The 143,769-nt window shown below is 41.2% G+C and overlaps 3 protein-coding genes across 7 annotated transcripts; 1 reads left to right on the plus strand and 2 right to left on the minus strand.

Moving 5' to 3' along the window:
• Positions 1-25,822: 25,822 nt before the first annotated feature.
• THOC7 (THO complex 7) lies at positions 25,823-33,635 on the minus strand. Its single transcript, XM_027640652.1, has 8 exons — positions 33,371-33,635; positions 32,929-33,046; positions 31,988-32,115; positions 31,558-31,644; positions 30,687-30,744; positions 27,608-27,674; positions 27,427-27,496; positions 25,823-26,206 (listed from the first exon to the last, which is right to left on the minus strand). The coding sequence occupies exons 1-8, from the start codon at positions 33,387-33,389 to the stop codon at positions 26,139-26,141; spliced, it is 615 nt and encodes a 204-aa protein (XP_027496453.1). The 5' UTR covers positions 33,390-33,635; the 3' UTR covers positions 25,823-26,138.
• A 309-nt stretch (positions 33,636-33,944) lies between these two features.
• Positions 33,945-120,293, plus strand: ATXN7 (ataxin 7). 4 transcript variants are annotated; one of them, XM_027640646.1, is made up of 14 exons: positions 33,946-34,122; positions 52,044-52,136; positions 59,775-59,979; positions 60,135-60,389; positions 60,882-60,950; positions 83,174-83,278; positions 108,725-108,977; positions 109,650-109,912; positions 110,691-110,773; positions 112,507-112,772; positions 113,183-113,381; positions 114,252-114,373; positions 114,662-115,613; positions 116,727-120,293. In XM_027640646.1, the coding sequence occupies exons 4-14, from the start codon at positions 60,146-60,148 to the stop codon at positions 116,742-116,744; spliced, it is 2,574 nt and encodes an 857-aa protein (XP_027496447.1). In that variant the 5' UTR covers positions 33,946-34,122; positions 52,044-52,136; positions 59,775-59,979; positions 60,135-60,145; the 3' UTR covers positions 116,745-120,293. The 4 variants fall into 4 exon arrangements, with proteins under 4 accessions (XP_027496450.1, XP_027496447.1, XP_027496448.1 ...); XM_027640648.1 differs by having other exon boundaries at positions 33,949-34,071; XM_027640649.1 differs by lacking the exon at positions 83,174-83,278 and having other exon boundaries at positions 33,945-34,122.
• Positions 120,294-125,936: 5,643 nt separating this feature from the next.
• On the minus strand, positions 125,937-132,394 carry PSMD6 (proteasome 26S subunit, non-ATPase 6). Of its 2 annotated transcripts, none has more exons than XM_027640650.1 (8): positions 132,157-132,394; positions 130,776-130,981; positions 130,080-130,225; positions 129,186-129,405; positions 128,972-129,080; positions 127,655-127,823; positions 126,384-126,461; positions 125,937-126,248 (listed from the first exon to the last, which is right to left on the minus strand). In XM_027640650.1, the coding sequence occupies exons 1-8, from the start codon at positions 132,299-132,301 to the stop codon at positions 126,152-126,154; spliced, it is 1,170 nt and encodes a 389-aa protein (XP_027496451.1). In that variant the 5' UTR covers positions 132,302-132,394; the 3' UTR covers positions 125,937-126,151. The 2 variants fall into 2 exon arrangements, with proteins under 2 accessions (XP_027496451.1, XP_027496452.1); XM_027640651.1 differs by lacking the exon at positions 132,157-132,394 and adding an exon at positions 131,232-131,267.
• Between the last annotated feature and the right edge of the window lie 11,375 nt (positions 132,395-143,769).

A 143,769-nucleotide genomic window follows, 5' to 3' on the forward strand; every position in this document is an offset into this window, starting at 1 on the left:
CTTTCTAGAAGCAGCTCTCCTGTGACCTCTGTGCACAGTGATGTGTTGGTACTTACACAGTGTACAATAATGATCATAGTTTGCATGTGGAGAAACACCTTTACAGCTTTGCTGTCTGTTTGAACTTATCCACAGCAGGCTCTCAGATGATGCATGTTGAAATGGAGCCACCTCGAGATGCCTGTGTCTCAAGAGACCTTCGACGAGAGAGGACAAGATTTCTATGTTGCTATTTTGAAAGATAAATAACCTGACTGTGAGTGACTGTCTGCTCACATGAGAAGTGTTTAGTCATTTGGCATGAAGCAGAATATCTAAACCATTAGAGTGTGTGGGCTCTGCAGTGCATAAATAGGTTACAAATTAGGGATTCTGAGTGGGTGCTCGCCCCTTGCGTGCAGCGCTCCAAATGATTACCGTTCTCCTCTTTGTCTAATCAAAGATCCTCAGCTCAGAGCAGGTTTCTAATTTCAACACTTGAGTACAACATATCTCACTAAATTAAATAACCTTTACCCAGGCAAATCATTGCAGAAATCTGTGTCTCATGCATGACAGATGCACGACCCCTGCCTTATATATGACTTTTTTTCCTTGGCTCTGTAAGACAGCTTCCTCTGAAGGGTAAATGATTTCTTATATATATATGAATAACCTTGGCTTTGCAATATTGTATCTTCAAACAACTCATTTAAGACATTTACTAGAAAATGCAGAAAGCACCTTGGAGCTTTAGACATGATGGTTTATAGGGTCTTGGTTTCCCCAAGATGAATTTGGGACAGGATTTGCAGTAGAGCATCTTTACTCTTAGGGTCCTCAAAAACCTGGCATTCCTGGTGTGTCTTGCATTTTCTGCCTGTATTGCAATGCTGAAATAACTGTCTAGATGAAGTCTGTGTGCAAATACTGTAACACTGCTCCAGAAAGGAGCCTTCTCTGTGTAAATGCATCTTTATGTAAAGAACTGGTAGGCAAAGTAGTAGGTGCTCATCAATGCAGAGATTTCCTCTACAACTTAGCATGTGCATCTTTCCTACTCTGCCCTGGGTCTCAGCTCTTGGCAGTGTTGCCTGCAGACTTTAATCCTGTCTGATGAAGAAGCCGTGCCTGCCTCTGATCCAAACCAGGGAGGACTTCGGTTCCATACATAGTCATACTTTAGGTATCTAAGGCTGACGAAAGCCTATAAATACTAACTCCTGTGATTGACCCAATGGAAGAGAGAGTGTGCTGTGCTTCATAAATGGTGACAACTGGCAAAAGGTACATCCTGGGGCTGAAGAATGCAATCAGAGCATCCTTGTAACTAGAGGGAGAGAATATGTCTAGATGTGTGCAGAGGGAGATTACCCTTGCCTGCAGTGATTTAACTTAGAGCCTGACATAAGTGTGTACTCGGGCTCTAACTCACAAAGAGTGGCTTTCAGGGTTTCTTCTGCCCTCTGCCAGAGGCAGAGACATCTCAATTGGCTGTACAGCAGCTGCTGAGCTGCTGCAGTGCACAGATGAGCACATTAATGCACAGCTGATGCAAGTTGGCTCAGTTTGCTCAGCTGGGAGCTTTGGCTCAATAGATACCTGAGATGTACCACAGCATCCATGGGAATGCTGCAACCAGCAGATAGATTTTATAGGTGGAGGTTTATCAGCTACCTGGCTTATTCTACAAGGGTAGTGAAGTAGAGCATGAAAATATTCAAATATATGGTTTTAAAAGATCTGTGAAATTATGGCTTAAAAAGGATTCTTGGGATGGGGTTATGGCAGATGGGACCCTGTGGGAAAGGAGTCAGCCCTACTCTTTGCTCATGAAGGGTCTCTCGTTGCCTTTTCTGAATCAGTTCTAACTTCTATGGAGCTCAGCTTCTTACCATCTTGGGTTACATCTTCCACTCTTCTGGGGTTTGGGGCAAGTTTTCCTATGGAGAGTGGTGCTGTCTTGTCTTCTGGCAGGCATGGGGATGGTGGTTGGGCAAAACCTCACTGTGCCCTACAGAACCAGCGGGCAGGAGCTTGTGTACAGAACTGGGCTTTGCTCTGGGTACGATGGAAGGGTTCAGGGGCATCTGTGTCAGGAAATATCCATATTTCATGTACAGTTCATCGCAGACCAGGGCCGGGTCTGGTTTATCTAGGGTTTGATAATCTTTCTGCCTATTGTATAACCCTGTGTGCACAAAACTGGGAGGAACACCTGCACTCTGTGCATGCCCTGGCCCTGGGCAGGGAGCAGAATCCTCACAGCAGTCTCAGAGAGAAGAGCTATCCAGCAGCAAAGTGGTAGCAGCAATCAATGTAGACCTGACACAGTCAGGTGATGAGCTGCAAATCAGATTTCTTTCTCAATAAGCAGTTAATTTCCAAAGCATTTTCAGGGTTGTTGTTTTGTTTTCTTTTTTTGTCTAAGTGATCAACAACTCATCGGTTCTGGATGTGTATCCTTCAGACAAGAGACTACTCACAGATCATTGACTGGAATTGTTCCTGCCTTCTGGTTTTGATCTAAACCATGCGCTGATGACTGAGAGAAATATTTTTAAGGACAAGAGGATGGTGGGTGCCATATTTCTGGTGTAAACTTTGAACAAGGAGGCATGTGCTAAAACTCACAGAAATTTCGTGAGCATCTCTCAGAAATGCCAATCTTTCCTTGGCATGTGAATAATCCTTAATAATGAATAAAGCTGTTGATATCCCAAAACAAATGTGAGGGAATAGTTTGCCAAAGGAGCAGATGCTGTGTTGCATCCCATTGTATGGTTAAAACTCCCAAAAATGACTTATCCACAAACCTTTTGCTTTTCCATTAAGTGATAATTCCCAGAGTTGTCTCATTCTGCAAACTTCTAGCTCCTCAGAAGAAACAGAGATCACTAAAATTAAGACAATAATTTCTGGCTGTGAAACAAACGTTCTGAGGTTTTAGGCTTTTTTTGGTTTTTAGGGGGTTTGATTTTTAGTTTTTGGAGGTTTTTTTAATAGGGGAAAACTATTCTTTTTTCTTTAGCTTCCTTTAATAATTAAATAAATTTCATTGGAAACCTAAATTTTTAATTTATTTTTTTTTTATTTTTTCCTTCACTTTTTCCATTTCATCCAGGGCACTAACCATCCCCTTCCCCCAGCAATATTGTAGGATATACCTGCGTTTTAGTGCAAATTGACCCGGGAAGAGATTCCACCCAGTCATTCCTGTTCTTGTTTCTGGGATCAGAAGGCGAAACTCCAAGGTGTGTTGTGTAGAAGCAAGTCAACCTTTGCAACCTTCTAGCTGTGCCAAACTGTTCCTGTGAGCCAGGTCGTGGTTTAACCCCCAAACCTGCCATCTTCCCAGGGGAAGCCCAACACCATCACTGCTGCTGTAAACTCCTCAAGTAGCATGTAACCTGCTTTGTTTGTAGTCACAGTGGAGCAAGGGGCTGCTGTTCTACCTTGGCAACATTTTATTTTATCTTTGCAATGGAATAGAATAAAAGAATCAAAAAGCTCCCACTGCAGATGATCATGTGTGTGCAAAGTAGCATCGACAGGAAATAACTACTCGTTGATCAGCCCAGAGATAAGGAGCCTCAGGGGAGACATTATTGCTCTCTAAAACTACCTGAAAGGAGGTTGTAGCCAGATGGGGGTCAGTCTCTTTTCCCAGGTAACAAGGGATAGAATAAGAGGAAACAGCCTCAAGTTGTGCCAGAGGAGGTTTAGATTGGATATTAGAAAATATTTCATCACTGAAAGGGTTGAAGTGTTGGAACAGGCTGCCCAGAGAAGTGGTGGAGTCACCATCCCTGAGGGTATTTAAAAGAGATGTAAATGTGGCACTCAGGGGCATAGTTTAGTTGTGGGCCTGGCAGTGCTGAGTTAATGGTTGGACTTGATGATCTTAGGTTTTTTCAACCTGAAGGATTTCATGATTTTTGCACTGACTAATATTTTTTCACTGCTGTTTTGCAAGCCTGTGCTGGTCAGTCTGCATTCCAGTGTTGCCTCCACTTTACAGAGCCCATAGGCAGAGATTTCAGCATGCAGGCACAGAACAGCTTAATGGGATGGCTGAGATGTCTGGATGAGCCCCATCCAGGCATGGCCAACCAGGCAGTCTGGGATGTGAATTTGCAGCTCTTCATGGTGTATCATGTGTCACTGAAGGATAGGGGATTGTTTCTTCTGAAAGTGTTCTTATGGAAGATGTGGGGAGCACCTGCAGCCCCTGGCTGGGCTGCACTGATCAACCCAGACACTGCCCTTAGAGTTCTGATTCACACTTTCTCTGTATCAGACACTGAATTACACCCATGCACTCAGCAATAGCTGTGTGGGTTTTAACTCTGATAGTGTAAGTAAAATTAGCATGGTTGATGGGCTCATTATTCAGTTCTTTTAATACATTTTCCTCTCTAAATGGGAGGTAGGACTCTACTGTGCTGCATAGACAAGTTTATCCAAAAGAAATGACCAATAACTCATCTCTAATTGCAGGGAGTACAGGAGAGTACAAAGCACTTTGCCGGCTACTCTCTGACTCCACAGTGCAGAGCTGCTCCAGTCCCTCACATAACAGTTTAGCTGGAAACTGTGGAGGTCTGTCCCACCAGTTCCACTGTCAGATGCAATTGCATTTTACAGGGAAGGCTTGCAAAGTGGCTGCTCATCACTATTCTCTTCAATGTCAGTTGTAACCTGTCAGGCATTGAAATAAAACAAGCTGTTGGCACTGTATATGTATTTATGTCACCTTCTGTGCACATCACGTATCCTGTAGACCACATGAATCTACATAATCAATTTACTCACTGCAAAAAGCTGCAATTCACAGGCCTGGCATGGCTAAAATATTAAAACTCCCATACCAGGCACTCCCTACCATCTAGACAGGCAGATACCTGCAGATTTTAGCCCTTATCCGTCAAGATGCTGAGTTTCCTTTGATGTTGCAGGTACAGCCCAGGGCTGTGGCATTGGAATGGTTTACATCTCTTTTAGCAAAATGAAATCCAGCCTGTTAAGTGATTTTTCTCAGGAATTAAATCAAGAGGGAGTATGGTATAAACACATTGGCTAAAGATGCTATAGGGGAACTTGAACCTCCTATTTTACAGTCAGGATGTTTGCCACTGTTTTAAACACAAAAGTTCCCTGTGGAGGCAGAGATGCCTGCAGGGCTCCAGCTGCCAGGAGTGTGGTGAGGGAGGGAAGCAGTGGGAAGTAGGGGCAAATGTCCCACTTAGGACTGGGGCAGGGGAAGGCTGAAGTCACAGCTCCAGCATTTTGCTGCTGGAGGAAAGAGAAGGAGGAATTGGAGATGGAGGAGGTTGGTTGATAACAGCAGTAGCTCAAGGAGCCTCCCATTAGACGTGTTGGTCACCACCTCTCTGGTAATGCCTGGCAAAACAGGTCTGAGAGTCCCTGCTAATGCTGGAAGTTCTGAAATTTAGACGTGTGTGTTTGTTTTCTCAAGCTGTTAAATAGGCTGCAGGCTTTGGTGTCTCATGATCCTAAAATGCAATTGAATTCCCTCAACCTTGGAAATCCCTGTCTTCTCTTGGAGTTCTTAGAAGCTCTCCCTTGTGACCACAGCAAGAAGGGCTCCCCAGTCTGTGCTTCCTCTGGTGCACATGTGATGCACTGAGCAGCACTGCGAGCTGGGAGACAGATGTTGCAGCTGAAACACTGAGGTGACAAAACCTGACATGTTTGCATGTATTTGGGGCAGCTTTTCAATTGTACTGATCTGATAGTAGTTTGTTTTAAAGGACTGGTGTAGTTCAGAATTTCCCAAAAGATGAAATACTGCTAGTAGTCAATTTTAAGACCCAATCCTTCCAAACAGGTATCTCTTATTCAGGAAAATGGAATAATAAAATTACAGTGACTGTATGCTTGAGGGCAAGTGATTAGAAGGGTATAACTGAGCTGTATCAGAAAAGCTGAATAAGGATCCCAGAGACTGATGGCAAACAAATTGCTGGTTGTTCATAGGAACTTCTTTATCTGAGATTAATGACAGGAGGTTAGTGGCATCTTGCTCCAGAACCTTTTTTGGCTCTGGGACCCTTGCCAAAGTTTAGACTCCCATTCTGAGTGTTGACAGGCGGAGAGAGCACTTCAAAATGTGTTATGGACATAATTAGTTACTGTTATCACAGTTTTCTTAATTAGAATATCATAAAAAGGGGAAGTGTGATGATTTACATGGGGAAGATCGGAAGAGCAGCAATTCTAAAGGCCAGAGACTGAATACCAGAGAGTAATATAAAGGTTACCTGCCTCTGTGATGAGAGATGGTGCTCACCTGGGACATTCAGAGGGATGCTTGGAGGTTCTTTCACCGATAACTGAACTTTTTTTTTTTCAACTTGCCAGTAACTCAGCCAAATTGCAGGAGCTTTTGTTCAGCAATTGCCCATCCATCTCCTGCAGGATGGCTCACCCGCTGCCAGGATCCTGGCAATGCTGATTACTTGCAAATGTTAAAAGGAAGACTTACTTTTAAAAAGACAGCAGCTTCTTTCATAAGCTACATTTTTCTTGCTGTTTCTAGACAAGGGAATCCAAGACATTCAAGTTATTGATTCTCATAATTGTGGGGAGAAATTATAAACCTATTTTTAAAAGAATGCAAGCAGCTAAAGAAACCCAGTTATTTTACTGCTATCTTGCCTGGCAGTTCCTTATCAGGGCTGTGCCTCACTTCCCAGACAAACCATCCTTTACAAAGGCAAGGTTCCACCTCCTCTGGAGTTCAGCTTAGAAAGCACTGCCTGTTCCCAGCCTCCACACCTGGTTGAAGACTGCTTTTCCAAGTTGTTTTCTGCATCTCCCTGCCTGGTGAGGAGTCCAGACCGAGCTATTCGGCTTGGCTTTCTCTGCCATGATGAGTTTGCTTTGCTGTTGCAGGGAGGAGCATTTGACTGGCTTTGAGGCCAGAGCTCTGGAGCGTGGGGTGCCCCCAGTTATTTCTTGAGGGCTGTGGATCTAAAACTTGCAACAAAATTTCCCACTGTTTATCAAAACTGCCACAAAACCAAGAGCTCTTCCTGAATGAGATGGACTCAGAGAAGGTGCTTTGGTGGAGAAGGTGTGTTGAGGGTCGTGTCTGGGCTGTGCTGCACTCCTGCAGTTCCCTGCCTTACCACAGGCAGGATTATAACTCAGGATCAATAAACATGTTTCTTCTGTTTGCATTAATCCTTCATCTGCAAGTAATGATTAAACTGTACCCAGGGAACTTGGGATGTGGCAGCCCATACAAGTGCTGAGATCCCAGCTGAGTCGAGGCTCAGCACTCTGGTGTGTCAGTGGCCAAGCCCTGCATCTCCTTGGATGGGGGGAGATGGCAGCTCTGCACATCCCCTGAGCCCCAGGAGTGATCCCTCTGCCCCTCCTTCCTCAGGCAGGAGCCCCCAACAGTGGCAGGGTCATGCTTCACACTCCAGGGAGCACCACGCAATGATAAATATGCCTTTCACAGAGCCATGGTACTGGGATTCGTCGGGAGAAATTAATCCCCTCCCTTTTCCTCTTCCCTTGACAAATAATTTCCGGTGCGACTGAATTAAAAATACCTAAATGAAATTCAGTGTGACTTTTTTTCCCCATAAATAGTGACTGAGTCATAGTTTTCTTGAAGGCAAAAGCTATGGTTTTTTTCCCTAATGGCATTCCTTGTGCATATGGCTGTGGAAACTCGCTCCTGTTTGTCTCCATCCACCCCCTCTGGCACGCTCACGCTCACACATGCACTTGTTGCTTCTAGGAATGATGGTTCTGGGAGCCATAAGGTGTCTGTATCCCTTGGAGGTAACTGGAACTACTGCTGCAAGTGTTCCCTGTGTTTAATTGCTGGGAAGCAGTGATCTGAGAAGCAGGGGGAAGTGCTGGTTTTGGGGTAGTAGAGGTTGCCAAACACAAACCAGGAAAGCATCGTGCCTGCAGGGACTTTTTCAAGGCCTGATGTAGGAAATTGGAGGTTGAAGTTCAGGCTGTGTCACAAAATAATTACAGCAAGATATTTAGCCCTAGATGCTGAGAAGTGTCCTCTTGGAACTGCTATGGCTATTCAGGAGTGGCTCCAGGGGAACATTCCCCAGCCCTGAATGATTGATGGACTTGACGTACCTTGGTGGCACGAGATGTTCCACCAAGTGCATAGATCACCAGAATTATATTTGTGGGGTTGTTTTGTTGTTTGTTTATTTGGGCTTTATCCCCCTAATTCTGTGCCCTGATTTGACTCCTCCAGTGGGAGGGTAACTGGTTGCCTGGTTGTGGGAGAAAAGCATGGGAGCAGGCTGGTCCCCAGTGGCATGTCTCACTCCATTCAACTGAAATGTCAATTCAAATTCAATTAAAAATTCAGCTGATGGGATGGGAAATGAGCAAATTTCTTGTTTACCTACCCCTTGTTTGCACTGTCCTAACAATAAGGTGAGCCCAGAGATGCAATGGTGCTTTTTGAGACATCTTGGCATAAACCTGTGAGGAATTAGTCCCAGGATATGTCTCTCTTTGCCCTCCATGCTGGGTGTTTTTCAGGTGTGGGCTGCCACAGCCCCTCACCCTGCACAGTTGACACCCAAGTTACCATGGCTAGCGATGTGTTGGAGCTCTCATCCAGGGAAGAAGTGGACATACATGCTCTCAGTGTTTTTTCTGCAGGCAGTCCCATGCCCAGTGTGCCCACAGTGCCTGTTGTGCCTCAGCTCCCCCAGGAAAGAATGGGGAAGCAAGATGGGTTAAAAATGCAACAAACTTTGCACATTCATAGGAAGGGACTGTAATTTTCACATTTAACACTCCGTTAGATCTAATGGAAAGCTGATATTTTTCTGTAGGTGTGAAATTAACCTTTCAATAAAACTAAAAGCTATCTTGAGCGTTTTCAAGCTGAAGTTTAAAATAGAGCAATTATGAAACTTGCTGAAAGACTGCCAAGTTTTCTTGTTGAAAACTGCTGCAAATGAATTATGTTTCCCTTGTGATTTACAGCACAGTGTGAAGGAACTTTAGTTTGTATTTAAATCTGTTTCCATTAAAGACTATTTGCAGCTTACAGAAATTATTTTTTTTTTTGGACAGTGTTGTCAAACTCCATCAGAGAAAATTCCTTTCAATGTTTAATACCACAAATTGCTAAACATGGCATTGTTTATGAGTGCCACGTGTGGCAATTGTATGCCTTGAAAGAATATTTTCTTTCTGAGAGTGGATGGCTGATGCTAAACAAATTAGCTCTCTTTCTTGTGGAGACTGCTGGAGGCAGACAGGGGGATGAGGAGATTTTGTCTTTCCTTATATCCCAGCAAAGCCAGGATCTTCCATGCCATGCTCCCTTACCCTCATCTAGGTTAAAAAAGGGAAACTGAACTCTGTGTAGGTTTTGCACTCACACATGTAGGTGCACTCGTGGTGTCTGTGCAGGGGATGGTGTTTGCCAACAGGATTGCTACCGGACACAGGAAAAACTCATTGAGTCAGCATCCAATCTGGAAATGCAGCCAAATTTGCAGCCTACTCCTAGAAACAAGGGATTAAATACCAATTCAGAGTGAACTGCTCTCTTTTACGCAGTGGTATTCACTGCAGAGAGCACAGAAGAAATTCCTGGGGATGTGGGGCATGGGAAAGATGGTTGGTCACGGTAACACAACTGTAGTGTCTGGAGTGGAAGCTGCTTCATTGGCCACCTTTCTACGAAATGGATTGAACTTTCTGTGAAATACATCTGATGGGTATGAAGGATAGGAAAATAAGATGGGTCTGTGGAAAGGATTTTAAACAAGGAGTTAACATTAAAAATATTCCTGTATAGAAGGCCTTGTGTCACATACACAGATACCATCATTTCATGTACATTGACACCTGCAGCTTCAGTTGGATCCTCTCTCCTCAGTGACCTTGAAAGCCTGACAAAGCAAACCATACCACCAGTGCTAGGTGGTTGTTAAAAATATACATTGTTGTAATCACATATTCCATGTAATGACAAGGTGATTCTTTGAGGTATTCATGTCTGAGGTCAAAAGCAAAAGAGCATTTATCTCTTGATTTTTTTAATTGCATTCTGAAAATAATATGTTAGAGGCAATAATCAATCTCCTGTTCAAAGCAGTCCTGAGGCAGGAGCACCATGGCATGACAAGTGCTGGCTCCTGCAGAGGTGGGGTGCCCATGGTGCTCTTCCCCAGCCAGGGATTTGGGATGTGGTCCCCTTGGAGACATTGCAGTGCCCACTGGCTCCCTGCTGCCAGCTGTGCCTGGCAGCCTGCTCCAGCCCTACCAGGTGCTGGCAGGTATCCCCCAACTTCACAACATCAAATAATTTTGCTGTTTATTCTGGTTTAAATAACTCAAGGTGTGGCTGCTGCTCCCAGACCCAGAGCACATCAGGCACAACCGTATGTCCCCTGTGTGTGGGGTCAGTCAGCTCACTGTGACCTGCCAGGGGCTCACTTCCCACCAAATATTTCTCCTTCTTTCCCTGCTGCAGCCATGCACACCCACACCCTGTAGCACCAACTGCTTTGTGCTGCATCCACCTTGTCTCCAGCTACAGGTGGGTTCAGGTCAGGCTAGATAGCACCATAAACTGGGTGGCTTTTGGCAAACAAGGCAGCTGGGCTCAGTTTTACTTCACAGATAGTGTTCCCAGCCTTGTTTTTGCTTGAAGAGCTTCCCCATACTTGACGGACTGCTCTTTGGCACAGAATAAAGTACATCTGGGGACCTGTCCTGGGATAGACACAGCTGAATTATTTGCAATCACCTCTGTGCCTGTGTATCTAATTAAAAAGAAAACATTAACCTGTCAAAGTAACTGATACTCTTGCAGTCTCCATAATTATCCTCCATAAATGTCTGTCAGCTGTACAGGGCTCATATATTGCCATCCATCCTAATAGGAGACAGGCTGCTTGCCTGACTCATGCAGGTGGGCTTGGTGCTTACTACTGGCTTCAGCAAGGTGGTGATGATTTACATCACTGGAAACCTGTTCTGATAAATGTAATAGCTGGTAGGTAATTGATTTCTTGGTAAAAATCAGCAATGAGAGTGTCATGATTCTTGAAAAACACAGCAAAGTGGCTTCTAAAAGTGATGAATCACACTTCTGATTGCATTTATGTCAGTCTTGCATCAACACAGCGGTGAAATCTGTTGGCTGTAGGTTCAGTTGTACTGTCACTGAAGTCAGCACTGATTTAAATTATTTAAGTGACTTAAATGATGCTGAGTCTAGCTCTGCTGTCCCACAGCTGTCTGTGCAGACCCACATGGGGCCACCTCCTGAAAACAGAGAAGACTTAGTTCACTGTCGATAGAGTTTGAATGGAGTGAATCAAGCAGCCAGCAAAGGTACTGAGGATAGGGAAGCAAAAGAACAGGAAAAGGACTTTTGTCATGGTTGTGCTGTGTGTTGTGTCAGTATAAAGAAGGTGAAAGTCACTAACAGTGCAGAATTAAATGCTGAAGTGCAATGCTCACCATTGGTGCTCTGGCACAGAGTAGTGGGCACCTGGGGACTCCTGGGGACAGCTTCACAGTCACAGTTGTGCTGTGCAGGGACAGTGGGATTTTTGGTGTATTTTTAGCATACAGAAAATCACTAGAGACTGTAAAGGAGAGAAAAATTGAAAAGCTTTTTCTTTCTTAAAGGCAAAAAAGTGCATTTTCCCCTCATGCACATACTCTGCAGGAACTTGAACAGAGGGAATGCTCTCTTCTCCATGGGTGTTTTGATGGGGAGGGTTCTGCCCCAGTGGATAACTCTGGGAAATTACTTGCTCTGCTGTCTGAAATCGCTCGACTGCACTTTCAACCATAATTATAAGCTGTCGAAAAGCTGCAACAGATACTGATATTTTGCCAAAGTTATTCTTGGAAAACGAGCTATACCTGAGCTTGTGCTATAAACAGCAGCAAGAGTTCATCAGGAACTCCTCAGTATAATGAATACTGAAAATGCTGCCACACCAACAATCAGGAGATTAGCAGAAACCGTGGGTTTGAACTGCTCTTGGTTTATGGTGCATTGCCAGTATCAGAGGGAGGTTTTGGCTGCCACTTGATATCTGAGATTTACCCTGTATTTCTTCTGTTTCCAGTTCTTTTCCTGCAGCCTCATCAGAATGACCAAATTAGCTCAAATTAGGGCCAGGGTTTTTGTGTCCACTTTGCCTGAAGAGTTTGCTATTTGGGCATCCACAGCTTCTCTGGGTAACCTGTTCCAATGTCTCAACACTCTCACAGTAAAGAACTTTTTCCTTATATCTAATCTAAGATACTATATTTCTGAAATTATCAGATTCTTATAATTGTACTGATCTTGGAAGCTGATAAAAAAGATGGAAAATCCCATTTCCTATTTCAGGGTATAACACTGTTCCTTAGGCAGTTAGCAGCACAAGAGGCATCATTTTCACAGAATTCTCCAAAGCTTAAAGTTTTCTGTTGCCAAGAAAGCAACATTTTCTTCAGTACACTTCCTCTCCCCAGGTTCCTTCAAAATTTCTGTCTACATGAAAAACCTTATTCAGCTGAACACAGTTGACAGGTTTCAATCAGCTCTCATTTTAGACAAACAAAGGAACACAACTCTCTTTACCCTGTAGAATAAAGATTTCTTTGGCAGCAAGTTACCTGCTACTGCTGCTGCCAAGTCTTTCTGCTTTTGAGTTACTTGAGAGTTATCTTGAGTTAGTTGTGGATGTAGAATGCCTGGAAGTGTTCAAGGCCAGGTTGGATGAGACTTTGAGCAACCTGGTCTAGTGGAACCATGGCAGGAGGGGTTGGAACCAGATGAGCTTTAAGGTCCCTTTGACCCAAACTGTTCTATGATTCTGTGATCAGAGTTGCTTTGTTGGCTTGTGATGTGTGAAGCGGAGCTGTAGAGAGGATAAGGGATTTTGCAAGGTCCTTCACACCCACCACTTGCACTGGTTGTGATTATTATTTCCTATTCTCACCACTGGATCCTGTTTAGAATCACACATTTTATCTCTATTAGGGACAAAAGTTCTGCTGATTAAATTATGTCTCCACAAAGTGAAGTAAGGGTTGTACAGTGCAAAAGTTTCTAAATTTCCCATCAAAAAGGGGGTAAAATCACAACACCTACAGAGGTAACTGGCCTGCCCCAGCTCCCCAGCAGCCATAAGAGGCCATTAAGGGAATTTTACAAGTTTTTTGGAGGTGGGATAACTATCACTATCAATTATTTTGTGGCTACCCCTAGGAAAAAAATGCCTGTTAAAAACAGATTAAAGAGAATAGGTTTCTATATTTAACAAGGCCAGACAATATTAATATGCAAGTGCAGGGACATGGTTAATGAATAGGATTTGTTATTACTAAGGCAATCTATAACTTCTTTGAGTGCCACAAGTGGTGGGGAAGTCACTGCTGAAGTGACCGGAATTAATGAGCTGTCTCAGGAATTTTATCAAGTTCTCCATAAAGTCTTTCCTTTGCTCCTGAGGAGATGGATATATTCAGAGAAAGGCAGAGAAAAAATTTCTTTGTATCTGCTTAAAGGTTGAGTGATCATGAATGCTACAAAACCCCTGAGCTTAGGAAGCTCTTCGTGCTGAATTTTTATGGGAGCTTTGAACAGCATCAGCCCCATTAGCAAAGAAATACATCTCACCTATTCAATCTGCTGGTTTACCTCCTATGGCTCCAATCCATCAGGATTCTTCAGTGTATGAGCACATTAAACACAAGAGAGGTAACATGAACAGATCGGACCAGGCACAGCCTTTGGTATAGTTTTTTAATAAAGACACTAGTCTGCAGCTTGCACAAAGCTCTTCTTGCTTCATGTTTTCCCAGGGCCAGACTGATTGAACCATCCTACACAAAACTGATTATTTATGTAGCAAATTATAGGAGTTTTAGAGGAAAACAAAGGCTCAAGGGTCTCAACGTATTTTGTCAGTGGTGGGATCTCAGGTGAAGGTCCCTCATTCCTTTGGTAGCTACATAGAGGGTGAGGAAGATGTGAAACCCTACCCTTCCCTCCTGTAGAGGAGAGCTGATGCTCACAATGGTCATGTGAAGTAGTTACCCCTCCATGTGCCCTACCTTGCAGTAACAGGAGGGTAAATGCATGTTTAGTTGAGTGGCTGTGCTGTGGCTGACTCAGAAACAAGTTATTCACATGCCCACGTCACAAAACAACATGTTCTCTTGTATCAGAACTCTTGAGGAGGGCTTGGGTGCATATTCACCCCCTTCTTTGCTGCTGAGGTCTTGGTTCAAGTGAGAGCTAACGGAGGGCATCACACTTCTGTGAAATGTATTTCCTTCAAGAAATTGAAAGGTCTCAAAGGCTCAGGGTGCATATTTGAGTTAGTGTATATATGCATGTATTCATAATTTCCTGTGGCAACTGTCATCCTCTTTTTATTAAAAATTTCTCACACATATCTACAGATATATATAAATTGCATGTAGGAGTTGTTCTCTCCTGTATCCTAAGAAGGGTGTAGAGTAAGTAAGGGAAGATACAGGACAGAAATGTGCTTCCCTGACATTAACACTACGCCTGTGTCTAAAAGTGCCACCTATAATTAGACAGTGTGAGCAAACAACAGCAATCTTTCTCCTGTTGTTTGCTCCTTTTTCACATTCAGGACTGTGGGTCACTTCTCAGCAAGTACAGGAACCTGTCAGACCACAGCAGGTGGATCTCTGCCAGCTGAGGCTTTCCTCTTCCTGCTGGGAAGTGATGCTAGAGGAGCTCTGCTCCAAACACGGCTGAGATGTAAGTGGAAAGATGTTGGCCAAGGGCAGGTTTGCAAGGCAGCCCTATGCAGACAGTAGAGACACAATGAGAGAGGAAAATAAGTCCTTTCACAAGGTTGTTCTTAATTATTTTTATTTTAAAAACATGAAATAGGAGAATTCAACAAGTTGTTGAAAGTTATGTTAGGTGAGAACCTTGTGATGGCTAAATGTATGTGCAGAACATGTGAATGAATTCAGGGTTTGCAATCAGTCTTCTTAAGATGCAACTTCAGGGTTCAAGAGGGTTTTTTCCAGCTAAAAAAATGGGAAGAACCTGTTTCCAACTTTTTGAAATATTTTCTAAACTTCAGTCTATTAAGCACAGTTTTCTAGGTTGGAGAGCTCAAATACTGAATGTGCAGGGGTCTGCCATAGCACCCATTTACCTCACAGATCCCCCAGTGTAGTCCAGACACAAGAGAGTCACTGCTGTCAGCACTGAGCCCTGCACAGGTTACCTGGTGTCCACAGACAAAGATAATCCCAGGGCTCGGAGCTGGACTCCTGCAGGAGAGAAAAAAATCTGTCTCCCTTCCACAGAAGAATGCAGGCACCAAATGCACTTCAAATATACAAGCTCCTAGCAGGCACTAGTGACATTTAAGCTATAAAAAAATACTTTTGTTTCCTGCTGAAACCTTATGAACTATGATTTGACACCTTTTCCACAAGCTTTGGAGGAGCTGTGCTGAAGGAGGGAGGATTAGCCTTGAGGCAGGGCATGAGCAAGGACAGAAACTGGGGCTTGTTCATCACTCAGCTGATCACTTCTCATTCCAGAGCTAGTTATGAGATATGTTAATTTGAACTGGCAGCAGATTTTGCATAAATACATCTCAGAACACCAGCCAGCCCTAACATTTGCCATGGAATTTAGTTTTCATATTATTAAAACCTTATAATGAAGTTTTACAGTGCAGATCTTACTTCAAGCTTTGCTTCAGTGACATTTAATACTAGCAGAGAATACACTCGCTACAAAGGTTGAAGGGTGGAATTTTATTACTATTAAGTGTCCTGTGCTTGACCTTAACTTCTTTACAGTGTAGGACATTAGGAATGTGGGGGTTATGTCCATAGGATTTGCAGCATCCCTCTTTTCCATGTGTGTGACAGAACTACCCAGAATTTTTATGCAGGAGCAAAGCATTTACTGTTGATGATACTGGAACTATTTCTATGACATCTTTTTGTCTAGAATGTATGTATTTTATCCTCTCTTTATAAAGGTAGTTCCACCAAAGTTGTTACCACTCTTCAGAGAATCTTCCCTGGACAGGTTTCATTTTCCTTCTGAAACCACAGGCCCATATGGAAAACACCTTCCCTGTGTGCCTGTGGAGGCTGAGGTGCTGTTGCAAACAGCACAGCTTTTGTTCCTGCTGTTTTATGAGGCTACCAGAAGGGAAGGGGGTTCAGTGCCTGGGGAGGGCAGGCACACCCAGGCAGGGAGGCAGCAGCCAGTGAAGGAAGCAGAGCTGCAGGGGCTGGAAGAGTGGGAATGAGCTGGCAGAGTGAATTTGCTACCCAGCAGCTTTTGTACCTGGGGTTGATGCCTTGCCCTTGCCTGCTATTCACAGCTCTTCTCTTGTCCCCCAGCTGTGTCAGGTCACTGGGGTGTGGAAGCTCCAGGGCAGCAGGCTGTGGGTGGGAGCAGGGGTCTCCTGTCTCTGAGGGACCCCTGCTCTGGGTAGCACTGTGGTAAGCTCACCACCTGACAGGCTTCACCTCTTATCTTCCAGTGCATGTGTTGGTGATGCTGGGAATACCAGCTCTGTGTAATTAAGACACAGCACGTCTCGTTCAGCAGGTTTTTATTCCCAAGCGTTGCTTCTCCTGAGCTCTGTGGGGACCTTTCCCTGAGCCAGGCCTGAAGGATAGAAATATGTTCTCATAAGCACATGCCAATGTGGGTGATTTTCCAGGCAGTGAATCCAGCGTGAAGTCTGAGCATCCCTGGGTATCCCCAGGCAAGGAATGAGGGAAAAACCTGTATGCTGATCCTCACTGGAGACCTGTGCTGGAAAAGGCAGGGAGGTGAGGAAGGGGCATGTCCGGGCTGGGGCTTTGCCCCCCCTGTAGTGAGGGCAAGAGTGGCTGTGTCAAGCCAGGCACCACAGTTCATAATCCTGGGTCTAGAGAGATCAGAGGGAGCTGCACAACCCTACCTCGCAGGCAGGTAACATCAGCTGCCCTGTGCATTTCCTGCTGCAGCCTGTATGTCCTGGGACCAGCCAGCAAAGGCATGTCTGGATGCTCACTGCTGTGCCAACTGAATGGACATGGTCTGTGGAAATTTCCTGGGATTAGAGTTTGCTATTTCTGTTATCATTTTTTTACAGCCTGGGCTTGGCTGGAAGCAGCTTGATCTAATAGCACCACTTACCAGGGGTATTTCCATCACAGTCCTGGGATGTGCAGTGGCTGCTGCAGGGTAGGGAAGTTTTAATATTTAATATTTTTTTAATATTTTGGGTTGTTTTTTTTTTATATTGCAAACTGCTGAGTTCTTAACCTCTTTATGCTTAATGAAATTTTATTGTTTAAATAATACTAAATAAATCCCCACTGGTACTTGGGGTGCCCTCTAAACAGGGTTCAGCAAAGTCCCTCAGTCAGACTGGGCAATAGCTGGACTGATGATCTGAAGGTGGAAAATGTTAAAGCAGCACTGAGTTGATGGGAGAAAGCCTGGTGAGACACTTGCTGGTCTCAGGATGTCCCTACCCCATGCTGTGACAGAGGAATCATTGAGAGTGAAAGAAAGGCTGACTACTCATAAGGACTCTACTGAAAGTCTTTCCCAAAGCTTTTAACAGGCAAAAAAATCTTAATAAGCAAGAAGTAGAGAAAACCTCCCTGAAACTTTAATTGCTGCTCTATAACTCTGCAACTGGCAATCTCACTTTTTACGGGTCTGCTGTACAGCTGGATCATCAACCACTGAAGATATTAGTTTATAATTAAAATGCTGGCAGTTCCTTAATTACCAGCACTGCTACAATGTCATTCACCACTCTAATTGTTTGCCTTTCTGATGGGGAGTATGAGTAATTATTTTTCTTCAAGATTTTAAAATAAAATATTGTTGGAAAGGATATGGTCATCCTGTCAGTCTGCTGGAGGGAGGAACATGCTGTGTTGGTGTAATGCACAGTGTAAGTGTTCAGCAGGTGACTCCGCAGGCAAAACTGCTTCCAGAAAGAAAAGCATCAGGGTGATATTTTCAGATGCCCAGGCTGACGAGAGAGTAGGATCTGACTTAATAAATGCTGGGATTGGTCTCTCCCCTTGGCTGCTGGAAAGCTGGGGTGGCTGTGTGGATGGTAGGGAGGTAATAATGCTGTCCAAGAGCTCAGTTCCTGTGAAGCTTTGCCTCTTCGTCTCCTATTTTGCTAAAAAAAAAAATAAATCAGAGCATCACCAACAGAGGAGCTTTTTAACCTTTTCAATGCTTTGTCTAAATGAGCAGTAGCAGGATTGTACTCTAACTTTGGGGGTTAAAAAAATTTCCCAATGGGAATGGTCAAGCATTGGAACCCAGACCACAGAGGCAGTGGGACCTTCATCCCTGGGGACACTCAAACACCCAGGTTCAGGCTTAGAGCAACCTTGCATGAATCTGAAGCTGGCCCTACTCTGAGCAGAAGTTTGAACTAGAGACCTCCAAAGATCCTTAGCAGCCAACATGATTGAACGATCCTATACGGCCAGTTTAGGTACCTTACTTTTACTTGTGAGCTAAGAAAAGGCAAAGAGAAGCAGGTACCTGTTGTGCAGGAGGGGACAGGGGGGACACAGTGTGCGAGGGACCCGGTGTGCACACCAGGAGCTAGTCTGCTATGGAGCCCCAGGAACAGGCCCCTCAGCGTCTCTCTGGCTTTAGCACACCATACACAGAGCTCTACAGCATTTTAGCAAACAAACACAGCCTGCTGCTGTTTCACTCACTGGGAATTGCTGCTGAAATTAATGAGCAGGAGAAGGACGGAGTGCTGAACCCAGCCTGCTGTGGCTGACATGGCTAATCACAGGCACAGCGACAGGCAGGGAGCAATTTGGAGATAACACAACTGGGAATCTTTCTTGTCTCATTTGCACTGACGTATCCATGTAATCAGTACATTTTGGCTGGTTACTATTATTTCTCGATGAAATTGCTGCTCTCTGGTCCGTGTGCCCGGTCTCTTCCCCCGCTGCTCCCCCGAGAGATGAGCCATTGTAACGCAAACAAGCAGAGGGTGTTCGGCAATGGGTGGTAACAGGACAGTGTGAAACATCAAGGTAGCTGAACTTTCCAGTACATCGCTAGGTGTCAAGACAAATAATAACGAGTATTTACTCCTCAGCAGTGACTCTGTGTTTGTATCATAAGTAGAAGCAGTGGAGGGGGCTCTGGGCTGCCTTGAGAAGCTGTGGTAGCAATGGGTGTGAGGCTTTGAGCTACGGTCGGAAAAAAAGGGAGTCACTGAGGTATGTGTGTTGATTTAATCAGTTTAAGCTTCCAGAAGAGCTTTGTACAGTGTAACCAGCAGTCTGCAATGTTTTCAGTTGCAGGCTGTGGGTGTGCAAACGTGCAAGTATGTCTGTATACATGCACATACAGAGGCTGTATATTTAGTCCTAGAGAACGGGAATGACAATCAGCACAAAGTTAGTTGGCTTTGCTTTTCCTTTCTCTTTCTTTTTTGCTTCCTTTCTCTTCTTTCCACTCTTCCAAGACAATAAGCCCGCTGGCTCTCATCCCTTCCATGATCATTCCCTGAGGGCACCGCAGTGGTTTGATGCCACAGCCTGTCTTTGAGCCCTCTGTCCTGAGGATTTGTTATGTTCTAGCTATTTGTCCCCATGGAGCTGTGTCCCGCAGTTTCTGTTTGCCCCCAGTCAGGCTTGGTCTGCAGCTGACTACATGCAGGTTACAAGGCTTTTGAAATCCCCTGCCTGCTACTTGCATTAGCAGGAGAAAGTAAATATTCCCACTGCTTTTTAGCAATTCTCATCCTCAGGCGCTGTTAGTGGCATAAACCATCTATCAGTTGGCAGCAGGCTACGGCAGGAACTGGCACACTTGAAAAGCCCATGACATCGGATTAAAGCATCCACAGGCCAAGTAAACACTGGTGAAGCCCAGGCCTGTGGGGGCAGGGAGCAGGCAGCTCCAGGCAGTGCCCGCAGTCCCTGGCTGTGTTGCTGAGGCTGGGCTTGTACAGTGCAGCTTTGCTTCTGGTCCCGCAGTCCAAGCTCTGAGGAAATACTGTGCTGCCAAACAACCCTGCTGCTTCCCTTAGGATTTTACTCTCTAACCAGGCTGTGATGTTTTCATTTTTTCTCACTCCACTTTTTTTTTTATCTGAGTGGCTTTGCAACCTCCCTACATCATTTGCAGCACAGGCCTTTACCCAGATTGCAGGAGCAGTGAGATTTCCTTCTTAAAACTTGCTTGTTGGGTGCTACCTCCAGCCTTTATATGCTGTCTAGCAAATCAGCATCACATGAGAGGCCTGAAATAGAGGTGAACAGTTTTCCTTCATCGTCTATTGCATTATTTGGTGTAGGATGGTACAGGCATATCAGTGTTGGCTGATGCACTGTAGGGTTGGTGTCTGGGTTTAGTCCTATCAAGCTTAGGGAATGTCTCTATGTATCTTGAGAGATGATGCAGTGGAGCACAAATCCCCTTTTTACATCTCTTCATTCAGTAAATATGCTGGCTATTTACTGGAGCAAAGAGATTACATGAGAGTTTTTCCCCATGTGCCTTGAGATCCTTTGACGTTGCTTGGTGTGCTTAGTGCAGCAGCTGGCAGGTTTGAAGGGTTAGGCAGTAAAGGAGAGAAAGGGAGAGAACCTCTCACAAGCTAAATACAATCTCTCTATTAAAAGAGGGATTTGCTGTCTCTTACACCATCCTCCTGAATGAGTAGAACTGAAAAGTCAAACCCAAACACCCCCCAAATATTCCACTCTGCTCCCCCAGCTCTTCAAGACTGCCTTTACACCCAGGCAGGTCCTGGAGAGCTCTGCCCATGTGGCGAGCCCAGCTCCTGTGCCCCCTCACTGCCACCCTCTGCCCTGTGTGCACAAGCTAAAGGACCCAGGGGCATTGCCAGAGCCCACACAATGTACAGGAAAAAAACTTTCCTCTGCTTTGCTGGGTTTTGTGGGGCTGGGAAAGGTTGGTTCTGGGGATTTTGTTCTCTTTGTCAATGTACCAAGAAGTGTTGGGAAGAACCTGTTTTTCCATAAAAGAAACTGAATGAATGTGTGCCCTGGATAGGCTGAGTCCTGAGTTGCAAGACTCATTCCTTCAGTGAATCCTGCTGCTGTTACATACCAGCAAATAGTTTTGATGCTCACATCTTATTTGACCAAGGCACAGGTCTCCCAAGGAAAGTTTCTGTCATCAGGACCGTCAGTTTTCCTTAAATCGCTTTTCAAGTTACCTCAATAACATGACACACTGGTATGTCAGAAGGGTAGAGATGTCACACAGCTCTACATGCTTTGAAAAATAACCTGCACGTATCAGCCACCCCAGGGAAAACCTCCAGCATAACTTGTCTCCTGGGGCATTCATGGGTGTGTAGGCAGGTAGTGGATGCTCCCACTACAGGAGATGCTCCCACTTGTAGTTTTGCACCTTGCTGGGTACTGGGGCCACTAATGACATGGATGGCAGGAGTGGTGGACCCAGTGCTTCACAGCCCTTCCCATTTCCAGCAGTCAGAATAACAAAGCAAAAGAGAATTGATCTGAACGTCTTCTGCAAATTTATGCAGAATGACTCAGAAGATACTGAGGTTAACAGGCACTAAGAAAGAAAACAAGACTTTTTTTTTTTTCATGTTTCCTGTTAAATAAGTTAAAACATCTCCACTTGTGAATTTCCACTAGGCTGTAAAAGTTTCCTGAATGCAACTGGGAGAAGCTGCACTGAACAGTGATGGTTGTTTCCATGTGTTGTGTCTAAACTTGTCTCTTATGCTTGGTAATCAACCAGGAGCTTTTGCTTTCAGCTTTGAAGCTTATTGTGGTTTGGGATTTTTTTAGCAACAATACAATGCTTTGGAGAAAATACATAGTTTGGAATAGGAGTTAACACATGGGGATTTTGGTGCAGCAAGTTCAGTGTAAAGATGAATCTCACTTAGGTTCATATTAGGAGATTTAAGTGTAGTAATGCTTTATTGAAGAGTCATTAGGAAGGTGCCAGATCATAAATTATACGTTGTTTTTTATTCCAAATGAGCTGCTAGTGGGGCTTATTTGTTACATTCAGTACACGCTGTTATTTCCAGCATGAACTTCTGCTTTGTGTCCAGAAGAGCCCAATCTTTCTCTTCTTGGAGATAAACCATAATTTTAAATTCTCTAGGTGGTGACTTTTTCCTTGCAAGCAAACTGGCAAAGCATAACAAAGGTTGATAGTTTTCCTTTCATTTTTCCTTTAATGTGAGAGCCATTTAAAAGCATGTGTCTGGGCTGTTGACTATTTTAGGAATTCTCACGCAGTTTGCTTTTAGCAAACTTTTGCCAACTCTCTCGCTGTGATGCTGCAAATTCTGACCATCCCAGTACTGAGTGATTCTGAAACATCTCTTGCCTTGGCTTCGGGCTGGCGGACTTGGGTGTGTTGGAGGCAGCAGTTTAGTGTACCAGGGGGTGCTTGGTCCCTATTGCAAGCACTGTCAGGCTCTGCTCTTCCAGTCCTTGCATGGAAGAGGCAGTGTGAAGGATTGGGTATCTTATCATCAGTAGGAAAATGAAGTATTGAATGTGCTTGTGTCACAAGATGGGGCATCACAAAGAGTGAAGGTTTCAGCATTGCACCTTCTGCTCCTTGGTAATGTTTTACGTGTTTTGGGGCAGTTTAGGAGAGGCTTTGAGAATCACCATAGTTCAGGAAAGACACTGAAAATGAAGTGCAGGGGTGAGCAAAACCCTCTTGGGGCTGTGCTACACAGGGCCAGGAACTGGACTCGATGAACCTTGTGGGTCCCTCCAGCTCTGGATATTCTATGAGTCCCCGGGGATTTAACTCCTCCGGACACTGGTGGGACTGTCCGCGCGTGGGAAACGGGAACTAAACGAAAAAGAAAAGCTCTGGAAAGGGCTGGCGAGGCCGGGGAGCGCCGGGAACGCGCACGGTGGGATCCGCGATTCCCGGGCAGCCCGGCCTCTGCCGCCCCCTCGCGGCTCCATCGGGAGCGGGATCCGTGCGCGGGAGCCCGGGCCGAGAGGGAGGCGAGATAAACAGCGGGAGCCGGGGTTTCTCCGGGCGGTTTCGCACCATTAGGGCATTTGGAATTCGTTTTGTGCCTGTGGGGTGTTAAACAAGTACTCCCCAGCTCACCCTGCTCTGCCGCGCTCCGGTACGAATCCATGATGGACCACGGTGGGGACCAGTTTTCGGGCTGTTGATAAGCCCACTTAGATGATCCCATGGGTGGTGTCTGGCAGCTCCCAGGAGTTGCTGTGGTTTGTGCCATCCAAACGTGTGCCCCCCCCCCAAAGCTACTCAAATACAGACGTAACAAATGTAGAAAAATTAGTTTGTTCCCAAGTTCCGTCCTCGTGGATCCCTTGAATAACACCAGCTCCTGTCATTCAGACAGCAACACCAGCAGCTGCCCAACACAACCAGTGCTCTGGCTTTGGCCAGGACAGGCCTTTAGTTCCTTCTTCCATGAAACAAGTCCCCCATCATTTCACCTGGCATAGGGGTCTAAGGCACCTCATCCTTCCCTTCTGGACTCTGCTATCTTGGACAGACCACACACTGCACCTCTGGCTTTAGGATCACTCTTGAATCCCTGGGAAGCTCCTTGGCATGAGGATGCTGAGTCCCTTTGGGATGCCCTGGTGTCCCATTCCCCAAGTGCCTTCAGCATGTCACCGAGCAGCCTCACACAGCCCTGCCAGGCAGCTCCTGCTGGATTCTTTCCTGCTGCCAGCAGGCAGGTGAACCAGGCCAGGGTGGACACCAGGGCAGGCTGCTCCAAGCCTAGCTTTGCTGCCCGGCTGCTGCGGCGCTGCCCAGTGCACAGGGACAGGAACAGCCTTTTTGTTCTGCCTTTACACAGTGCCCAGCCACACACTGGCCCTGGGCTAGGAGTGGAGGGACTTCTGTGACACTGATATCCTTTGGTAAAACAGACTTGGGAAATGAAGGCCGTGGTAACCCAAGGACATATTTGACAATCTGGATGAAGCTCAAAAGGTGGAGCTCTTCTCGACTGCCAACTTGCTTTCCACAGGGTGTGTTGCATATAAATCTGTAAAGTGGCTCTATACATCCTTAATGCATGTACTCTAGAAAGAAAAAACCACAGTTTTTTTTCCAGAGTAGAACTAACAGTATTTGTCTGCATTTCTGAGTTTCTTTTCTTTTTTAAACTCACGAAAAAAGGAGACCCACCTGAGACTTGAATAAAGGAGTGAGAGAAAGCATGGTACAAGCCAGCTTAAGTGATGCAAGTAATTTCCAAAGAAATGTGTAAAACAATTAGTAGAAAATGTTCAGATTTTCATGATGACACTGCTATGGAGACTGGTTTTAGGTGTTAAATGTCATCCACCTCTGCACCAAAATTCAGTCCAGGTAGCTTATGAAGGGCATTTAAAACACAAAAAAATGTTAATATGCTTTAAAAGTGTCTTGAGCCTTTGTAATTTATGTTCTTCATAATTCATATGTTCATGACAGTGACTACTCCCTGATTTGGCAATAATTTAGTATTGCTGCTTTACAAAATATTTACTATTCACTGTTGTTAGGAGGGGAAAAACACAGTACACTAAATACTTTTTGACGGTGTATTTTTTCATATTAAATCCTTTTTGTTTGCTTAACCACCACCCCAACCTGCCAAATCTGTAGTGCATGAGAAGCACTGCATGTCTGCACAGGCTCTATCAGGCAAACCTGAGCTTCCCCTGTGTTCTGAGTTGACCAGCTGTGAACTAGAAGACTTTTGACAGCTTATTAGTTCAGGGCTGCAATGTGCTACTGAAGTTGTGTGACTTCTTGTTCAGCTGGCTTGCCGTTAGCAAACCTGGAATATGAGCAAAACAAGCTCAGATATGTCTGTTCAGCCCAATGCACATAGATCCACAGCCCCTGAGAGTGGGAATTATATGGCATTTGGACTATAAAAGTCTCGAGTCTCCATCCTGGAAATCCCCCTCAGCTGTCACCGAGTAAGAAGGCAGCTCTGTCCTGTAGAACATCATTATTTTACTTGAACCATATATGCTTATGGCTCTGTCTGAGTGAGATCCAAAATGTTTTCCTTTACCCAAACCACTGGAAGGCTCGATGTTTTTAGAACAAGGCAGTGACATCACCTACTGCCCCTTCCTTCCTCCTTGCCTTACAAAAGCATAGAGCATACTCCATTCTCTTCTCTTTTTGGGAAGGTTGAAACCTCCCAACAGACTGCAGGATGATCCAGGGGATAAATTCTGCCTTCCCTATTAATAACACAAGTACCTCTGATTCTTTAACATCATGGTTACTGCTCTGCTGCTTCAGGTTTTTTTTGTGAGGTAGGAAGGGTTCCACCATCTGTTTCAGAAATTATGATGTATTTCATAATAGTCAATTGACAAGTAAAATCCAGAAGCAGATTATAAATGGTATCAGGATTAGATTCCTGGTTCTTCAAGAACAAAGCTTTTAAATCACAGTTTTAAAAGTGCCATTTCAAAATGTGACTTTTGATGTGGTACAACAAACAAAGCAGAGCAAGGCTTGGATCACTGCAGATCTTTGCATCACTTTGAGGAAAAAATTAAAGCTAGTATGGGATGCTTTTTGTTGTTTTATAACCCTTAACAAGCATTAATTCTATAGAAGTAATTTGTTTCATATGAAACTAGTAAGTTCTAAAACGACAGTTACTTTGAAAAACTAAGACCCTGCTTAGTTCAGATTTAGGTCCCATCTAGACTAAGCTATGGAAGTTGGGACTCATGCAGAGATGCACTGTCCTCAGTCTGATGTCTAGTAAGAAAAGCTCAATGCCTACTAAAATAGGAAAATCTGTGAAAACACCTTTTATTGACAATGTTTTACAAACACCTTAGTTCACAAGCATTGTGTAGAAGGTTCATCCTTTATAAACCATAATTTCACAAATTACAAAGTTTGTGAATTAACACAAAGTGCCTGTCTGCACAGATCTGCAACTGTTTTCCCCTGAAGCATAAGTAAAACAAGTATTTTTGTATAAAAATTCACAGAAGCACTAAAAAACTATTTTCAGCTCCACCTCCCTTACTGTTGGTTTCAACACAACATGAAAATACTTGGACTTTCTTCAGTAGTACTGTCAGTCTTCATATTACATCTACTGCTTGGCCTCTGCTTCCATTTGAGTTTCTTGGGATTCTTCAGCTTCTGAAAGTTTTTCATCATCTAAAATTCAATATTACTGTTAGCCAAACATGCTTGGTCATATTTACAGACTATATTGCAGAGCTGTGTCCCACTTAAACAGTTTATTTTGATTGCCTTGAATGTGTAGCTGACTATCTCATTATATAAAGTGCTATGTTCAAACAAACAAAAAAATCCTTCAAAGTTTTTAAGGATGTTACCTGTAACAGCTATTATTGGAAATATAGGGTAAATTTTATAGCATCAATTCAAGCAAATACGAGAATGCTTCAAATCACATGCCTTCTTTTTGCCTACTAATGGTTTATTTATTTCAAACTGAAGCTGTGCCTTACCCTAAAGTGCTACTTCCTTCATAAAATCCTGAAAGCTGAAAAGTAATCTATATATTCATATGAAAATGCATTCTAAAGACTAATACTTAAGAAACTGTTTGCAACATATAATAACAATAACCTTCTGCTAAAGTTCACCTAGGGTTAACAGTTCATTCTGCTTAAGAAGATCTAAATGGCCTTAGAGAATGAAAGTCTGCTCTTACAGCCATCTATGCATTTAATCAGGTCATGCTCAAAGGCTGTACCAATTGTTGTGTCTTCGAAAGACACAGCAAATATCCAGCAAATAATATTTTAAAACAATATTTCCATATTAGAGCATGAAAAGTTAGTGGTGATTTGAAAACATTAATTATTTGTATGACAAAAATGACTAATTCCTGAATTTAGCTCTTGTGTATGACAGCTTTATTAGTCCCTCCTCTATCACAAACTCACTGTCTGAGTAGGTCAGTCATTTACCGTTCCTGTATTTCAATTTCTTTTTAGTAAAGCCTCAAATGATACCATGATGGCAGTGGTATTTTCAAAGCTATCAAAACAGGAATTACACAAATATGTTTGGAAATAAGCACGAGAATAATTTTCTGTAAGAAATACTTTCTCTGTTTAAAAAACAAACAAACAAAAAAACCCCCTAACCTGAAATTGCTATTCTCCACCCCCACATTTTAAAGAATTCTGCTGCCTACAGATTAACCTGAAGCTAGTCAGGAAATGACACAGTGGGTAGCTTGTAGAAGAAAAGGCTCTGGACTACTACTGGGGAAAAAAATGCTGCCGATGCAAGAGGTCACCAACCTCAATTGCACAGAGCTATCCCACTGCTGGAAGCTGTGAATCCTTTTGATCCACTGAAACCCAACCCAGTCATATCTATTACCCAAGAACAACACTTACTCTCCAGGGTTTGCTGAAGTTCATGGATAGTGCTCAAGAGAACATGGAACTGTTTTCTTCTCAGCTCCAACTGGAACGATAAAATGTGTATTGTAGGAAACAAAGAGCCAAACAACCAATAGCAGATTCTCCATTGTGTTCCTAATAAATTATTATATAACAATCTCTATGAAAGACCTACCTTATCTTCAACATTTTCTTTAATGTGAGAAAGGTTTTGCAGTTCTTTTCCCAAAGCTTCCAGCTGCCTGAAAAGAAATTGCCACAGTGTTTTTAAAAAGTTCTGTAAAATTCTTGCAAAGCAGATTTGAACTAAGTAGAGGAAAAAGAACAATTAAATAAACAGCATATATACACAAAACATAACAAGTGAAACAATATAAAGGTAAGGCCACTTCATGTAAATGTTAAATTATTATGTTCTAAACTTGTAATTTCAGGATTCTTACAAAAAAACAGGCCTCCAAGCTGGAATACAGTTGTACACTGGGCATTTGGACTGTAACAATCTAGTCTTGCTACAACATATTATTTACTTCACCATACAATGAAAGTTAGAGAAGCAGATTCATAGAATCATAGAATATCCTGAGTTGGAAGGGACCCACAAGGATCATCAAGTCCAACTCCTGGCCCTGCACAGGACAGCCACAACAATCCCACCATGTGCCTGAGTGCTGTTCAAACACTCCCTGAGTGCCCTGAGGAGCCTGTTCCAATGCCCTCTGGGTGAAAACCTTTCTCTTCTCACTTGAACTCATCATGGACCACCACAATCATTTCTGAGGCAAGCCAAGGACTATCAGGTACCCACCCCAGGGTACACCACCTTTCAAATGAGGATGGAGCACCAACTCTTACATGCAAACCTCCAGTTTGGTCCTTCTGCTTTTCCTCTGATGTCAACCATAATTTATGCTCCATGCAATGTGAACAAACTGTTGCTTTAAAGGTGAAGGGAACTGAAGCTGATCATCCCTGATTTATCAGCAGAAAGAGCCATAGAGGGGTCAGCAAGGAAATCAAATTTTTTTTTCTGAAGCACTGACAGCTGCTACCACTAAGCCTGGGTAGGGAACCACAAAAATGCCTCCAGTCCTAAGTACCTCACTGTGAATGGGAAAAAGGTCTGTTTTAGTGCTTCCCGAGGGTATTGTCTTTTTTTGAGCCAGTATGCTTTGTACCTCAAAGGGAATGCCTGAGAGAGGGTTGGGTTGACATCATCCCTTTCTTTAATGGAAACAGGCTAACAGCTCATAGTTTCATACTGTGATTTTGTCAGTACTTAGTTTCTACTTTCTGCAAGATTTCCATTTGGCCAAATCTCTCTGTCAGGTGTGAGCAGACTGAAAGGACATGCAATTTTTTTTCTAGTAACATCCAAGCTACATCTGGAATTTTACTCCTTTTATTTTCTGCTCCAGAGAATTTTTGCCTAGCCTCCTTCTTTTCTAAGACTCAGTGTTATTTCTGGGCCTTCTGAACAGCCCTTACAATGCTGCATATAATTACACTGTGGGCACTGTAGTTTAGTAGTTCAGCTCCTGTCACTTCCTGAATTGGCTCCTGTGCATTATTTGTAACTAAGCTCCAAACAGCTCTTTTTGTGCTGCATGACTAGCTGTTACAAGAAACAGTACCTTAAAAGCATAAAGAAAGTATTTTTTTGAACTTTGCCCTATTGTGCCGTATAACCTGCAGGAGCTATAAATGTAGCTCTTGACATAAACCCTGATGCTTCTCCTCACAAGAAGTTTCCTCAAGTGTTTTTAGTGATAGAGAGTTCCATGAAAAGTGTGACATTGTTCATGAGGCTTCCTCTATTCTGATTTAAGGGTGGCCTTTGGTTCATTGTATGATTTCCTGTATACTTCCCTATGTCCTGCATTCTTACTAGCTGTAACTTACCACCATTTCAAGCTTCGCTTAAGAAACTTAAGCTTGGATGTGTTAAGCAAAATTAGAGCAGTCCCTCCAAACCTAAACAACCTGGTGTCCTCCAAGATCAAAAAGTATCATTTATTATAGAATTGTAGAATGGTTTGTGTTGGAAGGGACTTTAAAGATCATCTCGTTCCAACGTCCCTGCTGTGGGCAGGGACACTTCACTAGACCAGGTTGCTCAGAGCCCCATCCAACCTGGCTGTGAACACTTCCAGGGACGGGGCATCCACAACTTCTTTTAGTCCTCATTTACTTGTTTCCATTCTTAATTGACTTATTGGAAAAACTTCACTTTTGATAGTTCTTTATTAAAGCCTCACTTGATAAATTAGTCACATAATGACTAATGAAGTAAGAAGTGGTCAAGCCTCATGATAACTGCCTGTAATAACTGAAGTTGTGGTAATGAAATCAAGGCACAGGAAAGAAGTGTGTGAAATACTGTCCATGTCTTATAGCTATAAAAATGCTATTATTAGGGTAATATTATAATCAAAACTCTTCCTTTTGCTATGAAAGGCCACATAAAGTGAAAAGACAGCCTCCCTTGGCAATTTCACTGAAAGTGGGCAACAGGACAAGCACAAGCTGCACTTAAATGGGAACAGTAACCCCACTCTACACCTTTAATGAACTGAAGAAGAGCAAACTCACAGATGCAGTAAGTCCTGGAATGTTTCTGTGGCTTGATAAAGTTACAAAGATGATCTCCCAACTGCCCCAGAAGCACAGATAGCGATGCAAATTCAGAATGTGACAAGCTGCACTGTAAGTTACGTGCAAGACGAGTTGGACAACAGGTAGGTCAACCCGCATGCCAGGGCAGGTTATGCTGAGGTACAACACAGCAATTTATAACCAGGCATGCAGCAACAACTACTACAAGGAAAACATTAAAAAAAAAGACCCTAAGAGCTTTCTCCCGCTTTCTCTCATTCCACCTTACTTGCTTGTGTGTTATGCATTTTGAGTGACCACTGAATTCCTCGCTGGTGCATGTTGCAGCACTGCCCACTATCTCTCTTTTCTGAGAAGCTCATCCCTGGTAAACTGACAACAGATGTGCATTTACATCCAAGTTCACTTATTCACCTTAACAATGGAAAACTCTCAACTACAAAACTATTAGCAATGCTTGTGACAGGGAGAGATGGACGTTAATTAAAAAAGCTGATAAGGGCACAGAGACGTGTTTTTCTTGTGTCAAAAGAAATGATATAAAAGCGAGGAAAGGTCAAACTGAAACCAAGGTAATATCAAATCTGGTGACTTCTAACTTACTAGCTTATTGTAATTTAATGTAGTTTTATACTTACTTCAATGTTTCATGTCTGTCTGGATGATGCTGTATGACTTTGGCCAATGCATCATATTCTGAAAGACATTTAAATAGTTAATTGAAATAATTCTGAAAATATTGATTCAAGAATCAAAACTCAGGTACCATAGAATGACAGGATCTTTCTCCTTCTTGAAAAACTGTTTTAACATTTCTCAAATCTGTACGTAACACTTTACATCTATAAAAAAGTACCTGCAAATATACATATATAAAAATGTATATGATTTACACCATGCTATAACATTTCAAAGTAGATGATATAAACTACAGATATGATTACACACCATTATCTACTCACTTAAACTTACCTAGTGACAGTGATTCATAAAGGATAAGACCAGAAAACATGACCTTTAGATACCTCTGCACTGCTGCACACTTGGTCTTTTGTGTATGATTCATAAGCATTGGGTTTAGATACAGTCTAATGTATATGTACAGAAAATGGTGCTAATGGCACACAGGAACATTTAAGATTTTTAGAAAAAAGTATAATATGCTGCATGGATTTTTTTAATTTTTTTAAAAAATTATTACACCTAAGAACGATATTATGGTTATTTAGGCAACTAACACATGCATCTGGGATTTTTCTTTGGCCTGCAAACATCTCTCTGAACTTTTCTTTTAGATTTTCCTGATGTTGCATGTCATTGAGATCACCTGGTTCAACCTTGACTACCTCATCCACCAAAACCTATCAGCAGAGGGTGTGGAACCCATCAGCTTAAATACAGTATCCACATCCCTCCCACTTTCAAAAATTTTGAATCTATCCAATATGATGCATTTAAAAAGATAAAATAATGAAGCCCACCAGCCTAAATACAGACACTGCTCCTTACCCTGGCGATTCTTTCGAATCCTTTTTGCTTGCAGGATTTGTTTTTTGCATTCAGAAATCTTCTCATGGGCTGCAGCTATACTATTTTCTTTAAAAAAAAAGGATATAGAGTTATATTGAACTCAAAAAATACATGTAAATAAGCTATTCTGCTAAATTATAAAAGATAAAGAGCTGTTTGTGACACAGTGGCCTGTTAACTCCATTCATTATAATAGTTCAAAAAAGCTCCTGTTTTGTATGCATTTTATATACTGCTAAGATGCCCATAGCACATGTATGAGTGCTATCTAGTAAGAAAAAAAAATAAACTCCAAAAAACCTCCAAATCACTGATCAGATATACATATTTTGTTTACCAGAACTGGTTCGAGCTCATTCATAAAAAAGAAACTGTCAAACAGAAACCAATAAAATTTTCTCATATTTACCTATATCCTTATAGATTTTTTCATAATTTTCCATTTCTCTCAGGTTCATGTCATACACCAGAAGAGTTTTTCCCATCGAAAATTCACACTGTGACAAAGTACTCAGCATTCGTTGGTACTGGCTATAACTGAAAAAAGACAAGATATTTATTCCCAAGAGTGTAAAAGTACAAAACTTCATGTAGCATAAGTAACAGCTAAATAACAATTATTCAATAAATACCTTAAAGATTCAATGTATAATTTCTTGAAAGTGCAGCTAGAAACATTGTACCCATTAATTCCACCATCATGTCCTTATCAGTGTAAAGTGAGTATTAAAGTAATGAGCAGTTTGATCTAGGGCTTATAAATTTCCCAGCTAGGGTTGGCCGCCGAAATTAGTATTTTAATATTGCAGTGCTTCTCTGTACACACAAGCGTAATATTGTGTCCTCTGGGAATTTATATCCAGTACTAAAAGGGACCCCACAGTATGTTGTCACTCATCCCTTACTACTTTGACTTGTTTGTTTTTTGGTGTTCTTTTTTTTTTAAAAAAAAAGAGAACCACAGCAGCAGAAATACCAGCATTACTCTTCCCTTACAGAACAAACGCAGGACTGCCAACTAAAATATTCGAGTCATGATCCTGTTATAATAGCGGGACTCCCGGACGGATCATGCCGCGGCAGGGGAATCCTGAGGGCATTCGAGCGGTGCTGGCAGATTTCATGATACAGCCCGCAGCCTTCAGTGATTTCTGACCCGTCTCTAGCCCTCATCTCCCAGCACAGTGCTCGGCGTTTGTCCTGGAAACACCACAGAGCCATAGGAAAAGCAGACGTACACATTTCAACACGGGTCTTTTCAAAATGGATCGAGCCCTGTTTTCCGCTGCAATGCAAGCCAAGCAGTTCCAAGACTTAAAAAACCAAACCAAAACAACAGAAAACAAATACCCTTCCTCTTGAGATCCGGAATTACACCACTTAATGAAACTCTTCACCAACAAATTGATCCGCCTGTCGTCGCCAGCTCCGTCGCCATCGATCAGCAGCCGCTTGCGGATAACTTCATCTGCGGAAAAACTCCTTTTAGATCCTCTCCCGGCATGGCAGCCGCATCCCAGCGGCGCGCGCGGGGCTCTCCCAGCCCTTCAGGGAACGATTCCCGGGACCAGAGCGGGCGGATCTGCTGAACCCGGGCGGGTGCGGGATCCAGGGAGCGGGGCCGGGATGGAGGCCCGTGTGCGGGGTGAGCGGCCCGGGCTGGGCTCGGGGCCCGCGGGCGGCTGCTCCCCCGGGGGGCGGGCGGGGAGCCCGGGCGGGGGTCGCGGCCGCGGGGCGGGAGGAAGGAGGGAGGATGGAGAGAGAGAGAGAGAGGGAGGGAGGGAGGTCTCACCGTCGGTCACGGCCCCCATGGCGGAGAGTGCCGGAGCCGGCGGGGCGGCGGCAGCAGCGAGTGAGGTCAGCTTCCCACAATGCAGCCGGCGAGAGCGGCGGCCATGGAGGGGGAGGCGGCGGCGGCTGCTGGGGCCTGAGCCGGCGGGCGGCGGACGCGCGGCCCGGGGAGGGCGGGCGGGCGAGCCCCGCGCCCCGCGTGGAACCGGCCCCCTGGCGAGGGGCGGCCCCGCCAGGTGAGCGCCCGACGGGGGAGGGAAGCGGCGGTACCGCAGCCAGGCTCCACCTCCCCGCCCCCGCCACCCGCACCGGCCCCGCCGCCCCCCGCCCGGCCGCCCCGCCATGCCCCCGGCACATGGTGCCGCGCCATCGAGGCCGCCGGGGCGGGGGGCGGCCCGGCCACCCCTACGCCACGCTCCCGGCTTGGGGTGTCTTCCCTGGGGTGCCATCGCCTTCGCCATCGGCGGTCCCGTCCTCCACGCACGGGGCTCTCGCCCGGCTGCGGCGGTGCCGTCCCGCCTGCGCTGGTGGCGGTGATGCCACAGAGGTGCGGGTGGACGGTTCCACGGTGGTGCTCAGCGCCGTCGCGATGGCACAGGGGAGCAGGTGGATGGTCCCACCATGGTGCCCAGTGCCATGGACGTGAGGGTGGTGGGACCCACTGTGGTGGCTGTCTAGTCCCTGTGGCTGGAGGGAGCAGGAGTACGGGCCCCTCGGTGCTTGCTCCCTGGCGAGGATGTGCTCGTGGTGCAGGTGTGAGGGAGCCAGGCTGGCCTCACCGTGCCACCCTTGGGCTCATCCCCACTCGGTGCTGGGAGGACAAGCAGCAGGGTGTGGGACGCGCTAAATATCATAAAATCATATATTATTCTGATAGGTGTGCTGGCGAGTTTGGCTGTCACCAGCAAATAGGAACGATAGTTGTTTCCTCCTGCCCTGACAAAACTAAGGTGGTGCTGGCAAAAATGGCTGTCTAGAGAAAAGAGATATTGAGGTGTTACCATGTGTTGATTTAAGGATTTTGTCCACAGACTTGGGCACTTGGGCAGTCCTAAAGCTGGTAATGTTAGTATTGTATGTGTCATTGCATGTTAGACGTTTCCAGAGCTTGACACCTTCGTATTCCCTCTTCATTTTGGTTTGGACAGTTAAGTAGCTCATGATCTTGTTTTGCTTATCGTTTTTATTGACAATCTTAGGGTCGTGGGGGAAATCGGGGTGAGAAAAGAACAAAGTTAATGTGTCCTGTGATCTGTTCAGTTCGTGGTTTTGGAGCTATGAGTGCTTAAGAGGCGCTTTTTTGTTCTGGATAGTGGCATTTAACCGCTATTTAAGGATTTGTTGATTGTTTCAAGTCAGTCCTTTGTCTTCAACAGGCAACTGGTCAGGTTCTTTGAAAGGTGCTACTGGGAAAACATTACTAGGAGTGACATTAAAACTCTGCTTGAACTTTTAGGAATAAAGAGTTTCCAACGTAGCAAACTTGGATAAGTGATTTCTGTTCTTGAAATTTTTATGTATTTTTGTATGATTTATGTGTGATATAATTTTATGTGAAAACCTAACTCTCTATCCAGTCATGCAAAGTTTGGGCCAAAGAATGGGCCGTTAGGTATGTAAGCAGTATTAAAAATGCTCACTTTTATGAACTTTGATTTTGTTGCCATTTAATACAGTTGGTTTGAACTAAAAAATGTTTTTTCTAAGGCTTTGGTCACTATGATGCAGCCCTAGTATTTTTCCCTAAGGCTGAGAAGAAGACCTTGCTGAACTTCTCTGTGCAAATTTTATACACTTGCTACCTTTTCCTCTTTACCCAATGATTTCCTCTTGGAAGTCTTAAGCATCTTGAAGCATCCAGTTTTATCAAAACTTAATATTTTTCTTGCCCCTCTCTGAGCTCTTTCCATTTGCTGAGCCCTCTCTGTTTTTACTACAGAGAGAAGTTGGTCAGAACTGAAGGCTGTTGTAGGTGAAAATCCACAATTATTTATTTAATCATCTTAGAACTTCTGTGTGATATTCTGTCATTTAATCCAATACAATCTTGTCTCACTTTTTGTTCATCATTCCACTGTTGGTCAGATAGTCTTATTAAACTCTCCACAATGACAAATAGATAGTCTTTGAGTAATTAATTTAGAATACAGCAGTCCATGCGATTAGTTAATAGTATTTAATGACTTTTGTGCCATTCTTGTCTTCACATGTGTTACTAATTACAAGCTTCTATGAAATTCTCTGTACTGGGTCTTAGGCTCATAAGAACAATTTTGAGAACAAAGCCATTATTTTTCTTTTTGAGACAGGGCTTTCAGGCATCATCGATGTTCATTAACTTTTCTCATTTTGAATGGGAAGTAGAACTTGGTAAATACATCATCAAGAATCTCACTGAGGCTATGTATTGATGCAATAGTTCTCTTTCCTGCTGTGTTTTGCCATATTAAATATCCATGAGATGTTTTTGCCCGGGAAGCCAGTTCCAGCTTGCTGGGTTTCTCTACGCATTTGAGAATTCACAATGTCTTTGGAGTATTTCTTTTGATTTGCTCCATTTCCAAGTAGAATTCCTTATCTTGTAAGTACAAAACAACTCTTGTTTCATGTGTATGGTGTGTTGCACTGGGCTGTATACAGTCATGTTTTTGCCATTAATTCAGTGTGATGTATGATGTAGATCTCTGGAGCAGGGTTGACCTACTCTTATTTATTTGTCCTTCACCAGTATTCTGTGCAGATTCTGTCAGCTACAGTCTTTTATATAATCCTTCAACTGACCAGCAGAAACACTGAGGAGCACTGGACCTTCCTTAAAGCATCAGTAGTGGAGATTCATGCAGTAGGAAAAAATGTCTTGCACAGGGTATAGCACCTGACTCTGTGCCAGCTCTTTTGGAATAAGTACCTGTGTGTGCTTTCAACCAAGCTAAATGTGATGTCGTTTTCCCTCTTTCCTTGAATTCCTTTTTGTGTGCCATATGGTAAGACCCTGAAGCAGCTTATACATAATAATTTGTTGCACATCTGTCCTTGTCAAAAGTGTTAAATGATCCTCTGTAATGTTTCCAGGTGACTCTGGATGCAAGAAATATAAACTAGGTAAGTTTAGTACTGCAAGATGTTACACGTGTGTAGAACTGGCTCTGATTTTTCATTAGCTTTTTTTTTTTCCCTGAAAATATGGCTTTTAAGTACACAGTTTGTTTTTTTTTATTGAGGAAATCTGTTAAAGCTGAAGTTTTTCTTTCCTGAAAAACAATCTATGAGAGTCAAAGTTTAAAGTGACTTTATACCTTCTCCCTTTTTCTTTAACGGTGTGTATATTTTTTTTTTTCCCAACTGCAGAAAAAGTTAAAGGGGAAGAAGCTTTTTATAGTATTCCAGGCTATAATGAGCTCTGATTTTTAAGAGCTAAGAAAACAGCTTTAACTATTGACGAGGTGGATTTAAAATATTTTTTCCTAAGCCTCGCTAATAATTTATGAGGTGGTTTTAGATTCCAGGTTTTCTTCATGTTGAATAACTTCTAAATCAGACTGTTGTGTGGCCCTAAATCTTACAGAGATCTAAGTATAGTAGGTCAGAAACTACAAGGTATTTTTATCCAGTCCAACCTATATTCTTGTCAGAAAGCCATACCAAATTTATTTAGCGAGACCTATTTTCTGTAAGCCTATGTTTAGCATTGCTTTTTATCACCATCCTTTATTTTCTGTTGATTATACACCATGATTTTGTGCAAGACTGATATCAAACTAACCTATCGGTGTCACCCTGGGTTTTTTTTGTTTTAAATTATGTTAGTGCTTTATTTTCTTTGCAGCCTTCTTTAGCCTCAGCATTTACTGAAAACCAGCATCAGTCTTCCAAGAGCTTGTCATCTCGTTCTATAAGAATTCTTAGACACTGGCTGTCTAATTCTGCAGATATTAAAATAGTCACTCTTGGCAGATAAACCTGAAATTTTTCAACCCAGCGATTGAGAGAAAAAAAAAAGGAGTGAGTTGGTTCTTAGCCTTGTAAAAGGCTTTCCTGACATGGACCCTTGTGTTTCTGCAGAGCCAGCACATTTTCACAGAATTACAACAGAATGAGAAGGGAGGGTGAAAATACTTGTGACTGTAATGACAATACCAATACTTTAAAAATGCAACATTTTATTATCTGAACAATAATCAATTTTGCTGTCTACTGCCTGTGTTACCAAGATTGATTAAATGTACTGTTAATCCTGTCCTTTAAAAACCATGCTCTTATCAGATAATAACGTAACCACAAGTTGTGGGCTACAGGACTGGTTATATTTGTTGTCTTTTACTTTGTAACTGTAAGAAACATGTAAAATTCCAGAATTTTTGACAGAAGCACTTTGCAAAATACAAGTCCTGGAAATATTTTGTTCATTAGAAAGACATTTCATTACTACTACTTTTCTCATGAAGGGAGACAGAAGCTTATCTTACTCATAAAAAAAAACCCCAGTGCTGTGTGGTCCTTTTAAATAACTTCTTCCTAAGTAAAGGCTCTGTGCCTTAGTTAATCTCAATTATACAGGTGGCATTCTGGTATTGTCCTCTTTCAGATATCTTCACAGGAATTATGTAACATAATTCTACATCTTTCTACATTTCATATCTGGATCCTAGTGAATATTTATGAAGCTTGAAGATCAATTATTGTACATTTTAAGATGATCTGTGACGAATTTATTAAAGCTTGTCAAACTCAAGCTGGAATTGCATGACACTGGAAAGACAGGTATTCAGTGAAGAAACCAGAGCATGCAGGTGCAGGGATGCAAAGGAAAGTGTGCCTTGTGTGTGCCAAAAGGGGCTCTAATTGAGGAGTGGAATTAGCAGAAGTGGTGCAATGGGTCATTGGTCCCCTCTTCCCAGGCACTTGGTAGATTCCCACTTAGCAAGAAAGTCAAGGTGTTTTAACAGGTGCCTCGTGAAACTCAGTGGCATGAAACTACTGCAAGACAGATTAGCTGCTTAGAATTTTCTTTTAATCTAAAAATCATGAACACTGTAGACTTCAGCTGCCTGTGTGGTGCCTTCAAGATCCCCCATGTTGCGTTCTGTGATTTAAAGTGACTCAGGGAATTTTAGGGTGGCATTTCATGCTGTTCTGTAATTCTGTTTCATGTATTTTGTAAGAAAGCAGGCGTTTATTCTTTTGGAATTGTTTTTGGCAGGATTAGTCAATTATCTAGTAGCCTCTTGGTTTGTTGGCAGGATATTTTCAGGGTGACTTTATTTTATTTTTTTCTAATGAAAAAGAGCATATTTTTATTTTTTTTTACTTCCCAAGTCCTTCGGTTCATGGCTTTGATAGTGATCAGTGTCGTGCCAGAATTTTCAGAGGAAGAAGTAGATGTTGACTGAGGTTTTACTACTGACTTAGATGAAAATTTGTCTTTGCTGGCATTGGGCCACATGGTAAATGTTTGTATTTAACTGTGGTTGGAAACATTGGATGCACAATAAGACAGTTGTGAATATCATATTTACTTCTATCATGTTAAAATAAATGTTAGTGCTACCAAAGAAATTTTGTACGAAGATTACAAGGGAAAACAGGCATTTCCTCCTTTGAAAGAGTGCTGTTTTCTGAATCACGTGCCCAGATGCTTTGACTCGGCTAAGAAAGCTGAATCAGAGCTATTGCGCAGCTTCTGAGTCAGCTTTTCAAAGTTTAATAAAATTAGTTGGTTCAGTTTGTTTTCTTTCTTCTTTTTTTTTTTTTTTTAATTTTTTTAAAAGCAGTCCAAATCTGTAAAAGAAGACGTAGAAATTTAGTAAGACTTAGAGCTTGGCTGTGTTATGGACAGTAGTTGAAAGAAAGGCTTCTATCTCAGGAGATGAAGAAAGAGGGTATCAGGTCTCTATCGATAAACATCTGTTTCTCATTTTAAATTTGGTTTATATTTTGCTTTGGATTATTTTGTGGTTTATTTTCTTGTAATAGAGAAACTCTGTCAGTGGGTAGTGTTTAAGCACAGCTACAATTTACAGTTCCCATAAAACATGATACACTGACACATGTTCTCACCCCCTGATTTCTGAGTGAGGTACAAGCCTGAGCAGTGAAACAGAAATAATTGGAGGCATGATTGCGCACTTTTAGTGATGCCTGCTCAGGTTTAGGTTTTAGGATGTCATATGTTGCATCGAATATGGATGGCACTGGTTGAGCACTGGAATGGGCTCCCCAGGGAAATGGGGCTCTCAGACATGTGGGGATTCTCAGGCCTGTCCTGTGCAGGGCCAGGAGTTGGACTCAGTGGTCTTTCGGGACCCTTCCAACTCAAGACGCTCTGTGATTCTATGAAAACACTCTGTTTCTCACCACCATTATCCCACTGATAATGACTGGAAGCAGGGTAAAACCCCAAAGAGAAGTTATGGCCTGCTTGGGAAGAAGGCACACTCTCCTCAGTTTCTTTTTCTTTTTCCAGGAGACCAAGTGTTGCTTCTAAACTTTTGTTTCAGTTGCTGTCAAAGCAGATGGTTTAAACAAATATTTCAATGATGAGAGGGGAACTTGGCATTTCCAGCAGAGGCTCTCAGATCCAGAAGGGGCAGGTCCAGGTTTTGGCATTTCCTTACCTGTCTCAAGTTTATTGTACCAAAGGGAAGGTTGGTCTGGCTGAGGCCAGCTGGCTCGTGATTCCATGAGGGTGGAGGGGGCCGAATGATTTAGTATCTGCTCGTGTTTTGTTAAAATTATACCAGCCAGAGCACCTTTGAAGGAGATGATGAATCTGCACATTTTCTATGCAGTAGCTGAAGTAGGAACATGCTTAAATCCTGCCTCTATCCAGGGCTAAGCACCTTTCTCTAGGGAGCATTTTGGATTCATGCTCTCTTGAAATTAGGATCATAAGCCCTTTCTTTCAAAAAGGGAGCAAAGGTCAATCTTTGCTTTCAAAACCCAGGAGGTGGCGATGGTTCTGGTTCCCTTTTCGTCATTAGCAGAGCTGTTATCCGCTAGACTGCTCACCACATGTGTGGGAGACTTCAACCCAGCTATCCTCCTTCCTGAGGGGATTAATGCCCATAATTCTTTCCATCAGAGTGAATTTTGTAATCACCAGACTGTTGACTAGTATGAGGTGGTGTTGCTGTGAGAAAGACAAACTGAACACAGTGGTGTAGCCCAACACAGGAGATATTCGATGACTGAGGACTAAGGTGTTTAAGGGAATAATCCATTAAAGCAAACTAGTAATTTCAGAAGTGAAGAAGAACAATCAAGATAATTTTTGCATTGCAGGTCAGGTTCTGTTCAAGATGTATGAGTACTTCCCTGGTGATTTCCATACTTTATTTGCAAGCGGGGATAGAATTTGAGTTTGGGAAGTATAAGAAACAGAAAAAAACAACCCGAAACAAGTTGTGGAATAAAGTAATCTTCTTTGTAAAAAAAATGTTTTGGTGAGTTGCAAAAAGTAAATACATAAATTAATGTCAAACATTGGGAAAAAGGGGAATTAGACACAAAATACATTCTCTATGAAGTGTGTGTGTATACATATGTATTTATATATACATGTAAATTTTCAATTGAGATATGAAAGTGGTTATATGTGTGCCCAAAACACTGAGCCCGAAGTTTTATTTCTCTTAATAGTAGTTACAAACATATGTAACAATGTATCTATTTTTATAATAGTGTTTTAACTAGGTTACAAGGTAACTTTTCTTATAATAATGGTTCAGTAAAGGTGACATAAACACCTTTCATGGTGGCTTGTTGGGATTTGGGGTTTTTTTTGCAAAACGTTAGTGCAAAATGTTTGAAAACCAGAGTCCCTTTTGGTCCCCTGCCTTTCACTTTTATTGTAATAAAAATTTAAATTTTGATTATGGATGGAGAGAATTGAACTAATAAAAGAGGCAAGGCAGATAAATCGGATTTTATAACTTTGATGAATAAAGAGTGGCTTGTAGGAGGTGAGAGTAAAACAAAGACACGCTAATAATAACTGCAAGTATGCACCTGTGATTTTGTGGTTCACAGTAAATATTTTCACTTTGGTTTCATTCCAGTGTCACTTTGGCAGTTATGAGTTGGTGGTTTTTTGTTCATTTTTGAGATCTGCTTGTGGTTTTTGGTATGTGTGTGTATATATGTATTTATATATAAAGTTAGGATGGTGTTGAACAATAACATATCCTGAAATAAACTGTACGCATGTAGATTAAAATAAAACATACAGGATTTTTTAAAAAAAATGTTATTAGTTTGAAATTTAATTTTAAAAGTACCTTAATGGCACTTGAGCTGCAGCCACTTTGCTTGAATTGGAATAGTGTGATAGTTACAGTCAGGTTTTCTGGTGGAGCTTTTCTTTCCTGTTGTTGTGTGGAAGACTTGCACAAGCAACTGACTGTAACTGTGGTTCATGTCATCAAACAAATGGAAGGAAATAGCTCAAGAACTGTTGTTTTCAAATGTTTATATTAAAGAAATCTGTCCTGGTCTTGCAAGCTCTTGAAGGGATTTTGAACTTTACTTGTCCTCTCAAATATTGGTGTAGCCTTGTAATACGATGTAATACAGGTAATGGGTTTCCCAATGACTGGATTATTCTTATCAAATCTTGATTTGTAATTGCCTCTTCACAGTGTCTGCTCCTCATCATGTCTTTCTAGGACTGGCCTACTAAATTTGGCACGAGAGTTTCAACTCTAAGGCAGCCATTTTGCAACCTACACTTTCTTCTCTTTCTGTTCATATCAGTCAGTGTAATTGCTGTTCTGTATCTTCTTTTGAGATGGATGCTATGAGAATGTGTTGCTCCCTTGAAGAGGCCTCTTAAAGTCACTTGGCAAGTAAAGTTGTCTTTAAATAAGCAGTTGTTCACTGCTGGCTTCTGTGCAGGTGGTGTCTTTTAAGCAGCTGCGATACTGTCATGGCTTGGGGAAAAATAAGTAACGGGCAGCCCTAGCACAAGGCAGCTGCTGGGAGGTGTGGGCAGGGTACAGCACTGTGTGTAGTGATTGAGATGTGCTACAGTAATTCGTGACAAAAGGTAATTCTTTTGGACAAAGCTACAGAAGTAGGAAAATATTACCTTAACTATGTGTCAGTGTAGTTAAAGGAATGATTTCTGCTAATCCAGCTGTCAGCAGGGCCCAGACTTGGCTACGCTCCATTATCCTTTTTGTTGAGAAAGGAGGAAGGAGTAATTGGAAATTCCATGATCTCTGATATCAAGTCAAAGATCTTCCCAGGAAAGTGTCTTCATCGAGAGGAATGTTGATATGTGATATAGTTGTCTGTTGTTATCAGAGAATTTAAATCTTAAGAGTAAAATTTGTGCTAGAAATAGAAATACTTTGAAAAGAGAAAATGTAGCTATTGAGGGTTTATGCACATAAATAAAATACTGGAGGATATGTGAAAAAAAAACCCCTTGCTTTTATGTGGTCATAATTTTGGAGATTTACTTTGAAGCTTTCAGATAAATTTTTGGCTTTTTATTTTTCTTGACACTTGATGAGTATTTTTGTGTGTTTCTGGTTCTTCACAGCTCTTCTTTGTGCACCATCCCTGATATCAATGGGAAAGTGCATAGTTTTGTTGCAGGACAATGGGGCCAACCTCCTTTTTATATTTGTGCTCACATCATAATAGTGATGTCTATTAAATCAGAAACATGACTTGAATTTTTAAAGTGATAGGAATATCATCTATGCTTTTATTTGGTTTACTTATAAATAAAATCACTGCATAGGAAAGGAGTGCCTACTGTGTTCTAGCTGAGCTTCCTAAACTTTTTTAGACAAAAAAAGTCTATATAAAAAAATTAAAGATGCTGAATTTGAAAATAACTCTCCTTGGTCTGGTTTAGTTCTGAAAGAAAGTATTAATTAACTGCACACATGGAGAACAGCATTGAATGAAATTAGAAAAGAGGAAGTATGAAGATGCCCGTGCAGTTGCTTAAATGTCTAAAAAACATGATGTATAAACAATGTGTGCCACAAGAATGCAATCCCTTAACTTAAACAAGAGGGGACTGAGAGGGTGAGAACAGGGATCTGTTGAAGGGCATTGTGTCAGGTGGGGAAAGGAATAGACCATATTGCAGCGATGAAGACTGATCATGGACGAACACAGTTTTCTAGTGGAAGTATTGAAAGGTTGGAGTAATCACCATTGTAGGAACAGTGGTGCATCCATTGCCCCAGGTCTTTAAGAACAGGTTTGATTGCCTGTATTGTTCCCACCAGGTCGTTTAATTATCATGCCCTGGGGCTGAGGGATGGGCTGTCTGACCTTTGGTAGTTCCTTCGATCTCTCCTTTAGTTAACAGATCTGTAACTACACCTTGGACAGATTCTATAGGATCAGAGCACATGATAGATGCTGAAACCTGCTTTTCACTCCTGTAACCTGTTTATCAGTTCACTTTCAACTGAAATTTGTTGGATCTGTGATAGTTGTCAAGGAAAGGTGTTTTCAACAGGTTTGGTTTTTTGGGGGGAGTGCTTCTTGCATGTCCTCTAGGACAATGCTATAATGAGTCCCTGTCGTCCTTCTGTTTAAATATTCTTCTCTGCTGTAATGTTGCATTCAGGCCAGTTACAGAATTGTTATTCTGCTTGGAAAAACTAGGGGGATTTGTGGAGTTCCTTGTGGAGAAAAACACACCCTGAGTGTGGATCAGAATGAGCAATTGTTCCAGCTGGCTGCATCCATGCACCAGGAGAAAACTGTTGATTTCAGTAACTACAGCTTGGCCTAAGGTTCATACATAGCCGTGTTCAACAGCAAGCTTTGTAATCCCGTTTAATTTCATTTTATCTGTGAATATGTTTCCCCTTAGGAAAAATTAATTTCTTAGTGGAACTAGCAGTGAGAGGATGGATACTGTGGGACCTGGAGGTTGTGTATCTAATGCAACAACAAACGTGAGAAGAAATCTTGTGTTTTTATAATGCTTCATTACCAGTCTTCTTGTCCATGAGCAGCAGTGAGGAAACGAGAACTGATTTCTTCACAAGGCATTATTAGTCATAGCTAATAAATTATTTTAATAGCTAAAGAGTATGCTAACACTCTACTTACATGGCTGTGACTTCATATCTGCTTATGCTTTGCAGAGAAGGTAACTGCTACTGGGAATATTTTAAAATGCAAATTATTATATTCTCCAGGTAAATGATAACAAAAAATTCTTCCTTTTATTCAGTTAAAGAGTATCTAGCAGTTGATTAATGCATGAGTATTAGGTGCTTTATTAATAGCTACATAAGTAGTAGTTAGAAAAAGATATGATTTTTATATAGTATAATAAACAGCTGTGAATTAATTATATAAATATGAGTCAAGTTTACAGTGTGTGAGAAGAGCTGTTGGCTCAGGTGGGCTTTTGTAGACATTTAAGACACTCGTATATTTGGGTCAGTATGAATATATTTCTTAAAATGAAAATGGTAAGGTTTTTAAACGAAGTTTCATGCAACTAAAAAGACATTTTTCATCTTATTAATATCACTAATGTCATGAATGTTAAAGCCTTGTCAGCATTTTAACACAGGTGGTCTTTGAAATGTCACTGTTGCATCTTCAGCTAATGATGAGATTCTGTATTCAGTTTCTTAGCATGGCCCAGCATATTTCTTAGCAAACAAACTGAAACACAGGATTTACTTGAAGAGCAGTATAGTGCTATTTTATATCTAGTTTTCCCACGTGTACAACTTGCACGTTTATAACAAAATTGAAGTTTTCGGAGACAAGCAGGAAGACATGGGCCAGATGCTCGTTAGTCACGAGTTCATAACATCGCATGTTAAGAAGAGAAACCTAAATAATTTAATCTTTTAAGCTAGTAGTAACTTTCTAGAATGTGAGTTCCTGGGGTTTTTTTGGCTGGAATTGGCATTTCTCTCATTGCTGGACCATTTCTGTCCTTGTTCCCACCCTGTTCCGTGTGAGCCGATGCGCTCTGACTCTAGATGGCAGTCACTGGTAGGCGAAGGGAACAGTCGTTCTGGGATGGATGCTGGGCTTGAACCCTGCAAATCCCTGCACTGCTTGGCTTCTCTAGCTGGAATTTTTATGGTGTTGGACAGCAATAAAAGTGTCACCTCAACTTTTTCCCCTTCTGAACTGCGACAGAAGAAGGGGGGAAAAAAATAAAAAAAAGTAAGAGAAAATGTTGCAGTGAAACATTCACAAAGAGAGCTTTAATAATGCTGACAATACTGAAGAGATATCTTTTGTATCAGCATGACTCCTATCCTAGATTAACTGAAATAAATTTGTTTATAATGGAAGAAATACCAGTTTCCCACTAAATTCAGTTTCAGTGAGTAAAATTGATTGACTAAGGTTCAGCCAGGGATAATAGGAGTGGAGATATGTGTGATTGTAATTTTATTTAATTGAATGGGGATTTTCTCACAGCCTCATGGGCAAGTGTTGAAGGAGAAACTGTTCTCGTTTTGCTTAAGACCTTATGTCTTCCCCCACCTTCCTGCCCCCCCCTGCTCCCTTTGCAGTGTCAATCCTCTCTCAATTTCCAAACTCCTTCCCATCACAGGTAATTCCCTTCCTTCATACATGTTATCAGTTTGTCTCTTGATTCTCTCCTCTGTCTCTTCTCTTTACAGGAGAACGAACTTTAAGTTTTTTCTCTCCCTTTCTTCGTACAGATGCTGTTTACCTCCCTAACTCCTCACTGCTGAACAGTCTGATGTAAAGTTGCTGTTAGAAAAGGCAGCAGCACTCAGGCAAATGAGCAACAGCTTCTCACCACTTGCTGTGCAAGGCTGATTGCTCTTCACGAAGTAAATGCTGCTTGATAAGAAAGCTATTGTTATCATAAATACAGTTCAAACCCAGGATTAATCTATCCATGTTGTTGATCTCTGGTTTCAAACACAGTGCCAAATTACAGTCTTGTTTACCTATATGCAAATCCCAAGAAACTCTTTGGAAAGAGCTGGAGTAATTCTGGATTTACAGTATAACTTAAGATTATGTTTTGGCCTTCAGTTTTAATGATAAGGAAATTGTTTACTGTTGTTTTGCGTGTTATATTAACTACCACCATTAGTAAAGGGACTCTGATCCTCTAACTGCTTTGCAGATATTCTACAGGGCATTTTTTGCACTGAAGAAGAGTAACTGAAAATCACAAGATCTTGATTTTTCCTTAATACAGTCCTAGCAACAAGCTTTTAATTTCTGAACACGCTAGTTTTAGTTGTGGAAAACTACTGATTTTAGAAAGGAAAAATGCTTCAGTTGCAGAAGAATGAAAAAAACCCCACAACCAACCAACCAAAGCTTTAATTAGGTCTATATTTTTACATGTTTATGATGAAAAATATCATTGATGTTTCTAGAGCCGAGTTGTACAGTTCACAGTCAAGTGCATTTCCAGAGCCAGTTTGAGAAATGTGGACCATCGTTTGTGAGGGAAAGCTTTCTGGGGGTTAGCAGCAATTTAGTACAGATTCCTGTGTGAAGTTCATGTGCAAGAAATACAAGATAGAGATAATTCTGGTATTATGTCAAGATTATATATTGGGATGACAGGTATCACAGTCCCTAATAGATTGCACAGGACAGAGATAATGAAGAGTGATGCTTTCTGTTCCCAAGCCTGCCTTGGGCCTGGTATGTAACTGTGGGCAAATCACTCCTCCTTCCTGAATTTCTCTGTCTGTAAAAATGATGATAATGATATGGATTATTTTGTGTTTCATTTTGAGATCTAAAGGGAATACATAGAAATGAAGTGGTAGGAGCATAAAGAGAAAATACACGGTGGTAAAATAAGCATCCCTATTGCAGACAGCTTTGTTCTGGGAACTGATTATAAAATTATTGATTCTGCTGTTCTTTCCTGTTGAGGGTGTCACTATGTACTCGTTCACAGGATTGAAGGAAAAAAATTTGGCTGTTTCTTATGCTAGCCTATCTTTAGCTTCTCATTCAGAATTTACGATAAGGTTATTCTGCTTTTTCTTGCCCATTACCATCCCCATGAGGGACAGTTAAAGCTGTAGCTGGTGGAGGATAAGGACAGCAAAGGTCTGTCTGTCTTTCTTTTCTCTGTCTCCTCCCTTTCTATCTCTCTGTCTCTCTTTGGCCGTTGAAAATGTAGGTCATATTGCATCACCATAAAATGGAACAGTCAGAAAGGTGTTTGAAAAATGCTGACATCCTTAGCCCGGGGTGCATGCCAGTGTCCTTTGTTTACATTGAAAATAGTGGTGTACCTGTGTAAGAACCAGCATCTCTGTTAAGGTTAGTGGTATGGTACCTGAATTATGAGTCAGATTTTAAGATGACTTTCATCTGCCTACAGTAATTTAAAATTAGACAGATAAAATGCAGCCACTCAAAATAATGATATACACGAGGAGCTAATTTGAAATCCTTAATCTGCAATAACTGTGACAGTGTAGTTTGAATAATATTACCTTTAACAGTGAAGCTCAGTAATAAATTTTGCAAATCATATTAATCATGTACTCTCGATTGTCTTGATTAGCTGTGCCTTTCTGTTTTGAAAGCTATGTTTATATTATACATTTTTATATTCTTTTTTGTGTTACTGTTTTGCCTCATGCACCCTTTTAAATGATCCAATCAGAATATTATTTATTTAAAAAATGGAAAATCTTGATGTCCAGTGTCTTGCTGCTTACTGCCAGGCTTTTATTGTTCGTGTTTCTGATGTAATACAAGTTGTGATTGGTATGAAATATTCCCATGGCATAAAATGCAGAACATATCTTTTTCTTCTCTGTAGATGTATATAAATACCATTTTTAAAGAAATGTATAAATATAATTTCAACTGTCCTTATTTATCTTAGTTTGCTGCAGTAAGCTAACATGTTTTATGGATTGAACTTTCAAATAGTGATGTAAATCATACTACAAGCTGTAGGTATTTTGAAATATAAGACAAGATACTCGCTTATAGAAAATCTTTCATTATTTTTGAAACCAGGTATGATTTTTTACCTTTCTATTCTCTGCTGTGTGTGGTTGTGCTTAAACTGTTGAAGTGCAATATGCAAAGGCTTCTTATGACTTTGTTCATCTTACTGCTAAAGAAGACTTCTAAGTTAAAAGAGAAATGATTGGAAGATAAAAATAAAATTAGTGATGGCATGATTTGTTGAGGAAGATAATGAAAGCTGATCTTTTCCTGTTGTTATTAGACAAAGGAAAATTATAGTAGTCAAAGTTAAGACCCCTCAAGTGCACATTACTATGTGCACTATAATTATTTTGCAATTTTTATCAATTTATTTATAATTATCCAAAAGGTGTTGTTTGTTTCTCCATTGATTAAGATATATAGTAACTAAGGTATTAGTTATTTAAGTTTCACCCTTCTCATTAGCTAAGAAGATAGCTATATGCATGTTGGAAATAGTTTCAGAATAACCTGTACCATTATTATATTTCGAAGCAAATATTTTGTTCCATCTGTTTTTGCACAAATAATACTAAATATTCAGGTAATTCTGAGAAATACTTCCTATTGGTATACATAGGAAATACATGAAATCTTGAGAAGCTGCAATTTTGTAACTGGTGTTTACAGACGTTTTGTATCTAGTCTCTGTTTGAAGCATGTACCGGTGGTTATTTTTCAGTCTGTGAAGATGTGAAGAATTGTGTCTCCCGGAGGGACTGGGAGGGCCAATTATGCAATTATGCAATTGGGGGTCATCTTTGACCCCCTGAGATTCTGTAGTTGGTTGTCCTGAATCAGTCTCCGGCACAGACAAGATTAACCTGAGAACTGCTCTGATTTACCCTTGAGTTACCGGGTGGCCATAACAGCAGCCCCTGGCCTGCTGTTCCCTCAACACACCCCTCCTGCACCCACTTTGCCAAGGGGCAGAATAAGACTTCATAAGGTTATCCCTGTACTTATAAAATGTCTAAATGAAACCCAGTACTGGGGTGATTATCCCTAATGTGTCCAAATATTTGTTTATATAAATGTAGCCTTTGTATTTTATCTTAAATTTGGATATTTAGTAGAGAACAAAAGAAAAATGAGTTCCAAAATGTAGGCACATTCTTTGGTGCATGTTTCCAACAGAAGGAAAGAAAAAGAGTTAAAGGAGTTTGGGTTGCTTTCAAAAGTTAGACATGTCCTATGACACACATTTATGTTTTCTTTTATTTTGATGCGTTGCAATTACAATTTTCATGTAAAGATATTTCTCCTTAAATGGATAATACACTAATAATAATTAGTTACTGTAACTGTGCCTATATTATGTGCTTCTGTGTTGATACAGTTTTGACTGGGGTATAGCTTTTACTCTACCAGGCTGTGGTTTCCTGTCTTGCATATCAGTAACTCCTCGAAGTGTTAAATAGCAGTTGCAACCAAGTGTCTTTGATAGTCAGGCAAGGGGGAAGTGGCCTAATGCTTCACTGGTTTGGAAATGCCGACCTTCTTCCATTTTCTTGGATTGCTTCTTCGGCTGTTTTTGTCATCTTGCCACCTTTCAACTAGATCTCCGTTTTCCAAGGTACCAAGGGTACCTTATGGAGAGCGAGCTCCTTCTGCCTGGTTCTCAATCATCCCATCGCTTCCTTGCATTACACTCTGCTGACAGTTGTGGTTGTAATTGACCTGCTGTAAATTCTCAACAAGAATCATTCCTGTTCTTTGCCACCCATTATCCAGAGAAAGAGTTCTCTTTAAAGGGTCGTTAAGCTGTCACTTTGCTCTTTTGAAACTTACTCTTTTAACTTCCTTCAAACTCGGCTGCAGATATAATCCCTACAGCAAAATTCACAGGTGGTGACAAAGTGTGCTCTGATCTCTCAGATACATAGGAATAACATTTTTGCTGATCCTTCCTTCACCCTGGTCCGGGCCATTTCTTGTACTTACCTGTTATCACTCTGTTCCCAGATGTTTATGTCTTTGGAGACATCTTCTGGTTTATAGGTTTTTTTTTAATTTTTGCATGAAGCAGCAGAACTTGCCTTTTGTATAACAAATAGCGCTTACATCAGGATAAAAGAAAGAGTGTTTTGCATGCAGGGCTCTCATATTCCCTAAAGAAATTGGGGTAGAGATGGAGGAATGAGTTACTTCCACTGCAGGGAGGTCAAAGGCTTGAAGGGACTGGAACTTTAATGCCAGACATTGAATGATCTTCTCGTAAGGGGATGGTCCATATGAATTCAGTCTCCTGTCCAAAACTAAAAAAGGACAAAAAGGATTTTTGACAAACACTGCATTGCGTTTTCCCAGTCAGCAGCAGCAAGAGTTGAAGAGAAAGTTTTATACTGTAGTATTCGGTGAGATTTGTATGTGTAACAAGGAAATACAATGTTTTCTGAGACTTCTACTAGAGTAGAAATTTGTTAATGATCATTTTTATTAAGCACAAAGCAGAAGAGTGACTGCAGAGGAGAGAGAAAAATAATACTGGACTTGCTCTCTTGTCCATTAATGACACAAAAAATTGGATTTTATGAAGTAACTAGAAAATAATTAATCTAGGATATGCTTCTTAGGATCAGGATCACTGAGCAGAGTCAGTCTTAGTAAATACATCTGTAAGTGATCTCAGTCAAGGTACTGTTAGCTGCTAAGCTGCAGTTTAAAGGAAAAGGGGGAAAAAAAAGGAGTTTCTCCTCAGTGCATAAAAAAGACTTTAAAGACATGAATTCAGTTTGCAGACAGCTTCCCAGAGGAGCAGCAGAAGCTGGGAAAAGCATCATTCTGGCCCTAGACTGGGACAGAGCCCTACAGCCCATGGGTTGGCTTGGGTGCCCTCTTGGACTGCATTCCTCTTGTCTCGACTTTAGTCCAGAGCAGTCTGGACTTGTGTCCTTGGAGGGAAAAAAGTAGTTTTCTCTGAAGTGTCATCTGGTCCCAGTGCTAGGTTGGCTTATTTATGTGGATCTTCATGGCTTTTTAGTGGTGAAAAAGAAAATCACCAGTTTAATTTCAAAGCACTTATAAAAATCAATTAATTGATCTTAATTTTTTTTTAACAGGGCTTTGGTTTAGCTTTAGCCAGTTAGGCTAAACCAAAGCAAACCAGCCTTAGTTTAGTTTACACAGACAACAAGTTTATAAGCACTGAATGAAAGGATCTCAAAAACCTGAGCTTGAGATGGTAAAAGTTCCTTTTGTGGGAATTTTTTGTTGAATTCTTCATCAGTGGTACAGTGGTAGTCACTGATGATGATTACGTGAGGGATCGTTTTTAGCTGCCCGCGTTCTATGGCACAGGGGTAAAAATGTCCATGGCTGTGTCCTGAGAGCCCCCGTTGTTGGAGTCGTGCTGTATTCTAGAAAAATCCTCTGTAGGAAATCCAGCACCGTCGTGTTTCCTGCTTGTGATACAGACACGTCTGCTTGGGAATCTGGTCAGTAATAGTCGATGTAAGTGCAGTAACTGGGCTGAAGATTGAGGTTTCATCCAATGCATACCTTTCTGGTAATGTCAGGCTGCCATTTAAAGAGCTGCTCTCTACAGAAGAGACCATAACAGCTCCCTGCTTACCTTTCAATTTGAAACCCATTGCAGAAAATGTATTTATAGAATTGATAAAATGCTTTTAAATAGACACAATTATAGTTAAGAAACGCAGTTAAAGTTTTAAATGCCTTATTGCTGTACTCTTTTTCTTTACTTTCAGAATTAATCAGGTACAAGTTAGGAAAAGCTTCCAAAATCTGAACAGATGAAGATCAATTGATAAGTCAACCCAGCGATTCACCATACTTTCAAGGTACCGTGACATGCTTACCCAAATATTTTCCTTAAGCATAAGATTCTCGTGCTTTAGATGTGAGCAGTGTGGAGAACAGGGTATTAGCAGGGTTGCGAAGCAAGTCTGAAGTGTTACCAGATGCAGAGGGGAGACTTTTTAAATGCAGATGTTTAATGTGTGTTTCAGTGGGAAATAAAGTAACCTGACAGTCAACCTAGAGGGAGTTGAGTGCATGCGGCAGCCAAACTTAAAAAAGATAGAACTAAGTTGGATTATATCTTTCAGTCAATTAGGTGAATTGATTTGTAAAAGTAAGTTGTGGCAGACAGGGAATATAATAGAATCAACATTTTTAGTTTATTAGTTTTTATATTTTAGAAGAAGTAATCTTCTTTTTATGAATAATTATTTTTGTCTACTTCCATGTTTCCATGATATGTTAAAGCATTTGAAGTCTGTTAGGCCCTGGTATATACCATAGCCTAGCTGCTGCATCAGTCCTGTTATTTTACAAGTTCAGAAAGTAGAGTTGTAAACTCAGGTGAAGACTTTACAGTTGCCTAACACAGTGAGAGATTTTATCCATGACTAGTGTACATGGCAGAATGTTAAAAAAAAGAGAAAATTATGATAATAAATTGAAATTTTGTCTAAAAGGCTGCTAGTGCAGATTATTTTATCAGGTACTGCTAATTCATTGAAACAATATCTGTTTCTTTCTCTGTTTCCCTTACATTTATCTCTACTCTTTATCATCACGTGCATTTCACCATTTTGTATATTTTTGCTTAACACCATGAAAGAGAAGACTTATGCACAGACATGAAGAATCCAGACTGTTACAGCCTGGCCACTATTTGCTGTGCAAATAATTTCTTAATGTATTTAAAAATAGATTGCAGCAGAAAGGGCCAGTTAGCATGGAGTTGATCTGCAGAACTTATTTAAGTGGCAGAGTTAACCTGGGCTCAGGAACAGTGAGGAATGTTTGTCCTGGTCTGGCTCTTGCAATATGTAACATTGGAAGTTGTAATACTTGAAAGTTTTATTACAAAATGATTCCCTGGATTTTCAAGCAGCCTGAGAAGTGGCTGTCTTAGTGAACCCAGAGTACCTGGGGTTGCAGAAGTTAGCTTTGTTCTTATCTACTTCCTTGCTCCTCATCACTAAATAGGGCCACAACATCTATCAGGTTTTCATATAATTGTAGGAAAGTCTAGATTGGAAGAATCCTCTGGACATCATCTGGTCCAGCCTTCTATTGAAGGTGGGGTATCTGAGGCCTGGTCAAGCCAAGTGTTAAGTATTTCCAGCAAGGGAAAGTTCACCATTTCTCTGAGCTGCCTGTTCCAATATTTAATTGTTCTCACAGTAAATATTTTTTTCTTGCGTCCAGACAGAAGTTCTGAAGCAACTTGTGCCTGTTGCCTCTTGCCCTGTCACTGTGTTCCTTGTGAAGAGAGTACCTCCATCTTCTCTATAATATCTTTTACTTATTGGAAGACTGTGATTACATCTCCCCTGAACCTTCCCTTCTTCAGGCTGAACAAACCAAATTCCATCTGATTTTTTCATGAAGTTTTCCAACTTTCTAATCATTTTGTTGACTCTCTGCTGGACCCTGTCCAGTTTTTTAATGTGTCTCTTGAAATGGCTCAGTCTTCCAGCCTGTCACAGTCTCTGTACATAGTGACATTTTGGGTTCATCTACTTGTCTTCCTAGTTTTTGTGTCATCTACAGGCTTAGTAGGAATGCATTTATTCCAGTCATCCAGATAATTTTAAAAGATATTGAATAGCATTGAGCCCAGTGTTGACTCCCACAAAACTCCATTTGTGAGTGATTGCCAATTTGATTTTGGGCCATTAGCACCCTTTGAGCACAGCAGTTTAACCAGTTTACCAGCAACCTGAGAGTCCCCATCTGTGACCTTTCAGACTAACTCTCTTAGCACCCCTGCATGCACCCAGTCAAGCCCCACAGACGTGCCCATGTCCTGTTTGTGTGATACTTCGTTGTTAACTTGCCAAGCATGTGATCAGTGCAGGTAACACCAGCAAAGCATCAGCAGGCAGCAGTCAAACATGAGAAGAATGGTATACATTTAAATTTCCTTGTGCCAGGGTTCTCAGGATCCTTGGTTTGTGGTTAATCAGCATGTCACACTTCTGAGGGTCTCAGGCAGCTTCACATCATAGGCTGGTGTTATTGTGGTCTCAAGGAACTCGAGTCCTGTGGGCTGTGCTTGGACCTGGAGTCTTGGAGCCATGTGAGCAAACTGGCAAGAAACCAGGCAGGGTTATGAAACCTTGTGTGGTAGGTAGGTTCCATCAGAAGATCATTAGTACCAAATTGTCCCCATTGAGTGCTTTGATTTCAATAAATGGAAATTCAGCACTAATGTTTTGTTACAATTGGCCTGAATAGCTGTGTATTTTAATAATTCTAAGTTGTAATGTCATATTCTCAGTGTATAAACGAGAATTTAAAAGGTCATACCTATTTCTGATTCCTCTGATTAAAATGATTCATCTGCATAATTGGGTTGCTGAAATTGTTTTAACATTTCCAAATTCAAAAGGTGATTCCAATACCTTATGTAAAATTAATAAACATTAATTTGATTTCCAAATCATTAACTGGATGCATGTTTTGTAGTTTTACCTATTTATCTTTAACATTTGGAAACTTTGTGTCACTATTGAATGTTTTCTCTGCAAATTTCTCTTCAAGAATTGACGGTATCTAGTGACATCTAAGCACAGGATCTGTGCTCCTCTGTTCCTTTTTCTGCTTTAGATCACTGTGTCATCAATTCTTGCAGAAATCTGACTTGCCTTTAAGACATATTTGATAGTTAAGAAAAGAAGGAAGTGGTTGCAATGTTGTGATAGATACTGTATATTTTATTAATGCATGGCAATAACATTGGTTTATAATTTGGGTGTAAAAGTGTTATTGTGGTATTTGGATAAACATATAGGAGCATGTAGTGCATTCTCATCCTAATGCAGAATTCTTTGCAGATTTACTTACACTTGTTAGCCTCCATTGCCCTATTCCTCCTCCTGAGAAAAGGATACTTTAAGTTATTCTTCTAATCTTAACAATATTGTTCTGTTCTGGTACAGGTGGTTGATAGTAGGTATCCACAGTAATTTCATATTCCAGTATTTAAAGTAGCTGTATTCCAGCACTTCTGAGCATCTTCAGCTCCCCCTTTGAAGTATTACTCATAAATAAAATTATACACATCAACCTGTTCCCAGGATCTGTGGGAAAAAGGATAATAGACTGGCATGGTTTCTTATGTAACTTTTTATTTTGTGCTGCATATGATTATTGTTTTGCAGGATCATGGTCCTGTGTTTAGTTATAAAGGGAGAAGTTGCTCCATTTCACTGAACTACTGGTCACCACAATATATTTTTCTTGACATATTAATATTTTTTCATAGTGGGGCTTACATTAAATGGTCTGTTTTATATGGCTGGGTGGTTCTATCTTCATCTGAATGTTCTGATTTATATGAATTTTTATCTCTTGCTTCCATACTTGTCCAATTATATTCTTACACTTCTCATACTGGAGATACATTTTAAAATGCACAGAATGTCCTCCCCATTCCACCGCTGTCAGCAGGAGCTGATGGGAGGGTCAGGACTTCAGCATATCAGCTGCTCGAGTTGTCACTTCATCCTGATTCTCATCTACCAACAAGTCTTCAGTAATAATGTTTCTTCTTAGTTTTAAAGCCCTTCTTGATCATTTCCTACCTTTTGGCTAGAATTAACTTATTTGATTTCCTTTAATGCCATTATGGCCCTCAGAGCTTTTTCTTGACAGACTTTTTGTGATTTCACTATTTTCCTTTCTTCTGAGTGCTGATAAAGTGACACCCTCGTGGGGTTCTCCCTGTCTTCCCTTTGCCCTTCAGTTCCCGCATCCTTTCACTTTCATTGTGGAAAATCATCGGTGAATGGCATCATTGTACTTCTGCTCTTAAAAGAGTTCGGCTGCAGATTCATCCTTCCTTTTTCATTCCAGTTAAGAGTTGTCATATCTCAGGTCCTATACAGAGGCTGTCATACAGATTCTAACTGAACAGCTGAAGTAGGTGTTCCCTGTTTGAGCGGCTTTCCCGGACCACCTGGCAAAAGAATGAAACCTGCTGGTACAGGTGAAAAAATGCCTGCAGTGTCATGCCACAGAATAACCATCCGCTGCAGTTTTCAGCAGTTGCATGTTGTTTGTAGGCATACATTTATTCATAGTGTCACCAACTATGTTTAATATGTTGTTAAAACTATTTAGTGAGCTTTAAAACTGTGGGTTTTCTTTTTTTGTATGTTTCATTTCCTCTTTCTGTCTCCTTTCTTTCCTTTTCCAGGCTCTGTTATATAGTTTGTTTATGCTTTCTTCACATCATTATTTGGCTGTTTTCTCTACATCATCCATTGTTTTCTGCTTTTTTTCTGCCTCACATTTTTCCTTCCCCACTTTCTCAGCTTAACTCCTCCTTGTGTTTTCTCTCTGTTCTCCAAATACCTGTTCTCATTCACAGGTATGAGCAGTCTATGGTTTTTCACGCCATAGTCTTAGTTCCAGTGCTACTGCTGGGGCTATTTTGCTTCCTCAGCTAAGTCCTTAGAACTGGTGGCGTTTCTGGGCTCCTTTTTGTTCTCTTAAAGAGAAGCATTGGCTTTTAGGCAGTGCTTTCCATACTCTAGTGTTCTTCCTGCTCCTGACCAGGTTCACCCCACTTAATTCTGTATGCCTAATGCAGGTGCCTTATTTATGTGCATGGACATCCTTGACTACTTCTGTAGTCAGTGGGAAGAGTTTCTTCAAAAAGTGTTTTGCATCAGGAGGGACCAAACTGATCCCAAAAGTATCCCTGGCTCTCCACTGACCGCCATGGGAGTTTTGCATAACTGCACTCCTGACTGGATGTCTCAGATCTGTAACACTCACCTCTGTTAAAGTCTACAGCTTGTACATGTGTTTTCAATTCTGATCTCCTTGTGACATGATGGATTTTCAGCGTTTTCCCTTTTTTAGCCTAAAATAATCAATGCATCCGTGTATAGCATTATGGAAACAATTTAAGGAAATTGAACCTGTGTGCTTGAAAGAACCCAAACACATATTCAGCCCGATGAGCTTGTGGGAAAAGAAAGTTCTTGCCACTTCCAGTGCTTGTAAAATCAGTTTTTCATCTGCCCCTATTCCTGCTCTCTGACTAATTGGTCTTGTGCACTGAACTGATGAACCAGTCCTTCTGCTGCCACTTCCCTCCCTCTGCTGGAATACTGATGTACTCACGCACAGTGGGGAAATATTTCAGTAGCGGAAGGTTTACTAAAGGACAGCCTGAGGCCCAGACTGCAGAATTAGATCTTGAGTGGGAATATATGGGAAAGAAAGAAAAGCTGTGATTGAGGGAGGGGAAAAAAAAATGCAACAACCGGATTGAAAGAACAGAGAAGAGCCAGAAAGGGGGTAATCAAAGCTGTATGAAATAATAGTGGCATGTGCTTTACCTGTGTGGCTGGCACTTTTGAATCAAGAGGCATTTCTGAGTATCTTGATGAGTGTCAACTTCAGAAGCTGAAAAGTTGATTATCTATTGGTTTGTTAAAGTAATTAGCTAATCGATGTAATTTTGCCAAATTAAGCCATTTTGCTTTTGCATGATTTGACATACATACATTGGTAATGTTTAAAGAAAAGAATCATGTGATGTGTGAACATTAAATTAATATGCCATGGTCAACTCTGTCACTGTTAAAGAGTAAGAGATGGTATTCTGTGACTCTGTTTGGTCACTCTTCACTATATTTGCTGTATGTTTTTGTTAAAAAAAAAAAAAGAAAAAGCCTTTATGGATTTGATCGACACTTGGACATATAAAGGATTCTTTTTCAAACTGCAGCTGAGGCAGCTTTCTGATGACTTTCTCCAGGACCTACATGAATGAAGTTTGTAATATAAACGAGAATATTTGACACAGAGAATATAGACCTGTCTGTAACTTGCTTTATCCTATAGCTGGAGTCTGAATTCAGCTATGGATGTTATCTTAGGCTCCATTTGTGAAGCACTTGAAGAACTAAGCTTAAAAGAAATCAATCATAGAGGTTCTGTTCAGAAATTGTTTAGCACCTGATGGACATTTTTTTTCCAGTGATGTTCTCAGCTTTAATTCTAAGTAGTTTTCTATATTATAAAGTATTCTAATTGATAATTAATCAAACAATAATGCCTTCCATTCATCAGTTATCTTTAGACTCTGGTACCATGAACACCTTTACTCATGTTCAGACTAAGTTGAAGAGTTTTTTCGAAGCTACAGTGCAGCAAAGACCTGATGTAACTGTCAGGGCCCATCTTGAGAAGTTGATGGCCTTTGATAATTAATCCTGCTACAAATGTCTGCAGCAGAAGTCACAGTTGCTCTCTTTATCTAAATTTTATGGTGTTGGCCTTTTATTAAGGAGTTAAGTTAGACTTGCAGTGATCAAGAGGAGAGAAAAATCTGCAGTTTTATGAGATACATTCAGAGTGTGACATAAATTATCAGTTGGGTGGAACACTGAAACTATTCTTATAATTACAGCCTATCCCATCCCATATGACTATGGTGTGATGAGCTTGAATTTATAGATCTTTTATATGCATAAATTTGGAAAGAAACAGCTCTAGCTTGTATAGTCCCACACTTTAAATGAAAATAGAAAATGAAAATTAGCTAAGCCTGCGTGTATATACACCCCTGCAGGACTGGGACTGTGTATTTTAAAACAATTTATTTACAGTTCTGATTTCTGCTGTCTGGTTTTGCAGATACCAGACAAAATATGAGATCTGTGAGCAGTTCCACTGATGGTGCCAGTCCCGTGCTCTCGAGCTCACACATGGACTGAGTACCTATAGAGGAGGCAGCACATAAGATTTACATGTTTTTAGCTGTTCATCGAGGGTATTTTACTGACGGTGGCATCAAGCACGGCCAGAAATCTTTGCAGATTGTGACCTGAGAGTTTAATTTTACATTGGAACTTGAATATTTTAGGGGAGAGAAAACCCTATAATAAATGAATTCCAAACCCAGATTTTTTTTTTTTTAATCAAACAACTTGGTTTTTCCAACGCTTAAACTTTGTTACTATGAGTCGTCAGGCACGACAGCATCCTTTAATCCTCGCTTTTAACACCGCTCGACGTCATCCCAAAGTTTGGCGGGGGGGGGGGTGGTGGAAAGCTGTTTAAGAAGAACTGTGGAATAACAATAAGACCCTCCCCTCGGGAGACAGGTTACGGGTATAACGAGGGCAGCTGCGAGCAGGAAACTCGCTCGGTGTCCCCCCCTCCTGCCCGGGGCGAGGAGGAGAGGGAGGGAAAGGCTGGAAAGGAGGGAGGGAGGGAGGGAGGGACGAGATGGAGGGGAGGGAGCGGGGGGGGGGGGAACGCGCCCGCCCGGAGCGAGTTTCCTGCTCGCCGCTGCCTTTAAGGAGGCGCCGGGTTTAAGGTGGACCGGCGGGGAGGGGCGGGGCGCCCATCCCGGCCCCGCCCGCCGCGTCGCTCCCGGCCCCGCCCCCTTCCCGGGGCAGCGGGTGCCAGGCGGGGTTGTGATGCGGCCGTTGTTTTTGTAGGGTCGCGGGGCCGCGGTGCGCAAGGGAGCGAGGCGGCCCATGGAGCCGGGGCTCGCCTGGCGGGCGGCGTAGCCCTACCCCCGGCTCCCTCCCGCCGCTTTGTTAGCGCAAACCCAAGCGCGCCTCACCTACACGGTGAAGAGGAAGGCAGCGCTCCCCGCACAATAATGGGCACCCGGGCGCTGCCCCCCGGGCCGCCGCAGAGGTGAGTCGGCGCCGCCGCAGGGCCGCAGGCTCCCGGCGGGGGGAGAGCAAGGAGAGAGCGGAGCGGGGCGCGCCGTGACAGCGGCGCGGCGCCGCCGCCTTAAGAGAGCGCGGCGCCACCTTAAGCGGCCGCTGACTTTTCTCGTTACATTGTAGCAGCGGAAAGAATGTCGGCGCGGGCCGCGGGTGACGTCAGGAGGGAGCAGCGCGGCGGCCCCGCCAGGCAGCGGCAGCGGCGGCCCCGCCACGGCGAGGGAGGAGGCGGAGGAGGCGGGAGCGGCGCCGGCCCCGCCGCCACCGCAGCGGCAATGGCGGCCGTCGGGGAGCGCAGGTCCCTGCCCAGCCCCGAGGCGATGCTGGGGCAGCCCTGGAGCCACTGGGTCGATGCTGCTAAACTTCACGGGAACGACGGTGAGTGCCCGCCCGCGCCGCCCCCCCCGCCCGTCCCCAGCGCGCCCCGCGGGGTGCGGGTGCCCCGGGCGCGGCCCCGGGACGGCGCGGCGGGTGCGGGGCCCGGCGGGGAGGTTGGGTCGGTTCCTCCCCCCACCCCGACATTCGTTGCCCGGTGCGCGCCCCCGGCCGGGCTCGGGAGCGGCGCGGAGCGGGCAGCGCTTGCCCCAGTTCCTGTAATCCGGGACACGGTGCGGGGAGGTCGGATCCGGTCCCCGGAGCCCGGCACCTCCTGCCCTGGATTCAGCCGGGGCGTGGGGCGGGGAGCTCCCGCCGCAGGTGAGGCATCCCCGGCGCTGACAGCGGCTCCCCCGCGCCGGGAGACCTCGGGCGCTGCGATCCCGTGTTTACTGCCCGGTGTGTGCCCACGGGGGAACGGGCTACAGGTCAACAGCCCTCCCCTCCGACTTCAGCACGGGTTGAGATCTTGTCTTGTGGCTTTTTTGGTTCCAGGAACAGCATTAGAAGAAAGTTTCAAGGAATATGGAAGAAACCGAGAAGCAATGCGACTTTGCCGAGAAGGTGAGTGCAATTCATTCTTAAGAAAAGTACAGAGAAGTTTTCCTGCTCGTAACTAGTTGCAGGAGGGACCTGCATGGAAAAGAGAAAGATAACTTTGATCCTATAGCTTTGGATTTGGGACTGTGGCCTGTCAGTGACTGGTGTTATTAGCATTGCTATTAAATTAATACCTAATCTCAAAACTACAAGTTAGGACATAGGTTACTTATTGTCTTTACTGTATTTCTATATGGATCTCTTCTTTTTTTTTTTTTAGCCTCTAAATAGTCCTAAGAAAGATGTATGGCCAACACTGATAATATCTTCTCTTGAATTAATATGTTTTGATTCTTGGTATAACCCCTGTCAGCATTTGAATATCAATCCCTTCCTCTGTCATGTCAACGTGTTATGTTTATTGCTTGGTGCACTGCTAAATGAGAGTGACCTTTCACCTGTGATTAGCAAAAGCCCATTAAGGCCTAGTTTGTTGCGAGAGTAACAACTTGGAGTTGTAAGTAGATGATGAATGAAAGCTGTAGTTTATTGGTTACTTTCTAACAGGCAGTGGGAAAAAAGAAGGGAATGAGTCTGATTTGTGATGTGAATTTTTGTTTGTTTTTCTAGTTTAACAGTTATTTTATAGCAGAGAAAGGTTCTAAAACTGTCTTAATATTATTGGTACTTGGTTCCCTTGGACTATCTGAGAGGTGTGCTGGAGAAGAGGCCCAGCTGTTTTAGACACTAGAACAGTTAGACCAGAGTCATTTGTTTGATGCTGTTAGAAATGGAAGACTGAGTTTGTAAACATGGTTTACAATCACAGGAGGCAGGACTTGCCAGGGACCTTAGGAGGTGATCTGATTCAGCACTTATCGACTTTCGAGCTACAAACAGCAAATGAAACCTAAAGCAAGGTGGCACAGGCTAGTTAGATCGGGAGGCAGTGATCCATACTGAGGCTGAATCAAAATGGCTATTTTTTGTAGAATTCCCTATGTTGCTAAAATTTGGGAAAAATCAATTTCTAGGATCAGAGTCAGTGGTCACTGACTGGGAAGAAAGATGCAATAGGCAGCTATGCTGCAGCATTCACATTCACTTGGGTCATTTTGCCATCTTTTGAGTGTATCTTTAAGTTCTTAGGCACTTGAAAAATCACTATTACTTCATTGCCAAGTTCCAATGTAATAGTGCTAAAAGAGCATTTACAACAATAAGCATGCACGTTATCATAATAAAGATTTTACTAATAAGGATTTTCAAACATTTGCTCTTATTTCTACCTCTTAAAATGCAAGCATCTAAGGTTTCCAGATTTTAATGATTAGCTGGCAGGGTGAAGACTAATGTATCTTATTTTTTTTTTCCCCTCTGGAGAGAGATCATGACACTGTTTTTGCATAGGCTGGTCACTGAGACACAACTTTTCTACATTGACTCCAACTGTGTGAATGGTTTGTAGGGTTATGAGTTGAAGGAAGGTCATAAAAAACTTTGAGAATTAAAAGTGAAACTTAGTAGCTCTGTCAGGCTTCTAGAAGTCTATTTATTTTAGTTGCTTTATGACATGAATGAGAGACTGACTTGGTGTATACCTGTAGCTGGTCTCTAGGGAGCTCAACCTACTACAAAATAAAGCTGCAGTGGTATTAATTAAGTTTAAATTAACTTAAGGAACTAGGGGAGTAGCAAAACATGCCAGCATATATATGTATTGTGTTATCAAATAAAACTTCGAAAATACTGTAACTGATTCATTTTCCCAGGAAGAATTTTACCTTCAAAGTTGAGGAACAAACATTTATTGGACTGTGTAAACCTTGGTTCTTAACACAGAAAGGTGAACCAAAAGTATAAGTTTTGTCAAATCCACTCTAACCTCAAAATTTTTGTCGTGGTACCACACAGTGTTTTAAATACAACTAACAACAGAACTCCTTGTCTAAGAAAGCTACTTCTCTACCGATTGGGAGTTGACTCAGAGGCCCAACTTCACAAAAGGATCTCAAGGTTATTTGGGCTAATTTAACCTTGCATTGCAACTCTTCCAGTTTGCATAAAAGAATTAAATATTCATGGCCTGGAGAGGGAGCGAAGGAAGAACATGACTTTACAGCCCACATATTAGAATTGGGTTCAAAACCAAGAACCATTTTCTTTATTTAACAACTGTCAGGCTCCCACTGGCCTGTGTACCCACTGGGATATGGGTGGTAGCTGTTTCTTTTCCCACATGCTGTTTCTCTGCATCCTCTGGTGGGAATGGCCCCATCCTGCCTGGTGGCAAGAGGTGGATTTCAGCCTCACAGGCAGTGGAGTCTTAGTCTCCTGAATGAAGAGTGAGTGTTCCTGTTGTAACACTGTATTAAAGAAGAGGCTTAACACTGCCAGCTTCTCCTTTTGTTGTGCTTAAAAGGAAAAGAATAATGCCTGTTATTCTTTTAAAGGAATAAAGGACATAACTGTGTAATTCCGGGGCAACATTTGCGAGCAGTGGAGAGAGGCAGGGTTCCAGACACACCTTTGTCACTGGCATTTCCTATTTGCTGATCAGGCAGCTCCTCTCTCAGCATGCTGGTGGTTGTGAAGCCTGATGAGTCCTTAATACCTGTCAGTGATGCTAGTTCCACACAGGGATCAGGAAACTAAAATTAGTTCATAGTCTCAAACACTTTTTTCTACATCCAGCCCTCCTTTTCATAATGAAGCTCATGTCAAAGTAAGAACTAGAATTTGAATTTGGGCTTCCCAAACTCCCAGTATTTGTCTTTCTTACTTACTTCTCTGTTTATTTTTCACTACTCTTATAAGCTTTCTGTTCTGCTAATCCATAATATGCAATCATTCCTGCTGGGATCCTCACAGACCTTCATCAGAGTAAGAAACTCATTGGATACTTTCTTACATGTTGCTTTTTGAGGCAGGAACAGTCCACACTGAACTTTGATGTAGAAATCAGAGTTGCAGGAATAAGGTACGGGCTCAATGGACTTGGCTTGCTCTTGTTACAGAAAATCTCCAGAAGATGGGAATGAGAAAGAGATGTCCATCATCATGGGAAGATTTTACTTTAAAGTAACCCTTAAAATTTACTTTGATTTGTTACACTGAAATCTTCTTGTGCTGAGCAATCCTATCAATATAAGAACATGTTAGAATCAATTGTGCTTATTAGTTATTTTCATATGTAATTGACTTGACAATCTTTTGGCTCCTCCAGTCAATTAATTAGAGCTTGTGAACCAGCTAGAGGTATGATTCCCCTGCCACACAGCTTGTGCTGTGATGAAGCAAGGATAGCATGTTGCATTATAATCTGTAAATGCACTTTAAAACAGCGAGGCAAAAATCTCATCCTCTTCATGCATTTTCCTTATTTTGAAAAGTAACTTTGCTGAAGTGCATCTTTCAAACTTGTTTGTGTGATAGTGGGAGTGTGTGCAATCAGATGCAGCCAAAATGTTTTTATACATTCAGTTGATCTTGGAGATGTAGCAGATCTTGAAAGGAGGTTGATGTGTCTGTAGTATCTGATACTGTTTAGTTTGAAAAAAATGGATTCTTAGTATCAAACTTTAATCGCTTCATGAAACAGTTTTTCAGGAGATTCTGGCTAACTCGTGCTCAATTTAGTTTGCTTTTAAAAATTTTTCTGACTGTTGTTGTGAAGAGGATCTCTAAATAGAACTGTGTGTGTAAGTGTAGAGTTCGTGCGTGGTAACTTTGACAGGCTTCAACAGAGTGAACTTTTGCTTCTTACAAAATTTGACAACAGTTTGGCTTGTTTTGCTCTGTGGAAGAGTAGAGAAGCTCTGGATAGAAACAGTGAGGCCTAAAGTTGTTTATTGGGGCTGGGGACCTAACCTTCCCTCCCCCCAAGAAATTCTGACTCTCCTCACAGAAAATTTCCAGTTGCTACCAGTTATCATATGTGCTGTTTTAAATAAAACAAAAACAGCAACCCCCCAAAAAAACCTAAAAAACCAAACCACCACCACCCCCAAGTCTCCGTTGGAGAGAGAGAGAAATAACCCATGTGCATCATCATTATGTGCATTTTTACTTATTAATCTGTACAACCTTTTTGAAGTGGTTGAGGTAAGAGTCTGTTAGATTCTTATATTGACTCATAAAATAATTGTTAAATATCTAAAATTATAAAAATTATAAAAAAGGAAACTATATAGTATCTCAGGGGAAAATAAAAGCACAGGGAGAAGAAGAGGGATTTGGTTAGACAATTTAAAATTGTTTGGCTTTGATTTGGTTTTAATAGCTTATCCAGTGCATGCTGAAACCTTGGGGTGTCTTCACTAGAGCTTAAGAATCTCATTCTTTCAGTTACACACACACAGAGTCCCTTTTTTTAGTTTGATTTTTGCGTGTTGCATCCTTTGAGAGGTGAATCCTTTGGTGCTGCCTGTTTCAAGCACTTCACTGGTACTGTCACCATGGCTTATAGTTAACTGGCAACAAACTACAGGAGGACAGAACATGTGTAACTTGGGTCTTGAGCTGAATTTGATCAATTGTCATTGATCAAGATAGTTGAATCTTTGCTGAAAAGTGGTCTTGGCCACCCTTACAGCATCCTTCCATGCCAGTGATTTGTTCTGTTTGTACTTGATGCTTCTTAGAATCCCAAGGAAGTTTGTGGTTGCTCTCTGTATGTAACTGAGCTATTTGGGATGATCTGGTCATGAGGGGAGATGCAGAGGAGGTGGTTACTTTATCAGAGGCTGAGTTAGTTGGGTGATGGTCACTGGTGCTCAGCAGTATCACGGGTCAGAACTGGTGCTGGCTGTGGGGTGATGTTGCGTGGTACCAGTCTTACAGTTTTTAGACTATTCTGTCTTTAAAAAGCAAGTGTTTAATTTTCTGTGGGAATGCAGATTGTCAGTTTTTGGTAGGCACCTTTAGAAAATGCTCCAGAAGATTTTGTGACTGTACAATCAGTCAGGAGAGCAGGTGGGAGCAAATTCTGTTCAGCATCGTGTCACCTGATAACAGTTGAACTTCTGGTCTTTGACAGTTAATATGTCCTGGGGATAAAAATAAAAGACTCCATGAACCTCTTGGGCATTCAGCAGAAGCTTTGAGATTTGATTATATTAATTGCTATTAATGGAAGTTACCAGAGCTGTGATGGTACTAAGAGCTATGCAATGAACTCTCGTTCTTCTCGAACCCTTGCTGGGCAGGGTTGAGCCCAGTGAAATCCAGGACTGGGCCAGAAAGGCTCACTAGAAGGCCAAGGTCTAGAATTTTCCCAGTAGCAGGTTCAATAAATAATTAAAGTGGTGGTGAAACTTCTGTTTCAATATTAAGTTGTAAATACAAGTAAGAGACAGCATCTTATTTCAAATTTAAATTTGTTTTTATTCAGCCTTGGGAAGTGCTCAATTGAGTTGATTTTTGTTGTGTTAAATCATGTCAGAGATACTTAGAGGGCTCTATAGTCCTTGACTGCCTGCAAATACACTGTGAGAATTTTTAATAGATTGAAATAAATATTTTAAGGTAGCAGTACAAAGTGCCATGTTTCTTTTTTGACATTCTGCATAGCTCTTCACAGTCTGTAATCAGATAAATCTCTTCTTCATTTCATTGCATTTTAATTGACTATTTACACAACAAGTTTTAAGGATCTGTGGGCTGGTTATCGTAAAACAATTACAAGGAGACTTTAAAATTGCATTGAACTGTGTAAGAAAATTGTGGAGATTTTATGAGATTGCTTGAAAAACATGCAATTTGAAAGGATGCTACTTTTGAAATTCTTTGCAGTGACTGGCTCTCATTTTCTTCTTGTTATTTTTTCTCCTTAAATCCAAGTTCTGTTTACAATATTTAATTATTTCTGACGAGATGAGTCAGATGTTATAAATAGAATATTGTGATGTTAGACTGCAAGTTAGAACTGTGTCATCTCATATGCTTTAAAGATACTTTGCAGGTTTTAGATATTACCATATTAGTGTGATATTGCAAGGCCTTGGAGGCTGTCACTGGAACTGCAGCCACAAAACTGCCTCGGTCTATCCATGACATGTGAGAAGGCAGGATATTTTCTTTTAATAAGAACCTTTTGAATTAGTTGTCTATACACATATGTAACAGTCGGGAATTCACTGTTATCTAATGCTTCTTAAGTGGTATGTGTGATTAGCTAGGTTATCCCTGTGCAGAAGAGGTGATGTCTTGATAATACTTGGTTAAAGATTGCTTTTTGTATACTTTCTGTGCTATATTTAACAACAAATGCTGAGTAAAAGAAGGACAGTGCAATAAATATGTAGAAATGTGACTTTCACACGAGTTGGTAACATTATCTTCTAAGTAGAGCAGGAAAGACAAAAAGGCTTAGTGAAGGATACTTTTAAATAAATTGGGTTAAGAGGATGCAGATTACTCTCTCTAAGGTAACTATTTTAAAAGCTATTTCTTCCATTGCAGTGGATCTATAAAAGCAAATCTGTCCAGTTCTTACACCTCTCCTGGCTATGCCCAGACTGTGCCTGTAACTGCCAAAGGTCGACTGGGGATAGGTGTGATCTCTTATTGCTTACAAGACAGAAAAGATTGTATCTTTCACAAACCCTTATAATGTTTGACTTGTAATTAAGTAGTCTAAATAATAGCTAAGATGCTTAAAAATTGTTTCTCTTCCTGGGGAATGAATGAAATCACCACTGCTGTGGAACTTCCTCATATGTATGATACTCAACATTATTTCCTAGACATTCTTACAGTGTAGGTGACAGCACAGAGGTGAATAGAGCTTTGTATTACACTTCAAGTTTTTTAGCAATGAGTGTTAAAATCTGACAAAGGGAATTCAAAGTATAATGGAGCAAATAGCATGACTGTAAAAGCAGTTGTCATGGAAAGCAATGAATTTGTTGTAATCTGTGTTCCCATTGCTAGAAGGCTTTGCACAGTCAGAAGCTGTCCTTGCCTGTGGAGCTGTGAGCCAGGACTGGTGGTGCCGTGGCTCTTGAACTGATTCTCATGGCAAGTCAGATACTCGTGGTAATCCCAGATACTACGGGGTATGACAGGATATGACTTCATCAAAGTAAACTACACACACAGCTGCTCCCACATTGCTTGGAGTCGTGATTGCTACCTTTAGAAATGGTCACCATGATGGTAAATATCCTGGGTTATTGGCTCAGGTAGATTAGAAATACTCAAATGCTCAGTTACTTGTGTGTAAATGCTGCTCATCAGCCCTTGTGGAATCAGCTGGTTTGTGGTAACCTGTTTTCCCATGAGAAAGATTGTTTATTTACCAGCTCACCCTCACCCTGATTTGGCATAGCCCATAGGCAAACTTCATTGATAATACAGGGCAAAAGAGATAATTGGTTATGCCTCTCTTCTCTTCTGGGGAAATTATAACAGGCAGAAAACTTACGCAGTGTTCTTGATCTGCTCTTCTGTTGCTAAGCAAGACTTGAATCTTTCATCGACTGCAGTGCAACAGAAAATGCAGCGTTCTCAGCTGGTGCTGAGAAAATGTATACAAAGGAGCTGAAGGGTTAAAATCCATTAGGGACCAGTTTTGAGATTGTAAGCTCATGTTGTGTGCTTTGGTTCTGAAATCTAGAGCTCTCATGGTTTTATCTGCAAGAAAGTTGGTTGGGCGCTTTCATGCCTTGAAGTCCTATAGCTGCTTGCATTAAAATGAAGTGTAGAAGCTTGAATGAGTTAAATTTGAAAATCAAGTCATATGGTGAATACACAGTAAATTGGATGTTTGGATGTTTGTTTTCCATGAACATCAAATTACGTTGTATTTTATCCTCCATAAACTCAGTTTTCTGTCTACAGTTTTCTTCATTGACTGCATAAATGGTGTAGTAGATGTTGTCAGTAGGCAAATTGGTTTATTAAGTGTTACCTGGGGATGTGAGGTGGTGGTGTGAGCCACTGAAGTCAGCAAGGGTTTTACTTGTGACGTAGGGAGGACGTAGGACCAGGTTATGGTGCTCAGTGGTGAGAGAGAAGACAGCCACGTTCACTACAACCTCACGATCAGACAGACAGCAGAGAAGTACTTCACTATGCAAACATTTAATTGTCAGTCCCTAGATATTATAGCCATGGCTTTGTCAAGGTGTATATAGCCTAAATTACACCCTCTGGCTATTGTTTCAGGCAAAAATACAGAAGAAAATCTGTATCAGTTTACACCTAGGGTGTGGTTCTACAATCTTTTTTTCTTTTTTTTTTTTTTTCCCCTCCTAGTAATGCTGGATTAAGCAGCTCCTCTGTCTCTGCTTTGTGAAATAACAGTTGTATTCTAACTGTAAAGTTGTTTCCAAAACAAGGTGGTGACTGCGTAAAGAATATGATTTTCCATCACATATTTGGTCTGGTAATCCTCGAATCTGTTTGGCTGTGTTTGATTGTGTATCTTCTCAGAGTGGATCTGATATGTTTTTTACATGTCTACCTCCAAAATTGTATAGCATAGTAGATCTTGTATCTTGGTTATCTTTGAGTGTTAGAGATGTTGTATCAGTGAATAACTGCAGTGTAAATCAGGATCAGTTATAAGTGGTGTATTGTGAAAACTAAACAGCAAGTAAGAACTATTTTATATAATTTAATGTATTAATATTTTTTAATTATTTTTAGTTATTAGTTATGTCAGGAAACCAGGTAATAGAAATCAAAAGTTTCTCTAACATTGCTGAGGTGCTTCCCAGTAACTCTATAAGCTGGAGAATACAATTTGAATTTGGGTTACTCTGCTGAAGAAGAGTTACAGCATCATTTCTCTCTTATTGGAGTGCTATTGCAAATGATGCCAAAAGGAGAGAGAGGCATCATTTATACACTATACATAAATGTGTGCCATACCAAATATTCTTTTTATCCCTTCAGAACAAATCCAGAGTCATGTGGAATATCCAGAGGCCTCAAACGCTGCAAAGATTTGGGATAACTGGCCATATTTTTGATGGATGTGTCAAAGGAACAGAAAGTGTTCCCAGTAGTCAGACAGTGTGGGTGTTGGATTATTGAGACAGCCACATAAAATGATTTGGAAAGTGAATTATTTTCAAAATAATAAATCTTCCCATGAATTTTCCCACTTTTCCCAATAAATGTTAAAATCATCTGTTTTGTTCCTGTTCAGTTAGAGTGACTCTAGAAATGTATTAAAGGAGTGTTTTACTTGCCTCTGACAGCTAGAAAGAAGGCTTTACTGGACTTTACTTTGTGAGGAATATAATTTTGAGGTTTAGGATGTTCAGATAATTTGTTTTTTAAAACACAGAATCTGCGTTTGAATGTGTCTGTTCTGCTCTGCAAACAGAGATGGCAGTCGTCCTGCTCTTGCTGGTACTAAATGGAAGTACTTGAGAGGAAAGGCCTAAATTAATTTCCTGATAGGCAGCATTTACTTCATAAAAGTACTTAAAGATGAATTCTCAAAAGCAATTTTGTTTTTCATTTCTGTGAAAGTTGTGTTACCCAAATCATTTGTCTAGAAATCCTGCTTGTTAAGGAGCTTCTGTTCCACATTGTAGTTTGTAATTTATAGAGAAGTTTTGAGCCAAATTCAATATATCTGCATTGCCTACCAAAGTCAGTGTGTATAATAGATTGCAAATTTTTGTCCTAAATTCTGTGGGGTTTTTGTGGCTCAGTGATTGAAGGAAGACTTCTACTACCAGTTGTGTTATGAGACTCTGGGGGAAATATCAGTGTCTGAACCGTACCTGATAAGGTTTGATTATGTTTTGTATCTAGGCTGGGCAGAGTCCTCTTCTTGTCTGGATATTTCTTCTCTAGAAACTGCTTTAACATCCAGTTTGCTGTGCCTGATGTGCTGTGCCTCCAAACACCACTGTTTCCATGGGGTGTTTGGAGAAGTCCGAAATGCATCAGGCTTTGTTTGGGAAATTTCCTTTTGGTTCTACCTGGCTCTCAGCTTGTGCCCTGAAATGGAGGGGTGCAGACCACTGTGACATTTGCTGGAATAGAACTTGCAAGTATCTTCTGTTGTTTTTGTGGCCTGAATTTAATGATCTGAAGCACTAGCTTGATAGCCTTGGAGATAAGAATACTATTTTTATCCGCAGAGTAGGTAGAGCACAGGAGTAAAATCTTCAGTGTACTGTCAACGTGTCTCATCTGAGGCTTGTTTACAACTGCTTGGGATGCAAAAGGGGTTCTCTGTGCAACACTGCAATTCTCTGTCCTCCTGCTGACGCCATACAGAATTGCTGTGGACAACCACAACAATGTGAAGTAAGGCCTCTCTCCCAGGAAAGGTCAAAATCACAGCCTGGATAGATGGTGCTCTTTGTTGTAGAATGGGGAGACATGATGGTAAGATGCAGCATCATCAGTTTTATTTATAATTTAATCATCCCAGGAGTTTTCCTGCACTCATGTGAGTGGAGTTGTGACCGAGGTCTCACAGGAAGCGTGGTGTCATCCCAGTGATTCAGGGTGATGTCACTGACTGACAGGAGCGGTTGGGGTGTCCCTACTCCTATGGTGGCCCGGCCATACCCTTTCTTGGACTCCTTTGGCATCTTTCCCCAAGTGCTCCACACTGTTGCTGGAAGCAAAAGCTTTTGAGCAATTTCCAAACACAAAGCGGTGCATTGTGGGCCAGCGCTGGGAAGACTGGCTCAACAAGTTTGGCAGCAGTGGCTTTGGCTTCCTGCCTACCCTGGATAGGCACCACTAGAGATTGCCATAGTCTCCGAGCGGGTTTGAGCCGAAGATCCCAGCCTAGGTCCTAAAATTCATGTGCGTGCGACTGCTGTGTCTGGCAAAGGATCTGCTTCTGTTGTAAACCATGGTTTTGTTATCCTAGATATGTTTGCAGTAGTTATCTTTTGGCTGCTTTAGGAAGGTGGATGTGTTATTTGTTTTCAGTGTACTGGGGGATGGTAAACTCTACAAATTTATTATAATATCAAAGGATCCTGTTTACCTTTCAAATTCCTGATACCTATTTAATCTTACTTACTGTTGTCATCCTGAATCATCCAGGGGCAGTTAACTGGTGCTCTGAAATGTCCTTTTGCATGCCTTTTTAAAATACCAACTCTGTGTTCTTTGCTGTGGCTGTTCCTTAAAACTGGCTTCATGTCTTCCCTGACATGTTCTTTGCAGACAGGCCTCCTCTTGCAACATGATGCATCAGACCACCACTTGAGATCTGTGGGGTTCTCAGGGCTGCAGGACACCACTTGCCTGTGTCTCATTGCACAGCTGTGCTCTGAGTACGTCTAATCTTGTATCTGCATAAGGATGACTTTGTCTTGCTGCTTAAATAATCATGTTTGTTGTTTTTATGTCCTTTTTTGACACAAGATGTCTAAAAATTAAAGCTGGTGCGCATTTCAGTACTTTTTCCCAAGAGCATTTTGCTCCCTAGCTGGCCTTTTTTTCACCTCCCGCTGTGTGTTTAGGTCCATTCATACATATCCAATACCTTTTCTTCCTAAGTGTCTCGAGTGCTGTTATCTGCAGAGAGACCAGAGAAGCAAAGCAGTCTTAGGAAGTATCTGTCAAAAATAAAAATGTGAGTTAAAGCAAACCAGCATAATCAGAACATAAAGTAGTCCAAGCAAATTCTTCTGTCTTTCCCTTTTGTTTTATTTTGCTGAAGGTGTTACCTTCTGTGTACATCACAAGTGGACTGGTGTTCAGGTTATATTAAAGAGGCCCAGACCATGAAAGAACAGAAAAACTACTTTAAAACATGTCCTTTCAGAGCTTCTGCATGTATAATATGATCTAAGTGATGCTTCATTTTTTAATACATCTTAATTTAAAAATATTAAAAGTTGCAGTCCTTCCCAACCTTACGAGTGAAATGGGTGATTTCAGTAGTGGAGAACTAGTGCCAGATATAGAAGAATTATACCTGGTGCAGATTTGTTCACCCAGTGTTTTCAAAGTCTTTATTCTGTATACATACTGTATATTCTATGTGTAATGTTTGGAGATGGAATTCGGGAAGATTTTGTGAAGGCGGGCTCCTAAAATAAGGCGAATCACTCCTAACAGTGAAGAAATACATCTTGGAATAAGGATAGCGATGGGCTTATTCTAAAGGGGAGGTGATGTGCAAAGGCAAAACCTAAATTTCTTCTTTAGAAGAATTCAGTATTCCATAACAAAAAGAAATTAACTTCCATGAAGAGTTTTTAGGCTGAACTGGGTTTGTGTTGTATCACAAACAGCCAGCAGTGAAGTTACTGACCTTATACTGTGAATGGGTAGCCTGATTTCCTTCAGTGCTTACCTTTTTTCTTCCTATAACTGTATGTCAGAGGACAATTAGCACTAGTTTGAAGCCTAACCCTTCTGAGCAGGTGGATCCCCTCTTGGCAGGAAATCCCTGGTGACTGTAGCTCTGTATGTGCTGGAATATATCAATTGTGAGACATAAAGACTTAAGGTTTACCAGTTCCTCAGCTAGATAATTGAAATAGTAATATTTCATTGTTTAAAGGTATGCAATAGCTGAGTTCAAAATACTTTGTGTAACTACATGTATGTTCAAATACATAAGAAGTGGGTTAGCTCTTTTACTGCACTATAACAACAAAACCATTTTATTTTCCACTTTGTCGTTTAATCGTATTAAATATCACAGTACTGTTGGGCTTTTTTTGCTATAGTACATTTATATGCCTGTTGCTGTGCAACTCGTATTATTTTTTTTTTTATTGTATCAGATCAATTCCCAGTAAATCTGTAAAGCAAGGGAAATAAATTTTAATGGAAAAACTAATAGTGCCTGCCAAATTGAGAGGGGTGCAGAAGTGTAAGTTGGTATGTGAAAATCCAGAGGCATCAGTTTCTTTATAGCTATATTAGGCATGATTGAAACAGTCTTATTTTTGAGGTGGATGTTCCAGTGCATGGAGAATGGGAGTGGCACGGGTGGGGTGGTTTTAGGTAGTTGGGTTGCCTAATAAAAGAAAATATTGATATACAATTCAGTTGACAGGTCCTGTGTTTTATTTTCCTTTTTTTTTTTTTTTTTTTTTTGGATATACTCCCTCAGGTATCAGGTGCATGATATCAGATGTGGCCAGAGCATTCTTTGTGCCAAGATGTGTTGTCTTTGTATTAAAGAACATGCTGCTGTCGCACAGGAGTTGGGGCTGCAGTCAGCAGGGAAGAGGAGGGGAGAGGTTGAAGGATGAGCACTGTGCATGTCTTAGGTAGCAGGGAACATGATGTGTTTTATTATTACAAAATTTTGTTGTGTTCTCATACCACAAAAGATGTAGTCATGGGTACATTGTATTCCTCCAGTTCCCAGTAAAAAAATGTGTAAATCTGTATGTGAATGTCTATTACTGCTCTACTCCCTCAGTTACTGAGCACTGAGTCACAGCCAGCACCCAGTCCTATGGCTGGAGATGGGCAGTTGCACAGGGAAAGTAGCAGAAACCACACGTGCCAATTCTTTTTCCCCTCCAAAGCATGTCTGGATGGGAGATGGGAGATGGGAGAGGCTGGGACGCCTGGAGCACGTTCACCATTTGCACTCACGACGGATCAAAATGCCTCTGCTGCAATGAGCTGTTTTGTGTAAACTGTGAGTTTAGGTTTAAATAAAAGAAACTTCCTTTTTCCTACTCCAAAAGTGCAGCTGCTGCAGAGTACACGGAGTGCTGCTTGTGGAAGAGAAGAGAAGTGCCAAGCCTGTTGATGTTAAAACAATTCATAATTGTAGCGTGCTTCAGGCTATATGACTTGAGATACATTTTAGACTATTCTGTGGATGATTTATTTCATTTTAATTGAGACTGTGTTTAACCAGTGGCTTATCCAGGACATTTTTCCCCCCTCACAATAGACCCTGGTTTTCTGCATAATAACTGAAGTGTTTCTGTGTACACTTTCATATTAGCTTAGTCCAGATTTTAATTTTACTGTGCAAATTCAAGGTTTTTCATTCCCTGAATTCAGTTTAATTTCTGTGTCGTAGTTGCAAAACTCAACTCATCTTTGAGGGTTCCTTAAAGGTATTTTAGGATTGGATTTTTTTTTTTTTTACATAGGAACATAAATAATAATTTGTTGGCCTTCCCAAAATACAGCAGTGGCATGATGAGATCATGTCACCTAAAAATAATGCATGACTTTGAATGAAGATTTCTTACATGACAAATTGTATGTTCAGCATTTGCATAATATCATATAAATTGGTTGGAGAAATTTAAAATACCTTTAGGTCTGAAAACTAAACAGCAAATGGGAGTAGTTTTGCAGATGACTGACTTCATTCAAATTGCTGATGAAAACTTCATGTAACAGAATACAGTGTGTGGGGGGAGACTTAAAAAGCTTCTCAGCAGATTAAAATATGCTACTTGTGTTTCATTGAGAAATTTACTCCTGTCTTTCTATTGACAATCTTCTGTAAGATTGCTCACTGAAATTATGGATTATTCTTATAATAAACTTAGAAAACCTGTTTAATAGTTTGATTGAACAATTTGACATGTGTTTTATGTTAGATTTTCAAAAAAAATGTGTGTAGATGAATTCATATACAAAGAATTTAACTAAATACTTAGATGTCTGCTTTAATATGTTTTATATATAATTACAGGAACATTCAAATCTTGGGAGCCTAAAATTAGAACTCCCAGCTGCACGCTAGGCTTGCAGGTGCACGTGTGCATGACACACTTCTCTTTGGTATCTGCTGCTCAGTTTTTATCCTTGGATATGATACAGACACTTCCCAGAACTGTTAAATTTTAGAGAACAGGAGACTGTCAGTGTTTCATTCTGCATCCTCATGGAGAGAGGGAGGAAAGAAGGCTCCAGGAGAATTGCTGTGCTCATAGCCTTGCACAAAGATTGCTGTTTGGATTTGCAGCTTGGGTATGCACAGAGCAGTGTTACTGCCTGCAACATATGGCAAAGCTTTTTGCTGGAGGTGTAACTCCAGGGGATGATGCAGGGGATGGGCTTTTGGGAATGCAGCACAACTGAACCCACAGAAAAGAGGTAGGTCGTCCTTGACCCTTTCACCAGGTAAGATTCTGCCTTGAATTTGGGGAAAGCAAAGTAAAATCTACAGAGCTGTAGCTTTGGAAATACAGACTGTCATGAGTTTTGAAAGGAGACCTGACAGAGAGGACTCCCCTTTTAGAGATTAAGTGTTCTAACACTAGTAGAGATTTATGACAGTGATCAAATCTAATGCAGCTCCTGTGCCCAGTTAAACGAGATTGTGGGGTTTTTCAGTCTTGAAGTGAAAGTTGTTTCTCTGAGCCAAAACTTTGAGGTTTGAGTATTCTTAGGACTTCAGTAAAATGCTGGATAACTGCTACATTTGCCAAAGTGGAAAATGCAGTAAAAACATTTAATCAAGTTTTCAGCTGTTCCTTCCTTCACCTGATCAGCAACTGCACAGTGAAACAAAGTTCAGAACCCAAGGAGAGCTGTGCCTTTCAAATGTCTCCTCCTTCCAAAGCTGTATGTGCAAGAAATATAAGTTACTTAATGTAGAAAATGCAGTTGGCAAGTTGGCAATAGATAACTTTGCAGAAAACACTTCAGCAATGCTTCCCTAAATGAAACAGCTCAGGTATGGGAATGCCCATTTGTTTTGTTTTGTTTTGTGTTAAAAGGCTTTTTTGCGTCTGAGGCAACATGAGCACCTTTTGAAAACAGTTTTTTTTAAAACAGTGTTTCTGTGTGCAAATTTGATCATTTTATGTTTGGTTTGTTTGATTATGCATGTGTTCTTTGCAGGCACAAATTTGTCATGCCTGCACATATGGTTCATAAAATACTTGTGTTCTATTAATACTTAAGTGTTCATTACTGGAAATTTTGCAGAAAACCCTGAAGTATGCATGTTTTGCTAGAATCTCTTATTTTGTTTTAAAATTTGTGTAAACCAGAGCACTCTGAGTACTCTATGGTTTAGTTATTTTGTTCACAGTATCTGTTTAGGAATATTTGCCTTTTATTATTGTCTTGCATAGTACACAGTAAAAAAAATTGCCAGTAGTTTAATTTCACTTCAGCATTGATAAGTACACAAAAACACATGTGTTCATGAATGATAAGCACTTGAGTGTTTCTGGAAAATAGTTTGGATATATGTTGTTTAGAAAATAGTATTTTAGTTGCAGAAAGTGAAATATTTGTGTCTGAAAGGTAAGTTTTGAGACACTAACTTGGATCACTTTAATTTTTTAATAAAACATTCATATCAGTTAAAATAAGGGCCTGTGTGACTTAAAATAGATGGGAGCTTTACTTAAGATAACCAGGTTAGTTAAATACCTTGCAGTGCTGTTTGTAGCTGCCTCAGTTTGCAGCTAAGATTCTCCTTGTGCCTGAAGATTACTTGTTATTGACAACTACAGTCAGCAATAGATTCAGCAGGACTGGCCCACTGTGCAGATTTCTTGGCAGAAGTTTAGCTTTTTTGGCCAACTATAAGTCATTAGTTTGGTGGTGACAGAGCTGAGGTTTCTGTGTGAAATCTGCCTGGGTTTGGTACAACCTGTTTGTGGTCCTCAGTGCTGGTTAGATGCTTTCCTTCTCCCTCTTCGTGCATCTCCCCGAGATCACAAGCCCTTAAACATAGTAATTTGGAAGGTTTTATTTGCTTTCAGACACTAAATGACATTCATGTTCTCCACAACTGTAAAAGGTAAAACAACAGAAATATTTTAATTACTTTATCAGGATCTGACATTACCTGGGACATGTATTCCAAGCAAATTATGGGAGTTGTCACAAAATTTCTTTTCCTTCAAGATGTCAACTACTTTCAAGTTACTACAGCTGTGGTTTTTTTCCTCCTCTTTTCAAGAAATTTTCAGATGTTCGTGAAGAGTTGTGTTATCTTAAAATAATAGTTCTGTTAAAACCGTGCCAGTAAAGAAAGAGATCTACCAGTTAAGTCAAATTAAAACAAAGTGTACTTGCATATTTTTTACCTTAGTATGATCAAGATTGATTCTCTTCTAATGAGAAGAGAAAACACAGCTAGTACAGAGCAAATGTATTCAAGATAGCTCTTGGTGGACATTATTTGATCTTACTTGGTTCATGAAGTAAATAGTTCAAACAATCTAGATTTTGGCAACATTCCAAAACAATGGAATCTATTTACAATTTCCTTTTATAGTACCTCTGAAACAGTTCCCTGATTTCTTAATGGAAAAGCTAGTGAATTGATAAAAGTTGGTACATTTGCTTAAGGTGGATTTGGATCAGACTCTTGTAAAAAGAAAAGTACATTCTGTGTTTGGGGGGCGGTTAAAAATAATAAAGGGTTATATCTGCTGTGAGTGTAAATTTAATAGTTTAGGGCATCATGGGTTTAATGTGTGTAATATTAATTATAGTGATTAAAAATATTCTGGGAGTATAACCAGGTTGGTGCTGTGCTGAAGGCATGTTGTGCTATGCTGTGGGAGGATCTTTGTAGCCAAAACCTTTTGCTGTTCACATCAGGTATCAGTGTACAGTGTCCATTGTCAAATTACACTGAATGGTGAGCAGTGCATACATGTTTGTGATAAATCAGACTGAGACTTTTAAAAATAATCTTAATAAGCAGATGTTTATGCTGGGAATGGATAAGGAAGAATGAACATTAGCAGTGTTTTGGCATGAAAAATATTTCTGCTGAGCTTTTACACATTCATGTCGCAGTTTGATCGAGTTTTCTGTTCGTTTGCTGTAACTCTGATAGTTTGTTCTTTGCCCTTTCACTTCTGCCCTCGGTAGTTTTGCTTTCTCTTCTTCTGATTCAGTTTTCATTCTCCTCCTTTTTTCAGTTGCAGTAAACAGACTTCTGGAAAGTAGGAAACTCGTGTTCTGGTCTCTGCACACAGCCAGGATTAGGGTTCATTCTACCCTCTTCTTCTAATGATTGCTGTACTGGAGAGGATCTTAACCTCACTGGTTTTGGTGATATTTCATTTCTAGAAGGGATGCTGTCTTATTACATACTAGGATAAATGGACTGTGCAATGGTCCCTGTCTGAAAAGGGGCAACAAGGTTTGTAGGAAATCTGATATATTGTGGGGGTTAAAAAAAAAAATCCAATAAAAATATACAGCTGTGGTAGCCACTGAAACTAGTGGCTAAATAAATGCAAACTGCTGACCTTTTCTCTAACTGAGGAGGTTTTAGGCTATTTTGTGTGTTCTGTTGTGTGTGATGTTAAGTAATAGAATTATGAGGTTGAGAGTACACAGTTAGTTTTAATGACCACAAGCATGAATTTCTTTAGTGTAGCTACCCTGAAAGAGAATGCTGGAAATACTAAGAAATTACTCAATCACTTATGTGTTTCCACGATGTGTTTTAGAGAAGAGGAGATGGCATCTCAGTGTTAGAAAGTTTTTCAGATTAGACATGCTGAGCTCCATGTTACTTGATGTGCAGTATGCCAGATGGTCCATTATTGGTTTTCCTTTTTTTGTTAGAAAATGATGCTCTATTGACCTTTTCCAAATAAGAAGTATTTTCCCTATTACATGCTCAACAAGTAAATCTCAGAATTGTGTATGGCATGAGCTTGTTTTAGTCTTGGTAAACAAGTGCAGCAATACATCATTTAAAGTTACCTTTTTAAAAACAAAGTTACATTTGAAAGGAGAAGTGAATTCCGGGGGTCACAATGGTCAGAGGTTTCTTATTATGAAAGTAAATATAGTAGGTTTAGAATTAATGTGACTAGCAGCTCTTATAATAGTATCTGTATGTTGATACCATATAAACACTGAATTTATGGAAAAATACATGGAAAGTTTGAGGTTTCAATTTTAATTTTTAGTTTGACCTTGAAAAATATTCCCAGATGGAGAGAGTTAAATGAGCCCAGCTTCGGAAGAGGAACATATGAATCATGGTTGCTAGGCTCTTCCTTGAGAGGCATAGGCTTTATATTTGCAGTGAAGTATTTCAAAAAGTAATCTTCAAACTCAGGGGAACAGTGCGTTGAAATGACACTGGTGAAATACTGTAAACTTCATTAGACTTTTAAATAGAGAACGTGCATGTCATGAAGTGAAACAAGTATAAAGTATTGGGCGTTAGAGTATCAACTGCAAGGCTTGTGAACTTTCATAAGTGGTTGAGGAGGAACAGGAAAATTAGGTGTCCATTGCCTACTCCTGGTACATACTTCTTATTTAAGTTTTGTTAAACTGTTCTGTGTATTATTCTCTAATATTTGCATGGCCTGATTTGTCATCCATATAACAGTGACACAGAGGTGTTTGCCCTGTTGGAACACAGAAATAAGATTTCCCTGAAATCTGCTCTTGCTCTACTCAATTAATGACTGTGAAGCACATTAAAGATGTGCTACCTGCCTAAGAATGAGGTTCTTGGGTTGGGAAGTGTGGATTCAGGTCTCTTCCGTTGTCTTAACTGATCTTGTTTGTGTTACACTCCTTACATTTTCAAAGCCATTGTTAAAGCTAATATGCAGGGCTCCATGAAGCATTGCTACTGCTTTTTGCCCACTTGGTACCTACTTTGTGGCCCTTTTGGGCTGGTCTCGTGTGTTTGTGCAGTGCTCAGCGTGCTCAGACTGTGAGTTTCTCTAACATAATTTAATTGTATCTATTTTAAACAAATGCTTTGGTAATAAAAAGCTATTGTTTATTTTACCTCCTGTGAAAAAACAAAAGGAATTGCACTTAGGCCTCTAACCTTCGCTGCTCCCTCACTAGTTATGTTGGGGTTCTGCTCTGTTACCAGTGCTGTAGGAGACCACTGTGGGGTAGATCATCTCTTACACTGATTTGTGCCATCTGGCTGGAGTTTTGTGCGTGCTTCCTTTGAAATCAGGTTGTGATTTTGGGTGTGCAGCAAATCCTTTGCTCTGTGTCAAGTGGTTTTAGTCTTAGAATGGTCCTTTGTGAGTTTCTGTATTTCCTAATTCTGTATTCTGTCATTGCTTGCTGTCACTTGGAGCTAAGATTTTAAAACCGAAGATGTGTTTTACAGTGCAAATGACACTTTTAAATTATTCAGATTTCTTGGGATCCCCAAACTGAAATAAGAAAACATTTTTTTTTTTTGCATCACTTTCTGCCAATTTGTTTCAGTTGTCATTTAAAATTGGAGCTCTTTGTTGCCAGCAAATATTCATAAAAGAGTTCTTAGTGTGATGGTGCTTATATGTGATGTTCCAGAGCAGTATCAAGGAGTGCTTTATTTTGCAAGAGACACAGAGCAGACGGTCCTTTTCTCATGTTCACTATTCCCCCTTGCATTCTGTACAATATGGTGTAAAGTCTGAGAATCCAGTGAGGTCTGAACGGTGCAGTAATGGGAACAGATTCCAGGGTGTGGATTTACAGTTCGTTGGACATCACACAGTAGCAGCCTCTCTGTGGGCTATTAACAACGTAAATATCAGGCAGTGCTCACTGTTATTGTCCCATTCATCCTGGAGGATTGGTAGTCAGGTGGAAGTGACCCTGGAGTATTTGCTTGCTGTGTGGAAACTTTCATACGCAGGCATTCCCAAAGAGCTCCCGCACGAAATATTAGCAATGACATTGAAGTTTATACTTGTTTTCTTACCTAGCTTAACATTACATCATGGAAAGTAGATATTGAAAAATAGAAGTTTATTATTCCTATTTGATCCCCCCCCTCCTCAGCATATATTTACTAGCTGTGCTTAGTTTGCAGTACTTGAGTGTGCTGGAGGTCTTAATGCTTTTTTTAAATGATATCATATAAATAAATAAGCAAGAGTCGCTATTTAATGAAGCGCAGATGAGATGATTTGTTTATTTAATGTAACCTCAGTTGCAAAAAGGTGCCTGTGACTTAGATGAGTGTAGCTGTGATCTCTCTCAGCCGAGTCAGATGTCCTTGGTCATTTGCGTCCAACTGCAAAATCCGGTTGGAGCTGTTATTGCAGGCATCGTGCTTAATTTTGGTGTAACACTAGTAAGGTTTCTGGAAAACCTGGGATAGATTATGTGTTTTAGAGAAAAGTAGTTAATTTTTTATGATGAAGATACATACTACAAGGGGAGTCCTTAATTCTGGAAGTTCGGCGTGGATATGTTCTGTCCGTGAGAAACCAAGTGGAGTCCGTGGGGCTCTAGTGGGCTGATGGTGTCATTCTGCCAGTGGCTGCCTTGTGTTATGGCACACTCACTCTTAGCATGCAGCACACTCCATTTATTTCACAATTGGTGTTCTATTAATGAACAAAACTGTGGTTGCTGTTAAAAATATATATAAATCATTAGATGTAAAACGAAACTCTGGGGCAGTTCTAGCACGGGGTAAATAAGTTTAACTTATTTTCTAAGTTACTGTTAAGATAAATCTATTACTTGAGCGTTTTTATAGGAAAATAAACTTGCTTATATCAATTTTAAACCTTTAAATAGTGTTACAGCTACATATAATGTTTGCAGTTTCCTGTTTTTTGTCTTTTAATTATTGAATAACATTTTTAGTAATATAAATGTAATGTACCTTTAAGTTGTGTAGTAAATGCTGAATTTATTGCTCCAGTAGTCTCTGAATGCAGTTATAACTGTTAAATATATTATTAAGAAACTGTATTCTTAAAATTGTAGAAACTAATTTTATTAGTAAAAGTCTACAAGTATGTGTGTTATCTCCAAAATCCACACATGCTCTGACACACTGTTATCTCCAGTTCTCTCTCCTGTATAGCTGTTACTTGGATCTCTGGCAGCAGATGGCTGGACTATAATGCACTGTTGAACAAATAAAACCATTAGGCATATAATACTGCCTGGTAAATGACTGTGTGTTTAAAATGGTTTAAAAAAATTAAATAGAAAATAAAGTTCACTTTTGAATTCATTTAATGACATTGGAATAAAATCCAAACCCCTTTCAGAATACATAAAACATCCCCTCTTATGTTGTGTTTGTCAATTGAAGTCAGTCTTTTTTTATTACATTCTTGCATCTGGTATAAGATAATCAGTCCTAAATCAGTTTTCTAATAGATGTTTTCTACAAGTAATCACTCGTTTTACATTTATCTTTGTAGGAAGATTTTTGCTTTTGTAATACTCCAGCACAAAATTATCTATTGCATTATATGCTCTTTTTTCCTCATTTTCAAATTTGATACAAATGTCTTAAAATTATGATTCAACACTGGTGTCATGGCTCTGTAATTAAACTGTTTTTCAATAATTGTCAGCAGCTGAGAGATGCCATTTTGTCTTTTTGTTTTTAGATATGCCAATATTTGGTCTTTGCCCGGCTCATGATGATTTCTATTTGGTGATGTGTAACCACTGTAATCAGGTCGTAAAACCACAGGCATTTCAATCACATTATGGTAAGTGCTTAACTATTTTTAATAATTAAGGGTGAGGTTAAATCAGGATTAAGCCTGGCAATTTTTTTTTTTTTAAATTGATGGTACATAGATCATTACATTATAAAAAATGTCAAAGAACATAACCTGTGTTTAATCATTTTATATACATTGTAATGCAATTACATAAAGATCTTGTTCTTTTTAATTTTTTAATGCTTTCTTGAAATGCTGCATCCATACAGCTCAGTTTCAAAATGACGTATCCAGTGTATTTCACAGCCAGTGTGTGTAGTGTGTTTGTGTCTCTGTGCCATTTCTCCTTGTGTATTTATATACAGATTAGTTTTATATATGTGAACTGTGAACTTGAGCTGAAAACTAAACTTACAACAAAATTCGTAAAACACAGTAAGCTTCCAATAGCCAGTAAGGTTATTTATTTATTTTCAGAAGTATCACTTTGTTGTTTTTCTTTACTGGTCTGTTGGTTTTGTGTATAAACTATGTGAGGAAGCTCTTGTTGTGTTGGTTGGCCAGTGTTTGCAGAGGACTAAGAAAATGTGAAGTGCTAAGCCAGTTTAAGTGCTCAGTTACTTCCTACAAACCTAACTGGGGCAGTTCTGCTTTTCCATGCTCCTCTCAAGACTAGAAATGAACTTCAATCAGTTTCATGCCAGTATTTGGGTGGGAGGTTTTTGGAATTCAGGGGTTTTTTTTCTGGAGAAATTCATGAGATGTCTTCTGACCAAGTGCTGATAGAAAAGATGGAGAGAGCATCTTCTGAACTACTCCTTCTTCCCTCTGTGTGCATGTGTTTGTACATGTTCTCTTTTCTCTGGGCCAGCACACTGATTGCCTTGGTGTTTACAAGGATACAAGATGCTGGATATGGGCAGGAAACACTGAGAGCAGGGGATACATTTTCTTGCATCTTAAGTAATCCAGCCCTTTGGCAAGGAAAGATATACTCACTTCTGCTTCATTCAGGCTGGAAAAGGATCTTTCTGTGCTGTGCAGAGGGTGAACTTCTTATCCTTACCTCTCACTTGGTTTTGTGTTACATTGCCTTATGGATTATAGCCCTACCCTTTCTGTTGGATCCAGCAGTTGCATCACACAGCGTGACTGGGAGAGAAGTCCGAATAGGTTTTGTGTCGAAATTGTTACTAGTTTACTTGTTATTCTGTGGATGGCTATACTAATAATTTTTTTAAAACCCCACAATTTTGTGGATTTAAGTCTCCAGAGCTGTTGGGAGCCAGAAGAAAAGGACATCTGCTTTTCTTGCTCTGGTTGCCATAGGCCTTTTTATTAGCCAAGAGCTAGTCCACCCCTTGCCAGTGTGGTTCCTCACCTGCCACTGAATATCACTTTAAGATGTCCAATAAGTCCTTCTAGAATATCATATTAAATTGATTCTGACAGTTAAAAATAAATTTATGGGGGAGGACTTGATGGTACCCAGTTCTGAGTGGTGGCATGTTGAATATTCCACCTTGAGGTCTGGAACTGGCTCAGGGTGGTAGTGATGGTGAACTGTGGATACCTGCAGACACTTGAGTTGTCTTTGTGAAATGAGCAGGTGATCTCCAAATACTGTCTGACAAACAGGTAGGAACCAGTATCATAGTTGTTGTTGTGACACCCTCATGGGCAGATGGAAGAAGCAATTCAAAAGCTGAATAGGTGCTGCATTGTCTCTTGAGCATGGACATGAAAACATGGCATGTTGTAATGCTGCTTGTACCAGTGTTAGACTTATGTGAAGTTAATTCAAACTCTTCTGTAAGCACTGTTTGCAATTTAAAAGGGACAGAGTGAACAGGGAACTACAAAACAAAGGTATGGAAAATATTTTAAAAAATCGTAATAAATACTAACGTAATGTTTCCATTCTGTATCACTTTGTAGGAGCGTGATCTCTAAACATGAAACTTTCTCTGATGCAAACCTTACATCAGTGGCAGATTAATACTTTAAGGGAAGTATAGAAGGAGGGAATGGAAATGACGAGGTTATTCTTAGTATTTCTTAAGCCCATTCTGAACAATGAAGAGGCTCGGCACGGGCTGTGGCGTGCAGAGGAAACAGGCGGGGTCATTCTGATGAGAAAAACAGGCTTGGGTGGGGTGAACGTCATTAAAGGACCTTAGTTTGCCAAACTAATAACCTCAGAAAGGTAAGGAGGCTGACTTGGTGATTTTGTGTAGCACTAGTTCTCAAAACCCTCTATCAGCCTTCACATTCTTGAAATCCTTACGCAGTTGTTCCTTATTTTGGAAAACTGAATGTGAAAGCTGATAAATATGGCACGTGATTGATTACCAGGCAATGATCTATTTTTTCTTTTTTTTAAACACAGCGTAGCTCAGGAGAAGGAAGTTGCTGAAGTGAAAACACGCAGTTGTTTTAAAACAAAAAGTATGCCATCGTGATAACAAGAAAGTAAAACACCCTTTGGATCCATCACAGTCAATTTGCCCTAAGTTTTTTTTATTGGTGGTATTATTTCAGGGATTGATAAGGGAGAGGTTACTTTGTCAAATTCTGAAAAATTACAGTGCATCAATGAAGCCGTATCTTTTGGTGTTGTTCTTAGGGTCTTTACTATTTCTCTAGTAACAATAAAAAATAAATCTCTTAAAATATTCTACAGCTCCTGGTGGTGTATGTTGCTTCTACTTGGTGTTCTTTGAAACTTGTCATGTGGGATTTTGTTTTCTGAAGTAGTAGAATATGCTACTTTAAAATGTCACTTTTGTCAAGGGAAGGCTAAACAAACTATTATCTAAACCTAATGAGCTAATTAATTTCTTCCAAAGCATATTTGTGATAAACTACTTAACTAGGTAGGCTGAAAGTGCATTCCAGGACACATCCTTGCATTTTTCTCTGGACCGTGAGTAGTCAGAATTAATTTAAATTTAACCTTATTCATTAGAATATTTCACCTTTTTAGTAAAATACTTTGTTGATATGAATCACAGATTTGTGTATGTAACAGATACTTTTCTATTTCATGGATTTGATTAGAAAAGATAGTAATTCAAAATTAAATTCTACTTTTTGAGGCAATCCAAACATGCATTTAGGGTATGAATTTTCCATTTTAATAATTTATTCTATACTGTTGGTATATATACTAGCATTGATTTGTAAAGTTGGTATGCATAACACCACGTGCAGAATGGTTTTTAATAGCAATCTAATATAATGAGAGATCTGAAGTCTGCTTGTAGTATTCCTTCTAGCCTGTGAACAGCAGCTGGCTGTCAGTGCCCTCAAAGGGTTTTAGCCACTTGACATAGGGTGGCAGTGCTGCTGGGGACATGGCAGGAGCAGGCCTGTCAGCCAGGGAGGAGTTGTTCAAGGCAAATCCTGTGTTCTGTCAGATCCCAGCTGCTTCATTTGGGGTGCTGAGCAAGTGATTGAAGCCCTTTATTTACTTGTATTCTTGGTGCTGCTTTTTGAATGGCTGTGCTTTCATGGTATCAGCATCTTCCCTGGGTGACTCAAGATCAGTTCAGTGGTGAAAGATGGAAAGCAGACACAATGTTCATTCAGGGATTGAGTCTTATGGGTGAAGCACCTGAGATCACTTACCATGATGACCTGTTCTGAGAAAGCACAATGTTTTTCTCCAGCTGGAGTATTTCTCTACACTCCAGCCTCTCCAGCTTCTGTGTCACATAGACCCTCTCTCTGTGTTTATATCAGGTATCTTTCTGAAGTCCTTGCAGTTTTCTCTCCTTAATATATAAATTCTTACAGTAAAAATGAGTTTGCTCTGTCAAATCACTGTCACATTCCTCAAAACAGCAGGATGTGCCTGTGTCCCTTTGATTTCCCCTCTCTCTCTTTCCCATGAAGACGTGCTTGATGCAGTTCTTGTGCTGCACCCGGAGGTTGCTCTTTGAGGAAGCCATCGTGACAGTTATTTCAGGTTGTTCGTGGAAACCCTGAAGTGCCATGGGTTTTGGGCTGTGTGACCTTTCGTTGGCATTTCAGCCGTTCCACGGGTTTATCACATCTCCCTGTGGTTATCAGCCTCCTGGCTGAGGAGAGCTGCTTCTCTGCCTTGGCTGGGCTGCTTGTGGCTCAGAGAGAGAGCTGAGCGGAGTCAAAGTAGCATCAGCATAGAGATGTGTGGGATTTCTTCCTTCTCCTTTTTTCCTATTTTTTTGTCCAGGGTTGTTTGTTTCCTCTGTGCCTTGGTTTCCTTAAATACAAAGCGGGGTTAGACTCTCAGCAATAATAATGAAGGCTACCTGTAAGACTTAAACTGAGAGTGCCTGTGAGTCACGTAGTGATTGTGAAAACCATGAATACAGTACGTGTTGGAAAGAGATGATGATAGTGTGTTGGGCTGCTGAGTCATTAAAAAGCTATGTTGAGTGTTTTGATTAACTTCCATGGGTTTGGCATCGTGGCAAAGGTGAGCAGCTACCATGAGCTTTGCCTGCTGCTGCTGCCCCGTGAGCTGGTGGGGGATCACTTAAACATTTGTTTCCAATCAGTGCATGTTTAAACCTGAAGGACGGGTTTCAGAAGTGGGATAACAATAGAGATTTGCCCATCTTTTTTTGGTTTCTGTGAGGTTGTGAGGTGGGAATAAAGAAGTCATCGCACAACCTTATACTCAAAGGGCAGATCCTGGCAGCAGAGAAAGAGATGTTTGCTTGTGTTACTTGGGTCCATCCTGCAAGTCAGTGCCAGGTCTTCGGGAATCTCCTCCATCTAATTGTGTAACTGAGCTCCTTTCCTCCCTCAGCCAGGGCTCACACCCACCTTGAGTTAGCAGGTTTCCACTTTGGTGAGTCATAAAGGGATTTTTGGTGGTGTTGTTAAGTGCTTGGATTTGGAGAGAACATGTGATACTTGTGATTTTAATTGGGATAAATGGTCTCTTAACTATCTCTGTCAATATGCTCTTGTACTTTGGATTTGTATCACGTGTAATTTAAGTATTATAGTCCCTGCAGCAGTACATATCTAGGTTCTTCTGACATACTGCAAATTGAATAAAACTTTGTCCTACCCTCTTTCTGTTAAATTTGGCAGCAGCTAGTGGTTTTGAAAAATTTAATACTTTTAAGTTTTATTTTTCAAAGTTATGCAGATGTTGCTAGTTTAGAATAGGATAGTATGCTAGCATGGATTCATGGATTATGAAGTAAAAGATAAAGTGTCTGTGCAAGGCAGCATTTGAAGCAGATAAGAAAAGAAAGGAATGTACTGAATCTTGTTCCAAAGCCATTGGACCTGAGGATTGGGGTGTTTGTTGTTAGTTTTTTTTTTTTTTGTGTGTGTGGTTTTGTCCTCATGGGAGATTGTCTGAGCTCATCCGCATTTTGGAAGGATAAGCCTTCATTATGGCCTGCATACTTTTGGCAGGAAGCAATTTGTTTCAGTAATTAAGTGTCCACTGTTCACTAATGTCTTTTTAAAGCAGTATGAAAAGGTTTTGTATAAATCATAAGAATTTTCTTGGGTATCAGTAATCTTCTGTAGTAGTCTAATAACCAAAATAAAACTTGAATATTCTGTGGTGTGTCACAGATGTGCTGGAGCAATCTGCCGAGCATATTGCCAAACATGCACAGGTGGCATTTGGCATATTATGGCTTGAGTTAATGTATATGATTGAACAAATTATCATTGGCAGCTTCAGCAGCTTCTGTTTAAATGCACAGTCCTCTCACAGTAGTTCTTACAGTCCAGATTCCAGCAGTTGGATCTTAGTTTCTGGGTCCAGCAACAACTAGTTTAATTTCTTGGTAGAGATTTGTGAAATTCTGTAGCTTTTGCAAGAATCATCTTGGCATATTCCCAGAAGGGAATGGGCTCAGAGGTCAGCACAGGATTCATTTCAGAAGGGGGTAAAAAAAGTTTCAGCTGACTATTTAGTCAACTTTTAAATAAAACTATTATGACTTGGAAAGAAACTGTAACTGTATTTTGAGCTTTGAAATGTGCACCCCAAAGCCATTAGCTGAATAGCAGATGTGCCATGCAGATTTTACGGGGCACTGTGGTTAGTTGTAACTTCACAAACAGTTCACATGCAGAAAGCTATTTTTATAAATGGAAAGGCTGTGGTCTTTGTTTACTACATGAAAGCATAGGGAGTCTGCTTGAGAAGTTGATGGCAGTTTTCTAGTAAAACTTCCTCCTTTTTTGTGGGTACACAGATTCGTCAAGCTCTGGTTGAAACGTGAAGGAATTTAAAGTATCAGCTAAGAAATAAAAGTGATGTTCGGCTTCAGATTTAAAAAAGATACTGATTATTCCGTTTACCACATACCAAGTAACTCATGTTATTCTCTCTACAACACCGTGTGCACTAAAATACTACTGACTTCAAGTGCTTTGGTGTGCTTTAGGTTCTGCTTTGGTTAAATGTGAATTGAATTTCATGATGTCCTACCATTGCAAAAGACCTGGATTTAAAAATCCATGTGGTTTAATACTGGCTGAAGAGAGAATATATATTTTATTCTGTTCTTACTAAAATGTTAAAATATTTAAAACAAGTCTAACATACAAAATTATGCAAGGGTTCCATTAAAACCCTCCTTCTTTATAGTGATGTCCTTGCTAGGTATTTGCTTGAAGGCTGGGACCGACTACTCACTTTTCAAGGTAAATGTTGAAGGGGGAAGAACAAGAGGAAAGAAAGAAGCATGGAGATATTTATCTTTGTGAGAAAAGAGGAAGCAATGCTGTGTTCACTGCCACTTACAAAAATAGTTGTTCGGCAAGAGGGAGAAAGTGAGTACATTGGTCAATAGATGGGAGTAAGATCTGAAGAGAACAAGTAGTTCCAATAAAAGTGGCTGCTGAGTGTATTTGACTGTAGCTTCACTTTGGAAGAAGCCAACTGGGATAGTTGGATCAGGTCTACACTTAAAGATGATTGACAGTGAGAAAGTTAACCAATCAAAAAGTCAGTGTTAAGTTTCATCACTCAGAACTCCTTCTGTGAGCTGAAAGGGCACATGGAGCAGGACACAGCTCTCCCAACCATTGTTTCAGATTTTCTGCAGGTTCAGGGAAGGCTATTCTGCATCAGTTTATATGCTCTACATCCTTGGAAGGTTTCCTTCACAGCTAAAAGGGCTCTTTCTAACGCCTAAGCCACTCCTCCAGGCTGGAGCCCGGCCAGAGGAGGTGGCACGCACTGCGAGGGCAGGCCGTGGGCACGCAGGGTCTGGCACAGTGCCCTAAGCTGAGTGCAGAAGAATGAAACTGCAACCTGCTTAAGAGCTGGGGTGGTGGAAGAAGCCTGAATTGGAGTAAAAACGGGCAAGATTTCTGCTGTTGTGGAAGAGAGACGGGAATGTGTCAGAGCCGTGGAGATACCAACTTGGCGTTGGAGGGTAGGGTTGGGAGTAGTTTAATTTCACAAGCTAACCACATGCAGATCAATTATTTATAAGGACTTTCTCATTTATTTTTTGGGGAGAAGTCTCATTAACTGTGTAGATTATTCCAAGAACTGCAAACCTCAGATGAACACCACAGCGCTTCGTGATTCCAGGGAGGAGTATTCTGGGAAGCTCGTAAAATGGTTTTGAGTATTGAACTGTCATGAAGAAAATAATTTTTGTTGCTTTTTGCCCTTTTTTTTTTTTTCCATGGAATTATACAGTTTCCAGTTGCACAGACTGTACCCTCTCATCCCAGCATCCAACTCTTGGATAACTGTAGCATTTTGGGTAGTCTCTTTTTCTCTGCAAGCACAGCTTCATAGGTCAGATAGGAAGTCTCATTGATAACCACCAATTACACCAATTTTTTACCAAGATACAGCAGTGCAGTACCTGGCTGGGACAGCAGTGCCCAGCTTGTGTGGGCAGGAGGGGGATGGCAGCTTGGGCAGGGCTGGCTCAGCACGGCTGGAATTAAGTGGTTTGAAGTCTGGGTGGGTGTGTGTCCGAGGAGGGGAAAGAGAGGACATGAGGGAATAGCTAAAAAGGGAAATGTAAAACAAAGAACTTAAGTAAAATACATCTAAAAAGAAATAGATGAAGACAATAAGGAGGAAGCTAAATAAGGAAGATAGGAGAAAATGACCTTGGAGGAGGGAGAATGAAGTAGGTACAGTGCTGGGTGTTTTTCCTCTGTAACAAGGAGGAAAAGTGAAAGAAAGGAGGAGAGGATAAACAGGGCAAAACAAACAAAAGCTTTTGCACTACGTTTTCCTCTCTTGATGTTTTGGCATCAATGCCAAAATGTGTTTTGTGTAACGTCATGGCATTTTTGGATTTTGCACATTTTGGTGGGGGGTGGAGGGAACAACAGTGTGTCCTACTTAAGACACGTCTCCTGGCTTTATCAGACAGATATATGTATGCATGTACACTTATTAATAGGTCATCTTTTGTTTTCTTATACATCCCTTTTATTGTTTCTGACTGGACTTCTTAAGTTTATTTTAAAATTCTCTTTTTCTGAACTGTAAATAATATTTTTTTAGAGAGTAGGATGTATGTGTAGCCTTCAGCAGCTTTTGCAGGAAGAGGAATTACCCCCAGTTCTCTACAACTGGAGAGAAGGTAGTGCAGTAGATGGAAGACAGTTATCCATGCTGGACCTACATAAAAACAGTATTCTGTAAGAACTTTTTCACCTCCTGCCTCAGGAAAAGTGGACAGCATTCCAAAATGTAGCCATGCAAGTGTCGCACTTTTTAAAAAACTTGAGACAGTATTTTTCTTACGAAGTTAAAAGAAATCAATAACATTTTGTTTTTAGTAGCTGCTACCTATTTTAGTTAAGTAGCATTTAGTCAAGTAATTTTCACCTGTTATTTATTTACTTGTTTTTGATCACCAGTTTGCTGACTCTTTAAAAACAAATGTGCAGATATTGACATGATACTGCTTTGAGGTCTTTTTCTTATGAGTAATATGATACACTTAAAATCTAACATGTGATACACATAAAGTCTACAAACTGTGTTTTTTAGATATTACCAGAAGAGGGAGTGTATAACACTTTGTATACAATGAAACCTGTGAGTTTATTGATTAGTAGCAATCAATAACCATATGATTCATGTAATAAGTTAAAAAAAATAATAATTGCAAGCTCAAGCTCACTTTCAAAAGAGCACAATTAATGCCAACTTTTTAAGCTTCTCATTAGGCTCAATTCAGTTTTAACACTAAATAATTATATCCAAGCAATGTAAATGGCCTGGAAGTCAATTCAGGTTCCTAAATGTTGTGTTATGTCTACCTATAGCAAAGATTCAAACACCTTTTCAATAGCAATCTTGGATTAGCTCTTGCAGTATCCATAACAATGTGAAACAATTACAGATATCTTTTTAAAATGTAGAGAATAAACAGAAATAGATAAATATGACATGCCATTTTACATACATCTGTGATACTATTATTGACTAATCGACCATCATTAGCTATCTCAGGCAGTAACAGCCAAAATACTTCCAAACCCTATTATCTCCTATTGATGAAACAAAAACATAATGCAGTGTTTATATAGAAAATCAATATTTTTACTCTATAATTTATGTAGATGTTCCTCCAGTTGTCATTCAGCAGGGCAATAGGTTAATCTTTTGAACAACAGCAAAATGATGTAGGAGAAAAAGCCATCAGTGTGTCTAATATGTAAACTCCTGATAAACTTTGCCTGTTCTGCTGCCTCATACAAGTTCTGCCGTGTCTGAGAGAGCTGCTGGCCACAAAGGCTGCAATTACATTTTGTTCCCCCAAGATGTATTAGAGAAAGAAGAACCACTGCCAAGAGATTCTTGTCCTCTTTTCTGTTCTCTTTTCCCCAGATAACGAGTTGCCCAGGTTGGTACGACACTCACTCCTTGCACTGCTTTGTAAAGGATGCCAATTAGACCGGGCTCCTGGAGAGCTGAAGCAGTTCCTACGTAACTGAGTTTTCCTCCTTGTTTGGCAAGATTGTCAGAAAACCTTTAACTCACAATTCTATAACAAAGTAGCTTTTGGAAAGGAAGCCTTCTCTTCTAGCTGGATCACCTTCTTATGTTTTTACCCCACAGGATTTTCTCCCTCTGCCAGGCAGAGGTGGTTTTGTGCCATGTACTCTCTGTGTGACCCTGCTGTTGCAAAGAACCTGTTTGTCATGTCTGGCTCTGGGAAAAGCCTGGGTTTCTGTGTTGTCTTGTGGTGAATTCTGTGCGTTAGGTAGAAGGTGTGCCCCTTTGAGGGCACCCTTCTGCCTTTGAGCCTGAAACTTTCCAGCGTTTGTGGATTATTTATGGAGCTGGATTTGAACTGGTCAGAAGTTTTATTGGATACACATCGAGAGTTTTAAGAGCTGTTCATTATCTGTAGGTATTCGCAGGGAATTCATGGCTCCTCTCATTGCTAAGAGGAAAACTGGCTGTGTCTCTTTTGTTGCTGTGTGGCTGAAGTCTTCATTTGAGTTTGTAGGCTAAACATTTTGGTTTTCTGCTGTATTAGGGCGGACTTGGTGAAGTAGTTGTTTTCATTTCTTTCACTCTCCTGGGAGATATTGAGAAGCCTTATAGTACTCTCTAAAACTCTGGCCGTGCTCATCACTGGCATGGGACTAGCTAGCACTCATTTTCTTCAGTTTCATTTTGGCTTACAGCCTCTGACAAGCCACATGTAACCATGTATATGCCTGGAAGGATGCCACACTGGCCCTTCCCTGGCCTCTAAGGTCAGAGGAAAGGTTTTTAAACTGCCACAGTTCAGTCCCCTCCCCATCACAGTGCCATGTACTCTTTGATCAAAGGCCATCATGTGGGTCACAAAGCAACCCACTGTCCAGCTTCTAAAAATATCTGGGGCTGCTTTAATAGCGGTAGAAATTATATAAACTTATATATGTGTGATGTATTGCAAGGCTTGATGCTCATATCTTGCCATGGACTGAAAATGACAGCTACTATTGCTTACATTTAGTAGTGACCAGTTCTTTCTCAGTCCAGCTCTCCATAGGATTGGTCAGTGTTGAGATTGAGGATGGGCACTGATCTTTAAGGCCATACTCGTCCCCTTTTTCTGTGATCACAAGAATGTACCCAGGGAGGTTGGAGGCTTGGCAGATAGTTAGGACATGCTGAAAGCCCTGATGGGCTCCTGGGCTGTCTGCTATTTCCTCTACCCTGTTCCAGTTGTCCAGGTGCCAGTGATCCACCATAGGTGTGGCTGTACACTTGAAATCTAATGTACTAAATGTCCTTTTCTGATTTTAGTCCCTGGAAATGACATAATTCTGTACTTAAATCTCCACTCTCTGTGTGTACACATGAGCTACATGAGTAGCAGTTATATTTTGTATTTCAGGTATAAACAAGCATGTTGAGGAAGTGGAGTTGATACTAAGGCATAAAATGCTGTCACTTGATTGTGCACCAACAAGCCTGTCAAGTTGTTCCTCTGTACTCAGTCATCCATTTTATTCTGGACACACTCCAGTTTTCTGAAACCTGAGGAACTTCTAAGCTTACCCACTTAGAAAAGAAAAGAAAACACAAAAACCGGTAATTTTGCCTGATGTATTTGTTTTGTTCTGTAGCACATAAAACACTCTCCAAAGTGGCACCTGCTAGAGAGAAAAATCCACTGATTTCAAAATCTATTGCCTTGTGGTTCTGGAGGTTCTGGGAATTTAATTAATGATCGTCCTTCAGAGCACTCATTTCCAGCTTTGGGATAAAAATGATACAGAAGACCTTAAATACAAGTCAGTAGCCCCACTGTTTGTATGAAATTGCTGCACTGTTCACTAAGGCTCATTTTGTGGTGTCATGTAGCACCTGGAGGAGTTCTTTCTGTGCACCCCCCATAGCAGCAAAGTCAGTTTTCCAAGTAACCACGCTGGAGTTCTCAATTGATCAACTTTAAGAAATTTGGTGTTGGCTCAAGGCCCATCATTCTCTTCCTTCCAGGAAGAATAATAATAGTAGCCAGTAACCAAACAATCCCTTCAAAGCAAAATATTTACAACAAAATCATCCTAGACAGTACTAAATGTAAACATAAGCAGGCTGCAATGTAAGTAAGCCCAGCTTATGCAGTGTTGATATCAATCAGATGAAATTCCTTGGAAATCCAATTTTTTTTTTATGTACCCCTCAAAGCTTCTAGGAACTGGTGAACTCATCATTACTGCAGCTCATAACCCTGTTCTTTGTCATCCCCAGTTGCTTAGGCCTCCAGCCCGTTCCCTGGGATCAAGTCACAGTTTAATTCTTTCTAGTCCTCGCTCAGTTAATTGCCAGCTTTGGCACAAGTGGGCGTTTGGTTTGTGAGACTGTCGGGCCTTTGAGTGGATGGTTCTGCTCTTTGTTAGGGAGAGAGCAGATGGTGCAAAGGCTGGGGCTGAGTGGTCAGGACTGGGGGAGAGGGCAGGAATGCTTTGTGCTGGGGCAGTGTTAGCTCTCACCAGTCAGCTTACAGTGGTTGTGAAACTGGTGCCTGAGATGGCTGAATTTTGAGAAAGGATAAGTGAGTTTTAATGTGCAGTGAGGTAACGAAGCCTGGTCATCTGTGGCTTTGTCCTGTGTGTTTTGCCATCAGTTTCCCATTGTAGCACCTCCTGCTCTGTGCACAGACGTAGCTTCAGGTTTCATGTCATGTTTTGCCTTTTTTTTTTTTTTTTCTGCCTGCCAGTTTAATAAGACATGCACGTGGCGCAGCTGGGCTGGAGTGTGCACATGATGACCAGCCAGCAAAGATCTTCATGCCTTTCTTCTGTAAGAGCACGGAGAGAGGTCCTACCTTTGCCATCTGAATGCTGATTTTAATGCTAATGATAAACCCCAGCATCTTTAGGAGACCTCCCAGCAGGGGACTGGGAGGGCACCATCTCAAATTCAACTCTTTGGTTTTCTTAAAATTAGCCTAATTCCAAAATACAGAACACTAAAACATAGACAAGTGGAAGGAGATGTGGTAGAGCTGCATTAATATCTTTTTTATAAAATCAGACAAGAAATGTAATGTAAGTAAAAGATTTAAAATTCTCTAACCAATCTTAAAAAGAATTTTCCTGGTAATGCAAAATGTGCACAATACTTCAGGTTGTAGTGTTATTTTTCCCCCCATTTTTTTCTTGTTTGTTTGTTTTCCATTTCTTAAATTCTGCAGTACTCATTCATGCAAGAGAGCTACTTTTTGTATACTGATAATACCACAAATGATATAAATATATTTTTGTGTTACGTGTGTTCAGTGAGGAAATATAGAAAGGAGGGGTCGATGCTGTTATTTACATTGTCTGATGTAGTAGAGAGCAAACTTTATTCCATTGCAAGGGAAGAAATTTTTTTGCAATTTCAACACAGTTCAGGTTGTCTTTCTTGGGTGAATGTGCAACACCAAAGACCTGAAAATTAGGTTCTCTGCAGTGACTCATATCAAACTGCTTCTCTCCCTCCTGCCCTGCCTGCACTGTACTTCTGGTGTCAGAGCAGGAGTCTCCTCACTGCAGCCTCGTTCCCTGGGAGCGAGCGGCGTGCGCAGGTGGATGTTCCTTTGTGCAGGGATCTGCACAATGTATTATCACAGCTTGCAGGGCTAATTTTAGGCCTCTGAACTCAGGTATTAATTGATGGCATAAGTGTTTATATTGAATCTAATGTTGTTGGTGTTTTGGGGATTTTTTTAAATGACTTTAAGCAGTCTTGATAGAAAACAAAACTTAAAAGCTCTTGCAGTATTTAGTACCAGGAAAAGAACTCCCTAATTTCATTGCCTTATATAACAGGTTGCTTTTACTACATTAAGTAAAATTACTTTTGCGTTTGCCACAGTACACTGGCAGCATGTGACTTCACTGTGCCACGTGCACAGTCCGTTTCAAGGTGAAACCCCATGAATATTTACTGCATAATGTTACTCAGAAGCCTTTGGAGGTTGGAAAATAGTAAATCAAAGCGCACAGATTGAGACAGTTGGCATATATGCTGCTGCTATAACATAAGCAGGCAGAAAATCCCATTGCATTCTCTCTGCCATTGTGTGCTTTCCCGTAGGCCGTGGCCATCCTCTCCCCGTGTGAATGTCCCGTCATGCCTCTCCCTTCCATTCCAGCTCCTGCCTTGATGCCCAGCTGCTGGGGTTTCTTAGCAGTTGGGTTCTTTGTCCTTGCTCTTACCCAGAAGGAAGACAGCTTTCTGTATTGTTCCATGTGGGAATTAAATTGACTGATCTTGGTCAGTTTATTTGTGGAACAGGCAACAAAATAGAACTTACTCGCCCTCTTGGTCCTAAAATGAGAGCAGGCCAAATCAAAGGCTAAAGAAGGATGAATTCTAGTTTTTAGACAAATACATCAGTGCTGGTTCCCCATATAGTAGTTCTAAGTCAAGAATTTTGTGAACCACTAAAATCTGTTGGAGTCTTACCCAGTTTTAATTACGGGTGTGAAGTAGGAGAGTGTACAATAGAAACAAATACTCCAAAAACATTCCTGCCTCTGGTACTAATTTTAGCGATGGAAGGAGTTGCATTTTAAAAACAGCATAATCCAAGGAAATGTCTTTGTATTCCTGAGTTGTCCTTAACAATTAATGAGTAGGTGACATGAGTTGTCAACTTCTTGAAATTTGGAGCCGCAAAGGAGCTCGTTGTTGTCTCATATTCTGAGTGCATAGACATGGGAACATTACTATTTAGTATTTGTGTTTTAGGATTTAGTATTAATTTCTTAGCTTGTTAATGGGAGCATAGCCTCCAGGTTGCTGCATGTTTCTTTATATAAAGGAAAAAAACAACCAACCCAAACAAAACCCAGTCTGCTGAAATGCTGCTCCCTTGTGTTTAACCCTTCTTAGTGAAAAGAAAGTAATGTGCTAACACACTGATACTAATACACAGAGGTGTTTATACAAGCTGGCTGCCTCTCTTCTTGGCAAACTTCTTATTTTAGTGAAAAAATGAGTTGCTTAGTTTTAAAAATGAATTTATGTGTAATCTGATAAGTGAGGAAAGACCAGAAATTTTAGCTTTGATTATGGTAACTTAAAATAAGAGCAAAAGCCACAAGCTGTTTTTTCCTATTCCTTTTGTCAGTAGATACGCTGTAATTTTTTAAGTGATTATTTAGAAAATGGTCCAGAAATTAATAATTTGGTAAAACTTAGGGTTTACTATCTATCCACTGGCTTTGGGTGGAAATCAGGGCTTGACAGTCAGACCTCAGAGCCTGGAGATTTAGGATGTGGAGACCTATCTGGAAGTTTGGGACAGTAAATACTGGTCTGAATTTTTGCTGCTGGAAAAGCACCCTGGGAGTGTCCAGCGGTGCTCTGCCGGGGTGGCAGGAGCCGTGTCCCCCGGGCCATTGCCAGCCCCGGGAGCTGCAGCTCTGGTGGGTGCCCCCAGGCTAGCTGATGCAGCTGCATGGGAACCAAACCAATGTGGGGTGGTGGGTGATGAGCATGTTTGCTGTAGGAATCACCCCGGAGCTGCTGGCACGGGCCTGGCACCTCGCTGTGGGAATCACAGAGCATCCACACAGCCTGACGCCCTGGCTGTGTCTGAGCAGTGCCGATGCCACGTCGTCTGCAGCAGGTTTGTGGGGGAAGCTGAGGCTGAGCAGTGACCTGGGGGCACCTGGTTGCCACAGGGTGCCCGGAGCCAGCCCTGGGCACCAGTGCGACGTGGACGGTGGCACTGCCCGTGGGGCCTCGGTGGAGCTGCTGCACCACGACGTGGATAATCCCACAGCAAGGGATTAAGCGCTGCAAGCGGCCCCCGTGAGCCCTTCTGAAATGTCACCGGAGTGCCCTGGCAGAGCTCCAAAGGCAGGCGGGCAGCGAGCTGGCCACGGACAGGGACAGCCCGAGGAGCTCTGCTCTGCACCTCTCCAGAGCTGCAGGGCCAGCTGTGTGAGTACCTGGACACTGCTTTGGGCTTTTCCCCTGCAGAAACTTGAAACCCCCCGCTAAAAGTGCTCTGAAACCACAGCTCTGATGGGGAGACTGCAAGAGAGAAAATAGCAATCAAAGCTTAAACAGCTGATTGCAGTCCTGTCAGCCCCTTAGATAAATTGGCAGCTGTTAATCAAAGTGTTAATTAAAGAAACTATTAAGAGTGTGTTCATTTTAGCTTGTTTTTCTGAGTGTGCTCATCCGTGTAATTTATAAATCAGAGGGCAAACACATTCCTGTTACAGCTCTGTGGATGGCTGGCTGTGGGCAGGATGGTCTGTGCTTGGCTTCGGAGGAAATGGGAAATGCAGGCACAGCCTGCCTGTGTCAAGTGCAGTCATGTTTTTTATTTGAAAGGTTAAACTGCACAAACATTTGAGTTAGCACATCCTAATTACAGCATTGCTCCATTCTTTCAAAGGGAAATGTGAAAAGGCTGGTATATTTAATTTGAAAGACATTATTGTGAAGGCACAGTAGGTCCGTGCCCTCGTTTGGCTGTGTTAGTGATTTCCCCAGACTTTGCTGTGCTAATGCTGCAGTAAATTTTTAATTAGTGTATAGTTAACGTGGTCATTGTCTTTAAACATGAAAACAGTTGTTTTATGCCAATTGTGATTGACCAGTGTTAATGAAATAAGCTGTATTGATCCTTTTTTATACTTGAAAAAGTATTAATACCTGAAAGTATTAAATTAGGGTAAAATAATTGAGGATCTGACTTAACGTAAAAGAAGAAACCAAGTTACTTGTTTGCCATTGATGTTGCAAATTGAGTGTTTATGTTCCAAATTTTGGAAATTTGAAAAATATTGCAATTAATCTTACCATGGGTTTGCTTCCCATCTTCCTTTTCCATCCTGCAAAAGTTATGAATTTTGTGTCCAAAACCTCAGAACAGAAAATGGAGTGTGTTAGCTCTGCAGGCAGGACCCCAGCCCGGATCCCTCATGCTCTTCTCATTTCTCCAGGGGTTTTTCCTACCAGTGAGCACCGCCCATAGGTAACATTTTTGTCCCATTTGCAGTAGGGAAGCACATGAGTTGTCACATCCATAAGGTGTGTGTGGTTGGTGTACAGGGACAGGTGAGAGACAGGTGACATCAGAGGGTGACAGGAGCTTCCTCCTCAGTTCCATCAGCCAGTGTTTCCTCACAGTGAGCAGGAACACCTCGGGGAGAGGAGTGGCTTTGTAGTTGACTGGTTCAAATAGCCATGCACATGGTTATATTTTGTTTTTTAATCTTCCAAAGCTCTCGTATCCTGTGGCAGAGGATGCCACTAGACATGAAGTACAAAAGAAAAATATTTGTGCTCGGTGTCTTTTTATTCTGTGGTTTCCTAAAGACGAAATCAAAGAATGTGATTACCTTGGCTGACACTGCTATTTTTGTGTATATCCTCTTATTTCCCTGCTCAAAACAAAGTCAGTTCCCTCTTCTTGATCTTTTTTTTATGGAGCTCTCTTTTGTATGGAGAGCTTTCCTTTTCAAGGCCTTTCTTTTACACCCATCTCCAGAACTTTATCAGTTAGCCTGTAACCCCCTTTGTATTATGGTTCACTAACAGCCTTTAAGCAAGTTTTCATTGTCAGCATCTTTTTTTTGTAGCAGAGTCAACATGCAACAATTTTTGTCTGACAGTCAACATGCAACAGTTAACGTTTGCTACATGTAAAGAAATACCTAAGGGGAAAGCATTAAAATTCCCGATCGTGGAGTGAATAAAAGCATTAGCAAGATGAAAGTCAGGCAGGCATTTGGATTGGTGAGCTCATCTGAATTCGTGACACAATATTAAACTATGTGATAAGTTCTTGTAAGGAGCATTGTTGATGCTGAAGGGGAAGAACATGGTGATAAAGGTGTAAACCTGATTTCTGGGTAGAGAATGGGTGGAGAGAGAGAAAAGCAGAAGTTAGGTGGTGGTTCTTCCCTTAATTCTTTATTTCTGTCTTCCAACACACCGTTCTTTATTAAACTTTTGTTTACTCAACTTCTTATTGAAGTTTTGAATTTGCTATAGGCTTGTTTTGAAAAACTGAAGCTTTTCGTTAATGTCATTCAGGGTAAACATATGCAAGACAACAGTTTTTGAGCTATGTTTTTGAGGAAGCTGACCCATTCTGCATATGGAGATGCTGCTGATCTGTGCTGGTTACCCCTCTCTGATGCTTTTGTTTATTACCTCTGTGCCTTTTCTGAAATTTATTTCAAACAACAGTTTATTTTTTTTTTTTTAATAGCAAAAGAGCAGTTTATTCAATACCTGCCTTTTAATCAGGCTGTGCAGGTATTGTCATGTCATCGACAGGCTACACAGAGATTAGTGCTCGTAATGTGGATGTTATAATCTCTCCATGGCCCGATTACCATCTAAGACACTCTACTGTCCTTCCATAATAACTTTGCAATATTTATATTTCAGTGCTTGACAGATTTACAAGACAGTTACTGAGCGCAAGGGCCAGGGCCAGTTCCCTGGTGAGAAATCTGTCCTTTCCCCACCTTCTGGCAAGTTCACTGGGGAAGTGTAACAGAAGCTTGAGCTTGGATGTTGTACCAGAGTCTTTGTGAGATGTTAAAGCCCTTGGATTTGGCTTTACCTGAGCAAAGAGGAGGATGGAGAAGGATGGGAAAAGCATCCTTATCTGGGTCATGAAGGAGGACATTCCAGCAGTGGGTCTCCCTGGCTCCATTTTTTGCTTGTGGTTCTGCTCCATGAATAATTTAATATCCTGCCTCTATGGGTTTTTCCACATTGCTCTTGAGAGTTTTACTGGTCTCATGGGGCTCTGAATAGCTGAAACAAACCTGATGGGAGTATCCCTAATTCCAGTTTGCTGCTGCACAACACAGCAAAATGCTTGTCTGTCTGCAGGGTTGGGATGGCACTATGAATGGGTTGTTGCTTGAAAGGTTATTTTACATCTCTCGGGAAAACCCTGTGTATTTTAAGGAGGAATTCTAAATCCTGTGGAAATTGATTACAGAACTACTCATGCATGCTGAATGCAAAGGGTTTTGAAAGGATTAGTAATAAATAGGGAAAAATGGAAAAAACTAGCTTTAGTAATGAACAGAGAGTTGTGGAGAGGCAGCAGTAGGGGAAGGGATGTACTTGATGGTTATTTATTTAAATGCATTTTAGTGTTGCTATTTATTGCTGTGTTCTTAATAACTGTGTTTGCAATCTCATCCTCCTTTCCATTAGTGCAATCTTGGAGATCAGGGGAGGTGTGCTGGGTTTGGGGCCGTTCTGCAGCAGTTATAGAGGAGATGTCATTCCTGCCCAGTTAGTGTTCTGCTACCAGAGAATTACAGCCCCATCCTGGCCATGCTGTAGTTGTACCATAAAAAGCATAATTTAAATATCCTAAATTGTAGTTACAGGATTTCTTCTTTTTTAAAATATTATTTTAAAGTACTGAAGTTGACATCCAGAATCTTACCAGGGAGGAAGATCTTTTTCCGTTTCTCCCTCTGTTTTTTTCAACAGCAGCAGCAAAACTGACCCTGCTTACATATAATTTCACATACCTTTATCTAATGTATTTTGCACAGTGATTGCTTGTGAGTGGATTTCAGTTCTCCGAAGTAAATATCTAGAAAAATTATAAACTTATGTAATGCACTGAATATTTTTCAAGTGAGGAAGTGCAAGATACAAAGTTGCATCAGTATTGCTTGGTCATAGTCTTTTTATAAAAGATATTATATAAACCTGGATCTTAGATAAATAGTTTATACCTATTACTATTTATTTATAATATTAAAGAACTCTGATCAGGATATGGAAAACCATTGTGGTAAGTGATGTGAATACATAAAGCAATGTAATGCTTATGTATGTGCCATCAGGCATTGGAATGGGCTGCCCAGAGAGGTGGTGGATTCACCATCCCTGGAGATTTTTAAACGCAGATTGGACGTGGCACTGAGTGCCATGATCTAGTAAATGGACTTGATTTGGACCAAGGGTTGGACTTGATGATCTCGGAGGTCTTTTCCAACCCAGTCGATTCTATGATTCTATCCTGACTTGTATTTGGTATCCTACAATATAAATTATATACTTCCTTTGTTTTTCTCTCCTGCTAAAGCATCATTTTTCGGTGAATGGAGTGCCACAAGCATACAGATTCTATCAGTCAGATTCTCCTTGTGGTTTTGCCAACTGAATGATAAGCAGTAATATCAGCTGCCAGTTGCAAAGCAATGGTTTTTTATGAAACAGTAAGACAAAACATCTCTAGGGAGATGACAGATTGTACTGGTGCCCATCAAGCCTTGTCAGTCTGTCATACTGGTCGCTTGGACTCCATCAATAATCCGTTCTGTAACTTTCTTGGTGAAGCAAAGATGACTTTGTTCAGCTGCTCTCTCTTCAGCTGAGAGCGTGAGGTCAAACCCACCCAGCTGAAGATGGAGTGACCTCATCCTGCCTTACAGTGCACACAGAACTGATGGGATGATTAAAGGGACATCAGTGGGAGATTAAGGCAGAATCCTTGGTATCTAGGTCCCGTGATTAGAGCAGGATAATAAAGCAGCAATAAGTGAGTGAGCAGCAGATCAAGATCCCGCACAGGCGATTGCTCCCAAGCAGCTGCACACTGCCAGGGTGGCGTCCGAGGGACAGTAATTTGCCTGCTATGCCTGTGATTGTTTTACCTCCCAGTTTTTCCTGCAAAATCCTCATGGATCTAGTTTTTCTTCTTTTTTTCTTTGCCATGGTGAGGTCAGAGTGATGGTGGATCAGAGCCCCACTTGGGTTAGAGCTGCAAAAGGGATTTTAGTTGCTTGCAGAGTAAAATCTGGAGCGATGGTGAGGTGCCCTTCCACAGCAGTGTCCGTCTGTGCTCTGCTGTCATGTCATGGATCTCATCTTCCTGGGGAAATGAGAAGATCAAGTCAATTAGCTCTCCACAGTTACTCTAGAAATGTCATACTCTTACTGACAGAAAATAAATTTTATCCTCAGGTAGAAGATGTTTGTTTTAATTTCTCAAATGACAAGTCGCACATAGCTCAGTGTGATGGAGAAAAGGACAAGTTTGCTTTAATTTTTGCTGTTGTCACTTATATTTTAGGTGAGACAGATATATGAAATTATAATTTCTTAAGCATAAAGGTGGTTTTATTCTTTGTTTCAATATACATCATCTAATCCTATAGCCTGAGTGATACTCTTACACCTACTCTACATGATATTTTTAACCTGTGTTAAAACTTATGAAATTTGACTGAAGTTACAACATGTTTGACTGAACTAAACTTGTGTGTTTGCCTGGTTGTGCTTCGTTTTTACCACTGGCTCCTCTAGCGCTGGCACAGGTCAGTTTGACTTTTTGCCCAGTACATCTTGTATCTGCTGCCCCAAACTATCAGTTGATACCCAGAGAGAATGAAGAGCACAAAGCACTTCCTAGATTTTGGAAAAAAAGCATAGACTTGAGAGGAATGTTTTGAAAAATTTTTAAAGTATGCTGCTCTAAATTTTTTTTTCTTAATGATTTTTTTCTTAAGCATACAGCAAAGAAAGTGGCATTTTATGAAAAATTGTATATTTTTTCTATGAAAGGATATCTTAGTATAGCAGTAAGTTACATATCACAATAAGTCCAAGTGTTTACTCAGAGATGGAAGAATAAGAAGCAGTAGCCAAACATGATGAGAAGCCTCTCCTTTTTTCGTTTTCTCATTCCATGTTACTTTTTTGCACTTTTGTCAGAATACACGTTTAGTAGGAAATACACAAAGGAAAATAGGGTTTTTTAAACCCCAAAAATTGGCAGCCAGACTAAGGGCCAAGTGAGCTGTTTAATTTTTTTTTTAATGCTCTTTAGGAGATTTATATTATCAATATCCATTTTATGAGGAAGTCCTATGTCCTTTGGCATTATGTTATATAATTCTTACTGAACTATGGCACAGAGATGCTGTATTTTTCCAACTTGATAGTTAACAGTTATCCTGGTCACTGAACAGAGATATTCCTTTGGGATGCCATCTCTTTTCACAGATTTCTAACTCCCTGTCCAGCCCTTCTCCTTAGGGTCACAAAGATGTTATATAAATGCAAAGATATTTAGGGAGGAGTTTATCTGTTAAAATTTAGTGTTGAACGCAGCTTTCATTTTAGGTCAGATCCTTCCCATTGCTGTGGGATCAAGGAAGACTTTCCAGTTCTTTGTCCAAAGCCAAAACTTACATCTTTCTGACATTTAAAAACCAAAACAAAGAAACAAACAGAAAACCCAACAGAAAAATCTGAACATAAAAAATTCCTTCCCCCAAATTTTAGAGTTGAGAACTGTGATAGGCAGGTGCAGTATTGGAAATATCACTTTGATATGTTGTATAAGCAATCATGACATAAAAAGTTGTTTTTCTCTCAAAAGTGATGTGAAGGGAACTGATGTGAGTGCCAGCTTTTGAAATTTGAAAACTGAACACCTGGAGATAGTTATATTTTTAAATGTTTTCAGTCTGAGTCAGAGTTAATGACAAATGGGAACTTTATTCAATTGGCAAGATTAGTAGAATTTATTATTATTATATGCTTAGCATAATAAGCATGGTGGTCTTGATTATTCAGTGGCATTTTGTGTAGTAATTTTTCCATTAAAAGACTATGTCAATCTGTCAGTAAATCTATTCGTTAGATGAAGTATACCATGCTTAACCCATATCTAGTTTCAAAAATAATATTAGCTTTCTCTAATGAGACATCAGTGCTCTTCACATGGTTTACAAAAGAAAACTTAAGGAGATTTCACTTAAAAACATGAATGTTATAAAACAACTGAAACATTATATATAAACAAATTCTAGTAGCAGCCCTACCTCAACTCGTACGTAAGTCAACCAAAAATCAGGTCTAGGCAGGTTATGAAAAATGAGCTGAACATTCTTCTTGATTTGTTGATAGACTACACAAGTTGTGGTTATGCACAGAAGGGGTAAGTGAAGATTTCACAGCCTTACAATGCTACAATATCTCTTTCAGAAATGATCCCAGACTTCTAGAAAAAGTTCATCTGGATTATTTTTTCTGTAGGTGTGTCTTTTTTCTGTGTATGGAAATCTCTTTGATAGGTACACTGTAATATTGGGGTGTGATCAGCCATTAGTTCTCTTAAGTAATTTTTTTATCATTGCCAGTTTAAAACACTTTCTATTTATGCTAAACTCACTTGTTTGAGCCTGGTGCTATGAAACATTTATGCAAATAGTACTCAGTAACGTTTCAGTTTGGTGCCAGAACAGTGCTAGTTAAAGTTGCCAGAAGAGAAGTGTTCCTATCATAGCTGAGATTACTATTTTGTCTGGTTTATTCCTCATGATTGGATGCAAGGAGGTTCTTAGTCTCATTCTAGTCCCTTTTTCTTTTTGTCTGCCAGGATTTTTCAAGGAAGTAACACCCTCTCTTCCTTCAAAAAGCAAAAGTCATCATAACAAACTCTCCCAAAGATTGCATTAGTCATCCACTGACTTACTAGAGATTATTTGTAGCTGTGATAAGCACTTGGATTTTGAATTTTCTAAATATACAGAAGGTGGAAGAGTATTGAGCAATTTTTCTCATTATCTCACAGAGTAATCTCTCAGGGTGTAGCATCGCTGAACTAATGGCCCTCAAATAGTAACTTATCAGAGCTGCTCAGGGATTCTTGCCATTGCTATAAAAAGCCATTTGGCAATAGGCAGTGTGTCATGTTAGAAGCACAGGCATTTACTAGAACATGAATATGCTAAAATACTTCATTTACAGACTCTTCAGTGGCAGCTGGTTCTAAAAAACTTAAGTGGATGATTTTGAACATCACAGATAACTACTCCTAAATACTACCTTTTTAAGGCAGTTGATCCTTGAGATGGGTGATAAGTTACTGCATTTCTTGGGTGTTTTTGTTGGGCACTTCACACCTGACCTCTCCACTTTTTGGTAAATACTCATTCAGAAGTTATGACTGTTTTGCTGAAGGTTCATTAAGTGGTTTTGCACCCATTTTGGAGTTAAACAGAGGAGGAGTTGATTCAGTCTCAGAGATTGTTTCTTAACTGGAGTCAAGGCTCTGTGCGCTTTCCTTTTTTCTCTGAGCTGACGAACATATTTCAAATGCTACTTCCCCACTTCTGTAAAAAAATGGCTTGCCAGGTGTCAGACTCCTGTGTCTTCCTCTTGCACTACTGGAGTGGCTTGGCTTTTCCCCTCTGGTTCCTTCTTGCCCGATGACATTGGTGCAGAGTTGGTGCTGTCTTGTTTGGTGGCTTCCAGCTACCTGTGGAGTCCTGGTTGGTCATCATCAGAGTGATGTGTCATGGCTGTATATAAGACTGGGAGGAAATGGGTCATATAAGCAGAACATAGATATACTAATTTACATTGCCCAGGGCGTTACAGACTTTTGCACAGGTTGCGCTGGAGTTGGCTTTCACTCTTGGCTGTGGTTGTAAGTTCATGAGTAGCCTGCTGCTTTCACAGTTCACTCAAGTCAAAATCTGTAAGCTGATCCTGGGATTGATCGATGGTGGATTTGGGCACTTACAGCAGTACTTGGCTGAGAAAGAGGTGTTACTGCTGCCTTTCCAGTCCTCTGATAGACCTCTTTCTCATTTCTCTTAGATCTGTGGTTTGCATATACTTGATTGCCAGACATGCCTCTTAAGCAGGTGTTGATTACAGAGATCATTGAGGAATCACAGGTGTCCAAGTATCAGCCGAGCAAACAGTCAATTAACATGTCTATGTGTAGCTGGGTGCTCCCTGAAGCTACCAGGTGTTATGAGAATTTGTTGTTCTAAAGAACTACCTTTACAGTATACACTATTTTAGCTGAAATGGTGCTAGTAATATACAAATGTTCATGGTTTGCTGTTAATTAAGTAACACATTCAATGATGGAATATGACCACTCGATTCAAATGCTCAGATTTTTGGTTTTGTAGAAACCAAACTGTTGCTGCTTTAAATGTTGTTGCTAAATAGAAACAACAAGCAGGGAAAAAAACCCAATCAAACAAAAAACCACAATACCCCAGAAAACAATAGTTGACTTGCTATTCTCAGGAGTGTTCCATGCTGAAGGTCTAGCCAAAGGGTTATCATGAAGTAAAAGTGAAAATGTTGGATATAAGATAATTTTGACCGTTAGTAAAAATACTTAAAAATTATTCTTAACCTTTGAGAAATACCATACGTAAACTTGCTGGGCCTGAGGATAGGGGTCTCTTGGCTTTGTGTGTCTGAGGTCCAAGGCTGATTCTCACTTGCTTTTTCTTTAAGATTGAGAGAGAGCTGAGCTTTAGTGCCTGAGGAATGTAGCTCCCAAAGTTTGAGGAGACTCCCATAACCCGCTGGAGACCAGCACTGAGTGGAACCTCATGGATTACAGTGAAGGCTTGAATCCTCTTTGCTCTGTGTGTGGCAGGGCACCTCCCAAGCCAATAAAGCAAAAATGTTAATGTAGCAAATGACAACAAGAAGTATTTAAGAATTGTCTCTGTATGGGAGCTTAAACCCCCCTTTTTTTCACTCCTTTTCAGAAAGAAGACACAGCTCCTCCAGCAAGCCGCCTTTGACTCCTCCCTCCTCTTCAGTATTTTCCCTCATTTCATCTTTCCCTTCAAAAAACAAAGGTAGCAGTGGAAGTGGGAGCAATCGTTCATCCAGTGGAGGTACTAGTGCACCATCATCAAATTCCAAGTTGTTGAAATCACCCAAAGACAAGCTGCAGATCAGCGGAAACAACAGGTTAATGCATTCGGTACAGCACAGCAAAGTCCCCCACGATAAAATGTGAGTATGCATTTTGACAAAGAATTAAATATTACTACTTGCATAGGCACTGCTCTATTAGTAGAGTTTCCTTTTCTTTCAGAGGGGTTTTGGTTTAAGAGATAATCACTTCAAACTCCTCCAGATCTTTTCCAGCAGCCTAGTCCAAGATTATAGATAATACTCATGACTGTGTTGAACAAGATCTCTCGCAAAGGTGCATCTTAAACCACCATGAATGAAGGTCATTTCACTAGGGGCTCTTAATTCTTTGATCTAATCTGCATACTTTCATCATAAGGGAGTTTTAGCTCTGATTCAGGTGATTTTTGACCTGCAGGTGTGAGATCACAGCACTGCTGATATAATTTAATATCACAGAACAGGGCATTTCTCACTGGACATAACAATCCATTCCAGTTGCTTTGGTGATAACTCTGTCTTTTGAACCCAAATAATGGTTTCTGAAGTCCCTGAGGACACTCTGAAATACTTACAGGGAAATGAGGGAAAAGAGGACAGAAAACATGATGGACATCATAAAAAATATGAAAATAAAAAAAAATAATAAGAAAATGAGGAGTAAAGGAGGAAGGTCTACATTTGCACTGGGAGTAGATCAGAGTATTGTTGAGCAATAACATATTTTAACTACTTTTTTTCAATTTTCTTCCCTTTGTTTTTCATCAATAGTATGACTCCATCTGTCAAAGTGGAAAAGATTCATCCAAAGATAGATGGTGCCCAACTGAAAGCTGCTGTTGGTCCAACTTGTTCTACTACTGTGAGTTCCTCAATAAAGACTGGCCTTAATTGTCCCTCAATACCAAAGCCACCCTTGCCTTCCCCTGGACAGATACTGAATGGTAAAGGTCTTCTCTCTGTGCCTCCATTTTTGGAAAAGAAACCTGAAGAAAATACAAATAATAGGAAATTTTTACATAAAAGATTGTCAGGTAATTGTTTTTAATTATTATTTACTATATTCCTCTTAGTAATGTATCTGTAGAAATACATATAGAAATAATTTTCAGGAGCAAATTAAACACTTTTGTAATACTTTGACTTGTAGTAAGTTTTTTTTATGTTACAATTTAAATCTGTAATTTGACATACCCTTAAAGGATGCAAACACCTTGAAATGTGGCTTTTGCTTTCAGAAACTGTACAGATCTTAAAGGCCTGTCAGTTCCAACAGTTTTAAAATTTTGCTCTTCTACTGTCTTTTAAGATTTTAGTTTCCTTCGTTCTGTATGGAAGGTTCAAATGTACATAGAAAATAGAAAAACTAGCACCTTTTAAACTCAAAAATGGAAACTCATCTGCTCTTTACACTTTTTAAACACAATTATTTTGAGTGTTAGTAGAATGACAGAAAAGTTGTTGACACCAAAACCAACAACCAAAAAACCTTTTTTTTTCTTTGGTCACAATCCATAATGATGGTGACCTCTTCTCCTAACAGGCAGAATCAGCTCCTCCTTTGGGGTCACTTACAGGTGTAAATGTCTCCATTCTCTTTGTAGCCCAGAGATCTGTATTTCAGCACACCATAAATTTACTGAGAGTGTAGAAAATTTCATTTGTACAGTTTTATTGTGCATTTTTATTTGTACATTTGCCTGTGTTTTATTTGAAAGTTTCCAATATGGGTAATTTTTATAATGTAGCTAAATGTTGTTAGTATTCCTAAATGTCTTTTGATAACTTTTCACTTTTGTGTATCTCTGGCAGAGAGAGAATTTGATCCTGATATATACTGTGGTGTCATTGATGTGGAAACCAGGAAACCTTGTACTAGGTCTTTAACATGCAAGGTAGGATATCAGAATCAGGATAAGATTATCTGGAGTTTTAATTCCAATTCCTTAGGAATATGATAGAAAATGGAAAACTACAAATTTCTGCTGTCAGTAATTACCACTTTAAATGGTACCTCTCAAAACATGTTGTCCAGAACGAAGAAGGAATTGTTTTTGAAGTTCAGTTAATTATTTATTCAAAACCATGTTTCTTAAAGTAACCTGGGGAATTGTATTTTTCTATAAACCTTTTAAATGTGGATGCTGACATGGGACAGTCCATGCTATTCCACATGTGGGTAGCAGGGGACCAACACATTCCTCTGTTTGGGGGTAACCTTTGGGTTGTAGATCATGAATTGTAAAATTCCTCATAAGCATTAAAAATATTATTTGTTTATGCAGGATTTAAATAATTCAAGCTCTCCCCCTCTCACACCCCCTCCTCTTCCCCCAGCAGAGTCTGCAGCAGGTACTTGGGAGGTATTTGTGTAAATGTTAATGCTGCTGGATGTAGAGCCACAGCCAGCTCGGAAATGAGGCTCCTACAAAAATCCATGGAGCATGCCTAGAGGTCAAACTCTAAATTAAACAATCCATAAAAACTTTCAGTCAGACAAAATGTCTCCTCTGGCTCCAAAATCTTGTGAGACGGAGGGGTATCACTTGGTCCCTAGGGAGCAAAAATCCAGATTCCCTGGAAATGTGCAATATTTTGCTGCTTTCCTGCAAAGCAGCTTAACCTGTCAGTTTGGGAAGCATCTGGTAAATAAACCACCTACAGAACAAAGGTAAATGAAGCTGGCACTAATGACCCAGAGGAACTGAACTTGAACACATTGCCCTTTTGGAATTACAGAGGGGAGGAAATTGTTTTGCTAATGGAAGAGGGGAAAAGCTGAAAGATTTTACAAGAGAAAAATGCAAATCAAAAGTGAAAAAGAGAAAGAAAGTAAAAATATTTCTTAGGAATTACTTATAACTACTGATAAAATATTTTTGGAATTGCTATTTGTGTCTGAATTATGTGATAACTTTTGCCTACTAAAATGAACCAAATCAAAGCCTTGGTGCCATATTAAAAAAGGTATTCTGTGTGACTTTAACAGTTTAGAAAAATATTTTCCATCTATTTCACCTTACTTAGAATTTGTGCCATTTATGCACATATGCGTCTTACTGTGTGTAATGTTCAGGACACTCAGAGAACTTTGAGTCCTGTCTGACTCTGGATTCTGCTGGATGTTTTGCATTCCTTAATATCTATTTGATTACGTTAGTTTTCAAGGAATATGTTAGTATATAGTAGGCAGCAAAGTATTTTTATAAATATTTTTCAAGTCTCCCATTAAGTCTTATTTTAAACGTTGATGTGTTGAATATTTTCATAAGTTAAAGTAAATATTATCTCTTTTTAGTTTTGCAGGAGTTGACAATTGAGATATCAATGTAAAAAAAAGATTTTCAGTTCCAGTGTTAACCTTATAAAAAACTTGGCAGTTCACGTTTTAAAAAGAAATTTGAAAGAAACCTTTTACTGAATTACTGGTTTTGTTACTTTGTATCAGACAGGAATATAATCACCCCCAAGCCATTTTAAGTTTGTTTTCTAAGTCATATTTGCATTTGTTTACTAAACCAGGAGTATGACGATTTTCTCTGTTTTAGAACTGTAGAGGCGTGTTTTGAGTGTTTGACTTCGACAAATGTAATAGCCTGGGATTAATGATTTATTCATGGTTCTGCAGACACATTCCTTAACCCAGCGGAGGGCTGTACAGGGTCGAAGAAAACGATTTGATGTGTTATTAGCTGAGCACAAAAGCAAAACCAGGGAAAAGGAACTTCTTCGACATTCGGATCATCATCAGCAGATGCCCCCTCTCAGGGAACCACATCCCTCACCTACTAAAACTTCCCAGGAGCTGCACCAAAATTCTCATGGAGTTACTCTTACAGAATCAAAGCCTTTATTACCTAATAAACCCAAACCTCACCCCCCCAGTCTTCCAAGGTAAGGAAAATCTGCAGATCCAGTGGTATGAAATTAATAGTGGGAGCTTTTGAGGGTGCGATAGGGATCTGTTGGACGGGGCAGTGTGTTTGCTCTAGGCCTGATGACTGTGTGCAATTAGCAATTACCTGCTGAGTGTAACTCGGGGTGAGGAGGGTTTGGTGTTTGAAGCAGTAAAAGCTGACTTGCATCAATAACAGCAGTTCAGCAACAATTGGGCAATGCTGCTTTTCCAGGGGTGCCACCATACCCCACATCCTTCTGCTCAGTGGGTGTGTTCCGAGACTATGGACAACACCAGCAATCTGTTAATGTAGATTTCCTTCTGTCACTAATAGTAAGCACTTAAAGGGTGGAATTTTTGACTAGACTTGGTTCAATAACACCTGGTTACTACTTACCTTGCCCAGGCCTCCAGGCTGTCCAGCCCAGCACAGTGGAAATGCCCCCAGCGAGTCTCCTTCTGTCCACGAGTCCCCTCACCCTCCCTTGCCTGCAGCTGAGCCAGCATCTCGGTTATCCAGTGATGAGGGAGAATGTGATGAAAAAGAAGAGCCTGTTGAAAAACTGGATTGTCATTATTCAGGTCATCATCCTCAACCAGCCGCTGTACGTTTTAAAAGTTAACCTCGGTCTCTCCCTGGCTCTAAACTTGTAAACAAATTACTTGGGGGTTTTAAGGGCGGTTTGCTATGGAGTATGTGATTTTATTTTTTCTTTCTATATTTTGAGAAAATTTTGTGGCCTAGTAGGCGGTGAAGGTTTAACTAGTTGCAAAATAAACATACTAAAAAAAATGTGTTCATAGCTCATTTCCCCAATCCAAAGAAACTAAAATGCCAAAATACTAAAGATGAAATTGGTAACTGCTCTAAAGGACTGTGGGTTTGGAATAAGGGCATGTAAACAGTGTCTTTTTGGTGAGATTTTGTTATTGGACTTCCCCTCTACACCCACACACATTTTTACTCAAGGTATCAACATCACATTAAAGGTGGCAGTAAAGTGTTTCATAGTTAAATCTTGACAAAAGCTAGTTAGTCTAACTAAAAGCAAATTTATTGCCTAGACTGTATGTCAAATTATCTCCTTTTTTTAAAAAACAGACTACAAGCAGATAGCTCGTAGCTCCTCAGAAGTAGATGTTACATATATATATTTATAATTTTTTTATGCATACACTCAAACACACACTGCTGTATTTCTCTGTTTAATCAAAGAGATTCAAATTTGACTTTTGCTTTTAGTCATAAGTATGGGAGTATCAGATAGGAAGAAAAAGATACCAATACACCAAGGCCAAAAATGTAAAATAGTTGTTATGCCATAGAAATAAAAATTCCAATTTATATTTTTTTATCCTTTATCTAAACATCAGAAAGCATATTACTTAGCAATATTTGTTTATAAACAAGTGCTTTGTTATTTAGAGAGTAGTTACTGGAAGTAGAAAACACCAATGAAAATCTGTCTTTTCAGTTTTGCACATTTGGTAGTCAGCAAATTGGAAGAGGTTATTACGTGTTTGACAAGCGGTGGAACCATATTCGATGTGCACTTGACTTCATGTTGGAGAAGCATCTTAATTCACAAATGTGGAAGTGAGTAGAAGTGAAAGAGTTCTTATTATTCTTGGTATTTGTAAAAGTACATGGAACCTGTGATTCTAGTTAAAGAACAGTAATCTTGTGTTCAGATTAATCAGAACGAAGGTTGATGGCCTGTACTTTGTTTTTTGCAACAATTAACTGTCAATTTCATGAAATATTTCAGTGGCATTAATCAACCTCAAGAAACAATCATTTTAATGTAGCGTTGTTAGACTGGGTACTAGTCTGAAGAGTGGTGGTTACGTGGGGTTTTATTTGTGTCTTTCTGTTCACCTGCAGGAAAATTCCTCCAGCATCCAGTACCACAGCATCAGTCCGTGCTCCACATCGGACAAACTCGATGCCTGCTTCCCAGCACGGTGTCAATGCAGCAGGTTTCCTCTTACCCACCACGGTTATGTCATCGCCAGCGTTGGTATCTCCTTCCTGTGTGTCTCTGAATAACAAATCGGTACCATCCCACGGAACGACACTAAATGCCAATCCTGCTGCTTTGGGGGCAGTGGATCCTGTCTGCAGTATGCAATCGAGACAAGTGTCTTCATCCCCTTCAACACCTACAGTGCTTTCCTCTGTACCTTCACCTATGCCCAGCAAACCTCAGAAAATGAAATCCAGCAAATCTTTTAAACCTAAGGAATCTTCTGCTGGCAGTGGCACCTGTAACAGCACCGGCAGCGTCAGTAGCAGCGGCGGCTCAGGAAAGAAGCGTAAAAACAGTTCCGCACTGCTCGCACCTTCTCATTCCACAGAGTCCTTCAGAAAAAACTGTGTGGTGAACTCTGGAAACTCTGGGACCTCCTATCATCCGTCGGTGACAGCTTCATCCCACAGTGTTGGCCTCAACTGTATGACTAGCAAAGCTAACTCTGTTAGCCTCAAACATGACCAATCAGGGAGGGGTCCTCCGACCGGGAGCCCTGCAGAATCCATAAAGAGAATGAGTGTGATGATGAACAGCAGCGACTCCACGCTCTCCTTAGGGCCCTTTGTTCATCAGTCCAGTGAGCTGACTGTAAATTCACACAGCAGTTTTTCACATTCACATACTTCCCTTGACAAATTAATAGGAAAGAAAAGAAAGTGCTCACCTGGTTCAAGCAGCATCAACAGCAGCAGCAGCAAATCAAACAAAGTTGCCAAATTGACATCAGTGAACAATGTTCATGCAAAACACACTGGTGCAATCCCAGGGACGCAAGGACTGATGAACAATTCTCTTTTTCATCAGGTAGGAAATTTTGCCTCAAACTAAGCCAGCATGAACAATCATATGATTATTCATGTGCTAATATTGCATGTGTTCTCTTAATTATTAGGTAACCAATTCCAGGTCCTGTTCAAGTGAAAGATACTTCTCATGTTTGTCCACTACTCATTTTGAGTGTTTTTATAGTACATTCACACAAGTTTTTATTAACATTGTAAAAAAAAAAAACCCTACATTTTATGAAAGTAATCTTAAATGTGGTGTTTCAAGTTCCTTATATATTGCCTGTGAATTGCTTTCAGATGAAATTCATGTATTTTAAAAATATAACTTTAAAAGTCTTTCCAGCCTGCCGTGGAACTGAGCTGTGTGCCTCAGCCTGACTCCTTGTTTCTGTGTCAGGAATAAACATTCTACAAAGTGGAACGTAATGATGCTGATAACAGAACTGTGATACTGTGATAAAATAAGCCTATTATCCCAAGGTGTCATTGACTAACTTCTTAGTAATAACAAGATTAAATGTTATAAATAAGATAGAAACCTTTTTAGTAGGTAAAGTGAACAGATATGCTATAAGGGAAATGGATCTCATAAGTTTGTAAGATCCCATTTTAAAAATTAGTTTGGGGTTTTATTGTGTTTTAAACAAATCTCACTGGAAAAGTAGTGTCTTCAGGATTGAAAACCCAAGAAACTTTGTTTCCTCTGCTGCTTAAACCCTGAAGTCTGTGCACCTGGAGGGCCAGGAGGTCAGTAAGAGCTTTATCAGAGTGGTTTCTTAATTTTCAGTTTCAGCCACAGAGGAAGATTTCCACTGTTGTGTTTACTGTGACAAAAAAAAGCATTCAGATGGCTGAATTTATTTTTGTACTTACCTAATCATTACTACCTCAACTATGGAATATAAATTAGAAATATAATTTGAGTGAATTAAGGAAGGAAATTGTGCCTGAAACCATTTTAACTTCTTAAGAGCTTTAGTTGAGAATTGTCAAGTCTTGGAGATGCCAACTGCATGTTAACAGTGTCACATTGTGCCTGAGACTCTCTTTATCCCAGAAATGTGTTTTCAGAGCTTCTACTCCAACAGCCTGGCTCACTCATCCTTCTCTCTCTTTTCTTGCTCCCAAGCCAAAGGCCCGTCCCTGATAGCTGAAGGCACCACGGTGAGAAACGAACTGGACAGTTTTCACTACAAGCAAAACCTCCATCTGGATTTCTGGACTCCAAGATGCCTTGAGTTTTCCCAACTTCCCATGGTCCTCAGGTGTGGAAATCTACTGGACTGTCACTTAAACAAGGAATTTCCCTGAAGCCATGTCTGTAGCAACGAATATACTAGAAATGGACACTGGATGAAGTTCAGCCACATAATTGCTCTTATCAGTGTTAACAGTGGTCTGGACTGTTTGCTACAAATCTGTGAGATTTTCCTTACAGGAGTACATCATCTTGCCACTATTTGACATAGTTTGGCTGGGCAAACGAATGTTTTCTGGGGGGAAATAAACGTTACTGTGGACTTATTTTTATACTGATGGTGTCTTTTGTAGGTGATAGCTAACCAGACAGACACCCTCAATGGAGAGGACCCCACGACAAGGGGAAAAATGTGTGAGGCACAATGGAAAGAAGCCCTCAAGAAGGGAATATGGCTTTAGTGTTTTTATAGCAATGTTCCTTTAATGGAATATAAAAAAAAAAATAGCACAATTCAAAAACTAGTCTGTTTTGCCCAGCCTTTTGCAGGTAATTTGGGATAAGAAGCTATCAGGAGTTTAAAACAAAACAAACCCAACAAAACCAGAAAAAACTTGTTTGAGGCCATTGCTCAGAAAACAAGTATAAAAATATCGTATTTGTGTGATACAAAACCTATTTTATATTCTTTTGAATAAGATTTGATTGTGGAAGAAAAGGTAATTTTGTTCTTTAAGAATTCCAAAAACATCAAACAGACAAAGGCAAATAACCTCTAAAACTCTATGCCCAAAGAACGTATTTATTGACCTATACTGTATACCATAGGCCTTTGTTATTTTAAAAAAGATAACTTATTGGTGAAATTAGGCTGGATTTGTCTTTCAGCTGATGAAATTAGCCCTTTTAAAACTAAGTTTTTAAAGTATTTAAATATTTTCTAAAAACCATAAAATTCAGTTGCTTTCTGCCTTGTTTGTGTAACTAAATTGTTAATATGAGATACCTTCCACCACTCAGTGAGATTTTTTTGGTCAAAATTCTGGAATAAACACTAATTTGACAGGAGAGTTCCCTGTGAAGCACAGGTTTGTGCATCACAGTCACCCCCTGCCCACCCAGGCTTTATGAGCACGGGGGGCTTTACGCAGTTTTATATAGTCCAGCCAATTTTTATGAAATATTTTGTCTTGCATCAAAACACCTCAAAAGTGAATTCCGCTAAAGGGCTCATTGTGTTATGGTTTGACCCCTCTGGATGTTTTTGTTAAGTTTTTAAACATCAGGTAAAGGCTCAAAAGTAACTAAAGTTTCATTAAGGGGGCAAAGTAAAGGAAAATTAATTCCTAACCAAGGAGAATTTTTTTTTCTGCCTTAAAGGGGCACCAGCTATCGCTGAGAAGAGACAATCTGAGCCTGTCCAATTGTTCAAGTAGCCCAGCCTTCTCCCCATTCTGGTGGCAAGTAGTAAGTACATCAGGGAATCCAAAGCCACTCTGAGTAGCAGTTGCTTAGTTGTTTACCTAACAATGCTTTCAGTTTCACCTGAACTTCCTACAAAATCATTGTTATACAGCAAAACAAGAAGCCTCTATGCAGACACTTTAGCTTTGAATTGATACAAAAGATCACACTGAGAAAGCAATGTACTAGAGACTCTTATTATGCAAACTTTAAAAAAAAATAGTAGACAACTTTTCAGGAACAAAAGGATTTGTATTTAATAGGATGCCCTGTTGAAAGGATTGTTAGAACTGCAATTGGTTTAATGTAAAAGGAACCAAAGTAATGTGCCACAAAGAGAAATCAAAGCATATTAAATCCTGCACATTTGGAGTGAAATCCACGCTCCGATGAAGTCCCTGGGGCAGAGCTTCCACTTCAGGACAGCGCCAGTCACAAGTGCAATTTGACTCTTGGTAGACACAAAGGTAAAGGAAACAAAAATTTGGCAAGATTGGACAGTAGCGAGTTTGTGATCGAACTCTCCTGGTTTTTTAAGGTTCTGTTGATCTGAAAGCAAAATGGCAAATCCGTGCTCCTTCGGTAGCGGGCAGACGTGTCAAAAGTGAATTCCTGTACAGAGCCAGTGTCTGCAGCCACCTGTGTCATGTGGGTTTGAGCCATTGGGAGCAAAGAGTTAGAACATAAATTCTGTCTGCCCTTACAGACCTGCTTAAATATTATGTTTTAGATCTTGGTTATAAGCAGAACATTGTTCCTGAAGCTTTTATTGTCACATAGTTCTTACTGTAAATAATTAAGGAAGCTTAAAATTAATTTTCCTTGCAAAAATTGAATTTGCAGTGGCTGGGTTGTTTCTAGACAGATTTTGGTATTAATTTAAGAGATACAGTTTTTATAGTCTTTCCAACTTCTCGTTATGACTCCTGCAGTTTTCTTAACCTAAAAAATTGCTGCAATGATGAACAAAGAATTATACAAGAAAAAAAACATACTTTTGTATCTTTATTTTGGAATTTCTTGTTCTATTATAAATATTGAAGTATCCCTATTTCAGAAGACATATTTTGTTAATTGATTGTACATATTTAAATATGTATTTTTGCACAGGTCTTTTTTTCTTATATCCAGTTTTGGTACAATTGAGATCATCTAGTATTTATTTATTAATTAATTAAAAAAAAAAAAAAGAAAAAGCAAATACCTTTTTATAATTTGAAGTGGTTCACTGCCAAGCCAATAGTTAACATGCCTACTTTGCAACGTTAAGGGATGCCTCCGTTTTGTGAAAGCCGCGTCCCTTTTCCTGTCTTGGGAGTGGATCCACGCAAAGGATCTCCCGGGTCCTGCGCTCGGGTCCTGCCCCGGGAGCCCCGAGCGCAGGATCGGAGCTGGAATGGTCGATGTGGCATTGCTTATCAGTTGCCTGATTCCCAGAAGATCCATTTAGTTAAGTGACACACTGCTTCTCTTTTTTTTTTTTGTTTTTTTTTTTTTTTTTTCCAGTGTTCGTGTGCGTGTGTGTGCGTGCGCATCTGTGTGGGTCTCATGTGGTTTAAAACTAACGGAAAAACTGAAAGTGCCTGATATAACTAGTTTTAAGCTTGGACTGTTTAGACAGCTTCTCCTTAAAAGACTTGAATGTTCAGTTGAAATTTTGGAGCTTGCTTTTTCCACCGATATATATGTGTGTGTATACGTATGTATGTGTGCATGTATATATATATATACACATACATATATATGTATTTCTGAAATTAATGAGATGGGTTGACAAAAGAAAACAAATGATGCTGGTAACTTTTGTAAAATCTTTTAATTCGAATACCTTGTGTTGGAACAATCCCATTGGTAACTGATATTTAGAATATTGCCAAGGGTGTGAAATATGGTTTTAACCTGCAGTTTATTTAACTGTCTCATTTTGGGAAGGGGGAGAGTGGTATTCATTAATTAAATACTTTAGAAAATGTCCAAAACTATTGTTATTCCAAAACAAACAAAAAACCCCAAGTAAGTACCTCTTAAAACCACAAAAAAAATAAAGATGTGATTTCCAAATGGCATTTCTAAGGCAGTTGTCTTCCTGTAAGAGTTCTCTTGCCAAGGAATCTCTCTCTTGTCTTTTACTCATTCTGTCCTGGAGGAGGGAATTGGGCTTGGAAAGATTCTTAAATGTTTCACTGTTCAGCAGAAAATAATCATTTTTACCTTTTGTGCGAGATATTTTACGTTTTAAAGATAATTTTGAAATGAGCACTACATAATGTCAATGTGAATGTAGGCCTTGGAAGCATCTTGCTCGGTGTTGAGCCTGGTTCTAAAAGCAATCTCCTGTGTAAAATGTGTGAATAGTTTGATAATTTGTATACATAATCAAGAGCATCTGATCAGCTGAACTCTGTGTTGGCTGCTGTATAGTACATGAACAAATGTCATGGGATAGAAAAATTACTTTGGATATTTAAAAGAAAAATAAATATATAGTCTATTTGTTTTGTAACAAGTTTCTGTAAATAAAATAATTTATACTATTTATAAGAAAAAGTTGTGCTTTGCTTCATGAAAAAGATTAGTTTGTTGAACAAACATGTTACTAAACAAGGCAATAAAATTAGGACTTTTCAATAAATGAGGTTGGTTGCATGGAATACATTATATGTTTCTGCTTCATTATAAAATCCTTCACTATTAAAGGAAAACATTATCTGTATTGGTGCCTATGTGAACTAATTTCAGAGAATTGGACGTGGTCAAATTCTGTCACTGTACCTCAGCATCGTGGGTCAGCCCGGTAGGATTGGAGCTTTCCATCCTACAAGGCTTTGGTACCTGGTTTTGATCGGTGCCTGGATCACCTCTGCAGCATTTTCCTGTGCAAGGGAACTTTTGTTACTTAAGACTTCACTTTATATTATTTTCTAATCAGAGTCATGAGGCAGCTTTCACAGCCCCAGATGCAATATGTTGAATCATCGTGTTTCCTGAATTTTTTTTCATTCCAAAAAAATATCTTCCACGTTTTTCACAGTTTGAAGATCAAATGTGTGAATTCTGCAGGTTAAATACTCTTACAAAGCTTTTCTCTGCATGTGACTCAGGACTTGGTGTTGTGGACAACTTCTGAGGAGCAGTTGGTAAAACTCCTGTAGGACAGGACTTTAGAGTAACATCCGTGGCAATGGTTCCTTTATTCTGTCTCTCTTTTATTTTTTTTTCCTCTTATAACAAGTTTTCCTTAATATTTGGAATAAATGCTAGAAGATGCAAAAGGGGTGCAGACAACAAGCAAGTTGTGCTTTATCTTTTTGTAATTAGGTACTCCTAATAGTTGTGTTGACTGAAGATTTTTCTTTGCTTTTTTTTTTTTGTCTTGCCTTCCTGCAAATATTTTTACCTTCCTAGTAGCACTTTCTACCGTCTGTGCCATCCCATGAAAGCTGTTGGCACTGAAGCTGGTTGTGCTGAGCTGTACAAGTGACCACAGCATGGAGCGCACGGGAGTCGGGTGTTTGTGCAGCAGAACAACTCTGAGCTCTCTGCTTGGCGTTCAGGCAAGTTCATGACTCTGAGTCTGCTTCAAACTGAAGGAATAACTCTGCATTTAACTGCATTTAATACAGGGTTCAATAGCCTCTAAAACTGGCAAGGTGAAGAAAGAGGAAAAAAAGCTGCATTTATCCTGTGTAACCCCAAGCTCTCGAAGGTAACTCAGCTCTGTGGATTTGGAGCATCCTCCCTCTCCCCTTCCTTTGCTGTGTTTGGTGCAGTGCAGTGCCAGGGAGCCCTGACCCCTGAGCAGAGCAGAGCTGCTCTGTGAGTTATTGCTTCTCCTGCAGGCTCAGTAGAGGGGTTTGTGATGGAAAATGCCTTCTGACCAGGTGCTGGCCTGGAACGCAGTAAGCACAGACATCCCTGGCCTGGGCAGAAAGCAGTTTCTTCCCATCAGTGATTGTCTTACAGGAAAATACTTGAGTTTATATTTGGGAAGAGTTATTTGCATGCAATGAAATCCCAGTGTCAGAGGTTCCCTGTGGGGGGTGGGTTGTGCATCTTGTTGATGCCCTTTGCATTTAACATCAAAGCTGGTGATGTGTCCTGGGAAGCTGAAGGTGTCTGTTGGGCTTAAAGGCTACAACCTGCCTCTGGCAGAAACTCTCCTGAGCCCTGGTCCTGCCCCAGCAGCTCTAGATGCAGGGTGGGTGTGAAGTTGGCCCTCCCTGCACACGGCAAACAGCCCTGGCACCCGCTGCCTTTGGAGGCCAGAGTGCTCCGTGGGCACCGCTGTTTGTGCCATTACCAAAACAACCAACACAAGGCCTTGCCATTGGCTTTATTTAAATGCAAATTCCTGTTGGTTCATTATTATCACGTTCTGCTGCAACACATAATCAAACACACGTGGCTTGTAGGATCCAGCATGGGACTTTTTAATTTGACTGGATGTTTTTCTCAGTGCTTTGGCTCAGAGCTGTGTTAGCTGCTGGATTTGTTCCTAACAAGCAGCATGGGAGCTTTGTCATGGAGAAGTGGCATATGCTTGGGTCTTTTTTCTGACCCAACAAACTTCAGGGGAACCTCAAAAACCTTTAGAGAAGTTGTTCAAGCTAACCTGGATTCAAACTTTATTGAAAAGGAGGAAAACTGGCCTGCAAAGTGCAGTCAGAAAGCTTTGTCCAAGCCCAGGAGAAAAGGCTGGTATCTGTGGCCAAACTGGTACAGAAGTACCATCAGCAGAGACAGTGTGTTGCTGCTTGGGTTCGGTGCTCTCTGACAGTGCTGAAGTTTTTTGTCCTCCATTTTGCTGTTGAGCTCCCTTTACCAGAGTCTCTTCCCATCCATAAGAGGTGACTTTTTGCTAAAGCAAGTGCCTTGTCTCTTGTCTGCAAGGTTGGACCCTGAGCTCTGGAGCCCAGTGTTCGGTGAGAGAAGCAACGGAGCTGTTGGCAGGTCAGCAGAGACAGGTGAGCCAGAGAACATTTGCACACAAACTTTGTAGCAGAGCTTTGCTAACAAACCCTACAACACCCCATCTCCTGCTCTTCCCGCCCGCATTCCCACCCATTAACGGCAGGGAATGCACTGCAGAGTGAGGTGGAAGTGTCTTGGTGTTGTGGCTGTGGCTTGAAATCTGTGTCTGGTTCTGGCTACTTTGTTGCGAGGGTGAAGTCAGCCTTGCAAAGCGAAATTGGAGAATGGCGTTAGCTCAAGAAACTGCACAAGCTTAAATTACGAGAGAGAATGTACAGCTTTGGTATGTGGACTATAAATCCATGGAAAGGTGTCAAGAGCGAGGCACAAACGGCTGTGTCTGGAGTGCTGCTCACAAGCAGAGTTAAATAAAGGGAAATCATGAGATCAGATTAACCAAAGGTAAAACTAACATGACCATGGGACAGTAAAAAGTTACTTCAGGGCTTAAAGGAAGCAGAAGTTCTAATGCTTCTGATTTGACAGGGAAATGGAAGTAGGCAGTTAAAAACAACAAAATAGACATAATTATGTCCTTGATAAGCTCAAAGCCTGACCACCCTGGACCCCTCAGCATTCCTACTCTTTGGACAAACTGTGTATCAGATGCTTTTTCTTTTTTTCAGGAGAGCAAACACCTGCTCTGGCTAAGCTTTGTGCCTTCAGCTGTGAGCTTTAGGTGTTGCCTTTCCCTGCAACTGTCCAGAATTTTATTCCACCACTATTTGGAATGGCTGAGAGGCTGAACTGCTGCACAAAGCCTTCACGTTGCTCAGGTAAAATTGCTATGACTCTCTGCTGCCAGGCTTTGGCCCAAAAAGGTTTGGCAAGAAGTTCTGTGGGCTCTCCTTGGATCCTCCTTCGCAGGATGTAGGCTGAGATCAGGAAATGAGCAAGGCAAGTCAGGATCTTTAAATGGGGTCTTTGCTCTGGTAGGATTGTGCACTTCTGTTTGGAACATTGAGTAGAGAAACCAGATTCTGAAATGCTTGGCTCCAACATGATGATAATGATGGTTAGGATAAAATGGTTAATAGCTCTCCAAAGACTCTTTAGTAATACTTTTATTTTCCTCACAGAGTAGGCATTTCTGTTTTCTGTTGCTCTTACCTACTCTAAGAGAACACCAAGATTTCTCTGGAATGCATGAAGCCCTGTTAGCTTAGTTTTCTTGAGTAGGTTTCTATTCTCTTCAACTTAACAGTTAAAAAAATACATGATAGTACATAAACTGAATGGAAGTTTTGATATAGTTAGTTAAGACCAGTTAAAGTAGAAACGTGCTGGAAAGGAAAATTTATCTGTGCACCAGAAATGAAATCCCTCAATTCAGTGAAGACATTCAGACAGTATGGTCTTCTAATAGGCTTTGCATCTGCACATATGGAAGGTAGAAAACATGTTCCCAAAAGTCAGCCTGATTAAAGGCTCCCTAGCTGGCTCTACTTATCTGGTATGGAACAAATCCACAAAAACAAGAGACATTACTGCAGCTTTGAAAAGTCTGAATACTGGGTTATATCAATTAAAACTTTATAGGAAGTGGTATGTGTGGGAACACACAAAACAGAGACTCATTAGCTGACCACCTGGTGAATTCTAGAGTTCTCATTTATTACTCTCACTATTCTGAAAAAGATCAGAATTTTCTTCTATGTAATACTGCTTGAAACTTAAACCTTTAAACTCTAGCTAAGTATCTACTTCTTGGATGGGGAACAACCAAAACAGCTTCCAGTAAGTAGTAAAAGAAACCCAAAAATCGTGAGGTCATATTTTGGTTTTCAGAACAGTTCATCAGAGAACAGTAACAGCCCCTCAGCACTGAGGGGTCCAACCTCGAGCAGGCAGCAGCAATTCGAAGACAGGAGATAACTGGGCAGGGGAAATTTCACTGTCCTGTCTGTGGCACAGCAGCTTCCAAATGTTGGGACTCTTCTTTGTGTACATCTACCTGTTGGGGTTACTTCAAGCACTGGAGTTGCAGTGAATACTGGCAGTAAATGGGTTCTGTTGCCAAGTGCAGCGGCATCAAACAGCTCACAGAGCTCAGTCACAGACTGTCTTTGGGAGGAGGGGAAAAAACCCTCCAGGCAGGCCAGCAGGGTAAACAGCTGCTGCCTACGGCCAGAAACCATGTGTCATCAGCCTGGCAGCAGCCTATGTGAGACATTCATTCCTCAGCAGCTGTGAAGGAAGAAATCGTAACCCCTGCAGTACTTGATCAGTTGTGTCACACTGCAGTGGTCACTTCCACAGCTCCTGCCATCACTGTGAGCTCTGCAAATCTAACCCAGGCAGGAATTACAAATGTAATGCTTTGCTCACATGCTGACTTCCTGTAGTTTTAAGGGAGAGGCTACTTCAGTTAAAGACGTTCCCAAAGTTTTAGTCCATATAGTTTCTGTGGTTATATTATTTCTTCACCCCAACCACTTGTATCCTTATTCCTTCTCCCTTAAAGTGTAACCCCCTTATTGCAAGAGTTTGTCCATGTCTGGACAGTCCACAATCTTCACTAAAATTTTTGGCTACTTTACTATTACGCAACTGATTCTTTTCACCTCTGATTCCAATACAAAAGTCTTAAAAAAGCAAGCATAAAATGGCCATGAGTTCTCTCTGTTCACAGGTTGTGACCCTGCTTTGCTATTCAGTATTGAACACTGTATAAAGAGGCAAGGAAAGGAACAAAGTATATTACCAAAGAGATCACCAATGGTATAATACATTTAATAAATGAACTGGGTTCCGTACACCCGAACAGAACAGTGTGTACATAATGAAGTGGAAAGTAAAAACACTACCTCTCCTGCTAGTTATTTTTTTCCCTACAGTATACCAAGTTATACAATATATTTATAGGTTACTTCCAAAATGTTTTAAACATCTAAATCTTGCATTCCCTTGCATTAAAAAAATTACATATTAATTACTCTGGAAAGTTTCTGAATTCTGTTTAGCAGCAAATCTCCTTTCTTGATGGTTTCTTGGTACTGCCAATTCTTGCTATCGGGCCTGGGAATTGTGAGGGGGGAAAAAAAGGGGTTAGAAGAATGTTTTTTATATCAAGGCACTAAACATTCCTGTAGTAAATGTCATCAAAAGGTATATAATTGAACTGGGCTGTCAAAACCAGGACTTGTTACATACCTGTTAGTTTCTACAATCTCATTTACTTTGTCTATTTTGCAGTGCAATCGCCCAGCTGCAATAAATCTTGAAAGCTCCCTAAATAAAGAAAAAAAGTTGGTTAGATCACGTTTCACCAAGGACTTGTAGACCTAACAGCACTGAAACTGCTGCTACAACACAGCAGTGTCACCACGCTGTATTTCTGAAGCAGCAGCCAATGTATTTTCATAAGGTATCTTATCTTATGCATCCTCATCTTATTAAAGCTCAGACATTGCACCCAAGAATAATCATTCTAGTGATCTGAACACAAAACCTCTTACTACTTTCTTCAGAAGCCAAAGTGTTGTACTTGATTCAGTGAAACTTATCACTCAGCTTAGCATCAACTACTCTTCAAATCCAAAGGCAGCAGTTGTGCAGTGCACCTGATTTATCCTGGGGTAAATATCTTCATGCCAGTCAATTCATTAGAAAAGTCTCTAAATAGTTTTTAAATCTTTTTTTTAAATGCTTATTTTATTGTTATTTTGCTTTATCAACTGGTGGTCTATCACTGATGGTAGAAGAAAATATTCCTGTGTTCAACAGTTACAACAAGTTACAATTTGTAATAAATTACTGGGAAGCATAAGAATTAGTATGACTTTAAAGCATTTACCTTTGAATTGAATGGGTATTTGGTTTCTCTCGAAACACTTATTAATTTTGGAATATTTCAAGCAGTTTCATATTTCTGTAAGTTTTCTATATTAGAAAATCTGAAACCGCTCTGAAACAAGAATGAGTCTCGTGAAGGCATTTGAAACAAAGTGCTTCATGTACATAGAGTAAAAGTCAGTTACTCACTTCACTCACCACTTACCATGACCTAAATCTGTTGGTTTTATAGAAAAGAATTACAAATTTAGTCTGCAGCATATGATTTAAGCAAAAAACATCAGATCCTGTCCATGTACCAGAAAGCAAGCAAAACTAGAGGGGGAGACTGGCAGGGTATACAAAATGTGCAGATCCCCCAAGTTGTGACAGCTCAGTTTTTGCACAGCTGTGAACTAAGTCATCCTCTAAATTCTAAAGTTTCACAGCACACAGAGGTCAATAAACATAGCAGTATAAGAACCAATTAATTAACAAAATACTAGTTTCTCACGCTCTTCCACAGAAACATAGCTTGGCACATTTAAAATCAAAGCAGAACAAAGATCTTTATTCGTAATGAGATCGCCATAAATACTTAAAAGGTATAAAGTGAGATCTTTATGAACTTAAAAAGCCAAAGAACTTACTGATCTATGAATTCTACACTGACTCCAAAGGCTTCTGCCATGTATCCTAACGTCAACGACCGGTAAGACTCCAGGAGCTGGCTGTACGCGTGGATTCTCATTTCCCGCACGTAGTATCGATAGTGAGGTGCAAACAGCCAGTCTTTCTTCATCTCTTGCTCTACAATAGCTGGAAAGGAAAAAAAAAAAAAAAAAGGAAAAAAAAAAGAGTCAGTAATCTGCAAGAAATGCAAAATATCAGTTATGTCAATAAAACACATGGCACCAGTTAATAAGTAATGGGTGTGACCGTAGCTATATTGTATTCTTGCATTCCTCAGGATATGAAAGGGATTCTACGCTAAAGTAAATTTGTGTAATTTATATCAGTTCTGGAACCAGGTGCAGTAATAACATGCAAATAAGATTGTGGCAGAGCTAATGAGAGCCTGTTAATCAGCACAGAATCCTCCTGTCAGGGGTGAGGGGTATCACCTCGCTGAAAGCAGGAGCTGCATCTGCCGTCTTGCAGGAGCTGTGCGGTGCTGGAAAACGAGCAGAACTTGGTATGTAACTACTTAAAGAAACGTTCTTACCCGAAACTGTGTAAGGAAATAACATTAACTTTCTGCTACTAGCTCTTAAATTAGCTACAAGGATTTCCAGGCACTGAAGTGATTTTTTTTCCGGACAGTTTCAGTTCTCAGCAAGGGATAAGGCCAGCAATAGGAAAACGCTGTCCTTTAACTCAGTCTCATCAGGCCTTGTGTTCCACAAAATGAAGGATTCTTTCTAAATATCTTATTTTCTTGTGTTCTAAATCTTACAGAAGGAAAACAAGCAGTCTCAGAACTCGCAAGAATGAGTTTTATGAAAAGCTTTTCTTTGGTGTCACCTTTTTAAACAGAAACCAGAGCAGAAAGCCAGCAGGAACAACACTGAAAACTTTCTGGGTAATATCTTGTACAGGTTGAGATTTCTGGGCCTTTAGACTGCAAGTTCCATAACTTCTTTGGAAGATAAAACCTTTCAAAACTTTCCTGACCTGGCTCTTCAGGTAAGACACTGTGTCACAGCCATTTTCAAAATGCTTTTCCACCTAATCAGATGTGACCTTTCACAAAGCTCATTGGATGTGAAATTTTTCTTCATTTGTTTGAAAAATCAAAGCAGGAGATTTTAGGTCACTGTTAAAAAAAATCTCTAGTTTGTTTTTTTTCTGCATGTAGCTCTAGTTCTAGACTGGAGGTACTCCACTGAAGTTGTGGAAACAACTAACTGAAGAAACAAGTAACTGCAACACCTGAAACAGTGTTGTAGGACAAAACCCAGCCTCACCTAGTGACTGGAAAAAGGCTGCATAACGGCATTCGTAAAGGGAGAAGAGATACTGTCGTACAGCTGGCAAACTGTGCAAGGCTTCCAGGATCTCGGCTCCTTTAATAACCTGAAAGCAAACAGACATGTTTAACCACCACTTTCAGCCTGGAGATGGACAGGTTAAGGAAAGGCTGTGTCGGTTTGCACCAGTGTTTCTACCTGCTTTCCTTACCTTCTCCCTAAGGTCAGGCCTGTCCAAGGCAATCATGCTGACATAGACAGTGTATGTTACAAACGTTTTGTAATCCATCAGTTCATAGGATGTGAACGTCGAAACTGTATCAAGGAACAGCTCTGCTGCTTGTTTGAAGTCTCGAATTGCTACACAGTAAAGGCCCTGGTAAACCTTGAGGCGGTTTCTCCTGTCCCAATCTCCTCCTTCTTCTATTAGACTTAAAATAGAACAAAGAATATTTACTTATGTAAATGTGTCATGTCATAAGTTATACAAAACAAGTATGAATCAACTGATACCATGACATTAGAGACAGAATAACTTGGCTTATGTTACAGCTTGTTGAAACAGCCCAGGTCCTGTACACCTGTTGGGTAGGAAAGTATCTTCCTTGGGACAGAAGAGGCCAGATACTTTTGCACAGTGCAAGTTCAAGCTGAAAGGAAAAGGTAAATATTACTGTCAGCCTCAGCTGTGGCAACAGTTTTCCACTGCCTTTGTGCTAAAAACAAAGCTGTCCAACTGCAGCATAGAAAAAATGTTACAAGTTGCCATCTTTTAAGAATCATATTAACAGAAAATTGGAGTGGCTGTAAGTAGGAGAGGAGCACAGGCTGAGTCACACAAAGTGGGAGCAGGGGGTGGGCTACAAATACAAATGAAGCCAGCTGCTAGGAAACAGCTGCCACAAAATATTAACTTTGCTTTTCTCTTCCCCTTCATAAAAAACTCCAGGAATAGGAAGTACAAGGTAACACCCACCCATCACTGTGATTCTGCCTCCCAACCAGTCCCAGTCATTTCTGGACAGAAAGGTATTTATATTCCATTTCTTTTGCTACAGCTTGTTTCAAGAGTGCTTTAGTGCACTCAGGACAACTCCAGTGGTACCTTTTTGCCTTTTCAATGTTCCGTGTGATGAGGTCGTTATCCATATAAAACAAGCCAATCCTTAGGAGATAGAACACGATATCCAGACGATGTCCCAGTGCCACAGTTTTGTCGTAAGTCTTGCGGAACGCAGTCAGAGCTCCCTCCTAGCAAAAGAGTGTTTTCTACCATAAGAATGTTAAAAGCCCCTACAACACTTACAAAATGCCTCTGGTAAGAACACATATTGTCTCCTCCTGCCAGTTGTGACTTTGTCAGTTTCCCATAACTTTCACTTTATGGATTCCGAATAATCTTAAAGACTCAAAGTTTAAATCACATTAGAAGAGCTGATTCTCGTGTATATTTTAAAGCTAAGGACTATGAAAATCTACTCTGTAACTTGAAATTAAGCTGCAAGATGTAAATAGCTCAGAAAAGTTTAAAGGCACAAGGAAAGTGAAAAATGATATCTGCAAGGGGAAAATAACTTTTTACCTTGTCAAGAAAAAAAAGATGTTTTCTTTTAGGGGCTAGGGTTTTTTTCCCAGATAATTTAAATTTCAGTAACACCCTTCCCTATCTGCCATCCACACCTGAGCTGTGCCAGTAAGAAAAGGCACTGCAAGTCCCCCAGTGCTCACTGGGATCTGCCCAGCTAAGAGGGTTACCATGCACTGTGTTATATGAGTCCATAAAGCCTGTGCCATCACCAACCTTGTCCCCAATCCTGCACAGGTACTCAGCTTTGGCCATCATTGCATCCCGGATTTCGCTTTCCCCCAGGATCTTCTCTGCATCCTCTAACTCGTTGTCAAGACGTTTCAGCTCCTCCTCATTGGCTTTCTTCATTTTGTTCAGCAGATCCGTGTCCATCTGCCACTCCAGGGACTTGCACAGGGCTTCGTAGTACGGAGCCATGTCTGAAAGAGAAGCAGGAAGAGCTCTGCTGTTAATTGCTGAAGTGACTGTGTGCATGTTTCCAGGACAATGCCATCATCAATGCCAGCGACAACCTTCTTATGCCCAGGTACCTGTTAAATCCAGACATGGCACAGACAGTGTTTCTGCAGACTTTGCCCCTCACACTTCCTTTTGCTGACCCTTTTCCATCACTGCTCTTTACACCTCCCCCATTTGCACTTTCCCTGCTCTGGGCTGGGGCAGCCTCACCTGGAGTCCTGGGGGCAGATTTAAGCACCACAATACAAGAAGGATATTAAGCTGTTAGAGAGTGTTCAAAGGAGGGACGTGGAGATGATGAAAGGCCTTGAAGGGAAGCTGTATGAGGAGCAGCTGAGGTCACTTAGTCTGTTCAGCCTGGAGAAGAGGAGACTGAGGGGAGACCTCAAAGCTGTCTGAAACTTCCTCATGAGGGGAAGAGGAGGGGCAGGCACTGATCTCTTCTCTGTGGTGACCAGTGATAGGACCCAAGGGAATGGCATGGAGCTGTGTCAGGGGAGGTTTAGGTTGGATACTATAAAAAGGTTCTTAGGGGGTGGTCGGGCACTGAACAGGCTCCCCAGCGCAGTGGCCACGACCCAAAGCCTGACAGAGCTCAGGGAACGTCTGGACAACACTCTCAGGCACAGGGTGGGATTGCTGGGGCTGTGTTGTGCAGGGCCAGGAGTTGGACTTCAATGATCCTTGTGAGTGCCTTCCAACTCACGATATCCCATGATTCTATTTATCCCACTGCGAGCACAGCAGACCCCGGCGCTCAACTCAGGACTCTCACGATACCAGCACAACACAACAGCGGTCAGAGCCGGGGACAGGGCACCGCACCCGTATGTCCAAACCCTCCCTGCCCCACCTCACTCGCCTCACCACCCTGCTCTGGGGCTGTCCTCGCTCAGGGGAGACAACCTCGGGGGCAGAGTGACCACAGGCTGCTGAGGGATGTGCACACACACAAACGCACAGCCCCACACACCCACTGCCACCCGCACACATCCTCGGGGTGGTGACCAGACACAGCCACACCGCCTCAGGACAGACAGACAGTCGGATCCGGACGGACGGACAGATCCCCTGGGCAGCAGTGCCTGTGCAGGGACAGACCCCCCGCATCCCAAAACCCCCGGCCCACACTCACTGTGCAGCCGCACCGCCGCCATCAGCTCGTCGCGCGCGGCGGGGTCGGGCGCGCGGGGCCGCAGGCTGAGCAGGAAGCGGAGCTGGGCGATGCGGAGGTCGGGGTTCTTGGGCAGCCCCTCCTCCTCCAGGTTCTCCAGCGGCATCGCGGCGGCGGGACGGGGGACGCGGGACACGGGACACGGGACACGGGCCGGGGCTCGGGGCCGGGCGGGCGGCGCGCGCAGTGACTCAGCCGCGACCGGCGGAAGCGGCCGCGAGGTTCCGCCGCGCAGCGCCCCCTGCCGGCCCGGAGGACCCGCGCGGGTGAGGGCGGCGGGAGCGCCGGCAGGGGGCGCTGGGGAAGAGCGGGGCCGCCACAGGAACGGGGCCGGGAAACAGGGACGGGAACACGGGGGGACAGAGCCACAGAGTCACAGAAACACAGTCACGAAATCACAGGCACGGAGTCGAAACCACAGAAAGACAGAGTCACAAAATCGTAGAGTCACAGTGTCACAAAATCACAGTCACAGAATCACAGAGTCACAAAAGCAGAGTCACGAAATCACACCATAACAGGATGAAAGGGGACACAACGGGTCATCTGCTCCCACCAAGTGTCTGTGCCAAGTTTTATAGATGGGACATTTGGGCGCAACAGTGTATTTGTGTCTTTACGAGTCCCTGCGTGTGGAGCTGTTGAGGTTCAGCCCCATGTGATACCCCAAGTCAAGATCTTTTTTTGTCTTTTAGAACACTGTGAGTATCAGCCACTGTTTTCCCTTGGAAGTTTACAACAAGATGAAAACACAGTTGGTGCTTTTGGAGTGTAACACGGCTAGATGGCGGGGCAGGCAGGGGGTGCTTGGCTTCTACAAAGGGTATTTTTGGGTCCCCAGGGCTATCCTGTGGGATGCAGGATCCCATGCAGTGCAGCCTGGACCATGCTTGCTGCACTGCTGAGCTCCTCCAGGCATGTTTTGGTTTTATTTGCTGGAATTTTGGTTTAAATGCAACTCTTTTGGCTGGTGCCTCTGTTTTGGAGTTGTGTTTTGCATCTGGGTGACAAAAGAAACTGTTCCCTCGACTGTTTTTGGCACTGTGTGTTCCTAAGATTGGCTTCTGTATCTTGGGTGTGAATTATTTAGAAGTTTACTGGAAGGAACAGTTGCCTGCTGTGTTTTTGATACGTGTCGGTATTTTTTGCATTGATTCCGATTTTTTTCCCTTCATTTAAGTCATTGGCTTGTAGTTCTAGTAATCTAGAATAAAATAAAGGAGAAACTGTGTTTTAAGTCAAGCAGCTCCTTTGTTTTTTTAGGAGCAGTTTTTTCCTTTGTCTCTTTTTTTTTACTTGAAATCACTTTTGCATTGATTGTGCAATGAGGAATGGCTTTGATGCTTTGCAGAGAATGGCACGTAGATCTTTTGCAGCACTGTTTATATTATTTGCCTGTTGGCCTTTGCATTTGCTCAGAGACCTATTAATTAGTTTTATTTATGACAGACACTTTTAGGCCTCTTGCATATTTTTCTTTTGAATCTTGTCCCCAGCTCTATTCCTTGGGCAATGTGCTCCGGAGCTGTGGAATGCTGTTTATTCTTAGCATGCCTTGTTTGGGAAGAAAGGGATGGTTGGGGTTTTTTCTGCTAAGTAAGGCTGATGTTCCAAACACTCAGGCACTGTACACACGGGTGCGTGTTACTTGTGTGAGCGGCTGAGATGGGACTAGCTCACAAAAATTGAAGAAAAAAAATTGAAAGAGTTTTAATGTCCAATTATTGTAGCCGGTCCCTCCAGCACTGGGTGAAAGGTGGAAAGTATGTGCAGTTCCCTTGTAAGCAGATAACCTGGCTGTCACTGCAGCACTTTCCCTAATCCCTGATAAATATTGGTTTGCAGCCACAACTGGAGGTCTGCCCTCTTCCAAAATTTGCATTTTTCACAGCCATTATACCTTTGGCCATTCTTACTGTCCATAGAAACACCCACACCCTGTCAACACCACTGGGTTTTGGCATCCTCAGCTCATTGTGGCAGTAAAAGCCACAGATTCATTATGTACTGTGGGAGAAAAAAATTCTTCAACCTCCCATTTCTGGATTTGCCACTTTTTAATTGGCCCCAAAATAAGTTGCTAGGTGTGACAAGATTAAGGGAGCTCAGTTTTAATTTTCTTGGGTTTAGTTATTGCTGAAATGTCATGTTTTGGTTTGTAACCATAAGAAACACTAGTTAATTAACCCACTCCCCCTTCCTCCCGCATTTATTGTCTGTAAATATTTGCCCACGTTTTCATATTTATGTATATTCCAGCAAAAACAGAGAGAAAAAGGGTCCAGCTACATGCATGTTCACAGCTAAACATGAAAGAAAATTAAGAGAGAATATTTCTATCTCAAATATTTATACGAAGAATAAGGCCTTATGGTGACCATAATTCTCATGTGATCTTACAGTATTAAAAAGGATCTGAATAATAATTTAAAAAAAATAATTTCCCCAAAATGGACCTCAAATGATTGTTTCCTTCCCTGCAAGATGCATCGGTGCTGCAAGGAGCCCTGTGGTGGCTCTCAGTAACTCTAATGATGCTCTTCCTTGAAGAGTAACAGTATGGATATCCTGCAGGTTGTTTACATGGCATAATACACACTTGTTATCCAGCTGGAAGTAGGAGCCAGCCCCTTTTGCAGCTGGCAGGCACTCCTCAGAACTCCCCTATGGTTCTGCACCCGCAGAGCACAAATCCTGTCCACCTTCCTGCTTGCACCAGCCCCAGGGGTGTCTCTGGTGGCAGTCAGGGCACCCAAGGATGTCTCCTCTGACTGATGGTGATTTTGGAGGAGGGCAGGTTTGTCAGCCCCTTTAGCTGTGCAGTCAGGCTTAAAACCAGCAAAACACAGTGGTATTTGCTGCTGACAGGCCAGTAGCCCATTGTGCAGCTGATGGCTGCACTCCTCTCACAGGGAGCGGAGGTCTGTTGTCCCCTCTTTAAACCAAGGGGTATTGTAGCTCTCTGAGATTTTCCTCCCCGTGGCAGAGGGTCCCTGTCCCAGGGCACTGTTGAGGACGGTGCAGACCCTGCACTTTCCCAGTGCTGCTCGTGCACACAGAGCAGTTCGTTTGCAGGTTCCTTGCAGTTCCTTGGTGGACATATCTTGTGTGGTCAGTGCCCCAGACAATTACAGGTGAGCATGGGCAACCCAAGTAATGCCACCCTTCTCATTATCATTTTTGCAGCCGTGGGAGGCCACAAACAGGGCTGGAAGTGCAAATACGGATTTCCAGATCTCCTCCTTCCCCAGAAACAGCTGTTACTAAATGCTACCCAGAGCAAGGTGGCTTTCCGTGAGCTTGCGTGAGGTTGTTCTGGTTGTGTCCTGGTCCTTGGAGCCGTGCCCAGGCCACCCAATGTCCAGCGGGACAGTCGGCTGCAGCGTGTGTGCCTGGGACTGAGCTGCCACAAGGTGCCAGTATTTCAGAGCAGTAACTGTGCCGCGTCTTTACCTTCTGGGTGTTTGCTTTACTGGGCTGTTTTTCCCCCTCAGTGTGCCAAGTGAAGCCCTGTTATCACTCAGCAAACGGAAAGTTTGGGGAACCTCCAGCCTTCTGCAGGGGCACAGCTGGGACAGACCACCCGAAACCTGCCCTGTTCCCCTCCCCAGACACTGCCTGGTGTCCAGGCCCCTGTGTCCAGCCAGACACTGACTTGCTGTTGGCAGGGATGTGTAACATTCCTGCTTATGACAGTGTTTTGCTTCTAAGAGCCATCCTTGGATCTTAGAAGGTAGGTAGGAACAGGCATCTGTTACCTATCCCTGTGCTCATCCAGCCCCACTGGGTGTGGGGGCTCCTCTCTCCCAGCCCACAAAGGGAAAAGCTCCCATCATCTCAAGGTGTGTGGCACTTTCCAGCAGCAGGTCACAGAGCACTCTGCTTTTTTCTCCAAGGAGGTCCTGGGGCCCTACCTGGCTCTCCTGGGCTTCAGACACAGGGGCCACCCTCGGCTCTGCCAGCAATTCAGAATCTGCAGCAGAACCCAGGACTGCTTCTGAGTGACTTTAATCCCAGGCGTGGAAGGCGTGGAGGGTCCTGGAGCTGTTTGGTGTGTCCGTGCTGTAACGAAGCGCTCTTTGTGCACAGCCATCACGCTGTGAGCTGCAGGCTCACCTCAGCAATACCAATTATGCTTCCGTACCTTGCTGTCATCCTCAGGCACCTTCAAGGCTCGTGCATTTGTTTCATTTTCAGGACTGGTTTAACTGAACTTGGGAAAAGATGGCACTTGAATCACGTCTGGCTTCATTCTTCATCCTTCAGTAGTGGAAGTGTTGACAGCAATACTCACAACTGCACGGTATAAACCTACAGGTGTTAGGCATTGATTTCTTTCGAATAAGCTCCTAGAAGTTGCCTGTTTTCATAGGTAATTATTGCTGGCATAGACGTGGCTGCTGTGTCTGGAAGTCTGGCTCTCAGAAATTACAGTCTGTATCAGCAAGGAGTGAAAGGCACAGGGTCGAACCCTTTGCCTAGTGCGGGTCAGTGAGCTGGCTGGTTTTAGACAAGCCCTGACACCAGCATAAAGACAGTTAGAAAATGTCCCTGCAGTGGGATTTCTGCATCTCTTGACCTCCCTGATGTTCTTTTGTCACCCTTTCCATATTGCTAATTGCATCTGATCAGCCAGGTATCTGTTTCACGGCAATTAGTGTCATTTATTTACTTGCATGTTTTCAAATCAATAAATCCTTGTTTTGAAGGACAATATTTCACCAAATTAATTCTTTTACAGCATTAGAGTCAGAGTGTTCCAACAAAGAGCCATGTTGTGTCAGTTTATTACCCTGGGAAGAGGGGATGAAACTGCGTTGTTATTTAGAGACCTGAAAATGGCCATGAGAAATCAAACTGGCAGGTAGGGACGAGACAGCAGGGGAGCCTCTTCCTTTGCTCCACGCCTCTGGCAGCCCTGGGTGCAGTGGAGGATGATGCCAAACTGCTGCCTAGGGCTGTATATATTTAACACCACTGCTTCAGGAAATCTTGAGGGGGAAGCCCTTTTTGAACAACCCACTGTATCTGCTGCCATGAAGAGACATACAGGAAGACACAGCTCCTGGCTGGAATGGCTGTAATGTGGACTGGGAGAGAGAGCTGCCAGCACAGGGAAGTGAAATCCTGTGCCATATCTGTCTCATCATCAACCAAGAGACATTGAAATTACATTTGTGGAGATGTGTAAATATGCACACACTCAAATGTTTTGTGCTTGAACCTTTTGTTTCAGGTCCTGTGTCCCAGCCTGCCTGTTACTGAGCAGAGTGGTGGATGCAGACTTTGGACTGTCTGTAGGAAATGATAGCCTGCAAACCTGAGTTAAAACTGAGGTCTATTTACTGGATCTGTTCTCCTAAGTATAGATTTACTTTCAGAAAATGAGTACTCTAGACCAACCCACTGATGTATTTGTTTCATACACAGCAGCAGCACCCAGTGTTTCCCGTGAAAAGTGGCATCAATATTACCAGAGGCTGGTGCTGGATCTGGCCCTTGCTTTCCCACATGGAGCACAAATATTGATACCTCCTCCAGACTGATGTGACAGTTTTTGGGGGGGTACCATCCACAAGGTAAGGTGTGCTGCTGTTTAAGGTATCCTATTGCATGTAGAAATCCACAAATCCTCATTAAGATTTCTCAGCTCCAGCTGTGTCTGTCTGCCTTTGTTTTTTAGGTAATTTGTGCTGTACACTTTCACCCCATGATTGCTTTCATTGTGTATGGATCCTTCTGTTGGGCACTTCTTTGTTGACTATGATTACTACCACATCAACTGAAAATGTTCCTGTACTGTATAATTACCTTTATCTGCTTAGCTACAATGCCTCTCACTGGTAATTACACACACTTCAGCTCTTTCACTATGTTTCTAAGACTCTAAGAAATGCTGATTACTCTTGCCCAATCTCTGTCCAAACTGGAGGGACTTTACATGTCTAAAATTATAACTTTTTCCTTGCAACAGCCCTGACGTAATGTGGATATTGATGGTAGTACATATAAGATGATCTTTAAATAAACCATCTGTTTGGAATTCATTTGGGCTTACGTGTGCTGGTGGCAAAAAGCTTGTTTAAATCCTCAGGTTGTTGGCTGGTTGATGTGATAGTTATCAGTTTACTGAGATAATTTGAAATGGAGAACAAGGAATTTGAAATCTTTCAGTCCTCTGGGGAGTTACTCCATTTTCCTCCTCCTTAGCTCAGCCTTGTCAGCCTTCCCTGCAATGCCTTAGCGACTTTTGTCCTTTGATGATTTTTTTAAGCCTCTTTTTCTCAGGCAACAGTCTCATGTGATTATACTCTCTGCCCATCAGCCTGCATTTCTGTTTTGTGCTCTAATGCCTTTGAACACACTGGTCAGCTTGAACCAAGTTTGATAGATGTCATGAGCTCTCTGTAATGTCCAATTCCTCGAAGTCACATGCAGATCAGAGAGGACAGATCTAGACTGGAAGGATCAGCCATTCTGGCTCTAACCCACACCATCCAGCCCTTCAATGACTCTATTCCTGTGCCTCTTGCTCAGCTGGTGTTTAGGGAATGTGGCCAGCAATGAGGACTGCTCTGTGGCCGTTGCAGGGTGTGTGGAGGGAAGGGAAATGTACAGGAGTGAGGAGCATAGGAAGGAAGAGCTGGGAGTCTCACCATAGTGAGGATGAAGTGGGGAGAAGGAGTATGGGATCCATGGGAAAGCAGCCTTCATCCCTGACTGCTCACAGAGCAGCAGCTGCCTCTGTAGTTGCAAATATTGATGTATTTTCCACAGCTTCTTTTCAAACACACAGCCTGTTCTGTTTTGTTTGGGTTTTTTTCACTCTTTATAACACAAGTGAGTTTCACATCATGCAAGGAAAAGCACTTGGCTGAGAAGTGTTGTGTAACTTCTATTAAAATCTCGTAACAAAACAGGCACACATTTATTAATCAATTGAAGTGATGTTTAACACAAACACCAGCGTGATGATTTAACATTGTATTGTCTTTTAAAATAAACCCAATGGTGAAGTGACTACAATGCGAACATTATAGGTTTACAGGGCAAGGGACTTCTCTAAAACATGAGGGAATGCTGCAGGCTTTTGGGGTTCCTGGAGAGCACCTGCCAAATGCCCATTGGACATCAGTTTGACTGAGGAAGGTGCTTTTATTTCCTTCTCCCGAGTGCACTACAAGTTGCAGAGCAAATGGGATGTGAGGGTAACACACAGTGCTGTGCTTTAGTGCCCCAGCACTGATCTCCCTAAATGTTGCACTTTATGTTTACTAATAGGCAAGTAGCCAGCCACTTCAGTTTGGATGAAAATAGCTGGATTATTACTTTAGGAGGTTTTATGTCCATTTAATAAGTGTGCAGAAATTCAAACCATCTGGAACTGAGAGTCTGTGTCTGTGCAGTGCTGGAGGATCCTCCTCAGTTAATGGAACAGCTTTGCCATCACACAGAGGTGCCTGAGTGACTTTGGGAAGCAGAGTACTTAGATGCCCAAGTACCTTCAGCATATTTCTTTCTTTTATTTGGAAGACTAACCCCGCTTTCCCAGAATAGGAATATCCTTCATCCGGTAGAGGTGAAGAAAACTCTCCAGATGATTTACATCATGTCTTGAGATCAAACCTTCAAAGGTCAGTGAGAAGGGCCTTAAGCAAGGGAAGCATGATTTAGCCCTCTATAAATGCTACTGTTATTAGTGGTATTACAGCAATATAGGTGACTTCTGATTGCATATTTAATCTTCTTGAGCTGCGATTTGACATTATTGAGTAAAAAAACACGTGCAATTAATTCCTTTTGGTGTCTTTCCATGCTGTAAATTCTCAGAAGTAAAGAAACCTGTGCCTCAATGGTATTTCATAGATACCTGGTTAGTGCCCTGTAAAGCCCCAGCAGCATCCAGTCTCTGCTGCCATGGTAGTTATCCACCCATCTCCGTGTCTCGCTGCTCTGCAGTTGGGGCTGCATTTAACTGTCTCCTTGTAGCTGATTAGAACTGCCTCTTCACTGGGGTTATTTTTCTCCCCATTTTCATTTTCCTTTCACCTCTTCCCGGACCTTCACCTCCTCATCTCTTGCTCTCTGGACCTTTCTTATTTCCCTGTTCCTTGCACTTGGGGTTAGCAATCGCCTCTGGTAAATGAGATTATTCACTCACTGTTGCCTCCTTTTGGGGTGTCATCTGAGTTACTGATCATTATATTTTACATGGTGTGGATATGACCAACTTCTAAAATCCCCCCCACAACTCACATGAACCCAATGCAATGCCAGAACACCTCTGGTACTCACCTTGAACAAAGTCTTTTTGTCTTGTCTGATGAGATATACTGCTTGGCATTTACTAGTGCACATATACCACTTGCTATTACAGGATTATTCCTGGTTATTCACTGTTCCTTCCAATGTGGCATAAAAAATGGAGTGGGATTATCCTGGCCCTAGCCAGCAGTGTGTGCTGCTGAATGATGTAACATATATTCAGCTGCTTCTCGCATCTTCCAGCTAACGTTTTTCCCTGTTACAGCTCAATTCATTCCTTTCCAAGTGCATAAATCGCCCTCTAATGTTTTCCTAGTGTGACCTGCGTGACAGTACCTCCACTCTCACCTGCTTTCCTCTGTGTTCACACTGAATCCCACCCTGCCATGCCCGGCACAGTCGCATAGAGGTTGTAACTGCTGCTCTGCTTTCTGGACTGGCACCCCTGCTCCTTCCCCTGTGCTTGCAGCTCCTTGCACCGACAGTTTTGGCTGGCAGAACATCCCTGAACGTGCCACTGTCCATCTGACATGGGGAGGTGTTCCTCACAGCAAAGAAAAGGCTCTTTGTGGAATGCAGTTTGCTGCTTATTTGAGCAGAGACAAAGGTGTCCTGGTTTGTGGCCATCGATCCTTTCTGCTAATTGCCGAATACCTCCCCGTTGGCTGGAGGCCGTACCCCTTCTTTATGCCCATCAGGGCTCTCTGCACACATGCTGAGCTCCATTTCATGCATTTTCTGATTATTTCAGTTCTTTGGCATCTGTCCATTCTGCTGTTGCGTGGCTGGATCTCACTCTCCCTGTGTGTTTTCTGGTCACAGCCATCCTTGGGCAGATGCCATTTAAACACTGGTCCAACTCATCAAACAACTTGCTTTCCTGCTCAAGGCCTTGGACATCAGTCAAGTTAACCTCTGAGAAACCCTCTCATCTTCAGTTTGGTGCAGTAAGTATTTTGTGCTGGCTTCTTTTATTCAGTATTATTTTCCCAGAAGGGTATAGATATAGTTACATATCTAGTTATATATATAGTTACAAAAATGCATTCTACCTGTATATATGTAATCACACACACATATATGAGTTTATCTATCTATACATCTGTGGCTATATATATTATAAAACTTGCAGGAGTCTTACTTGCATTCATTTTCCTCTCAGAGCTTTTTTTCTCCTGGAGTTTTCCCTGAGCCATAGTCTAGTGGTTTGCCCCATTTTTCCCTTTAAAATCCATTTTTCAAGAGCATCTAAAATTACTAAGCTGTTTATTCAGTTGCCTTTTAATGTCTAGAACCTTTGCAAAGAAACATTCCTGGAGCAGCTATTTTCAGCTATCTTTTTCATACCTACTTGTGTTTTGTGCTACTTTACTTGTAGTTTCCATGACAATTATCCCCAGAGTTAGAGGCAGCCTTGCCCTTGGTTGCTGTTTTGCAAAGCAGCCTTTGCTCTTGGCCATTTGAGGATCTGACTGCAGAAGTTCATGCTCAGCTCAGGTTTTTATTTTCATACCTTCTGAAGGTCCCACTAGCACTACATGGATGCTGCAGGTTACTCTAATATATAAATTGCCTTCCACCTATTGCCATGGGAATGATCTGAAGGGCAAAGCCATCCCATGCTTGAAAGGAGCAGCATATTCTGGCTGGTGGAAGAGGACACATCACCCATGGAAGACTCATGTAAAGGACTAGTTTTGCCTGGTGCAAGGTAACTCACTGCCCAACAAGAATTCCCAAGAGGGCAGCAGAGCCAGGTTTGGCACCCACTAGGATAGAAGAGGAGGGTGGGCAGAGCAGGTTTGTGCCATTTGTGGTGCTGGTTTGTGCAGAGCCTGAACCCTTGATGGCTCCTGCCCCCACACCCCAGCACCAGCTGCCCTCTGCCCAACCACATCCTCCCTCCTGGGCACATTGCTCAACTGCACAGTTGTCCAAACATAAAAAACCATATTTTGAATATTTTTAACTATATACTGACTATTTCAACATCTTTTAATGCTTTTAACATCTCGGTGTTTTCCTCTCGCTCATTCCCCTTTTCCTGTTTCCTCCATCCCACCTCTAGTGACTCACAGCAGTTCCTGAGGTGCCCAGCAGCAATCCTTTGATACATTATCCTTATACATTTCCTTGTTATCCTTATCTGTTCAGTCTGGTACATACAGCTCTGAGCTTTCTGTATGATCTACTCTCAATCCTCACTCTGTCTGTGCATCTTTTTTTTTTTCTTTATTTGACTTCCATTTTTCCATCCACTGACTCCTTTCATTCTTACCTACTCGCATCCTTCCCACCCACCACCCCCAGTTTCCTCTCCTGAATCCACTTAAGTGTAATCTAAAACATACTGCATGGAAGTGGAAGCCCAGAGAAATATTTGCTCTGGCTCTCGCTAGCACCTCACAATGCCAGTGAGCTCTGAGACAGTGGATTCTCAGCCCTGCAGTAAAATGAGCTTTTCCCGTAAGTTTAAAATTTGATTCTTTCTCACAAGCTACAGTCGAAGTGTTTGTCAGCTCAAAAAGTGCCTTTTAACTAAATTCAAAGGAACACATTCAGAGCAGATATTTGAATTTCCACCATGATAAAACTAATTACAATTAGCAGCCTGTTACTGAAACAGAAAACATCCATAATGCCACAATATTTGAAGTTATATTTTAAAGAACAAACAGAGATCAGAGAAAAAAAGCTTCAAAGTCCAAACTGATCATCTTCTTAAACAGTCTTAATTGCTTGTAAGATAAATGGTAATGAAGAACTAGGGGAAAGAGAGAGCCTTGCAGACAATCCATGTGGAGAATGTGATCTGCCATGGCAAATGAGCTGTGTGTGATTCAGTACTGAATCGTCCCAAATTACCAACCCGCCCGCCCAAATCCCACCACCTACCAGCAGGCTGACTTGGCTCCTAGTGTGGTAAGGGAGACTGAGAGCTGCCATTTCAGGTGGCTATGGGATAATGAATGCTGCTGCTGGCTACTGAGAGAAGATCTTCAAAGCTCCTGAAATGTTTATTCATCCTTGTAGCTGCTCTTACTCATCTCATCCTTAATCAGGTGAAATGCAGAGTTTTGCAGCTGTACAGGGTGAGTCACTGGGTGAGCTTGACTTGTTCCACTGGCTGTTGGAGGTGGTCTCCATGAGTGCACTTTGCTAGTCTCATCCCTGCACTGTGTATTGTTCACTGCCAGGTCCAGCCCAACTACAGTGGGGTTTGAGGTGATATTCCTTGTCCAGTGTGTCTCACCAGGATGTGGAGACCCCTGTTGTGGATAGTCCAGCAGGGAGAGGTTAACCTCACTT

This window comes from Corapipo altera, unplaced genomic scaffold (genome assembly GCF_003945725.1).
Source record: "Corapipo altera isolate COAL_440 unplaced genomic scaffold, ASM394572v1 55, whole genome shotgun sequence".
Lineage (NCBI taxonomy): Eukaryota > Metazoa > Chordata > Aves > Passeriformes > Pipridae > Corapipo > Corapipo altera.

Bases quoted from the DNA above. Each gene is read 5' to 3' on its own strand.
- THOC7 (XM_027640652.1), bottom strand. The intron at 27,675-30,686 runs GTAAGTATAAAA...ATTTCTTTTCAG, and splicing joins GACAGACATGAAACATTGAA to GCAGCTGGAAGCTTTGGGAA. The intron at 26,207-27,426 runs GTAAGTGTTGTT...ATTGAATTTTAG, and splicing joins ACTTCAGCAAACCCTGGAGA to ATGATGAAAAACTTTCAGAA.
- ATXN7 (XM_027640646.1), top strand. From the start codon at position 60,146: ATGTCGGCGCGGGCCGCGGGTGACGTCAGGAGGGAGCAGCGCGGCGGC. The intron at 60,951-83,173 runs GTGAGTGCAATT...TTTTGTTTTTAG, and splicing joins AATGCGACTTTGCCGAGAAG to ATATGCCAATATTTGGTCTT. The intron at 114,374-114,661 runs GTGAGTAGAAGT...GTTCACCTGCAG, and splicing joins CTTAATTCACAAATGTGGAA to GAAAATTCCTCCAGCATCCA.
- PSMD6 (XM_027640650.1), bottom strand. From the start codon at position 132,301: ATGCCGCTGGAGAACCTGGAGGAGGAGGGGCTGCCCAAGAACCCCGAC. The intron at 129,081-129,185 runs GTAAGGAAAGCA...GTTTGCTTTCAG, and splicing joins GGCCTGACCTTAGGGAGAAG to GTTATTAAAGGAGCCGAGAT. The intron at 127,824-128,971 runs GTGAGGCTGGGT...TTTCCTTTCCAG, and splicing joins AGCCTTTTTCCAGTCACTAG to CTATTGTAGAGCAAGAGATG.